At 37.1% G+C, this 121,906-nt stretch overlaps 1 protein-coding gene and 1 long non-coding RNA gene across 6 annotated transcripts; both read left to right on the top strand.

Annotated features, from left to right (window-relative positions):
• The first annotated feature begins 4,952 nt into the window (after positions 1–4,952).
• LOC6620522 (mitogen-activated protein kinase ERK-A) lies at positions 4,953–103,463 on the top strand. Of its 5 annotated transcripts, none has more exons than XM_032726888.1 (8): positions 4,953–5,039; positions 5,261–5,432; positions 20,763–20,889; positions 22,565–22,675; positions 33,442–33,576; positions 36,577–36,861; positions 36,916–37,104; positions 102,427–103,463. In XM_032726888.1, exons 2-8 carry the CDS (start codon positions 5,275–5,277, stop codon positions 102,550–102,552), a joined length of 1,131 nt encoding a protein of 376 aa, XP_032582779.1. In that variant the 5' UTR covers positions 4,953–5,039; positions 5,261–5,274; the 3' UTR covers positions 102,553–103,463. The 5 variants fall into 5 exon arrangements, with proteins under 5 accessions (XP_032582779.1, XP_032582781.1, XP_032582778.1 ...); XM_032726887.1 differs by lacking the exon at positions 102,427–103,463 and adding an exon at positions 39,952–40,041 and having other exon boundaries at positions 4,972–5,065; XM_032726886.1 differs by having other exon boundaries at positions 4,973–5,065.
• Positions 6,530–9,382, top strand: LOC116802412. The gene is made up of 2 exons (XR_004362728.1): positions 6,530–7,974; positions 8,051–9,382. It is a non-coding gene; the product is annotated as an uncharacterized LOC116802412 (long non-coding RNA).
• Positions 103,464–121,906: the final 18,443 nt, after the last annotated feature.

Raw genomic sequence — 121,906 nt, 5'->3', positions numbered from 1 at the left:
TAATCGTCTCCAGTAATAAGATTCGAAAAGTTTTTTATTCGGATTAACCTTTGCTAACAAATAAAGAATCCGGAACAAGGCTCAGAGTATGTTCTGCCTTCCTATACACATAATCGTCTCCAGTAATAAGATTCGAAAAGTTTTTTATTCGGATTAACCTTTGCTAACAAATAAAGAATCCGGAACAAGGCTCAGAGTACCCTTACGATGTTTAATTTCAAAACGATATCTCTGAAGAGCCAACGACCATCGAGTTAATCGTGAGCAGATGATTGGACATGAACAATTTCGACGAGACATGATTAGTTACAGTCTCTAAAATTTCGCAAACTATCCCCGCCAAATATTACTGCTCAGTCACAATATACACTAGTCGGCATAAGTATTTAAAAAAAAAAACAACTTTTTGAAGTCGGTTCTTTACTAAGTTGGCAATTTTTTCCAGTACGACTTTTGGCTTGTGTAGATGTTCCTTTGCAAATTGCAAGCGTATTAATTTTGTAATTCACATTTAAGTCCCATCCTTAGCAATATATATGTCTTCATGCCCTGTTTTCTTAAAATTTGCGGTCACTGATTGCCTTACGTTCACTTTTTGTCTTCGCGGTCAAAGTCCACTGAGTTGCAACGGCTTGCGGTTTTGGAACAGGATTTTTTATTTATATAATTAAATTGTGCTAGTATTGATGATCTAACAGAGCCTTTTTACACATCGCCATTAATTAATTTATGCTGTTTTAATAACGTTTAAAATCCAAAACAATTTAAGCAATTTTTGTTTTACACCTGCTCAAAAGCAGGATACCATTTACTAAATGAGCTTGTCAAAATACTTGTGCCAAACAAAAATTTGTTGTATGTGTGGATTATTGTTAGTAGAAAGAGAATTCAATGGAAATGCAATGCATTTCGTGTACTAAATGTTCATTATTTGCATTGCTCATCGTCTTCGCACTGTTTGTTAACGATATCAAGCGCTAACTAGTTTAAAAAAAAAGCTGCCTATTTTGTCATAATACTTATTTCGACTAGTGTAGTTGCGCTGAGTCTCTTTAAAATGAATGCTATCAGCCGCTCGCATCCTTCTTGATACTAGCAGAAGCACGGCTCGTACTGCAGACTGGCTATCATCACAATGAACTTAAAACCGGAGTTTTACAGAGTCGACTCTTGAACACCTTGAATGCTCCTAACGGTTCAGGTGTTAAAGAAAGCTTCTCAGGCCTGGAAGTGTTTTCAGCATCGGAAAATCGGCAATTGCTTTCACCTTTTTAGGGTTGGTTCGAATACCATCATCACCTATGATGTGGCCAAGATATCGAACTCTTCGCATACAGAAATGACTTTTGCCAAAATTGATAGTTCATCCAGAACGTTTGATTTGAACGGATATCTCTCTGAGGATGTTAAGATCACTCTCGAAGTCAGGTGACACTTTGAAGAGGTCGTCAAGGTAGATGAACAGATGGGCAGGAAAATCTTTATTCATTAAGCGGGACATAGTGCTAGTGGAATTACATAGACCGAAATGCATCTCCATATTGATAAAGAGGCCTTCCAGGTACTGTAAAGGCAGTTTTATCCCTCGACTGAGCTTCAAAAGATACTTACCAATAGCATCTTTTAAGATAAAGCATAAATTCGGCTTTAGGTAACCGACTTAAGATTCCACTGATTTGAGGAAGTGGATACGCATCCTTTTCAGTAAGACTATTGACCTTGTGGCAATCTAAACAAAATCTAAACGCTTTCTGATACAGCTAGTCTTAAAATTCTGTCAAGTTCTTCTTATATACTCTTCTCCACTGTAAGCGAAACGGGGAAATACGGTTGTTTAATAGTTTTTGCATTCCCTACGTCATTCGAATAAGTTATCAAGCTAGTCTTGCGAAGGCCTTTATCGGTAAACGACGGAAACCCCTTTGTTACTATAACAAGCTTGAACTTCCTTTCTTCAGTTATGTCGTGTCGAACTCCGACCTTACTGACAACTTCGCTTGATTCGAGTTCGAATATCTGCAAATCTTTGGAAGAGGGTTTTACAGTCTCCAAAAATCTATCCCCAAGTAAAGATCTTTTTTTAGAGAAGGCAATATGTTGTATATTTCCATGTGCTGTGGTAGCACTTACATTTAACGACTTGTACACTTTTCCTCTCGACACTAGTTCTTTAGCTAATTCGACGCCGAAAAAACTTACGGAAGCGCCCTAATCAAGTAAACCATAAACGTTACGACTTAATACATGAACAATTAAGAATGAACGAGGATCTCGTGTTCCAGTAGGGATAGAACATAAGTATTTCCATTGAGTCTGCAGCGACCCACTGTCTGCCAAGTTGTCAAAACAAAAGTATGACTATGTAAATTCCGGTAAATTTTGCACTTTACTATGCAGTAGACTGCCATAGCTAATTGGAACGGCAGGTATTGTAGAGGGTGTTGCTTCTAAATTTGCAACAACCTTTAATAGGTGATTGTTGATTTATGACGAGCGGCATTCGAAGTCTTCGGTTTGGGGTGCGACTTCGTAATGCCGAATAGCGAGTTTTTTGTACACAAATCGGTTTGTCTAAGTTAGCTGTTTTACAGCCGTATAAAAAGATACGCTTTTCCGACAAACAATTTTGTTCTCTGTGTCCATCTTCGCGGCAATTCTAGCATACCAAGCAAAATGTGTCAACTTCTAATTCGCTTTTGATTCGAATCCGACTTGTGAATCTGCTCTTGGAGACGAGACTCCTCGTCTGTAAGGGATCATTTTAGCGTAACCGTGGGAGTGTTTGACATCGTCTAGAAAAGCTTCGCGTTGGCACAAATTTCTCTTATTTCGGGTACATTTTCCACAGTAGTTTATGCTTTATTACAGGTCTTAAATTAGTCTTGAAAACACGAGCTAGTTTTCGGGTGGACCATCTTGTGCAGCTGATCGATTAAGACATTTACACTGCCATGAAAACCGTCGAGTGTCTCATTAGGGTTTTGTTTCCTACTTCGAAACAACCACTCAAAGTCTAGGTCGTCCAATAAAACAATAAAATTCGTTGGATTTACGTTTAAGTCGCTAACATGCCTACAGGGGACTGAAATGTGTCGAAGGATATCGTATATAATAATGATTTTTCTCGTAAGGGAAGGGTAAAATAAAGAAACAGATTTCATTGTTTCTTATCTTTCGACAAAAATAGTCACAAAGGACAAGAATTTAGAAGTTTAAAATTTGTAATGGACAAAGTTTTGTTCTAAAACAAAAACGTGTTTTATTCCAAGTTTACTTTTTGCATACTTTTTCTAAACATTTTAAGAAGAATTGAAATTAAATCCTTATATTAGTGAACTGGGGGAGTTAAAGTTTGCATCTCTATATTCCTAAGCGTTTAAAACTAACAAACAAATTTCCAAAGTGAACTTTGAGCAAAGATTTGGGAAATTCGACAGGGTCAGATGATCAACCGAAGTTGGACGCTTACTTAATTTCACCTCATCATTCCTTAATTTAGGAAAATCTTCATTTTTGAAATTAATTTTGGACAAGAAGAAAACCAAAGTTCTGAAGCATTGTTTTCCCTAACATTTAAAATTGAACAAATGAAATTTGTTAAAAAAATTTAAGTTGCAATTTTGAAAGAAAAGAAAAATTTGAATTTATCTATGAGTCTTAATTACTTATTACTGTGCTCACTAAGGTCCTTCACGTTGGATGCCACTGTTTCTTTAATAAATAAAAAATTATGTTAACACGTGATTAAATATTTCACACGTATGCCACTTTTCACACACTTTTTTTTCGCTGACAGTTGGCGAAAAATGAAACTTCCAGAAACTCTTCTAAATCATCGATGGCACGGCAGTCATACCTGACAGCTGTCAGAGCCAGTGATATTCTCATAAAAAAATTCTCTCAAATAAAAAATTATGTTAACACGTGATTAAATATTTCACACGTATACCACTTTTCACACACTTTTTTTTCGCTGACAGTTGGCGAAAAATGAAACTTCCAGAAACTCTTCTAAATCATCGATGGCACGGCAGTCATACCTGACAGCTGTCAGAGCCAGTGATAGTCTCATCGGTAGCTACATGTCGATATCTTATCGGTATGGTATGTAGTGTGTGGTATATACTAAAGACGTCAACAGTGCTAGCTTTGCAGTCGCTATAGGCGGCGCTACACATTGTACCTCTCCGTCTTGCTCGTGTTCACTTGCATAAAAAATGTATGAAAAATAAATAAAGTAATGAAAATCAAGTTTTATAAATCTGATAGTTTTTGTTTTAAAGAATGTTCAATCATCGACCATATTATCGACATATTCTAGTTGTACATTTAAGGCTTCTGAGTAGTGAGGGTATTAAAAAATGTTTTAATAATCGACCATCCTCCGTTGCAATACTGGTGACTTTTCTGTAGTGGGTAGACACATATTCTAGTTGGACATTTAAGGCTTCTGAGAAGTGAGGTATTAAAAAATGTTTTAATAATGTAATAGAAAAGCAATTAAAGGATTCGTTTACACTTTATTAAATATTTTGCTCCTGCTTTTGTGTTAAAATTTGTTGTCTACATTGGTTTGTGGGCACTTCTTAATGGTGAGAACAGTACTTTTAGTTCTGATAACACTGCATTTAGATCTGTTAATTCACAACTGGCATATGCCTCCTTTTTTGTTTCGTTTTAATGGGCAATAATGGTTTAAATTGGGAATATAACAAGAACTCAAAATGTTTAAAAATGAAATATTTAACCTACCATTATGTTAATATGTTATGATTAATTTCATCGTTTGATACCGATTCTAAAACAAAAAACAATTTCAACGAAATGACTGATCATTGTTCAATTATTATATTAAATAATTTTATTTGTGGAAATCGTGGCTGCCGAAAGACTGATGTACCTTGTGGGATCGGATTATAATTGGATCCGATAAACAAGTTCTCCGTTGACTAGTGTCGTTAACTTAACATGTTCGTAATGATTTACGCCGTCGATTTTGATAAACCATATTTACGCGTTTGTTTTAAGATTAAAAAAGAGTTGAGTAATATATTCATATCTTTAGGTATAATCTTGTGAATTAATTCGTAATAAAGTAAATAAAGATTTCGCAATTTTTTATGTTCACTTAAATAAGATAAAGTTAAACATATTCAGATGTAATAGTGTTATTATAATCTACACATATATACATTGCGAATTTTGCAGATACGTTGTATATTGTATCATAACAACTTTAGTGGTATTTTAACTTTTCCAGAACAAACGTTAGTCATGGAGGAATTCAATTCGAACGGATCAGTAGTTAACGGTACAGGATCTATGGAAGTTCCTCAATCTAATGCTGAAGTTATAAGGGGACAAATATTTGAAGTGGGTCCTCGGTATATTAAACTCGCCTATATAGGTGAAGGAGCTTATGGAATGGTTGTGTAAGTACCTGATAACTATAGTCGATTTATTTAAAATAAAATTGTTTTCAAGCCTTTTAAATCTTTAATGTTTTCACACCAGTTTCTTATTGTTCGTTTGCCCATTATTCATAGTTTTTTGATCTTGCTTTATATTAGTGCTGCGCAATGATTCTCCTTCCAAAATGCAGTTATACTCAGAAGTGTCTTCGCTTGTTTTTATTTTCTTTATAACAAGTAATACATTTTGTTCAAGTAAGGCAAGTAAGTCCGCATTCATGGTATTGGTGAATCAATGTTATTATTCGAAAATGCATTAAATATATTCCCATCAATAATACGCAGTACTACTAAGCTGTGAAACACTTAACGAAATAGTTTCTCAAATTTTTAATTTGTTTCTTTTTCTCTCGACGTGGCTTAGTTTTGTTTTTTCTTTGACAAAAGCTATCTTTAAGGGTCAAAAAAACCGAGTTTTTTTTCATGCAAAAGCCTAAATTATAAAAAAAGGGAAGTCAATAGCTTCCGGAGTCATATTGATGCTATGCACAACACTATAACGGTCGATCGGTTGTTCAACGCAATCAGACAATATCTCGTTAAACTTGGATATGCTTGTTAAAGTACTCTTTTACTCGGTGCCTTATAACTTTTTGTTTAATGTTTTTGATCACAAGTAGGGATTAAAAGTAAATTTGGAGCCTACATATTAGATTTATGCTTTATTTTTGTTTTGCTCGTAAACGAAAAAACAAGAGAGAACGCCATATTCGAGTTGCTCGACTCGGAAATGCCAACGCGAAATTGCATAATTTTTCTATCTTATCGATAGTTATTGGGGAATTAAACGAGAAAATATTAAGCAAAAATTTATAAGTGTGATCGTGGGAGTTGTGGGCGTTAGAGTGGGCGTGGGAAAAAGTTGTTTGGCATATCAAAAAATTTTTTAAAAGTTGGGCGTTGCAGTTTTAAGCGAGAGTGGGCATGGCAACATTTCATTTTTCAGTATTCAAAAATAAAATGAGATTTTGTTGAATTATTTTGTTATATTCTAATTAAACATTTAAAAAGCGTCCAACATATTGTTATTTTTTTAGTTTCTTTTTATTTGAAATTAAAGTTTTATATGTTTTGAATAAGGTTGAAGTTTTGAAAAAAGATTATTATTTTGTTAATTTTTTCTTCCGTTGGTGGGTAGCAAATGCGTTAATTGATTGACCCCAAGTCTCTGTTTGAAAGCTTATTCGTGTTGAAGTTGATAGACCCGACTTGGTTAGTCGGCTAAAGTTCTCTGTTCCAAGTAGATTCACTAGAAACTACATACCCTAGAAATTACATACTACATAAATTGCATAACCCTTACAGAGTATTAAGTTTTGACTATACTAGAATTTATCATATTATCTGTAATGTCTGCCGTTCTTAAAACAATCAATTCAAACTTTTTTGTTAATCTTATTAATATTTACACTGCGTTACATATGGCAGACGGCGAAGCTGAATACTGTTTCCTTAGCAAGAAAGTTTGAAGACGCATGCATCGAGAATAGGACGGTTCTCTTTCGATGCTCATATTAATGACATTTGATTCGGGAATGAGGCCCAATGCTGATTGTTGAAATTCTGGTTTAGTATAGAGAGGTAATCCTAGAGGAAGACAAGTTTGATCCGAAAGTAGGCCGAAAATGACGGCAAAGCCAATGACGCGTGTTACTGGGAGTTTTTTGTTGCCGCCTTCATGAGAGTGGACTGTCAAGTCAGAGAGCTGCTTATCCTTATGGTTGCATCGACTTACTATAGCTGATGTCCAAAAGTCATTATTAATCTCATCTCATCTCAGGAACTCTTGGTTGACATTAACGTTAACCGTGCTTGAAGACAGCTAACTGAAGGCGATTAAATACTTATCTAGCTCATAGTCTATCACCTACGAAATTTGTTATTCCTTGGTACAGTTGGTAGTTATTTCTTCTAGCAATAAATCTTCTAAACGCTACATCTAAGGTTAATTAACTTGCCATATTTTAAGTGTATGGATATTTGGCTGTACAAAGGAATACTTAAAAAATATTCTTTATATGTCGTTGTTCCGTTATTCTTTAATCATTTACCGTATGTAGATGAAGCATTTGCACAGAAATTTGTATTTTCCCTTCCACACAAAGTTTCCAAAATCGGAATTCACTACAATATCCTATTATTTGTTCTAATTTATTTTAATTTCCTTGTAGAGAGAGAGCATATATGTACAATAGATATCAAACAGAAGTTTGCAACATAGTGAAAGGGACATTTGCGACTATATGATCAGTTCATTAGCCGAGTCAATAGTGCCATACCCGTTTCTCCGTTCCGTCCATTTTAATGCTAACTACTTAAACTTTCCCAAACGTCTTCTCACTGTTGCAGGTATAAAGTCGTACCGAATTGGGTACGGATGGCCATAAAGGAGCATTCGTAGTTTTTTTTTTATCTTAGTTTGACTTAAAAAATATGTTATTAGTCCAAAGATATATATGTTTCAGCTTCCGGAAGCAAGCTTATTTTCTCGCTTTGTTTTAAGGTATTTAAATTGTTGAGTGAATTGAATTTCTTGCTGTTTTCATTTTTGATAATAATTATTTTATGATTATTTATAGTTTTTATTCAAAGCGTCTACAAATCCTTAATACCCAACCATTCTTGGACCTAATCCATCTTGGGACTCATGGAGAACATCTACGGAGTCTGCCTTAGTTTTTAGGTCTTCCATAGCGATATCATTTCTTCTTATTTTACTTGCATATTTGTTTTGTATTTAGCAGCTAAATCTACCAAAACGCAAGTAAACAAAAATTGTGCAGATGAAGTCACATATTTGTTACATTAGTAGTTGGGGATAGTAAATATTTATTTATTTATTATAATAGATAGAATAGTTTACAAAACTAGACTAACTTAGATAGTATAGCATTGGCTACGGGGCTTACAGCTATTTTGATTTACAATGTTAGTATATCTTAATTTAGTTAATATATAATTTGCTAACTAGTTGCTGTCTTGTTATGTACAATTGCCTGTTTTGTTTTTAGATGTTGTGGTATAATTTGGTTTTTTTAAGGAAATGTATGAGTTTTTGTATGTTATCTGGATTGGGTTTGCTAAGAAGGTCTAGAGGGTTGGTGTTGTTAAATATGTCTGGTTTGGCTTGTAGGAAGGCTGGGCATGAGTTCAATATGTGGCTTATTGAAATATCACCTTGGCAAAACGGACAAGTGGGTATTGAATTGGGATTTAGGTAGTGTTGGTGGGTTATGTTTGTGTGTCCTAGTCGAAGTCGTATTATTTCATCAATATCACCTTGGCAAAACGGACAAGTGGGTATTGAATTGGGATTTAGGTAGTGTTGGTGGGTTATGTTTGTGTGTCCTAGTCGAAGTCGTATTATTTTTATTTGGTCGAGTCTGTTCCAATTTGGGTGAGATTGTTTGAGGTAATCGCATGTGTGTGAGGTGTTCGTATTAATAGATTGGTACCATGGACTGCAGTTTATTATGTTTTCTTTCTTTTTTGTCGCAAGGTCGGCTTTAAGCTGTTTTTTTTATATCTGTGCTATTTATGTTTGAGGTGAGGATAAGTGGCATATTGCTTGCTGATTTTGCAGCTTGATCGGCTAGTTCATTTCCTTTTATTCCTGAATGGCCAGGAATCCACATTATTTTAATTTTAGGTGCATGATGCGTTATTAGCGATCGTATTCTGATGGGGTAAAAGTTGTTATTATTTGTGTTTTGAGATAATAAATTTACCTTTTCGGTTTTTAATTAGTTCTATTGCTTCTAGGATGGCGATTGTTTCGGAGATGGATGGACGGATGAATATGGAGGCATATGCCGTATTTCAAGACGTCCGTTTCCGTTGTAATGGCGAATGTTATTGTGTAATTAATTTTTGAACCGTCAGTGAATATGAAATTGTGTGTTTTGAGGTTATTCTTTGTGTGTTCGTATAATTTTCTGTATTGATCTGGAGATGTTTGTTCTTTCTTATTGATTCTGAGTGGTGATGACCTGTATTTATGGAGTTTTATTGGTTTGTAGGGTAGATTAAGTTATAGGCTAAGCTTGATTGTTCGGTCTATTACTGGTGTTTTTTTCTTTTTATTATTTTTATTCTTAACGAACTTAGGTATTGGAGTGTTTTTGGAGAAGATTAGGTTTTGAGATAGTTTGGCTATTTGAAGGGGTCGTTTCATTTCTGAAGAGGGAGTATTTGATTCGTAAAAATTGGGGTAGAGCGATAGGCGCCGAGAGCTAGACGGATTGCGGAGTTAAATGGTGTTTTTATTTTGTTTAAAATGCTTTTGGGAGCATGGCCGTACAAAACAAACCATACTGTAGTTTGGGTATAATTGTTGCTTTTGCGACATTAAGTAGTGTATGCGTGTTGCAATTAAATTTAAGACTAGATAAGCATTTTATTATATTTAGCTTATTGTGTAGTTTGGGTAGAAGTAAGTTTATGTGTGTGTTCCATTTGTATTTGTTGTTTAAGGTCATTTCTAGAATTTTTAAGGAAGTAACGGTAGGAATTTGGATGTTGTTGCAGCTTATCTTGCATGTGCAGTGGTGTTTTCTGCATATGTGGAGGTGTTGGCATTTGGATAGGGATAGCGATGCCCCTGAGTAGGAGCACCAATTTTCTATATCGTCAAATAGGTTGTCTAAGCTGAAGTTTGTATTTGTGTTTTTGTTGAAATTTACTATAATATTTCATATTTCTTTACGTAGGTATATGATGTTGGAAAATTTATTTAAGGCTATGAGGAATAGTATCACGGATATGGGTGATTCCGGGATTGGGGGATTCCGTTGAATAGGGGTAATGGGTTAGATGTATGCGGACCGACGCGGACATTTATTTTCCTGTTACTCATGAAGTTTTTATGTACTTTATTATTTTGGGGCCCGTTTTCCATTCCTGCAATTGCTGAGTTATGGAGTGCACACCTACTCGATCGAAGGCTCTTGAAAAATCAAGAGTGACGAGGTAGGTGTGCATTTTTGACTTTGTTATGAGGCAGTCTAAATAGAGTAGACAGTCCGAAGTCGATTTGGCTTTTTTAAATCTGAATTGTTTGTCGTTATATAGATTGTTATGTCTCACCTGCCACCAGAGTCTTTTCGCTATTATTTTATCTAGTGTTTTTGCTGTACAGCAGTTGAGAGAGATGGGTCGGTATGAGGAAGTTTTCGTTTTATCGGTGTTTGGCTTGAGGATTGGGATGATTAGGCTTGTTTTGTAGGCTTGAGGTATGTGGCTATTGAATATTTCATTAAATAGTTTCGTTATTCTGTTTTTTGTTGTGTGGGAGCTATTTTTGATCATTTAAGGATGACCATGTAAGGATGTGTGTTAGGTGAGGTTTGTGGGATGGAGAGGTTTGCGCTATAAAGGATGATTCTATTGATTAGAGCGGCTTCTTTGTTTACGTTGTGGGAGGTGGGGCATTTCTTGTTGGTTTGGTGGGTAAGTGCGTTGAACTGCTTCCAGTTGGCTTCCTTGAGTTTAAAAAAGGTTCTGTTGAATTTTTGTGGATTGGTTGCTGGGAATAGTGTTGTGATAATAGGGAAATGGTCGCTACCGTGAAGATCGTTTAGTATTTTCCACTTGGCGTGGGGGGCTAGGATTGGAGAGCAGAGTGTGAGGTCTATGTGTGTGTATGTATTGTGTGTTGAAAAGTGTGTGGGAGATTTGTCGTTTAACAGGATAAGGCGCTTGTTGTCGATGAATCTTTGAGTTATTTTTCCTCGTTTATTTGTTGTTGGGGAGCCCCAGGATGGGTGCCATCCATTAAAATCTCCCGTAATTAGAGAGGGTGTTTGTTGTATGTTAAATGTGTTATGGAGTGTCTGGTTAGTTATGTTTTTGGTCGGAGAAATGTATGTGGAAAATATGTTTAATTTAAGTTTAGATTCTATATTTACGGCTATTGCTTCTATATTGATTGTTATGTTGAGGACAGTGTGTTGTATTGACTTATGCACTAGTAGTGCTACGCCCCCAAATCTGTTAGTGGCAATATTTGTTAATAGTTTGTAGTTTATTGGGGTTAGAATGTTATTAGTGTATTGTATATGGGTTTCTTGGAGGGAAATTATGTGAGGGGAATATTTTTTGATTAGAATAAAGAGATGGATGTAGTTGTTTAGATATCCTTTTAGATTCCATTGGATTATAGTTAGTGACATTTATGAGAAAATTAAAGCTTATAACTTACTTAAAGGTAATGTTAACGGTTAGGGTTTTGTGTAGAGTTTAAGGTTCTATATGGATTCGCTGTCGCTGTTGTTAGTGTGCTTGTTTTTGTTTAGAGCTTTTCGATGCTTTAAGGTTTATGGATAGGTTATTGGACTTATCTTTCGGGAAGATTTTTATTTTTAGGTCTTCTGTGAGTTGTGATGAGTATGCCGTAGATGGTTTTCTGGTAGGTGTGTAGTCGGTATCCATGTCTTCTAGTTTGTCGTAGCTGTGGTGGTGGTGGTGTTGGTGTGGTTGGTTGGATAGTAAGGTTGTTTTGGCTGGTTCAGTTGTTGGTGTCTTAGATGAAGTGTTTTGTGCTGCTGATTTGGATTGGATTGTGTGAATATTAGGTGATGGAGTATTTGTTGTCCTCTGGGTTGTGCCGTTTGTAAGTGTTTTGGCGTAGGTGTTTTTCGTTTGGAAGCCGTGACGTTCGAAATATATGTGTTGGGCAGTTTTATGGTCAACTTTTTGTGTGGTTTTAATTGCTGTTAATTCCTGGTTTTTTATGAACGTAGGGCATTTGGGGTCAATTGGGCTGTGTTGATGGTCAAGTTCTGGGTTGTTTCGGCAATTTAAGCAGTTTTTTTCGTTTGTGCATTTTTCTCCGTCGTTTGTGTGTTTTGTTTCTGAGCAATTGATGCAAGTTTCTACACTTTTGCATATGGGTGTTGGATGACCGAAGCGGAGGCATTTTTTGCATCGAAGTGGGAGTGGGATATAGTCTCGTACTCGGACTGTTTCGTACCCGATTCGTACTATCTCGGGGAGCTTATGCGATTCAAAGGTTATAATTATTAGTCCAGTTCCAACTAATGTGATGTTGTTGGTGTCGGAGTTAGAGTTGGGGTTTTGCCTTTTTTATTATTTTTTTAACTTCAGTTACTTTTTGTGGTTTTAGTTCTTGTAGAATTGTGCCTTCGTCGATGTGTCTAAGGTCGTTACAGTAAATAACTCCCTTAGAGAAGTTTAATGTTTTATGTTCACTTGCTGTTACATCCACATCTGCAATTTTTGTTAGTTTTAGGAGTTTTCTGGCTTGTAATTCGTTTTTGGTTTTTATTAGCAGGTTGCCGTCTCTTGTACGTTTGCATCCCTCAACTTCTCCTCCACAGGCAAAGTCCACCGATTTTTTTATGATGAATCGTGAAGTTCTTTCGAAAAAGTTGTTGTCTTTTCTTTTAATAATTATAAATTTGGGTTCGCCTAATTGGGATTGGTATGTTTTTGAAGTAATTTTGTAAATGTTGGGTGGGTCTGTCATGATTGTTGGTTAAGGGCTTAGCGGTATTGCTGTTTTTATTGTTGAGTTTTTTATTTTCTCTTAGTGGTTGATATTTTTTTATCAAGATTTTGCTGATAAGGGTTTTGGGCTTACGCGAAGCGAGGCTTTAATCTGAGTGGCACGACTTATCTCTTCGGATGTTGAAGTGGTACTGATGTACTCCATTAGGAAGTCGTTATTGTTGAATTTTATGCTTGCTTCACCAAACTTTATTTGGGCCTTGTCGTCTTGTAGGGAAACTGTACCTAATATCATATCATATTTTTCTGAAAAATTATGAATATAGAAGACTTGTTTAGTGGGGCAAAGCTTACTGGGTTTGAAAATAATAATTTCTTTTAAAATTATTGCACCGTTGATGGTGTAAACTTGTAAATTAGTATTTTTACTGGGGAACTAAAATTTTTCGCTCTTATGATGTTTATTGTAGTCCCAGTCTATGATACATCGGAGCTGTATATTGTTTAAAACAATATTTATGAAGGAATTGTATCTTCTTCTTCGTCCGAGGCATGTAGATGAACATTTTCAGACGTATCCGTTGTTGAATGGCCGCTGGTACTAGAAATTTGCCTTTTTATTGCCTGCTTCTGAGCAGTTGAAGAAGCTGGACTTTGTTGATAGTTTACAGGATTTTGTGCCTGTGCTTGGTCGAGTTTTTGTCTAAATTCTTGATATAAGTGTCTGTAAGATTGGTCATGGCTGTTACTATTTTTGTTGTTATATTGGTTTTTATTTTGACTGGTTTCTGCTTGGTTATAGGATTGGTTTCTATTTTGATTATTTGAAGCGTTATTGTAGTTTAGACTGTGCTGATTTTTATTTGTGGTAATTTGAGTGTTTTGGGATTTTGGGCGATCGGACCATATGCTGTCATAACAACCCGCTTGCTGGGCAATTTGTTTTAATTTATGCATGTAGAGTCTGTCTGGGAGTTTTTTAATAATTTAATTTTTTACTGTATCGTTCATTGCGTTTGTATACATATGATTATTAAGTTCAATATTTTCTAAGGCTAGCTTATTTGTTATTATAAAACATTTGGTTTCAAGTTTTTCTATGAAATTACGAACTGATCCATTGAAGGGTGTATCAGAGGCAGAGGCCAGTATCGAACGAAGCATGTTTGCGACCACATATGCCAGGGCGGTGATGCAAAAAATCAGAATATTGATTTCAACAAGAGCCAACACCGCTCGCCTGAAAAACAATGCAAAAAAACCCTCATTATTTTAAAAAGAAAAACAAGAATAAAAATACCGGTTCATGGCGCAAACGGGACGACTGGGTATCTACCCTACCCTTACAAAATCAATCCCCAGAACCAATGAAGATAGATCCATCATCTTAAGAGTTTAGACATCCCTTGAAAAACGAAACGTTTTCAATGTAGCAAGCCTCCAATGCGAAAGAAGATGATGATTACTTAAACGCGGACGCCGCCGCTCTTAATGCGATTGATATCGACAGTGACTCATTGGACTCCAACGACCTTAAAGCCCCTAAACCAGCTAAAAACATAACTCTTATCGAATCCCCATTCACTGTGAGTTCCATTCACGGCTCCAGTAAAGTAAAAGAAAAGTGGTTAATGCACATATATGTCCTACCGGCCACTTTCTTTTTACTGATACCATCAGTAGTAGGTTTGATGCCATAATAGGTTTAGACTTGCTAACGCAGGTCGGAAGATCTACGCAACAACGCAATTAAGTATGGAAACGTATCGGAACAGCTAAAATACCACGAATGCGAAACTGTGACGTAGAAATCCAAAATTCGGGGAAAGCTGAATTCAATAAAATGATTCTGAAGAGGAAACAAGTGTTTTTTCACTCTATCGAGGCGCTTCCATTTAACACATCGATCATTGCCACAATTCGTATGGAGACTAACGAACCCGTATATTCCAAACTATATCCTTACCCCATGGGAGCAGAGGATGCTGTTAAAGGATAGCATTTTCCGGCCTTGTAGGTCGCCATTCAACAGCCCAACATGGGTTTTTGACAAAAAGGAACTAATGCCAACGAAAACAGAAAAAAAATACTAATCGATTTCAGGAAACTGAATGGTCGAACCATCGCCGATCGGTACCGTATGCCAAGTATTCCTATGATTTTAGCGAAAGGCAATTTTGTACTACCCTAGACTTAACATCGGGGTACCACCAAAGGTCGCTATTGAATTTAATGAGAAAAGTGACGACCAATCACTATGATATCTCGCACATTAAAAGAAAAATCAAATATCCTTCTCCGTATAGCACAATTTGACTTTATTGACTGCAGGCTCGACTTGTTGTTGTCCCAAGTTATTTATTATCGTAACTCTATCGGTCGATTATTGGATCTTGTAACAAGTTCTCTCCAGAGTAGCTCCTCTTAATCAACCTGAAGATCCAAATGATTCTACTTTTGAGGTGAAAATCGACCGTAATAAAAGAGAAATCAGAGAAGTCAACCAAAAAAATTTATTGTTTTCGAAAGGCAACCTTTCTGAGTCTAAAAAATTTTATACATGCTTTTAATTGTTCCGATCTTTACTACCTGCTACATAATGGCGGATGCAATAAATATTTTTTTTATTTTTTATATTAAATCAATTTTATGTATCCAATCCGATGTACTATACGTCAATCTCTAACGAACGCTCTTGCATTAATAAACAGTTGACCCTCCAAGAAATATAAAGTTCAGACTTTATACTGTATTTTAAAATACCGGTTCTTAGTCTATCATTTCAAAATTTATTTATTTATTTATTATGATAGATAGAATAGTTTACAAAACTAGACTAACTTAGATAGTATAGCATTGGCTACGGGGCTTACAGCTATATTTATTTACAATGTTATTATATCTTAATTTAGTTAATATCTAATTTGGTAACTAATTGCTAGCTTGTTATGTACAAATGCCTGTTTTGTTTTTAGATTTTGTGGTATAATTTAGTTTTTTTGAGGAAAAGTAGGAGTTTTTTTATGTTATGTGGATTGGGTTTGCTAAGAAGGTCTAGAGAGTTGGTGTTGTTAAATATATCTTGCTTGGCTTGTAGAAGAAGATACGGACAAGTTGGTATTGAATTGGGATTTAGGTAGTGTTGGTGGGTTATGTTTGTGTGTCCTAGTCGAAGTCGTATTATTTTTATTTGGTCGAGTCTGCTGCAATTTGGGTGGGATTGTTTAAGGTAATCGCATGTGTGTGAGGTGTTCGTGTTAATAGATTGGTACCATGGACTGCAGTTTATTATGTTTTCTTTCTGTTTTGTCGCAAGGTCGGCTTTAAGCTGTTTTTTTATATCTGTGGTATTTATGTTTGGGGTGAGGATAAGTGGCATACTGCTTGCTGATTTTGCAGCTTGATCGGCTAGTTCATTTCCTTTTATTCCTGAATGGCCAGGAATCCACATTATTTTAATTTTAGGTGCGTGTTGCGTTATTAGCGATCGTATTCTGCTTGGGTAAAAGTTGTTATAATTTGTGTTTTGAATTGAATCTATTGCTGATGGGAGTCGGAACAGATAATAAATTTGCCTCTTCGGTTTTTAGTAAGTTCTATTGCTTCTAGGATGGCGATTGTTTCGGAGATGAGGACGGATGAATATGGGGGAAGTATGCCGTATCAAGACGTCTGTCTCCGTTGTAATGGCGAATGATATTGTGTAATTAATTCTTGAACCGTCAGTGAATATGAAATTGTGTGTTTTGAGGTTATTCTTTGTGTGTTCGTATAATTTTCTGTATTGATCTGGAGATGTTTGTTCTTTCTTATTGATTCTAAGTGACGTGTCTATTAGATTGGGGAGGGTCCATGATGGCCTGTGTTTATGGAGTTTTATTGGTTTGTAGGGTAGATTATGTTCTAGGCTAAGCTTGATTGTTCGGTCTATTGTTGATGTTTTTTTCTTATTAGCTTTTTTAGGCTGCAAGAACTTATGTATTGGAGTGTTTTTGGAGAAGATTAGGTTTTGGGATAGTTTGGCTATTTGAAGGTTTCGTTTCATTTCTAAAGAGGGAGTATTCGATTCGTAAAGTAAGGTTTTTATTGGGGTAGAGCGATAGGCCCGAGAGCTAGACGGATAGCGGAGTTGAGTTATTGAATGCTATGAGGAAAGGTATTACGGATATGGGTGAACCTTGGGGGATTCCGTTGAATAGGGGTAATGGGTTTGATGTATGCGGACCGGCGCGGACAGTTATTTTTCTGTTGCTCATGAAGTTTTTAATGTATTTTATTATTTTGGGGCCCGTTTTCCATTCCTGCAATTGCTGGATTATGGAGTGCACACCTACTCGATCGAAGGCTCTTGAAAAATCAAGAGTGACGAGGTAGGTGTGCATTTTTGACATTGTTATGAGGCAGTCTAAATAGAGTAGACAGTCCGAAGTCGATTTGCCTTTTTTAAATCTGAATTGGTTGTCGTTATATAGATTGTTATGTCTCACCTGCCACCAGAGTCTTTTCGCTATTATTTTATCTAGTGTTTTTGCTGTACAGCAGTTGAGAGAGATGGGTCGGTATGAGGAAGTTTTAGTTTTGTTTGTGTTTGGCTTGAGGATTGGGATGATTAGGCTTGTTTTGTAGGCTTGTGTTATGTGGCTATTGAATATTTCAATAAATAGTTTTGTTATTCTGTTTTTTGTTGTGGGGGAGCTATGGTAAATATATTTATACCCGTTACTCCTAGAGAAAAGAGGTTTACTAGATTTGTTGAAATGTATGTAATAGTGAGAAGGAAGCGTTTCCGACCATATAATGTATATATATTCTTGATCAGGATGAACGTCGAGATATCAGGAACTATAAATCTAGAAAGTTGAGATTCAGCATACAGATTCTAGAGACGTACTAGCAGCGCAAGTTTGTTGACCCATGTTGCCATGGCACTTTTTAAAAATGTTTACATTTTTCTTCGTTTTATTGTCTGTCTTGGTGAACAGATTGACCAAAACACTTTGGCCACGCCCATTCTTTCACCTACAAAACACACAAAAACGGTAGCATTCCCTCTTGTTTTTCGCTTAAATCGCAACTATCAGTGCCTAACTTAAATATAGTTAGAATAGTATATCAAATATAAAGGAAGTACTCAAATATAACAAATTATTTAATTCCACAAAGAAAAGTTAATTTAAAATTAGGATAAACTTTAACTTTTAGCCGCTAACCAATGCACTGTGGTCCAGAATTCGATTTTTTTGGCATAAACTCTAAAAATTGAGCTACAGACTTGAAACTTTGTACATTTTGTTGTTAAATCACAAATAGTTTGCACACAAAATTTGAGTCTGAGCGACCACGCCCTCTCTTGCCTCCCATATTAACTACTGGTATGACTCGGGAGTCAACGAAATTTCATTTTTTTTAAATAAAAGTGTGTACATTGTTGTTTTAAAAATAATCGCCCTCTTCTTCTTCTAGCTCTACATTATAATTTTCCGAATCTGAACTCGAATCAGAATCAGAATGTGAGTCCAATATTTTGTCTGATGGATCAGTTTTAAAATTAGACTGTATTTCCAAAAGACGTATTACTGCCTTCGGAAGTGGTTTTTTCCTATTTTTTCTCTCTCTTTCTTTTAAACATATTGTTGATAATAGTGGGTCCGAGGAATCAATAGCTCTGTGGAAAATATCACTCATCGTATTGATCCGACTATTTTTCCTTGCATGTGATAGTCGGTCTCTTTTGTAAAGTTTATTCCGGGTTTCGCTCGCATTTTCAGATTCCTTTCTAATCTTTCTCCTGCATTTTGGTAAGATAAGTTTCGGCGTCCCATTTGTTGGGGTGTTTTGGAGTTTTAAAAATCACTAACAAGAATTCTTATCTTAGACGCCATCCACTTGGTATGTTTGGAAATAAATCGGTCTAGTTGTCAGTTACACTCGGGCAGTTAGTTTTCTTTTAATAAATAATACAAATTTACTATTTTTTTTGTCAATCTCTTCTGTCTTTTTCGATTCCAGATTATTGTTGTTGATTGCGGAATAAACGTAATCTGAAACATAACTTATTTGCCTATTGTTACGCCTCCAAATGTCCAAGAGGTCGCTATGTGTGAACTCGAACTTGCCTATATAAAATCAAATTTTTAAGAAAACGAGCAAAAATGGGCAAAAGATATTACTTTACCGTGAAAGACAATAGTTAAAGGTACAAACTGACGTTTTTAACTTTTGTCAGAAATTGTCAGAAAATTAGTTATACTCCACGAAACACAGGGGACACGTTAGAATTTTCTGTTAAAATACACATAAATTGGATGTCACACAACATAAAAACAGTACAACTACACATATATTACATATATACGTTAAAAACATCATACCTTGACAATTATTTTCCATATTTTACTATAATTTTTGGATGCGTATTAACGATCGTACTACGTGCAAAAGTAAACAAATAATTTGGCGGGAATTGCATTCTCTCAATCAGCTGTTTAACACTTCAACTTTAAAAGCTCATAAAAAGATTTAGTGAAGCTTTCGGTCAATTTTGTTTTTGGTTTTTATTTATATGATCGATTTTCTATTAGAAAATAATTGCTAAAAGACGATATATTGACATAAAAATTTAGAGTTTATGCCAAAAAAAACGAATTCTGGACCATAGTGCAATGTTGCAAATGTCTGAGTGTCTTAGCTCACAAATAAAAATTAGATTTCGCTTTCTCACCAATAGTGCTCCCAAAATAACGTAAATAACTCTTTCTCGTCTCTCCTGATCCACAAGATCTGCTATCCACCTTCTACAACGACTGATTCGTCGCCAACAATCCTGTCTTGATTTTAGTCGGCCACTGAAAAGTCGTTGCTCTCCGATTTGGTACTCGGTGATTCTATGTTTCTTCTATGTTGCTCACATCAATCCCCTTTGAGTCGGTTTCTCTTCCATTCCTTTACGCTGCAGGATAATAATTTCACAATGTCAGGTAATTTGCAACTTTCCCTCAACGAGCTCACACAAATTGTTTTCTTTGCAAATTCTTTTGCCTTTCTTTTCTTTCACATCATTGCACACGAGAGTTTTTGTAATTTCTTTAATTACATATCACAAAAATTAATACTGTTTTTACCCGCAACTTAGTTAATGATTGAGCTTGTAAATAATTCCATTTAACGACATACATTTTTGCGACGACGTTGTATTATTATAAATGTTTTTTTTTTTAAATAATATTTAGCGAGATATGTGAGTGTAATATTAAACTTAAATGAATTTACAAAAGTGTGTGATTCAATGTGTTACTCTAATGATCTCGACAACAACTGGACTCGTTAATTATATGATCTCCATGTTCTCTTGTGGCGTTATTAAAAACATGGTTTACTAGATTCATTAGGCGTACCAAATCATAATGTATTTCGAATGAACCCGCTGCTTCTATTGCTTTCTTATCCACCTTCATCGTTATGCCAGAAGCTAAGAAGGCTTACCAAAGATTCAGTTCAAATATGGTATAAATCAATCTACTGAATCATATAGCAGAAAAAAAAGTTATTCTATTATAGATGTTTTTAATCAAATAGCGTTCTAATTCGATAAGAAACAGCTTTTTGATACTATTTAACTTTATTTAAATTGGACGGTTACATCCTATAGCCGCCGTAATTAAAAAAAAAATATAGTTTTGTTCTTTTGATCATAAAATGTATTGTATATATTCTATTGTTGCGCAGAAATGTTTGAATACCGAAGCGTGTATTCCATTTTTGTCTTGTAATATTTTTTGTAAATAAGAAAATAACTTGTAAAACAATTTTTATTTTTCATTTCAGGTCTGCAGATGACACGCTAACAAGCCAAAGAGTTGCAATAAAAAAAATTTCGCCCTTTGAACACCAAACTTATTGTCAAAGGACTCTCAGAGAAATAACCATATTGACCAGATTTAAACATGAAAACGTAAATACACAAATAAAAATTATAAGATCAAAATAGGCTAGATAAACTTACAAAACTTCTTTACAAATTTATATATATATATAACAGGCATACTCATAAAGTACCATATAACGTATATATATTTATGATCAGGATCAATAGACATGTTCCATCAATAGTCAATTGGTACCTCTGTCCGTATGAATACCTCGGTCTCATCAACTATAAAAGCATGTTGAGATTAAGCATGTAGCATCCAGTAATATAGACGCAGGGCAAGTTTGTTGGTTCATCTTGCCACGCCACAACTTTAACCGCCCACAAACCACCCAAAACTGAAACGCCCATACTTTTGAGAAAATTTTTAATTTTTTTGTATTAAATCAGTTGTTTTGTCCACGACTACCATAACCCTTAAAAACCGCCAAAATCTATCCCGTCCACATAATAAAGATTTGCAGTACTGTACGTATGTTTTTTCTCCCAGGAGAAAAGAATGTCAATTCTTAAGCTAAGAAAGGAGGGAAAAACAAGTAAGGATATTCAAAAAACCCTTGAATGTTCTGCCAAAATGGTATCCAATACTATTAAATATGAATGGAAGCCCGAAAACCGTGGTACCATACGTAAAACCACAGATATAGAGCATCGACGTATAGTTCCTTACAGCAAATTCTATCCTTTTGCATCCTTTAGGGACATAAAGTCTGAGCTGAACTTGGGAATCAGCGACGTTAAAATTCAAAGTTCCATTTGGTATCTATTTCTATATCTATATCTATTTGGTGGAACTGGTTCACTACAGTATATCTGACGACCTCCAAACACGGAGTACCACCCAAAACACCCAATGAAGAATCATGGTGGACCTAAAATCCTGGTATTGGCTTGTTTTTTTACAATGGTATGTTATAGACCAATACTTAGTGATGTCTTACTGTCATTCTGAATATAATATGCCCTTAAAATGGACATTCCAACAGGATAATGATCCGAAAAACAAGAAATTCGGCTAAGAATTGGTTCACCCAAAATTGAATTGATGTAATTCCTTGGCCAGCTCCATCTTCAAATTTAAACCCGATTGAAAACCTGTGGGGGGACATTAAAAAATATGTGTTGAAGAACTCCCCGTCGTCTAAGTTTTAGATTTGGCAAGTTGTGCAGGATACATGTTCCAAAATTACGCCAAAAGTTGCCAGGACCTGGTGGACTCCATGCCGCGTGGGTGTAAGGCTGTACTGGCTAACCGAGTATTAGGCCCTAATTAACACATAAAAGAAGAAAAACTAAGTTCGTTCTTAGTAAAATTAAATTTTGTTACTATTTTTTTATAGCACTGCTATTTTAGTGAACACGAGAATTTCTGCCTATTATGTTGTTTTAATCTATATTTTCGAAACTATTGAAGAAATAAAAGTGAAACATTTGTTAAATTGTTTGAAATTAAATACCTAACGATATATTAAAAAAATTTTTCCATTAAAACTATAAATCATAGGAATTTTTTATCTTAAACTCGCTGGTCCCAAGCACTGCTATTTTTATAAACACAGCTGTTGTATCATGTGTGATTAAGTCGGTGGGCATAATCGTACAAACGACAGCTTGACAATGTTCATTTCCTGAAAATGTAGTTTTAAATACAAATTACTTTTAATTAGTTTGTTCCTTATGTATATTTATTTCCTTTCAGATTATTGATATTCGAGATATTCTTCGAGTTGATAGCATAGACCAAATGAGAGATGTTTACATTGTACAGTGTTTGATGGAGACTGATTTGTATAAACTACTTAAAACACAGGTAAGGTTATAATTTGGTTATAATTTATTGAAAACAACTACCATTGATATGCGTATCATCTTGGCTATTACTCCAAACACAAAGTCTGAATACAATTGTAGGTTGTCGGAAATTGTCAATAAAGGAAGTGATTTCATCGCTGTAGAATTCGGAACGTCTTTGAATCACGTTATGCTTTCAAAATAGTATTTTTTTTTATTATGTGGGCTTTAAAATTATCTTGTCAATTTAAAAAAATGTCGGAAGTCTCTTTTTATACATTTTGATCATTTATTTGTCATTTGTCTAAGCAAACGTTTGCATACATTCTTATCTTTACGATAAAATTTACACAGGTCGTTCGGAGAGTCAAAGTTTTGAGCTTAGTTGTTTACATACGCCACCTGAATACAAACGTTTTCTCTCTGTTTTGACCCATCGCTGTCAAATAAACTAAAATAAACCAAAAATATTGGTAATAAGTCTTATTTATTCTAAAGCTAATAAAAAGGCTCATTGGTTTAACATTTCTGACCACGACGCGATATGTGCATAAGGCATAATATAGCTTAATGCAAATCGCAAAATACATAAATATTGGTAAATAAGAATCCATAAGTACTGCTTCAAATTTTGTGTTCTCAGCTGCGCGAGAGACCTGCTCAAGCTATGTACATCTGTAATAAAACCAAATCCAACGTTTCGATTTTGATAGACAGCAAGCATTAATTGCTTATATATATATATATACGTTATATATATATATAGTTGTATTATATACCTATATATATGCTGCCGCTTGGTTAGCTGTCGTTAGATGTTTGACGTTCTTTTTTGTTCCGTTATTTTGTGCTTGCTTGTGTTGATATTGAAGCTATTTGCCATGGATAATAATGCAAGCAGCTCAAACAGAGTGAACTTTTTGAAGCGGAAGTCAACTGCAATATATGCAAGGGTAAAAAAATATTGCAAACATCGTTGCGAGATGAAAAAGTAAGCGGATGCGATGAGCCAACACTGCTTGTGAGGTTGGAACAAATCGACCAGCTTCAAGAAGCTTCAAGTAACTCGAGTTTGACAAAATGGGCAGCGAGTTAATGCATGCAATTTAAAGCTAGCATACATACGACCGGAAATAGCTAAAAGTAATGCCAATTTTGCTCAGCATTCCAAGTTTGCCGAAGGTGTCACCAAAGACACTAGAATAACAAGATGCGTAACGCCATACGATTTTTTGTTCGTTGACTTTAAATCTATATTATTTTTTATCAATTGGCACCATGCGAAAAATTCTTGTTTTGCATTGCCTCAACGTTATTATTATTTAAATAAAGCTTAGAAGTAGTAATAGACGAATCTATGTACATCACAAAATAAATTTCGAAAATGACTTTATATTAGAATACTTGTCATTAGGGTATTCAGCTTGCGACGTGAGAACAATTAATAAGGCAGTGATTGTTGAGTGCTTGTGTCCGCACTTCGTGCCTCCAGATATGACTTTTGCAATAAACAGTTTTCATATTTTTATTTATTTTATTAATTTTTATTACTTAAATTTTTAATATTTCGGAAAACTAAGGGCACCATCTGATCTTTTTATTAATATTTGTAAAATACACATTAAAGTTTTTGAAATTTTTTTAAAAATAATAAAAAACAAATGTGTATAAAAAAATTTATTGTTGAGCATTAGTGCACAAATAAAAGTAGTGTATATATTACACATAATTAATTATCAACATAAATATAAATAGGTAAAAGGTAGCTAATTCGAGCGGCGATCTTAACAAACGAATTTAAAAAATTTTTAAATTATAATAGTCAGGGCGTGAATTTTTATTTTATTTCATCATATTGCTACGAAATTGGCCAAAACTTCAAATATGTAAATTCGTTTCTTCGATCAGAATTGATTTCGGTCTTCTAGCACAACACGCACACATATACGCGTTCTCGTCTCTTGTTTTTACTCACACAAGCAAGAAAATTCTATTTTTAGATTTCTTACGCTCTCAGCGTCAGCGAGCGGAAAAAGAGCAAATTTGGCCTTCACCAAAGTGGCTGCATAGTGCCAAACGAATGTATGGCCGTTACGTATCTTGTTATTCTAGTGTCTTTGGTGTCACGTTAAAGGCTTGCAGTTATACACATCAACACTCAGCGTAAGCTATGCTTACTGGACAGACTTTTACTCGATTTTTATGAGTATTATAGGCAGCCATCAGGACCTTACTAGTATAGATAAGTTGCAGCACCTAAAGTCTGGTTTTGAAATATGCTACTGCGTTAGATTTATTGCAAAAGCGATTTGGTAATCGCCGTTTGGTTTTTTAGGTACACATTACGGATATTCTGGGTTTAAAGGCAGTGGATTAGTTTCTAAACTAGGGAACTATCGGATACATTTAATGCTCACATTCGCGCTCCCAAAGACTTAGGCTCGCCTGAGCAGATAGCAAAGTGCCAGACCTTATCCATAAACTCGGTGTCCACGATTCAAGCAAAATGGGAAGAACGTCTAGTGGATCCGGCATTCGTTTATTCGATTCCGTTGATGGAATCGATGGAAAATGTTGTGGAGCAGCGGTGCAGAAGATTGGAAGCCATATACTACGCTAAAGCCACATATACAACAGCCAGCGGCCAGGTGGGAAAAAATAGACACGATAACAGATCCTCATTTATGGCTAATGTCCTAACTACTATTAGCTGCTTGCTCTGTCATGATATGTAGGTCATGCAATTTACTATTGTTCCCGTAATGGATAGTTCATTCCCGGCCGGGAATCGCTTGATTTCGGCTCACAATTGCATCTAATTACATCCCGTTTTGCTTCAACTTAAAAAATCAAGATTCTGTGGCACAGTTTCGGGAATAGTCGATTTAAATTTCCTCACTCTTGAAATTTGATGATGGGAGTGACATCACCAAAACTGAAAATATTTAATGTCCGGTTTTACTGTTGGTGCAGCTCGAATATGGCGTTGTCCTGGCTTCGTGATGAACCTTCGATACTTAACGGTTTTGTGGCTAATAGGATTTTATCTATTCAAGAGTTGACAGGGGTGCTCTTTGCTCTGGATACACGGACAATTATTTCTAATCGAGTCAGAGAAGGATTGGCCATCTGCTAGTCTCTCTGAGAAGCTGCTTCCTGATCTTCGTAGATGTGTATTGCTGGCAAAATCTCCGTCTGTGGACATATCCATTTTTTCTACATTTGCCAACTTCTTTAGTTCGCTGCAGAGTGCGTTCTTCTCACGGTAGCGGGCCTTCTGGATCAGTCAGGACTTCTTAAAGCAGACGGGCGACTAAGGAATTCTTAGCTGGATTTCAATGGCCAGCACCTTGCCAAGATACCATCCAGTAACATTCGCAAATATTTTGTTTTACCATGATGCTAATCTTCATACCGACCCTAGAGCTCTTCTTTGTATAGTTCCTCGTCTCGTGGAACACATTATGGAGGATCTTCCGAAGGAAGACTCCCACTGGAGTCTATTTCTGTGGGCCATTCTTCTGCAAGCCGGAGGCTCGCAACAAGCCCCCAATAAAGTGCTACGTTTTCTTATTTATTTGCCAGTGAATGACCACAGTAGCATTTTTCCATGGTCTCAAGCCTTTTATATGCACAAGGTTGAAGCCTAACAAATATGGTCAGACAACGCCACTAATTTTGTCGTCGTCAGAAACGAGCTACTGGAACTAAAGCGACTGTGTTTAGCAATGATCACCAGAAGTCGGTGCACAATTTTTGTCTATCTGAAACTATCGGCATTTCATCCCTCCACGTTCGGCCTATTTTGGTGGGCTTTGGGAAGCGACGGTGAAAACGGCCAAGCACCATTTTTATCGTGCTGTGGGTCCTTCAGTCCTATCATTCGATTAATTAAGGACTCTTTAATGCCATATCTCAGCCTTAATTAATTCTAGACCTTCAGATTTACTTTCAGAGAGCCTGATATGGATGTTCCTCCTTATTCTTTCTGTGAGCCTAACGTGATAAGTCTCAACTGTACGAGCTTGAATGTGTGGCAGCGCGTATCGTTTTTGCTGTAAATATTCGGCTCTAAGTAGAAGGAAGAATGTGTAACGTTAGTTCAGCAGCATTGCAAGTGGCGAACTCCAAGGCCTGGTCTGTCGGTAAACGACATTGTTCTTGTCAAGGACGAGAATCTACCCCCAATGAGGTGGCCCTTTGGTGGAGTGCTTCAGCTAATACCCGGAAGAGACCCTGTACTGAAACCATCATCAGGAAAGACAAGACGGGCAGTGAAAAAGTTGTGTATGCTTCCCCTTAAAGACTCTGTTGAAAGCATGGCTTCCAACGGAGGAAGCATGCCGGTACGGACCCAGTAAACTGCCAGTAACAGGCGTCACTGGCTTTGACGTCATCTTCGGCCACCTTTGGATCACACTTGTCTTTATCTGGGATTACCTCTCTATGCCAAACCAGAATTTCAACGATCAGCAGTTGGACCGTCCTTCTTTTGATTTCATTAATGTCAGCTTCGAATAAGGAAAACAGCTTTATTCGCGATGCATGTTTCGACAAGAAAACATCATTCGGCTTTGCCGTCCGCCATGCAATTTGAAGATGAATAATGCCCTTACACTTACGTTTTTAAGAATATCTTTGGAGTGAACCAGAATCTTGTAAACTGTCGCTGTTATTGAAACCTAAGAAAGCACGTCAACAATTAGTTCCCCGTCCTATGGCACTTGTTCATACTTATCTAGGTCAATTGGCAATGAACCTGACAATCATATTAAAATTTTCCTCATGTTTGAAATGACGATAAAAGCGTCTGTTATTTCGGGAGACATTAAAGTTATTGAATGCTGCGCTAGCAGAATTCCCAACATTTGTGCTTCTGGTTTGTTTGGTCAACCCTAACTCCATATTTTCATTTTATAAAGATTTTATACAGGCTCTTTTTTATTAAAGACTTACAATTTTTGGTCCACAAAAATTTATTTTTATATTTGTCATTTATTTATTTATACTTTTCTGTCATTAACAGTTAACTACAAATTAAACTTTACGTAATATAATTATTATTGAGGCATGCAAATTCTGCAATATTTTTGAGAAGATCTAGTTTCAAAGGCCGATAAAATCGTTTGTTTTCGGAATAAAATTATTCCCGTCTGGTGAATATAACACGCAGAGGCGTTACTGTCGTTGCAAAAAGGAACGAATCGTCTTCATTTGACTCATTGAATGCCTGTTTGTTTGTTTATATAGATTATTCAGTGCTTCCATAAAAACCATTATTTAATTTTAACTCAGCGGATTCAATTGCTTAGTTCGTTTACATGCCATTGTAATACCCTCACCTAAATAATTTAATATTCGATTTAAACATCTTGTAGGCTTACTTTGACTGAATGGCACAGTACTTATCCTTTTTGAGCCCATGATCAATAATATGGCCCAGAGCCACCTCACTTAGTAATGATCTTCGGTTTAGCTTGGTAAAAGGCTAGTATTTATAATACTGCATATATTTATACTACCCGATCGTTGAGCCCATTTTAACGTTAATTACTACAATAATCTAGGGTTATGTTTCTGAAGCCTGATCTCGTCAAAATGACCACAAATTAATTTCAGTATTGCATTCAGTTTTTTCAGTTGCGTGTGGCATATTTCTAGCAGGACCACATTGTTAATTGAGAGTCTGCTACCTAAACACATACTCACCAATTTGTAACAACTTTTTGAAACTATTCAAAGTGGAAATTTTAACTATTGTCAGACCCCAACATTGTCAGAGCACAACATTTCTAGGGCTAACAATAAACAATAGATACAACTGGGCAACCAACATAGGCAATGTCTACAGCCTCTGTAAACCATCATAAAACACCTTTCCTCCAAAAAATACCACACCTCCTCCCTTATCCAAATAATAAATTCGATATTAATCTATAAAATAGACTGCCCACTTAAGGTACCGCCCAAAACACTTAACAAATCGCATAAAAAACATCAAAACTCCAGGAGCTCTTAGAACAACACCAACTACCAACCTTATAGTTGAATCGCAAATAAACACACAAGACAGAATTCCTGACATACAAACTTTCCAGCAAACTCTTACCCTCTTCCAACACACCCCTTAAAAATCTCGTTACAACACGCAATAAGAAATTTAAATACCCCAGAACTTAAGCTCAATGTCCCCTTTTCAACAATAACAAGAGTTCGAGTTCCCCAACTATCAGATACTTGTTACTCGGCTGGTTATGAACAAATAAATAAGTCAGCAAACTGTGGACATGAGTAGATCTTGTGTTTTTTTAATTGTGTTTAACACAAGAACCTTTCTCCAATGACACCAAAGCGTGTGAAGTTTGTTTGGTATTGTTTTGCCGAGGACCGACATTGACATCTGTGTCAGCTTCACGTTTGTTTAGGTCGAATTCTTCACAGCGTCTCTCCAATAACTTGAGTAAGTCTTCAATAGTTGGAGTATCCAGACCGCGGCTGCCTTCGATCCACTTTCGTCGAGTTTCAGCATCAACCCTGACCAGAATGGAGTGGATAATCCAGCAGTTCCTGTTTTGTCCAGCAACGGCCAAGCCGCGTAGAATTCCAGTTCAGCTTTGCTAGTCGAAGTTAAGTTTACAAATGTATCTAGTTAAGTGTTCACAAGGTGTTGGGGACGGTTGCAGCGTTCAATTAACCAGTGACACTTCTGGGTGCTGCTACTTATATGTGGGCCATTCCTTGCAGTCTCCAGAAAATGGCTTAATGTGTATTTTGATAAGCGCGACAACGCTGTGGCCTGACTCGTAACGGCACTTTGGCGCCAGTCATATTCTACGTATTAATAAAATTCTTAGAAGGACCTCACAATATACCATACTCATTGCCCAGCAGCGTCTTGCAAGCGGCGTGGTCAAAAATGTTATACGTGTGACGCGGCATGGTCAATAACGTAACGTTGTCATCACCTGCGTGTGGTTTTTGCCGGTCCTAGTAGATGGCCCCGGTCCCCGGCTTGTAGCTTGAATAGATGAGTACGCTTGCAGGCACTTATCTTTGTATGCTTCGTTGTTAAATTGATCAATATACCCTTCGCACTCATCCTTAATAGCCATTTTATTTCCCAATTCTTTGAATTCTTTACAAATTGAACCGAGCCTGTCCAATTGTGAGGTTATTTCCTCTAATGTATATTCATCACGTAGATTCAGTGACGACTTGAGCAAGCGCGTTATGCGCTTATGATTTATGCTTGACTTCTAACTGACAATAACACTCTTAACTGATCCATGTTGAAAACATAATCAAAGAGTAGTTTATATAAGTTCAGCAGATCCGGCAGAATATAACATTCAGAAGATAACATTCAAAGTTCTTGAAACTTTAAAAAAATGTTTTTTTTTTTTTTTTTCCGTGTGACTGCGCGTTGCAGTTTCAAAAAGAGATTTATACGTTTGGCGCAGCGCAACAGAAATACTAAAATTCGTATATAGTACAGTTTAACATCAATATAGGCGCAATTCGTTCATCAACAATGTTTTTATGGGTTTTAGCAAACGAGATCTTACATCTATGCGATATGTACAAGTTAACGAAAGCGAATGATAATGAGCGACTTAATTGCAGTGCGAACAGTAGAACGCTAAGCCAATGCGTAACGGCCACACATTGGTTTGGCACTATTCAGTCACTTTTTTGGTGACGGCCAAAATTGCCCTCTGACCGCTCGCTAACGCTGAGAGCGTAAGAAATCTAAAAATAGAATTTGCTTTCTTTTGTGAGTAAAAACAATAGACGAGAACATGTATATATGCGTAGATGTGCTATAAGACGATTTTTATGCCGAAATCAATTCTGATCCAAGAAAGGAATTGACTTATTTAAAGTTTTGACCAATTTCGTATCAATATGCTGAAATAAAATAATAATAGTTTTTTAATATTCGATTGTTAAAATCTCCGCTTGATAGCTATCGTTCACATTATATATATATGTTTATAATTATAAAAAATAATTAATTAATTATATAAATTAATATATGTAATAATCGGTAGATAGGGAACACCACGGGGGGAGGTCATTGTATTTGTAATGGGGTCCTATATGACCTTCGAGTTAATTTTTCACTACTTATCGCAATTACTATTTGCGGCTATATTTCCGAACTTTACTATTGCAACAAACTGACAAAATTAAAAGACATTATTACAACTACTGTAATTTAAAACATAAATTTTCCAAAAAGAAGTCATTACAATGAGAAAAAAATATTTCATAAAAATAAAACGTTGTAGAAAAAAAAATATTTATTGCATGCGCCTTTATACAATTAAAGGCATATATAAAATTATTTAGACTCAGAAAGGTTGCCTTTCGAAAACAATAAATTTGTTTGGTTGTGTTCTCTGATTTCTCTTTTCTTACGGTCGATTGTCACCTCAAAAGTAGAATCATTTGGATCTTCAGGTTGAGTAAGAGGAGTTACTCTGGACAGAAACACAGTTTCAGGACTTGTTACAAGCTGCATATTCCATAATCGATAATAAATATCTTGGGACAACGACAAGTAGAGCATGCAGTCAATAAAGTCATGTTGTGCTATATATAGGGAGAAGGATATTCGATTTTTCTTCTGGGGACCACGCAGCTTAAGGTATATTATAATCACCTATCAGACAGTCTATTTGAGACGTTTACGGGAACAAAAGATTTAGATATTAATATAAACAAGAGAGAATGCTATAGTCGACTTCCCCGACTATCGGATATCGGATACCCTTCACTCAGCTAGTGGAAAAGCGAACGCGAAATTTCATCATTTTTCAGGGATATCGATAAATATTGGGAGAAAGAAAAAGAAAAAAATTGAAAAAATTTTTTTTTCTGTATACAGATAAAAATCTTCAAGAAAAAATAAAGAAGAAAAATCGAGACACTTTAAAATTGTGGCCGTGACAGTTTTAGGAAGCTTTAGGGCGTTAGCATTGGCGTGACAAATCTATATAAATATACAAGACTAATAAAATTATGAAAAAATATCCGAAAATGTTTTTAAAATGTGGGAGTGGCAGATTTGGGCGGTAGAGTAGGCGTGGCAAAAAGTTTTCTTTTGCAAATCAATATAAATTTAGAAGACTAATACAAATGTGAAAAAATATACACAATTTGTGCGGTTTGTGGGCGCATCAACATATGTCAATAAACTTGCGCTACGTCTATGTCTCTAGAATCTGTATTTATAATCTTAACCTTCTAGCTTTTATAGTTCCTGAGATTTGATAAAGGCAGAGCTAAAATAGTAAAATTAAGTGTTGGATAATAATATTGAAAGAAACCAGACTAAACTTGATCCTATATGTAGAGGTCTATTCAAAGATATTGAGTTATTGGAGAACGAGGGATACACATTAAAAAGTATGAAAAGTAACAGACGGTATAAATATGCGCATGAACAATTAAGAAGATTGCCAAATGGGCAGGTGCCAAGCGAGCTGGAGATCGAGGTTAGCTCTCCAGATGAAGACGGTGAAACTGATTAAAAACACACTAATGGAAGCTGTGAAAATAGACAGTAGATTGGCGGAAGGTGAATTGAGATTCATGGTTGTCGATTGCTACGAGCCGGCACCTGAGCCTAGAGTGGTATTCTGACAATGTTGTTGTTTGAAGGAAAGATAGATAAGAAACGAGAATTATTGAAAACGAGATATAAAATAATGATTTGTTGTGAAAATGATTATGGAAATAATTATTTATTAAGATTGTAAAAACAAAAAGAAGGGCTACGAAAATCTTTTTTTAAGATACATAGACGAGAAAAGCGATTGTTTGGTTATGCAGCCCGCAGCAAGCAGTAGCTCATCATAAATTTGAGTTATTTTATTCATCGGTCTTATACATTGCTCTGTGCAGCAATACATTTTGCATTCCCCTTTATGCTATGTTCCTCTCTCTCAATAGAGAGCGAGCACAGCTGTTTTAATCTTTATTCTGTAAAACTTGCTCATTTGCCTTCTCCATAGCAAGGTCAGTTACAAATTAAATGTTAATCGCACCGGTACTGCTGTGATACACTTTAACTTTTAATCGGTTCAGTACGGGCACTGCCGCCATTCGTTATAAAACTGAAATATTAATTCAAACTACCGTGTCTATAAATTGCCACCCCATTTCTCAATATCAATGAAAAAGCTCACTTCCTAAACGCGATCATAAGAAAAGGAATAAAATAATCCGTATGAAATGAATTTAATTTAGTTAAGAGAGCTATTTGTGGAAGTATTAATTAAAAAAATGAAAGCATATTAGTTAAGACATGAAAAAATAAGAATTTGCCGAATGATAAAGAAAAAATAAAAAAAGAAGTTTATGGTAATGAAGAAACAAGATTAAATGAAGAACCAATTACTAAGTTGATTGTTACATTACATTGTTACACCATACACGAGAACGTGTAATTTATCAGAATGGCCTTGTCGGAGAAGCATGTGTTGTTTTGAAACCCTTATCAAAGGGTTGCATAGACTTATCGAGCCAGGGTTGCATTTGATTGTGAGCTCTTGATAGATATTAAGCCCTGGTAGAGTTGTCAGAAATTTTGATACGTGGCGTGTAAAGAAGAACAATAACACGATCTAAGGCAAATATGAAAAAGGCAAAAGAGGGGACACAAATCAAAAGACAAGATAAAACTATAAAAGAGAATTATAAGTCTCCGTTTTATATATATTTATATACATATATTTTGTACAATTTTAATAATCAAAACCTAATTTGCTTTTATTTCAGAGGCTAAGTAATGATCACATCTGTTACTTCTTATATCAGATATTGCGTGGACTGAAGTACATTCATTCCGCAAACGTCTTGCATCGGGACCTTAAGCCGAGTAATTTACTGTTAAACAAGACGTGCGACTTAAAAGTATGTAAATAATAATTATTGTCATCTTTTACCATTTATGAAATATAATAATGAAGATTGCTAAACAGTTAGTATATTTACTCCAACATATTGTATAGCCGTCAGCCGTAAAAGCGTTTTGATCTTAGATCCACACGCAGCTTCTCTGCGTAAATAACGAAGATGAGGTGCCGTAAAGTTTAACCAAAGACATTAGAGCAAGATGCGTAGTGGCAAAACATAGGTTTTGCACTATGCAGCCGCTTTTTGGTGACAGGCAAAATTTCCCTCTCTACGCTTGCATAAAATTGAGAGCGTAAAAATCTAAAAATTTTAATGCATTTGATACAAACATTAAAAGTTAAAAATTAATATTCAAAAATAAATCAATTGTGCGACCTTTTTATTGCCAAATTATTTCTTGAGGCACGACGTCACAAGCTGAATACTCTAATGACAATTAATCCAATAAAAGTCAGTATTAAAATTTATTATGTGATATTACTATTTCTTTTCTATATTGAAACAATTATCTTGTTATGGCAATGCAAAACAAGAACTTTTTACATACTGTCATTGTTCGAAAATAATATTGTTTTTAAGTAGACTTAAAGAACTTGTAAATTGAAGGGCATAATTTGTGAAATGGTCGGCTGTCACTGTATGCGTACAAGAGAGTGCCCCAGTCGGAAGTGGAAGTAATCCGGAAGGCCTTTCGGAATAATTCTTTGTCGAGTGTAAGTACTACCACATGAAGAAAAGTTACCATACCCTCTTGCCGGGCGTGAGACTCTGCTTCATAATTCCCCGAAATGCTTCTGTTGGCATTCCTCGAAAGGCTTCTGCATTCCCTGAAATGCCTGTGCAAGAATTCCCTGAAAGGCTTCTGGATGCCATATGTATGTAGATGTAATAGTAACTGTAGGTGCAATAATTCTATCTATAGAGATCAAAACGCAAGAGAGTGACCGAGAGAGCTTCTTACCGGAAGGCAATAATAATAGTGTGGCCAAATCCGATAACTTAAATCCTAAATGCAAAGGTCAATGTGTTAGGAAATAGGGATATTCCAACAACGCAAAATTCTATAACTCACAAATTAATAAACTGACAGCTTACAAATACATACATATATACACGTGCTTTTTAAAGGTTGGGACCTTCTAAAAATCATATTGATTTACCTTTACTAGCGCCAACAATATGTCAGGCTTACCACCTAATAAATATATATACAACTCAAGAGCTACCGTGCATTGTACGTCTCGAATAACAATAAGACGATATGAAAAAGAGTACAGAAACGAGGAAATAAATATAATATAAAAATAATAATAATAAATGTAAAATCGAATTATGAGTTTAAAAAAAGTTAGAATTGATTGCTCTGAGAGCGGTAGACAATCAAGATGGTATGCAGCTCATAATTAGATCTACAATGATTTAAGATTAGGCGTATGTAGATTCATGTGAATCTGCCTTGAGCAGTGTTTCACTGCCGAATAACCAAGTCGTGACTATCAACTTCAACACGAATAAGTTTTCAAATAGAGACTGTATCGTTCTACTGTTAGCAAGGGAAGAAAATCTCCAATTAGGTACCGAAAGGTCAACAGTAAGACGTTTTTTGAACCAATTTTATGTATTTTGGTCTCCAAACAGGTGATCCATACTTAAGAATCGGACGGAGTAGCGAAATCAATAACGTTTTGGTCATGTAAGGATAATCAAATACCTTTTTATAAACCAAGCACACCCCTGGTCTTATTGACAATAGTCGAAAAATGGTCTGAAGATCATCAATCCGTGTTATTCTCTCCAAAGAGCACCCACTTAGAGTGTAAGTCTTGTGTATTGGGTTCGCACGACTGAAGATCATAACTTGGATCCATTAAAGTTTGGTACGTTATCTCGGCACCATATTTGAAATCTAGATCTAGATCGGATTGTAAGTCCAAATGTCAAGAAATGTCCTTATACTGGAGGCATAAATTAACATCGTATGCGTACATAAGTACACGCGAATGTTTTATTACTAAGGGGGAATGTCGTTAAAAAGAAACGGACGAAGGTGCTTCCTTGTGGGACCCCGTATGTGCCTTGGAGTATACAAGTTTTTAGAGAAGACCTGTTGCGTCCTGCCATTCAGATAACTTTCAAAGTCCTAATTCCTTCAATTCCTAAAAAGTCTTTTCCCAACCACAAATTCTTTTACACAGATGGCATGAAGACCAATGGAATAGTAAGAATAGTGTAACAAGAGAAACCAGCAAAATCCAATTTGTGCTTCTACTCTCCCTCTCCCCCTACTCCTCAGTCCTTACAATCAAAATAATAGACCTAAACGAAGCAGTTATGATTGCACTCTAAACCGCAGGAAAACATGCTATCTGCTCAGCTAGTGGGAATGCAAACGCGAAATTTCATAATTTTGCTGGTATATCGATAAATATTGGGAAATAAAATGAAAAAAAAAAAAAAATCGAAAATCGATTCCTTCTGAATGTTACATACTATTCAACGAATATAGCATACCCTCTATGAGTAACGGGTATAAATGCATATAAATAGGTGAGAATTTCAATTCTCCAACTATCGGGCAGTGGAAAATATGATAGTAGGGAACTGAGTGTTTTGAACGTTATTTATTGATTATTGCTAACTATTAACATATCCAATTAAATAATAATATCCACAAAATGTGAAACAGTTTAATGTCAATCAATAGGACAAGAGCGGGGGTAAAAATCTTTTAAAATAATCTTATATGAATGATTCTAACATTCTTGACGTTCATATGGACTAGCAGATCGACTCGTCTAGTCCTGATAATAATTCTTTAGGGTGAAAACACTTACCTTTTACATATTTTCCTGACATACTTTACTGTAAACAATTTATTGAGTTGCTTAATTTTCATTAGTCCTATAATGGAAGACTATAGGAACCACAAATCAAGCCTGAAAATGGGTTGAAATGCAAAATAAAAACATAATTTTATTGGTTACATTTATTTTATAGATTTGCGACTTTGGATTGGCTCGTATTGCAGATCCCGAGCACGACCATACTGGCTTTCTCACAGAATACGTTGCTACCCGGTGGTATAGAGCACCTGAAATAATGCTTAACTCAAAAGGATACACAAAATCTATTGATATATGGTCCGTTGGCTGCATTTTGGCTGAAATGTTAAGTAATCGTCCAATATTCCCTGGAAAACATTATCTGGATCAACTTAACCATATTCTTGGAGTGTTGGGGTCGCCGTCCCGAGACGATTTAGAGTGTATTATTAATGAAAAGGCAAGTAAAACTATATTCTTAGTTTGAAAAAGCTAACAATTTTTTGGACTTTAGGCACGGAACTATTTGGAATCTTTACCATTTAAGCCAAATGTACCCTGGGCAAAACTTTTTCCAAATGCTGATGCGTTGGCTTTAGACCTCCTTGGAAAAATGTTAACTTTTAATCCGCATAAACGGATTCCTGTCGAGGAAGCTCTTGCACATCCCTATTTAGAGCAATATTATGATCCTGGAGATGAGGTACTACATATAACATAGATATAAACAACAAAGGAGACAATTTTATAAAGTTTACGATAATTTCCTTTGTTGAAGTCTCTCAAACATTTATTGACATTTAATGATATAGATAGGAATCTATGCTATGTAAAACCAAAGACACTAGAATAACAAGATGCGTAACGGCCATACATTGGTTTGGCACTATGCAGCCACTTTTTTGGTGAAAGCCAAATTTGCTCTCTTTCCGCTCGCTTACGCTGAGAGCGTAAGAAATCTTAAAATAGAATTTGCTTGCTTGTGTGAGTAAAAACAATAGGCGAGATCGTGTGTATGTGTGCGTACTTGTGCTAGAAGACGATTTTCGGGCCGAAATCAATTCTGATCGAAGAAACGAACTTACATATTTGGAGTTGTGGCCAATTTCGTAGTAATATGATGATATAAAATAATAATTAAAAATTCACGCCCTGACTATTATAATTTTTAGGTTTTTTAAATTCGCTTGTTAAAATCTCCGCTTGAATCAGTTACCGTTTATATTTACATTACATTTATTTATTTTTATTTTATTTATATTATGTTATGTTAATTAATTATGTGTAATATATGTAATAATCGCTACCCAGGGAATACCACGGGGAGGCCATTACAATTGTAATGGGGTCCTATATTTATTAGACCTTCGAGTTGATTTGAAATATTTTAATGTTTAACATTAAAACATTTCGATGTTCCCCAATTAAGTTATTTTTCTAACTATTGTTTTTTTTTATATTTTGGGTCCATTTTTCAGTCGCCAATTATTTAAATATTGCTCATTTTTTTTATTTATGAGATAGAATGTTGAGCTTAGCTTGCTATTCTTGTCTATCAGCTATCATCACAGTCCACTTGCAATGCTTAAAAAGCAAAACTTTGTTTTTTTAACAGATCTGTTCCATGTGCATAACATTCATAATTTTCATAAAACCATAATGAGAAAGCACTACTTTCATTTGTGCACTTAATGCATTGCTCAACAATAAATTTTTTTATACACATTTGTTTTTTATTATTTTTAAAAATATTTCAAAAACTTTAATGTGTATTTTACAAATATTAAAAAAAAGATCAGATAAAAATATAAAACTTTTCATTGCAAAAGTCATATCTTGAGGCACGAAGTGCGGACACAATCACTCAACAAGCCATATTAATTGTTCACGCGTCGCAAGCTGAATACTCTATTAACAAATATTCTACTATAAAGTCATATTTGAAATTTATTTTTTGATATTATGATTTGTCTATTACTATTTCTAAGCTATATTTAAATAATATTAACGTTAAGGCAATGAAAAACAATAATTTTTCAAATGGTCCCAATTGATTAAAAATAATATAGATTTAAAGTCTAAGAACTTCTAAGGTGAAGGGCATATTTTGTCAAATTTACAATATATGAGCATACGTGTGCACACATACAGTTGTCTGCTATCACTGCATGCGTAGAAAAGAGCTGTTCGCCGTTGCGCTCTCCGCTCTCTCTCTCTCGAACAAAAATTCGAGAGAGCCTGGTGCCACCTCTAGAGCCACGCCAAAAAATCGTGTGCCAAAAAATCGTGTGCCAAAAAATCGTATGGCGTTACGCATCTTGATATTCTAGTGTCTTTGCTCATATGCTGTTGTCTACATAGATGATGTTTTTTTCGTAGCTGGCACAAAGGAGGAGGCGATTTCTGTCAAGGTGATGTAGCTATGTAGCGGGGCCGCTTTCACAATATCAATGTGGTAGCCGTTTTTAAGTCAAGAGGTGATAGTTTCCGAATTGAAGGCGGCCTCATTATCGCAATATATTGTTCTGATTCTGGGAAACAAGTTTACGATTTGAAGGAAGGGCCCTGTGACGTCCACTATTCTTCTGGACAGCACTGGTTGCACTATTGTAAGCTTCGAGAACTTGTCAACGTATGTTAGGAATTGCTTCTTATCGGTTGAGCAGATATCAATGTGTAACATTTCGCCAGTGTAGCTTCGTATGGGTGTTTCCTCAACCTCCTGTTTTTTTGTCTGCCTGCCATATTTGGCTTTGGTGCATATTTTGCAATTTGCAACCACTTCCTTTGCTAGGCTGCTCATTTTGGGAATATAGTAATCGCGGAGAACCTGCTTGGTATTCTCCTGAGCCGCCCTGTTTGCACGATTGTGTTCTGTCGTGACAATGTCGAACTGCTCGTTTCTATTTGTAACGTCTATTACAATATTCTTACAATACCGAAACTGCGTAGCCGGGAAAAAATAAATCAGATGATGCCTTTAATTTCCCGAAGTCCGAGGCACGAAGTCCGGACACAATCACTGCCTTATTAATTTTTCTCACGTCGCAAGCTGAATACTCTAATGACAAGTATTCTAATATAGTCATTTTCGAAATTTATTTTGTGAGGTAAATAGATTCGGCTATTACTGTTTCTAAGCTTTATTTAAATAATAATAACGTTAAGGCAATACAAAACAAGAATTTTTCGCATGGTGCCAATTAATAAAAAATAATATAGATTTAAAGTCAACGAACTTGTAAGGTAAAGGGCAAATTTTTTGTCAAATTTACAATGCATGAGCATACGGATGAGGTATGTTTGCTGTAGCGCTCTCCGCTCTTTCTCTCTCGAACAAAAACTCGAGAGAGCCTGGAGCCACCTCTAGAGCCACGGCAAAAAAATCGCGTGCCATAAAATCGTATGGCGTTACACATCTTGTTATTCTAGTGTCTTTGGTAAAACCCTATCTTAACAACCCTTAAATTTAAAAAATTTAAATAATTTTTTTTTTTTTTGTCATTTCTATTATTTTTTTTTTAATTTATACTGAATATGTGGCTGCCAGCGCTTACTTGTTCAAGCTCTGAATCAAGGTAAAGCTGGAGAGTGTGGAATGGACGTATACCCATTTGTCTTCTGACGTCAAATCGAACGGTCGTGTTTTCTCTGCGCTTTGAATTTATTTTTGCTTTTGCCAAAACCAGCGGTTGTTTTCAATAAATTTTAGCTCGACCTGTCGCTGTCGCAAGTTAATTAAATTCGTAACTCTCTTGGTCGGTTATGGGAACTATGTCTTACAACAAGTCCTAAAAGTGCGTTTCTGTCCAAAGTGTCACCTCTTACTCAACCTGAAGATCCATATAATCCTATTTTCGAGGTGACAATCGACATATGTATGTACCATACTAAAAGAGAAATCAGAGAAGTCAGCCAAGCGAAATCATTGTTTTCGCAAGGCAAATTTCTGAGACTAAATAATCTTATAGCTGGCTTTAATTGGCCCGATCTTTACTCCTGCAACATAATGGCGAATGCCATAAATATTTATTATACGGGAATTAAAACATTTTTAACTCCTGTGTTCTGATGTATTATACCTCAATCTCTTACAAACCTCCTTGGTTTAATAAAGAGTTGACACACCTAAGAAATGTAAAGCCCAGACTTTATAAAAAAAATTTAAAATACCGGTTTTTAGTCTTTTCTTTCTAAACATTTAAGTGCACGGTTAAATTTCACCGTGCCCAATCTTTAGTGTTACAAAAACTAATTATTAAAAACCAAGGTACTAAACCCTCAATAATAAGACCACTATTTATGTGTGTTTTACGTGTATAACTTGATGTATTTTAATATATTCTTTTCAACTCCACTCACCACGCCCTTTACATAGCAGAGATGAAAACGCAAGACTGACGGAAACAGATTCTTGCCGGAAGGCAATATAATAGAGTGACCATAACCGATATCTACAAAGGTCAATGGTTAAGGAAATAGGGATATTCCAACACTCCCCTTCAAAAATAGCATTTATAAATTATTATTCACTTATTCTTATGTCGGTCGGTGGTGTGCATTCTGGAAGTTGTAAAATGATCCAGCATTCCGCTGCAAGGATACGGGGAAAATTCGATCAGATCACTGCTTAAATTAATGTTAACAAAAACATTTAAATTAAAAATAGAGCATACAAAATATATTAACAAACTAATTAAATTTCATTTAGTATCAGCAAATCTGGTTCCAACATTTCGAAGTTCTATGAATTTTATAGCAGGCAGCGGCTTTGTGAAAAAATCAGCAAACTGATTCTCTGTGGAAATATACTCAAGACAGATGACATTAGTCATAATTGGCTCCCCTGCTAAATGACATTTTATATTATTATGTTAGCACGTTTATGACATAACGAATTCGTGGCTATACCAATGTCTCCCTGGTTTTCTTTGTTAAAAATTGATACTTATACTTTAAAAGAGATTTTACCACAAGGCTTCTCTTATTGCCTCAAATAACGACATGTACTCATGTATATACAATCATGTACATGTACTTCAATTAATGAAGCTGCAACTGACGTCTGCCTCTTTGTGTTCCAACATTTAATTACAATCAAACATTTTAAAAAAGTACCCTGTTCTACATTTTCTATCCATCTCGTCCATCCTCATCGTCCGTCCTCTCTATCCATATCCTCACAAATCATATCCAATTAATGTATTTTTAAATTAATGTATTTTTATACCCGTTACTTGTATAGTAAAATACTAGATTCGTTGGAAAGTATGTAACAGGCAGAAGGAAGCGTTTCCGACTATATAAAGTATATATATTCCTGATCAGGATCAATAACCGATTCGATCTAGCCATGGCCGTCTGTAGATATGAAGAGTTACTGAGATCTCAGGAACTATAAAAGCTACAAGGTTGGGATGCAGCATACAGATGCACCCCCATGCTGCCACCCCCACTGTAACGGAGACCAAGTCTACATCGCCGTGAAGACGGGCGTCTTAAATGAACGCTGCGCGAAATACTAGAACGGGTTATCTGGAGGGGGAGGCGTTGCCAGATCAACCGTGTGATCAGTGTTGTGTTGCGACAGTAGGGCGCGAAATTCAAAATTAAATTTATAAATTAAACCGTTGAAATTTAATTTAATTTAATATTGATACTGGTTACTGGGAGCGCATCAGTCGTTAAGCCTATTTCTTAAAAGGCACAAAGGTCGCGGATAGACCAAATATCATCCTCTCACCGTGCTGGTGCCTAAGCAGAGGCTCTAGGTAACTGTAGGCCATCCTTTAGTTGATGGACAGCGCATTGGGGGGCAGTTCCCCTGATCACAACGACCCGTTCAGGACCCGTTCAACGACGTAATCTCGGTTCCGGCGGTGGCGAGGGGTGAGCACGCAGGTCCCCAGCCGCCGTTGACTAGCGACTGCAGCGATGCTGTAGAGGTTGAGAACTTGGCTCCGACAGCATCTACGACCGCGACAAGTCCGAAGACGATGGACCACATCGCCGTGCCATCGCAAAATACGGAAGGGAAATCCCCAGCTGGATCCCCTCATCTGTCTTCGGACCTGACCACGGCTCTCCAGAATGAGGACCTGAGGGGCATACTCACCAGGATGAATGGCAAGATCAACATCCTGCTATCCGCATTCGAGGCCCAACGGCACGTGACACAAGAGACAAGGGCAGAGCTTCTGAATTTTCAGCCTTTAACAACAGGGCGATAGAGTTGTACGAAGGTACTACTAGCGAGCACCGCTTGAAGAGCAGTGCTACCCAGACGGAGGTACAAAAGCCTACCAAAAAGGGTCCTTACAATGCGCAGGTACCCAAGGTGCAAGTGCCCAAAGTCCAGGCGCCCAAGCCGAGCAACCCTACGTCGGGTGGCAACGGTGAAGAAAAGACGACATCCAGACCTAACGAGTTCAAGCCAGGCAGCTACGCATCGGTCGCCAAGAATGCTAGCACGGGTGCAGAGTGGACCAAGGTGAGGCCTATGCGCCTGCGTAAAAAACCTGGGGCACTGATCGTAAAAAAGACAGGTGAGGCTTCGTCCGCTTCGGAAGCTAAGATCGGACCCGAGCCTTAGCGAACTGGGCAGTCATGTACGTAAAATCCGGAGAACGCAGAAAGGTGAGCTGTTGCTTGAGGTAGAGGGAAAAGCATCGGAAAGCGTTACCAAGTTTAATAGCGATCTGGAAGAGGCGCTCAATGACTTGGTCTCTGTGCGCACGGGAGCGCAAAGAATAGCACTATCGTGCAGCGGACTGGACGAGGCTACGACAGCAAAGGAGCTCCACAGCTGCATGGTCGCCCAATTCCAGGGCCTGCAGATAAATCATGAAGATATAAGGGGCCTTCGCAGAATGCGGGATGGGATGCAGATAGCCTCAGGGCTGTTGAACGCGAACGATGCGATAGCAGTCCTTAAACAGGGCACCTTAATCGTTGGATGGTCAAGGTGTCGCATTCCCCAGGACGTCCGACCCACGATATGCTACAGGTGTCTGGGCTACGGCCATCGATCAGCAACCTGCAAAAACACTGACAGGGTAGACTGCTGTATTAGATGCGGTGAGCGTGGGCAAAGGTGTGCGTTGCAGCACTAAAATGCCTGATCTGCACCAGCGAGGTGGTCAGAAACCACCCGACGGGTAGCTTTGCGTGCCCGACCTACAGAGCGAGCCTAAAAGAAGCCAAGAGCCACCCATATAAGCGTAGTACAGCCCAATGTCAATCATTGCGCAGCAGCTCAGAGCCTGCTGTCCCATACTGCGGTGGAGCGCAATGTAGACATCATGCTCCTAAGCGAACCCTACGTCACTGGCAGTGGACAAACAGACGAGACAGGTAAAGCAGCTATCAAGTGTTGCAGCTCTCTCCACGTCCAGGAACTTGCTGCGAAGATAAATCACGTGCACATGTACAGCTGCTATGCTCCGTCACTACCAGCGTTTTTAATGCCTGGGCAGCGGAATGGGGGAGCAGAGCATCCAACACCAGAGTCCGAGCTGTGATAGACGCCATGGGAATGCTGGATTTAATACTGCTGAACGACGGACGGAAGCCGACGACGATAGGGGTACGTCCTTTATTGACGTTACCTTTGTCAGCAGAGGGCTAGTGGACAACAACAACTTGATGGTCCATGACGTCATAACGCTAAGCGACCACGCTCTGATCTCCTTTAGTCTCTCCCCGGAGGTCACGACCAGGACCAGACGGCAGAGTAGAACAGCCGGGCAAGCATGGGACAACAGGAAGATCGATGAGGCCTGGTCTGGCCTATCAGATAAATTCCCTGGAAATCCCAAATGGGGACGCAGAGAGTATGGCGGCAGGCCTCATGAATATGCTGGGAAGAATTTGCGACGCAACCATGTCAAAGAAAAATAAGGTACAGCGCTCATGAATATGCTGGGAAGAAATTGCGACGCAACCATGCCAAAGAAAAATAAGGTACAGCGCAAACCACCCGTTTACTGTTGGAGTGCCTCCCTAAGCCAACTACGGTCTGATTGCCTCAGGGCTAGGAGAACGGCGCAACGAGCCAAAGGCAGTACACACAACGGGGAGCCCATGGAGGCTTTCAGAAGGAAACGCATAAAGTTCAAGCACGGCATTGCGGCTGCCAAAGGAACTGCAGGATGGCGTAGACAGCGATATCTGGGGCCTCGCCTACAAGCTTGTTACCAATAAGCTAAGGAGGAGAGCGGCAATCCCATCCGACCCGGGGGTCCTGGCTAACATTGTAGGGGAGCTATTTCCAAAGCAGACCACACTATGGAGGCCAACAGATGCAGCCCCTGCCCCAGATTTCCCGTGCGTCACAGAACTTGAAGTCGTCAAGGCAGCCGAGCGCATCAAACCCAACAAAGCCCCTGGACTAGATGGTATTCCTGGAGCTGTTATTAAAGCAGTGGCGCTGGGTAGACCTGACATCTTGAGGGCCACATTCCAGCAATGCCTTCTAGACGGAATCTTCTCAACAAGGTGGAAAAGCCAGAATGTAGTCCTGTTGCCGAAAGGCAAGGGACCAACATATGCTGCAAACAGCTACCGCCCTCTATGCCTACTGCATATAGTTGGAAAACTGTTCGAAAGTATCCTGTATACACGAATAGAGGCAATCACCGAGAGCATCGACGGCCTAGGAAACCATCAATATGGCTTCCGGAAAGGAAAGAGCACACTGGACGCTCTTTCGGCCGTTAGTAACATCGCCAAGATCGCTCTTTCTGGTGATAGATGGTTAGGGGGCAGGAAGAAATACTGCGCAATAGTGACTCTGGACGTAAAGAACGCTTTCAAGACCGCCAGATGGCCCGTAATCCTCGCAGCCATGAACCGCATGGGGATCCCGGACTACCTGAGGATAGTCGTTGGCAGCTACTTTAGGGACCGGGTGTGCAGCTAAAGATGATGTAAGGACCCCGTTCAGCCCTAGTGGCTTGTTCGCGGATATGTTGGCGAACAGCTAGGCATAAGAGCTGGGACACAGTCTGATCATTAATACGATAAAATATGAAATATTTATTTCTCAATGTAATGCCTTCTTTTTTGGAAAATTTATGTTTAATTTCCGTTGTATTTGCTTTAATTATTTATTGTATTTGTTAAGTCATATGACTTTTATTACTTAAAATGCGCATTATATTCAGTTGTTTTTCAGTTTCATATTTTTTTATTGGTCTATCGAATTTGGTTGGCTTTTTAAAAAAGCTCGCACTTTTGCCTGTGAAGAAAAAGGTCTAATAAATATAGGACCCCATTACAATTCTAATGGCCTCCCCGTGGTGTTCCCTGGGTACCGATTATTACATAAATTACACATAATTAATTAACATAAAATAATATAAATAAAATAAATATAAATATGTAAACGGTAGCTAATTCGAGCGGCGATTTTAACAACCGAATTTAAAAAACTTGAAAGTTATAATAGTCAGGGAGTGAATTTTGAATTATTATTTTAGTTCATCATATTGCTACGAAATTTTTTTTTCCAAAATTTTTTTTTTTATTTTTGTAAATTTTATTAATTGGTTAAACAAGTTTAATTTCGCCGCATATAACTTTCCGCATGGGTCCTCAATACATCGCCTATCTTTGGAATATTAAGATCTCTTTCTATATCTGTCGTTCTCATGTACCAGGGGGAGTTACATAGTGATCTAACTACTTTACTTTGAGCAAATCTTATTTTATTCAGATTAGTTCTGGCCGTTATTCCGTATATTTGCAACGCATACTTCCAAATTGGGGTCAGGATGGATTTATACAGGCGAACTTTATTTGCCAATGAGCGTTTGCTTCTCGGCGATAAGCGCCACGACATTTTTGCAGCCTTTGAAAGTACTGCTTTCTTGATCATAGTCGCATGTCTTTGAAACGTTAGTCCTCTGTCCAAAATCACCAGGAGGTATTTGTAGAAGGTCTCGTGTCGAAGTGTGGAGCCGAGCATGGAAATTCCTGAGCAGTTCAAAGGCCTTTTTGTGAATGTGACGCAAGCACATTTGCTGCAATTAATGCCGATATTCCATTCCGTTGCCCACTTCTCGAAGGCCGTCACATATTCCTGTAGGCCCCTGGTTGCATCACTTATGTTTGTACTCCTGACCATTACCGCGGTGTCATCCGCGTAGGTTGCAATAAGAACGTTTTCGTCTTCAACTTCTGTACAGCACAAGGAATCCGGCATATCAGAAGTATACAGCGAATAAAGAGTCGGTCCTAAAACACTGCCTTGGGGTACGCCTGCTGAGATTGTACGCGTAGACGATTTGTCGCCATCGACAACCACAGTGAACTGTCTGTTCGATAGAAAGCTTTTGATAAGAAGAAATAGCTGTGGCGTCAAAATGGTCTTAAGCTTACTTAGAATACGATCATGTCAAACTCTATCAAAGGCTTGTTGTATATCCATGAATACAGCTGTTGTATACATCTTGTCCTCCATTGCCTCCAAAGCAAAGTTTGTCACTCGGTGAAGCTGTTCTGGAGTGACATGACTTTTTCGGAAACCGAACTGCCACTTTGGAATAGCTTGGCTATCGCTTGGAAGTTTGAGGATGCGTTCTAATATTACCCTTTCCAACATTTTCCCTAGCGCGGGTAGAAGACTAATGGGTCTATATGCATCTACTTCAGTGGGTTGCTTTCCAGGTTTCGGAATAACCGTTATGATTGCTGATTTCCATTTGCCCCAGCCTTAGAGCGCTATTGAACAGTAGAACTAAGAAAAGTACAGCTTTGATGGGAAGGAGTTTGAGCGTCCTGTTATCTAGGAGGTTCTCACCAGGCGATTTTTTAGGTGTGATCTTTTTGATAGGCGTTACTACCTCTTCCAAAGTAACAGGGTTTGTGGGAAGGGCCATTTGAAAAGGTTGGTCCTTTTCATATTATATAGACGCAGGAAGCGGAACCCTACCGATTCTGAAAATATCCTACAATATTGAAAAAAGGAAAGAAACCATTTCCCGTGCGTCTATGGGAAAAACAAAACAAATCTCGAATCTACACAGCAGATGCAACGTCATTCAGAAGTGTGGTTCGAAACTTGACTGCCCTGAATTGCCAGTTTTGGCATCATCAACTGCGTGAGGAAAAACCATATAGGCTGGTGCTGAAGAACATACACTCAACTGTCCCAAGAGAAAAAATAGAGCGCTTCTTCACAGACAAAGGCTTCGTTGTACTGAACATCTACTTCCCAAGGAAGCCTGGCTGGAATAAAATCTTGGCTGGTGGAAATGACGACGAAGAAGCCATTAATGCACAAACTAGACAAAATCTGTTCTTTGTCAATCTTAAGCCGACTCCAAATGTGGCCGAGTCTCTAAAAGTTAGCCGTATTGGAAGGCACAGGGTTACAGTGGAGAAGGCTACTCGCAACAAGGACATAGCTCAATGTTACAATTGCCAAAATTTTGGCCACACCCGCAATCGCTGTCATTTAAGCCCAGTTTGCAGAAATTGTGCGGGTGAGCATCCTACCGGTTCTAAATAATGTGAGACACATCTAAACAATCAACACGTATGTGCAAACTGCAGGAGAATCACCCTGCCAGTTTTAAAGGCTGCAAAGTCAGAATAGAATTTAGTAACAAATTAAAGACAGGTCCTAGACCACCCAAATACACCATTAACAGAAATAATGAAATCCGCCATGTACAATACGCGTCGTCGTCAGCTGTCAGAAATGGAGTCTCCTATGCTGACATAACAAGAACTACAGCTGAAAACAACTACAGCGTTCCTGCTAAGAACACAACTCTAACAGGAACCTTGCCACTCTCGAGAAGGCAATATTGGACATTAACGCCAGATTGGATCAACTTTTTAAATTAGTCATGGAAACAATTGAGTCCAATAAAGCTTTTCGTGACCTAGTATATTATATATTATATATTATATATTATATATTATATATTATTATTATTATTATATATTATATATTATATATTATATATTATATATTATATATTATATATTATATATTATATATTATATATTATATATTATATATTATATATTATATATTATATATTATATATTATATATTATATATTATATATTATATATTATATATTATATATTATATATTATATATTATATATTATATATTATATATTATATATTATATATTATATATTATATATTATATATTATATATTATATATTATATATTATATATTATATATTATATATTATATATTATATATTATATATTATATATTATATATTATATATTATATATTATATATTATATATTATATATTATATATTATATATTATATATTATATATTATATATTATATATTATATATTATATATTATATATTATATATTATATATTATATATTATATATTATATATTATATATTATATATTATATATTATATATTATATATTATATATTATATATTATATATTATATATTATATATTATATATTATATATTATATATTATATATTATATATTATATATTATATATTATATATTATATATTATATATTATATATTACATATTATATATTATATATTATATATTATATATTATATATTATATATTATATATTATATATTATATATTATATATTATATATTATATATAATATTATACCATGACTCTCAACCATTTTTTGGTTTACAACTCGACTTAAAAACTCTGTGCCACCTTTGGTTACTTTCATATCCACGCTGTTTAGGATTGTTCTTCCTAAAATCGAATCAAAAACCATATCCTCATCAGGAACTACGTGAAATTCAACTTGCATGTCTATACCATCTACCTCAACCGAAATTACAAAGCTACTGAATGTAAGCATCTTATTTCTGCCCAACTTAGTATAAACACTTCTGCGTATAAGATAAAGGTCAGCACCTGTATCAACTAATCCTTGAAACATCATTGACTTATACTGCACAGTTTTCAACTCTAAACCTGAAGGAGTGAAAATGCTTAATGGCTTTAACTCTTCCTTCCTATCTTGTACAACATTTGTATTTTAATCCTGCTTAACTTTTCCATCTGTTTTACGCTCTGACGATGTCCTGGTTGGCTACACTTAAAACAAACAAAATCTTTCTTCCTACAATCTTTTAGCAAATGGGTATCATCACCGCACTTGAAACACTTACGTGTCTTGTTGTCACTGCTAATCTTCTTGGACTCAGAACTCTGTTTATCAACGAATGATCCAGGCTTGTTTAATGACTTGCTTGAACTACAAACTTTTTTTGTAAACATCCAAACTAAGTTTTAGCTCTTTTAATGTTTTTGCTTGATACAGCACTACTTTGTTTGCAGGGGAATCCTGAATGCCACTAATGAAATAATCTATAATACTCTCATCTTCAAGCTTTGCTGTCTTAGCTATTTCCATAAGTGCGTACAAGAATTCATGCAAACTCTCATTTTTTTCTTTTGGCGTCTATTTAATCTTCGATGTATTTCTGCTGATGACACTTTAACTTCGAACTCATCTAGCAATACAGTTTTCAATATTTCCCAACTTCGAATGTTTTGTTGACTTTTTACAAACGATCTAGCAGCACCTCGTAAAAGCTGCTTCGCATAGACAAACATTTGTAATTGGTTCCACTGAACTGTACTCCCACATTCTTCTACCTCATTTATCCACTGGTCAACATCAACACTACCTATAGTACCTGAGAATTCAGAAATACTACCTTCGACATCTTTTAGAGTAAACCATGACCTATTATTTTCATTTGTCATCATTGGTGCAGTTGCTACTGACTCATCGTCCGAAATGTTTTGTTCTTCATTGTTTAATCTGTAGTGAGCAAGGAGCCGCTGCTGCAGCATGCTTATAGTACCACTTGTCTGCAAACTTAAGTCAGACAGCTTATTTCGTAGGTCATCAACGCGCAGCGCAAGAATTTCAACCCGATCCATTCTAAATAATATAAAATTTATCAGTACAAAATTCTTAATACGAAATAAAATCAACTATATATTCTTTGCGTCAAGCTGCAAAACTACTTAACATACCCTCTCTTAAAATTTTTCAAAACTACTTAGCCAACTCTGTTAAATCTATGTTAACAGTAAACGATACACAACTTGCCGCGTCGTTTTCGCCTCTTCGTTGTCCTCGCCTCTTTCGTTCCTACTGCCTCGCCTCTTTCTCTGTTGCTTCGCCTCTCTCGTCGCTGTTGCCGCTCGATCGCCTTCGTATATGTGGCGGCGTATTTCGTTGCGCCGTTATTCTGCTTCTGCTTCCTCTGCCACTGAAGCGACCGTCGTTTTTCTGATTGCTTCACCGTTCTTCTTCTTCTACACCGTAACCGTCGTTTTGCCGTTCTTCTTCAATTGTCTGCTTGCAATTTCTACGGCGTGGCCTTCAACTATTTGTCACCGCCGTTGCACTTTTGAATAAGCACAGCGTCTCCAACACCTTTGGCTGCTGCCGTTTTCTTCAATTGTCTGCTTGCAATTTCTACGGCGTGGCCGTCAACTATTTGTCACCGCCGTTGCACTTTTGAATAAACACAGCGTCTCCAACAACTTTGGCTGCTGCCGTTTTCTTCAATTGTCTGCTTGCAATTTCTACGGCGTGGCCTTCAACTATTGGTCACAGCCGTTGCACTTTTGAATAAACACAGCGTCTCCAACACCTTTTGGCTGCTGCCGTTTTTCTTCGAGCACTAGATACGGTATCTCCAACACCTTTTGGCCTCCGTCTTCTAAAGTCTTCACATGGACACTGCGTCACAAACACCTTTTGCTCGCCGTCGTCGATTGACTTCTCATTGCTTCAGCTTCACCGCGACTACTCTTGCGTCGTTGTCGTTTTCCTTTTAATCGATGCGGCGTCACGTTCTGTATCGCTCGCACTCATTAAATTCGCACTTATGCATACACAACTTGGGCCTTCTCGGACGAGCCCCCAAAATTGTAGCAAGTTTCTATTATAATGTGTTACTTTATTGTTTAATGACAATTGGTTATAGTACACTTTATATTGTTTGATGACAATAGTTCTCGCTTATTATAATTTAATTGTTTGATGACAATTGTTTTGCTCTAGTTGCGTAAGTATATAGCGCGATTGAAAAACTTGCGACTGCTCTCGTTCACCATTCTACTCGAAGTCCTCTTTTTGTTCTTTCCGTTAATAAGCGTTGCCACAGCGCGTTACTCTCTTGCTCTCTGTGTTATCGATCATTTTAGTTCGCTGATCTGGTTCATTTCCCACAATCGGCCCTCCTGATACATCATTCGACCCGAATGAATTTCCCGGCGGCTTCATATATTCTGCGACTGTTGATGTCTTAAAAGGTCCATAGCCGTCTCTAAGTTTTTCTACGTCATACCTTCCGTGCTTGTTTACCTTAACAATTTTGTAAGGTCCTAGAAATTTTCCTTTCAACTTTAACCCAGTTCCGTACTGAGTACGCTTAATAGCTACTAAATCATCTTATAAATTTTTTCACCGTTGCGCTTTAAATCGAAAACCCTTTTATTTTCTGTCTGCAACTGTTTAATGTTTTCGGAAGCTCTTGCGCGCACCAGCTCTCTCTCCTCATCCAAATCCATCACTAAGGATTCCTTTATAAACAAATTAAGCTTTAGATCATTCGGAAGACGCATTTCAGTGCCAGTCAAGATTTTAAAAGGCGACACTAAAGTGCTTCTAGGCGGTGTACTATTAATTATTTGCTGCACCTTACTGACATGCTTATACCAGTCTCCTGCACTTTCATGACTTAACTTCGACAACATCGACACTACTGTCTTATGCATTCTCTCAACCTGACCATTTCCACGTGGTACACCTGTTGTAATCACTAGATGCTGAATTTTCTGCTCCTCACAATACAACTTAAATGCCTCTGCAGTGAACGCAGTTCCCCTATCAGAGATAATCCGTAAAGGATTTCCAAAATTAGTAGCCTGACGCTCTAGACAACTTATAACTTCCTCTGCTCCTGTGCTACGGGTGGGATACAACCATACAAATTTCGAAAAACCGTCAACTATAGCTAAAATGTGGTGGTAGCGCTTGCTCGTCATCTCCATTGGCCCAACATGGTCAATGTGATACGTCATCAACGGTCTATCTCCCTTTTCAATCGGGGTCAGGAAACCTTCTTTCTTCCCAGCTTTCGAATTAAATATAATACACTCCACACAACTGTCCACAACACGAACAACCTTTTCTTTAAGTTTTGGTATGAAGTAAGATTTCTCAACTAAATCTTGTGTTTTCTTCGCAGCAAAATGTCCTTGCTTATGAGCAATCGTAATTATTTCATTTTCCATCTGCGACGGTACAACAATAAGCTCGCTATTAGGATCTTTAAAAAGTATTTGATTTTCTATATAAAAATCATCATACCCTTTTGTTTTCTACAAGGCTTCTCACTACTTTCGTCCATTCATCGAGTAATTGTGCTTGTTTCAAGCGATGTACAACAGTATCGCTCAGCATAAAACACGATACTCTACTCAACGCATCAACATGTCTCATTCTCGTCCCTGAGCGATGTTCTATTTGATAATCAAAGTCTTGAAGGTATAATGCCCACCTAGCTACCCTCAAAGGAACGTCCTTCTTCTTCATCGTCATAGTGAACGCGTTGCAGTCAGTCACAATCTTAAATTTCAAACCCAACACATACACACGTTCACTATGACGATGAAGAAGAAGGACGTTCCTTCATTAATGCTCCGATAACTGCAAGAACCTCAAGCTCATAAGAATGATACTTTTCTTCGCATTGGTTAGTCTTACGACTCATGTATTGAACCGGATGAAACAAACAATCTTCTGGGTCTTTTTGTAACAATACACCACCGAAAACATATTTTGAAGCGTCTGTATGGATTTCCGTTTCTAATTTGGGATTGTACAATTTCAATACGGGATTAGAAGTTAAGGCTACTTTGCCTTAAAAGGTCCGACAAAGGCTTAGCAGTCACTGCAAAATCTTTGACAAATCTACGAAAATACGACATCAATCCTAAGAATCTTTGAACACCTTTTTTATCATTTGGCAACGGAAAATTAACGATAGCACTTGTATTCTCTCCAGAAGGCTTAATAGTACCACCCTCAACTATATACCCCAAAAAGTTAACTTCCTTTTGCAACACCTGACATTTCGACCAATTTATTTTTAATCCATTTTCACTGGCAACACTCAACACCTTCTCCAGCTTTACCAATCCTTCACACACATTTTTACTGGGCACAATCACATCGTTTATGTATACTACTACATCTCCACTGTTGATTAGTTCCCTTAAGACTGTCATTATGAATCGAGTAAAAACTGCAGGTGAGTTTGTAATACCAAAGGGCACATACAGAAATTCGTACTGTCCCTTTTGTGTTACAAAGGAGGTATATTTCTGGGGTTCCAACTCAACGGGCACATGAAAGAAACCGTTAGTTAAATCCAAAGTCGTATACACCAAAGCACTCTGAAGCTTTTCGATAACAACGTCAACCTGAGGCATTGGAAAGTGATCACGAATTATCTTTTCATTTAATTTCCGATAGTCACAACACAATCGTTTTTTCCCATTCTTTTTCGAAACAAGCACCACTGATGATGCGTATTCCGACACACTCGGCTTTATAATCTTGTCTCGCAACCATTCCTGAACTTGATCATCCACAATCTTTTGTTCACACTCTGCCAAACGTCTTGGTTGTTGGAATACTGGTAAATCATCGGTTAACAGTATTTTCATCTTCACTGGTGTCGAACAATTTCGAATTGGCTTATAATCTCCAATTAGACTTAAAGCTTTTTCTTTTTGAACACTATTCAAATGTGATAAATCAACCTCATCCAATATGTCAGCCTGCACCACCCCCGACATGCACATACTTTTGAATTCAACAAACAACTCAGCACATGATACTTTGTCCAATGGCTGGATTTTCTGACTCTCAACCATTTTTTGGTTTACAACTCGACTTAAAAACTCTGTGCCACCTTTGGTTACTTTCATATCCACGCTGTTTAGGATTTTTCTTCCTAAAATCGAATCAAAAACCATATCCTCATCAGGAACTACGTGAAATTCAACTTGCATGTCTATACCATCTACCTCAACCGAAATTACAAAGCTACCGAATGTGAGCACCTTATTTCTGCCCAACTTAGTATAAACACTTCTGCATATAAGATAAAGGTCAGCACCTGTATCAACTAATCCTTGAAACATCATTGACATATACTGCACAGTTTTCAACTCTAAACCTGAAGGAGTGAAAATGCTTAATGGCTTTAACTTTTCCTTCCTATCTTGTACAACATTTGTATTTTGATCCTGCTTAACTTTTCCATCTGTTTTACGCTCTGATGCGCGATGTCCTGGTTGGCTACACTTAAAACAAACAAAATCTTTCTTCCTACAATCTTTTAGCAAATGGGTATCATCACCGCACTTGAAACATTTACGTGTCTTGTTGTCACTGCTAATCTTCTTGGACTCAGAACTCTGTTTATCAACGAATGATCCAGGCTTGTTTAATGACTTGCTTGAACTACAAACTTTTTTTGTAAACATCCAAACTAATGTAATAATTGTAATGCATTTTTGTGTTCTTTATATTACTTTTATTGAAATAGAGATTCAGTATGATATCAGTAAAATTGTAACTTCTGTTAAGACTCGTTAATATTCAATTAGGACATGTTGAAGGCTCTTTGACGACTCTTTTACGACTGCTTTGTACTTGGTCTTGAAGAGTCCAAGCTAGCCAAATGCAATCCGTCTGCGCCGGCAGAGACGTTGCTTTGCTCTTATGTACTTAACTTTGGCAGCGAGAGCGCCGCTGTCTAAGAGAGTCATGTGCACATAAAGATCGAGCAGTCGCGCATGCTAATTATGCTGACTCTGCACTTCTGGTCTGAATAGCATTCTTGTGTGGTCAGATTGCTGAGCACTCAAGATATGCCTGGGAACTGAAAAGTCTTACATAAACATTGTTGCAAAAGTGCTACAATGTGATTGTTCCCAATGTTCTGATTTGATACAGTGCTTATTCGATATGTGTGCACATTACATCTCCCTCCTTTTGGAAAATAACGTAATTTTATGAAGTTATTTTATAATTAAAAATTTTTTATATATATATATATATTTTTTTTTTTTTTTTTTTTTTTTTTTTTTTTTTTTTTTTTTTTTTTTTTTTTTAGGAAGTAATTTTAGTGTTAAGGAAATTTAAGGAACATTCTGTACAAACATACGTGTTCTTGGGGTTTTTTTTTTTTTTTGTGTTTTTTTTTTTTCAAATTTTTAGTTTATAGTCGTTCAACCATCAAAGATGATAAAAGAAAAATGTTTTCTTACATTCAATGCACTTATGTGGGGTTAACTCTTTTTTCTATATATATATATTTTTTTTTTTTTTTTGCTGGTGGCCACCATATTATTTATTTTTTTTTTTTTTTTTTTTTTTTTTTTTTAAGAACTAAACAATTTTAACCTATCCTTATGTACCGTTTGTGGTTTTTTCTTATCATTTGATATTACTATATTATCCCTTTCTTCAATCTTTACTACCGTATATGGTCCAGTATATTTGAAATCTAATTTATGTCCGGTTTCGTTTTTTAATAACACCTTATCTCCTATTGATATACTTATATCGTTTAATTTTAAGTCATATAATTCTTTATTCTTTTTCTTCTGTTCTTCGAGCATAATTCTTGCTCTGTTATATGCTTCTTCTAACCTATATTTACTTTCTTTAGCATAGTCTTCTATATTATAAATGGGTTCTATTCTATCCGTGCTATTAAAATGCTTTGGTAAATTGCATGTTTTACCAAAAATCAACTCATATGGACAATAATTATGTGCCATAGAGGGTGTAGTATTAAAACAAAATTCGAAATATTTTATCCATACGTCCCAGTCAGTTTTATCAACCGATATGTATGACCGGATGTATTCGTTAAAAGTTCTATGACTTCTTTCCACTGTTCCTACCGTCTGATGATGGTGTGCTGAAGAAGTTATATTTTCTACTTTCAGGTATTTGCATAAGTCTTTGATAATTGAATTTCTGTATTCAGTTCCCATGTCCGAAATGAACGTCTTCATTGGACCGAACTTTAGTACAAAAGATTCAAATATTGCTTTCGCTACTGTATTTGCGCTTTTATTTGCGATTGGAATGGTTACCAAATATTTTGTCAGGTCGCATATAAGTGTAACAGCATATTCATTACCGTTTTCTGACTTTGGTAGTGGACCTATCGTATCCACTATGACTCTGTCAAATGCGCTTATTGGTGTCTCTGTAATTGATAAAGGAGTTTTTGTGTGTTTCATAATTTTAGCTTTTTGGCATTTTGGACATTTCCGTATGTACTCTGTTATTTCCCGAGTCATACCTTTCCAAAAGTAATGTCTTTTAATCCTGGCCAGGGTTTTTGTAATGCCTGCGTGTCCTCCTTGTGTTGGATCGTCGTGGTGTGTAGACAGGATTGCTTCTTTTTCTTTCTTTGTATTCACTAAGGTCACCGGGTTGAGTAGCGCTACTCTTAATAGTTTTAATGTTTTATTGCCCATTTTCTTAAATGTATCTATTGAAATGTTATCAAAGATATTTTCCCACGGTGCCATTTTAAGTTGATTGATATTATGCATACCGGCCTGCTTTTCAAGCCTGTGGAAAAATTGACCTAAGTCGAGAGTTCCATTAATATACAAATCTTCAACGTTGTATCTTGCAGTAATTTTTTTTCCATGTTTAAAAAAACATATCATATTATTTACATGCAATGTCACTACTTTGCGTACTTCGTCATTATTAATGACTCCGTATACTTTGGGCTTAGAAGCTTCTTGAGTAGTTTGCTTAGGCAATTCTACTTTATCATTTTTATTTCCTTTTCCTGCGCAGGATTCCTGTCTACTTTGATTTCTTGTAGTGACTTTAAGTACTTGTTTGGATATATTTTTTAGTTGGTCGATGGTTATTCTGGATAACGCATCTGCTACGTAATTGTCTTTTCCCTTAAGATATTCCACAGTAAATTCATATTCTTCTAAATCAAGCCTTATTCTGGTCAGTTTTGAGCTTGGATTAACCATCGAGAACAAGTATGTTAACGGTCTGTGATCTGTTTTGACGGTGAAGTGTCTACCATATATATACGGTTTGAAATGATTTATCGCCCAATGTATTGCTGACAACTCTTGCTCTGTTGTTGACTTGTTGCTCTCACCCTTAGTGAAGCTACGGGATGCATAAGCTACTGGCAAATGGATACCATTATAGTTCTGGGTCAATACCGCTCCGCATGCCTCTTTGCTTGCATCAGTTATAATACAGAACTCTTTGCTAAAGTCGGGGTATTTCAGCAAAGTTGGATTCATTAGTTGTTTTTTCAGGTGTTCGAAGGCATGCTGGCAATCAGCTGTCCATTCGAACTTTACATTTTTCTTACATAATCTTGTTATGTGACGGGAATAATCTGCAAAATTTTGTATAAAACGTCTATAATAGTTACAAAATGATACGAATCTTCTGGCACTGTCTGCGTCAGTAGGAACTGGATATCTCTGTATAGCATCATATTTAGTATCGTCAGGCAATATGCCTTTATCAGTACATTTGTGTCCAAGAAAAGTGACTTCACTCATGAAAAATGAGCACTTATCTGGATGCAGTTTGAGGTTGTTTTTCCTGCATAGTTCAAAAACATTTGTAAGATTCTTGGTCATGTGTTTTTCAGAACAGCCTATGACAATTAAGTCATCCATGTACAGAAATGCTTGAGATGGTTCCAGACCTGTAAATGCCATTGTCATCATTCGTTGAAAGGAATTTGGAGCTATTTTTAATCCGTATGGTAGTCGCGTGAAGCGATAAGAGCCACTGCTCGTAGAAAAGGATGTTATATTTCGAGAATCTTCTTCTAACTCTATTTGATGGAATCCCGACATAAGATCCAGGCACGAGAAATATTTTGCTCGGCCTAATTGATCAAGTATGTCATCTATTCTTGGCAAGGGGAACTTGTCAGCTAACAACTTTTTATTTATTTGGCGATAGTCTATCACTAAACGCCATTTTTTTTCTTTTGAATCCGGTAAGGATTTCTTTGGAACTAGCAATAATGGGCTATTGTATTCAGATACAGCTGGTTCTACTATCTTGTCTTTTATTAATTTAGTTACCTGTCTCGATATTTCGGCTTGTTGTGAATGGGGTGTTCTATAGTTCTTAATATAGCTTGGTTCATCATCTCTCAATCTTATCTTTTGTTTGTAAAATTTATTTGTATTTATTGGCTCTGTCTCCAATCCAAAAATATCAGTATATTGTGAACACAGTTCAGTCAACATTTTCTTATGTGCAGATGGAAAGTTTTTCTTTAATCTGCTTAAAATTGATTCGGCTCTTATGGAGTCGTTTAGGTCTGCTATTTTGTAGTTAGTTAATGGTTCAAAATTGATTTTGTTTACATTTAAAATTTTATTGCTGTTAGTTGTGTTTAGTATTCGGATGTACGTGTTTTTTGAATCTGATATCGAATTTCCGACAAATACACCATCTTCTATTTCCTGATTGGGTATTAGAATTTGGTTATCCACCGAACTTACGGTAATTTGCCTGATAACCTCACAACGAGATGGTATGGTTATCTCAGTGTTATCGATATTATGAAAAATTGGTATTTGTATCGCTTGTTTAATATTGTTTGGTCTTAGAATGAAAAAATCACTTTCTGTAGTAAAATCTAATTGGCAATTGAATGTTTTTATGAAGTCGATTCCAACTATTCCGTCACCAGGGATCGGAAAATTGTCGTCCACAACATGAAAATTGTGCGGTACTATATAGTTACCGGTTCTCATCTCGAGAAGTGTTAAACCTATTGAATTTATTGAACCCTTTCCAATTCCTGTAATTTGTGTTATATTATTATGATCAAGATTCAAAAGTTCATCTGAGTTTTCTTTAATGACTGATATATCGGCGCCTGTGTCTACTAGAAATGTAAGTATCTTATTTGTGTGTTCATTTTTTACTTTAATGAAAATATTTAGATTAAGATTGATGGTATGAACCTTTTGTTTTACTGTTCTTGATGCCCTAAGGGAGCCTGCTGGTTTTCCGACGTGCCTTGTGCATGTCTGACATTACCATTTTGGCTATAACTTGAAAAATTGCGGTTTTGGTTGTTATAGTTACCACCGCCTCTGTTCTGGTAGTTATATTCTCTATATCCTCCTCGTCCTCTGCCATTGCTATTGTTATAATTATTAAAGTTGTTGTATTGGCCGGTGTTCTGGTTATAATTATTTCTATTATTACCACCTCGACCATTTCCTCGTCCTTGGTAGTTACCTCTGGTGTAACTTCCTTGTCCTCTCTTGTAAAACAAAACGGAACTTGCACTTCCTGTCATCTCAGTGCTGCAATGGATGTATTTACTTATTGCTTCGTCCATTGTCTTAAATGTTCCTGCCTCTAGGATTGTTTTCAGTTTTCCATGATCGCAATTCTTTGTCATTGTATTGATTGCTTCCTTTGTGCTAAATTTGATAGCATGTTCTGGTTGCAATCCTTCATCTATATATGAAGATTCAAGAGACTTGCGTAGGTTTTCAATTTCATTTGTAAATTGTGTGGCTGTTTTACCTTTTTGGTAAACATTTGCCATTTTTGCTCTTACTACGTCCGTTGTTTCTCCTACGACCACTTCTTCTAATTTCCTGATTATGGCATCAATTGTAACTTCATTCTGTACTCTATAGAGTGTTGTTCCGATTATTTTTGATTTAATCACTTCAATGGCAATAGCTTCATGTGGTCCCTTAGTCAGGTTAACCAACTTGATTGCCGTGATAAATCTACGCAAATTGATCTTTTTACCGTCAAATTCCGGAATCGCCGTTGAAATGTCTTTTATGTATGCCCTCTGGGCAGCTGCTTCGTCCACCATGATGACAGATTTTGTTTCTGTTTCTTCTATGTCTGACTCAGCCAATTCTTCCTCCGTCAATTCAGCTAGTGTTAGTATAGCTGGAATTGTTAAGTTGTTTAAATCTTCGTCTTCTATTTCTGTTTCTGTTTGTTCGTCCGATTCTATTTTTACTGGCGAATTTAAAATGGTTGGTATTGATATATCCAAACCAAGTTTCAATTTTACAGATAACAAGTTCGATCTAAGTTTTATGAGAACTTTCGATACCTGAGACCAATGATCTGGATTTAGTCTTTCCTTGTTATCATACACTAGTATTCGTGCTTCGTTGAAGGAATTTACCAGAATATTTGCATGTTTCTTTATTGTCGGTCCTAAAATAGGTCTATTTTGTGACAAACATTTATGAGATTTTTCAAATTCGTTTCTTATTCTTGTTATGTTTTTACATAACTCGTTCCATTCCATACTATTTTATATATTCCTACTTGTTAGTATATATTTATATACTCATTCTTTAAAATATATTTTTTTTTTCTTTTTTTTTTTTTGATAATATATATATTTTTTTTTTTTTTTTTGTAAACCTAAAATTTATTTTTTTTTTAAACCCTGTCTATATTATTCGCCCTACTCATATATCTTCTTTTTAATATTTTGTTGTGTTTTATGTACAACGTCAGAAGGAACTGGGCCACACTTGTAATTGTCAAAATTAGGAGTAAAACCCACAGTGCTTGAATATCTTCTGTGTGATCTACAATTTTGACGTTGTTCACGACATTAGCCGTGTTGTCTTTGGTCTGACTATCGTCAGATCCGAACCAACCCATAGTTGTTAATTGAACGATTATTATTATTTATTTTTATTTATTAAATTTTGATTAAAAATTGTATATTGCTATAATTTCTTCCTACACGTATGTCTGTCCAAGAAAAAGTTAGTTAGAGGGCATGTGTACGGTTTACAATGTTTTACTCTATATAATTCAATACCGTACACATGTTTTTAGTAAAAGCCTAACAGAGATTAGTATTTTTCAAGCAGCGTTTTCACGCATCGGCTTGAGGTATGTATTTTTAATATTAAGGCAGATTGGGGCATTGGTATTAAATACAGCCTCAACTGCGTTATTGCGCACCACTGCACAATTTGGCTTCAATCGCTTCCAGATTTTTGGCTTGGTTAGTTTTCTCTTCCTCCGTAGTTGCCGTCTTTATTAGGTCCTTTATTAATCTCCGTTGTTGAAGAAGCTTGATCCTTTTGCCGCTTCTTTTCTTCTTTATTTTTGGTTTCGGCTGTCTTCTTGCCCTATACTCAGCTATTGTGAGTGGGCGTGGTCCATCGTTTGGACACACCTCTAGTGCCTCTTGTAGAGTAGGTGCGTCCCTTTGCTCGATAGGAGCAGAGTCCTCCAGTTTGCGGCTTCTGTTGTCGTCTGGGTTTGATCAATTGTCACAATTTTATTTTTTAATGGTCACTGTTCGCATTTTAACTTTTATATATTTCTTTTTATTATTGTTTTACAGGCTTAAGTGACCATGTCACGGCCGCCATGTAATAATTGTAATGCATTTTTGTGTTCTTTATATTACTTTTATTGAAATAGAGATTCAGTATGATATCAGTAAAATTGTAACTTCTGTTAAGACTCGTTAATATTCAATTAGGACATGTTGAAGGCTCTTTGACGACTCTTTTACGACTGCTTTGTACTTGGTCTTGAAGAGTCCAAGCTAGCCAAATGCAATCCGTCTGCGCCGGCAGAGACGTTGCTTTGCTCTTATGTACTTAACTTTGGCAGCGAGAGCGCCGCTGTCTAAGAGAGTCATGTGCACATAAAGATCGAGCAGTCGCGCATGCTAATTATGCTGACTCTGCACTTCTGGTCTGAATAGCATTCTTGTGTGGTCAGATTGCTGAGCACTCAAGATATGCCTGGGAACTGAAAAGTCTTACATAAACATTGTTGCAAAAGTGCTACAATGTGATTGTTCCCAATGTTCTGATTTGATACAGTGCTTATTCGATATGTGTGCACATTACATCTCCCTCCTTTTGGAAAATAACGTAATTTTATGAAGTTATTTTATAATTAAAAATTTTTTATATATATATATATATTTTTTTTTTTTTTTTTTTTTTTTTTTTTTTTTTTTTTTTTTTTTTTTTTTTTTTTTTTTTTTAGGAAGTAATTTTAGTGTTAAGGAAATTTAAGGAACATTCTGTACAAACATACGTGTTCTTGGGGTTTTTTTTTTTTTTTGTGTTTTTTTTTTTTCAAATTTTTAGTTTATAGTCGTTCAACCATCAAAGATGATAAAAGAAAAATGTTTTCTTACATTCAATGCACTTATGTGGGGTTAACTCTTTTCTCTATATATATATATTTTTTTTTTTTTTTTGCTGGTGGCCACCATATTATTTATTTTTTTTTTTTTTTTTTTTTTTTTTTTTTTAAGAACTAAACAATTTTAACCTATCCTTATGTACCGTTTGTGGTTTTTTCTTATCATTTGATATTACTATATTATCCCTTTCTTCAATCTTTACTACCGTATATGGTCCAGTATATTTGAAATCTAATTTATGTCCGGTTTCGTTTTTTAATAACACCTTATCTCCTATTGATATACTTATATCGTTTAATTTTAAGTCATATAATTCTTTATTCTTTTTCTTCTGTTCTTCGAGCATAATTCTTGCTCTGTTATATGCTTCTTCTAACCTATATTTACTTTCTTTAGCATAGTCTTCTATATTATAAATGGGTTCTATTCTATCCGTGCTATTAAAATGCTTTGGTAAATTGCATGTTTTACCAAAAATCAACTCATATGGACAATAATTATGTGCCATAGAGGGTGTAGTATTAAAACAAAATTCGAAATATTTTATCCATACGTCCCAGTCAGTTTTATCAACCGATATGTATGACCGGATGTATTCGTTAAAAGTTCTATGACTTCTTTCCACTGTTCCTACCGTCTGATGATGGTGTGCTGAAGAAGTTATATTTTCTACTTTCAGGTATTTGCATAAGTCTTTGATAATTGAATTTCTGTATTCAGTTCCCATGTCCGAAATGAACGTCTTCATTGGACCGAACTTTAGTACAAAAGATTCAAATATTGCTTTCGCTACTGTATTTGCGCTTTTATTTGCGATTGGAATGGTTACCAAATATTTTGTCAGGTCGCATATAAGTGTAACAGCATATTCATTACCGTTTTCTGACTTTGGTAGTGGACCTATCGTATCCACTATGACTCTGTCAAATGCGCTTATTGGTGTCTCTGTAATTGATAAAGGAGTTTTTGTGTGTTTCATAATTTTAGCTTTTTGGCATTTTGGACATTTCCGTATGTACTCTGTTATTTCCCGAGTCATACCTTTCCAAAAGTAATGTCTTTTAATCCTGGCCAGGGTTTTTGTAATGCCTGCGTGTCCTCCTTGTGTTGGATCGTCGTGGTGTGTAGACAGGATTGCTTCTTTTTCTTTCTTTGTATTCACTAAGGTCACCGGGTTGAGTAGCGCTACTCTTAATAGTTTTAATGTTTTATTGCCCATTTTCTTAAATGTATCTATTGAAATGTTATCAAAGATATTTTCCCACGGTGCCATTTTAAGTTGATTGATATTATGCATACCGGCCTGCTTTTCAAGCCTGTGGAAAAATTGACCTAAGTCGAGAGTTCCATTAATATACAAATCTTCAACGTTGTATCTTGCAGTAATTTTTTTTCCATGTTTAAAAAAACATATCATATTATTTACATGCAATGTCACTACTTTGCGTACTTCGTCATTATTAATGACTCCGTATACTTTGGGCTTAGAAGCTTCTTGAGTAGTTTGCTTAGGCAATTCTACTTTATCATTTTTATTTCCTTTTCCTGCGCAGGATTCCTGTCTACTTTGATTTCTTGTAGTGACTTTAAGTACTTGTTTGGATATATTTTTTAGTTGGTCGATGGTTATTCTGGATAACGCATCTGCTACGTAATTGTCTTTTCCCTTAAGATATTCCACAGTAAATTCATATTCTTCTAAATCAAGCCTTATTCTGGTCAGTTTTGAGCTTGGATTAACCATCGAGAACAAGTATGTTAACGGTCTGTGATCTGTTTTGACGGTGAAGTGTCTACCATATATATACGGTTTGAAATGATTTATCGCCCAATGTATTGCTGACAACTCTTGCTCTGTTGTTGACTTGTTGCTCTCACCCTTAGTGAAGCTACGGGATGCATAAGCTACTGGCAAATGGATACCATTATAGTTCTGGGTCAATACCGCTCCGCATGCCTCTTTGCTTGCATCAGTTATAATACAGAACTCTTTGCTAAAGTCGGGGTATTTCAGCAAAGTTGGATTCATTAGTTGTTTTTTCAGGTGTTCGAAGGCATGCTGGCAATCAGCTGTCCATTCGAACTTTACATTTTTCTTACATAATCTTGTTATGTGACGGGAATAATCTGCAAAATTTTGTATAAAACGTCTATAATAGTTACAAAATGATACGAATCTTCTGGCACTGTCTGCGTCAGTAGGAACTGGATATCTCTGTATAGCATCATATTTAGTATCGTCAGGCAATATGCCTTTATCAGTACATTTGTGTCCAAGAAAAGTGACTTCACTCATGAAAAATGAGCACTTATCTGGATGCAGTTTGAGGTTGTTTTTCCTGCATAGTTCAAAAACATTTGTAAGATTCTTGGTCATGTGTTTTTCAGAACAGCCTATGACAATTAAGTCATCCATGTACAGAAATGCTTGAGATGGTTCCAGACCTGTAAATGCCATTGTCATCATTCGTTGAAAGGAATTTGGAGCTATTTTTAATCCGTATGGTAGTCGCGTGAAGCGATAAGAGCCACTGCTCGTAGAAAAGGATGTTATATTTCGAGAATCTTCTTCTAACTCTATTTGATGGAATCCCGACATAAGATCCAGGCACGAGAAATATTTTGCTCGGCCTAATTGATCAAGTATGTCATCTATTCTTGGCAAGGGGAACTTGTCAGCTAACAACTTTTTATTTATTTGGCGATAGTCTATCACTAAACGCCATTTTTTTTCTTTTGAATCCGGTAAGGATTTCTTTGGAACTAGCAATAATGGGCTATTGTATTCAGATACAGCTGGTTCTACTATCTTGTCTTTTATTAATTTAGTTACCTGTCTCGATATTTCGGCTTGTTGTGAATGGGGTGTTCTATAGTTCTTAATATAGCTTGGTTCATCATCTCTCAATCTTATCTTTTGTTTGTAAAATTTATTTGTATTTATTGGCTCTGTCTCCAATCCAAAAATATCAGTATATTGTGAACACAGTTCAGTCAACATTTTCTTATGTGCAGATGGAAAGTTTTTCTTTAATCTGCTTAAAATTGATTCGGCTCTTATGGAGTCGTTTAGGTCTGCTATTTTGTAGTTAGTTAATGGTTCAAAATTGATTTTGTTTACATTTAAAATTTTATTGCTGTTAGTTGTGTTTAGTATTCGGATGTACGTGTTTTTTGAATCTGATATCGAATTTCCGACAAATACACCATCTTCTATTTCCTGATTGGGTATTAGAATTTGGTTATCCACCGAACTTACGGTAATTTGCCTGATAACCTCACAACGAGATGGTATGGTTATCTCAGTGTTATCGATATTATGAAAAATTGGTATTTGTATCGCTTGTTTAATATTGTTTGGTCTTAGAATGAAAAAATCACTTTCTGTAGTAAAATCTAATTGGCAATTGAATGTTTTTATGAAGTCGATTCCAACTATTCCGTCACCAGGGATCGGAAAATTGTCGTCCACAACATGAAAATTGTGCGGTACTATATAGTTACCGGTTCTCATCTCGAGAAGTGTTAAACCTATTGAATTTATTGAACCCTTTCCAATTCCTGTAATTTGTGTTATATTATTATGATCAAGATTCAAAAGTTCATCTGAGTTTTCTTTAATGACTGATATATCGGCGCCTGTGTCTACTAGAAATGTAAGTATCTTATTTGTGTGTTCATTTTTTACTTTAATGAAAATATTTAGATTAAGATTGATGGTATGAACCTTTTGTTTTACTGTTCTTGATGCCCTAAGGGAGCCTGCTGGTTTTCCGACGTGCCTTGTGCATGTCTGACATTACCATTTTGGCTATAACTTGAAAAATTGCGGTTTTGGTTGTTATAGTTACCACCGCCTCTGTTCTGGTAGTTATATTCTCTATATCCTCCTCGTCCTCTGCCATTGCTATTGTTATAATTATTAAAGTTGTTGTATTGGCCGGTGTTCTGGTTATAATTATTTCTATTATTACCACCTCGACCATTTCCTCGTCCTTGGTAGTTACCTCTGGTGTAACTTCCTTGTCCTCTCTTGTAAAACAAAACGGAACTTGCACTTCCTGTCATCTCAGTGCTGCAATGGATGTATTTACTTATTGCTTCGTCCATTGTCTTAAATGTTCCTGCCTCTAGGATTGTTTTCAGTTTTCCATGATCGCAATTCTTTGTCATTGTATTGATTGCTTCCTTTGTGCTAAATTTGATAGCATGTTCTGGTTGCAATCCTTCATCTATATATGAAGATTCAAGAGACTTGCGTAGGTTTTCAATTTCATTTGTAAATTGTGTGGCTGTTTTACCTTTTTGGTAAACATTTGCCATTTTTGCTCTTACTACGTCCGTTGTTTCTCCTACGACCACTTCTTCTAATTTCCTGATTATGGCATCAATTGTAACTTCATTCTGTACTCTATAGAGTGTTGTTCCGATTATTTTTGATTTAATCACTTCAATGGCAATAGCTTCATGTGGTCCCTTAGTCAGGTTAACCAACTTGATTGCCGTGATAAATCTACGCAAATTGATCTTTTTACCGTCAAATTCCGGAATCGCCGTTGAAATGTCTTTTATGTATGCCCTCTGGGCAGCTGCTTCGTCCACCATGATGACAGATTTTGTTTCTGTTTCTTCTATGTCTGACTCAGCCAATTCTTCCTCCGTCAATTCAGCTAGTGTTAGTATAGCTGGAATTGTTAAGTTGTTTAAATCTTCGTCTTCTATTTCTGTTTCTGTTTGTTCGTCCGATTCTATTTTTACTGGCGAATTTAAAATGGTTGGTATTGATATATCCAAACCAAGTTTCAATTTTACAGATAACAAGTTCGATCTAAGTTTTATGAGAACTTTCGATACCTGAGACCAATGATCTGGATTTAGTCTTTCCTTGTTATCATACACTAGTATTCGTGCTTCGTTGAAGGAATTTACCAGAATATTTGCATGTTTCTTTATTGTCGGTCCTAAAATAGGTCTATTTTGTGACAAACATTTATGAGATTTTTCAAATTCGTTTCTTATTCTTGTTATGTTTTTACATAACTCGTTCCATTCCATACTATTTTATATATTCCTACTTGTTAGTATATATTTATATACTCATTCTTTAAAATATATTTTTTTTTTCTTTTTTTTTTTTGATAATATATATATTTTTTTTTTTTTTTTTGTAAACCTAAAATTTATTTTTTTTTTAAACCCTGTCTATATTATTCGCCCTACTCATATATCTTCTTTTTAATATTTTGTTGTGTTTTATGTACAACGTCAGAAGGAACTGGGCCACACTTGTAATTGTCAAAATTAGGAGTAAAACCCACAGTGCTTGAATATCTTCTGTGTGATCTACAATTTTGACGTTGTTCACGACATTAGCCGTGTTGTCTTTGGTCTGACTATCGTCAGATCCGAACCAACCCATAGTTGTTAATTGAACGATTATTATTATTTATTTTTATTTATTAAATTTTGATTAAAAATTGTATATTGCTATAATTTCTTCCTACACGTATGTCTGTCCAAGAAAAAGTTAGTTAGAGGGCATGTGTACGGTTTACAATGTTTTACTCTATATAATTCAATACCGTACACATGTTTTTAGTAAAAGCCTAACAGAGATTAGTATTTTTCAAGCAGCGTTTTCACGCATCGGCTTGAGGTATGTATTTTTAATATTAAGGCAGATTGGGGCATTGGTATTAAATACAGCCTCAACTGCGTTATTGCGCACCACTGCACAATTTGGCTTCAATCGCTTCCAGATTTTTGGCTTGGTTAGTTTTCTCTTCCTCCGTAGTTGCCGTCTTTATTAGGTCCTTTATTAATCTCCGTTGTTGAAGAAGCTTGATCCTTTTGCCGCTTCTTTTCTTCTTTATTTTTGGTTTCGGCTGTCTTCTTGCCCTATACTCAGCTATTGTGAGTGGGCGTGGTCCATCGTTTGGACACACCTCTAGTGCCTCTTGTAGAGTAGGTGCGTCCCTTTGCTCGATAGGAGCAGAGTCCTCCAGTTTGCGGCTTCTGTTGTCGTCTGGGTTTGATCAATTGTCACAATTTTATTTTTTAATGGTCACTGTTCGCATTTTAACTTTTATATATTTCTTTTTATTATTGTTTTACAGGCTTAAGTGACCATGTCACGGCCGCCATGTAATAATTGTAATGCATTTTTGTGTTCTTTATATTACTTTTATTGAAATAGAGATTCAGTATGATATCAGTAAAATTGTAACTTCTGTTAAGACTCGTTAATATTCAATTAGGACATGTTGAAGGCTCTTTGACGACTCTTTTACGACTGCTTTGTACTTGGTCTTGAAGAGTCCAAGCTAGCCAAATGCAATCCGTCTGCGCCGGCAGAGACGTTGCTTTGCTCTTATGTACTTAACTTTGGCAGCGAGAGCGCCGCTGTCTAAGAGAGTCATGTGCACATAAAGATCGAGCAGTCGCGCATGCTAATTATGCTGACTCTGCACTTCTGGTCTGAATAGCATTCTTGTGTGGTCAGATTGCTGAGCACTCAAGATATGCCTGGGAACTGAAAAGTCTTACATAAACATTGTTGCAAAAGTGCTACAATGTGATTGTTCCCAATGTTCTGATTTGATACAGTGCTTATTCGATATGTGTGCACATTACACTAAGTTTTAGCTCTTTTAATGTTTTTGCTTGATACAGCACTACTTTGTTTGCAGGGGAATCCTGAATGCCACTAATGAAATAATCTATAATACTCTCATCTTCAAGCTTTGCTGTCTTAGCTATTTCCATAAGTGCGTACAAGAATTCATGCAAACTCTCATTTTTTTCTTTTGGCGTCTATTTAATCTTCGATGTATTTCTGCTGATGACACTTTAACTTCGAACTCATCTAGCAATACAGTTTTCAATATTTCCCAACTTCGAATGTTTTGTTGACTTTTTACAAACGATCTAGCAGCACCTCGTAAAAGCTGCTTCGCATAGACAAACATTTGTAATTGGTTCCACTGAACTGTACTCCCACATTCTTCTACCTCATTTATCCACTGGTCAACATCAACACTACCTATAGTACCTGAGAATTCAGAAATACTACCTTCGACATCTTTTAGAGTAAACCATGACCTATTATTTTCATTTGTCATCATTGGTGCAGTTGCTACTGACTCATCGTCCGAAATGTTTTGTTCTTCGTTGTTTAATCTGTAGTGAGCAAGGAGCCGCTGCTGCAGCATGCTTATAGTACCACTTGCCTGCAAACTTAAGTCAGACAGCTTATTTCGTAGGTCATCAACGCGCAGCGCAAGAATTTCAACCCGATCCATTCTAAATAATATAAAATTTATCAGTACAAAATTCTTAATACGAAATAAAATCAACTATATATTCTTTGCGTCAAGCTGCAAAACTACTTAACATACCCTCTCTTTAAAGTTTTCAAAACTACTTAGCCAACTCTGTTAAATCTATGTTAACAGCAAACGATACACAACTGGCCGCGTCGTTTTCGCCTCTTCGTTGTCCTCGCCTCTTTCGTTCCTACTGCCTCGCCTCTTTCTCTGTTGCTTCGCCTCTCTCGTCGCTGTTGCCGCTCGATCGCCTTCGTATATGTGGCGGCGTATTTCGTTGCGCCGTTATTCTGCTTCTGCTTCCTCTGCCACTGAAGCGACCGTCGTTTTTCTGATTGCTTCACCGTTCTTCTTCTTCTACACCGTAACCGTCGTTTTGCCGTTCTTCTTCAATTGTCTGCTTGCAATTTCTACGGCGTGGCCTTCAACTATTTGTCACCGCCGTTGCACTTTTGAATAAACACAGCGTCTCCAACACCTTTGGCTGCTGCCGTTTTCTTCAATTGTCTGCTTGCAATTTCTACGGCGTGGCCTTCAACTATTTGTCACCGCCGTTGCACTTTTGAATAAACACAGCGTCTCCAACACCTTTGGCTGCTGCCGTTTTCTTCAATTGTCTGCTTGCAATTTCTACGGCGTGGCCTTCAACTATTGGTCACCGCCGTTGCACTTTTGAATAAACACAGCGTCTCCAACACCTTTGGCTGCTGCCGTTTTCTTCAATTATCTGCTTGCAATTTCTACGGCGTGGCCTTCAACTATTGGTCACCGCCGTTGCACTTTTGAATAAACACAGCGTCTCCAACACCTTTTGGCTGCTGCCGTTTTTCTTCGAGCACTAGATACGGTATCTCCAACACCTTTTGGCCCCCGTCTTCTAAAGTCTTCACATGGACACTGCGTCACAAACACCTTTTGCTCGCCGTCGTCGATTGACTTCTCATTGTCGTTTTCCTTTTAATCGATGCGGCGTCACGTTCTGTATCGCTCGCACTCATTAAATTCGCACTTATGCATACACAACTTGGGCCTTCTCGGACGAGCCCCCAAAATTGTAGCAAGTTTCTATTATAATGTGTTACTTTATTGTTTAATGACAATTGGTTATAGTACACTTTATATTGTTTGATGACAATAGTTCTCGCTTATTATAATTTAATTGTTTGATGACAATTGTTTTGCTCTAGTTGCGTAAGTATATAGCGCGATTGAAAAACTTGCGACTGCTCTCGTTCACCATTCTACTCGAAGTCCTCTTTTTGTTCTTTCCGTTAATAAGCGTTGCCACAGCGCGTTACTCTCTTGCTCTCTGTGTTATCGATCATTTTAGTTCGCTGATCTGGTTCATTTCCCACAATCGGCCCTCCTGATACATCATTCGACCCGAATGAATTTCCCGGCGGCTTCATATATTCTGCGACTGTTGATGTCTTAAAAGGTCCATAGCCGTCTCCAAGTTTTTCTACGTCATACCTTCCGTGCTTGTTTACCTTAACAATTTTGTAAGGTCCTAGAAATTTTCCTTTCAACTTTAACCCAGTTCCGTACTGAGTACGCTTAATAGCTACTAAATCATCTTATAAATTTTTTCACCGTTGCGCTTTAAATCGAAAACCCTTTTATTTTCTGTCTGCAACTGTTTAATGTTTTCGGAAGCTCTTGCGCGCACCAGCTCTCTCTCCTCATCCAAATCCATCACTAAGGATTCCTTTATAAACAAATTAAGCTTTAGATCATTCGGAAGACGCATTTCAGTGCCAGTCAAGATTTTAAAAGGCGACACTAAAGTGCTTCTAGGCGGTGTACTATTAATTATTTGCTGCACCTTACTGACATGCTTATACCAGTCTCCTGCACTTTCATGACTTAACTTCGACAACATCGACACTACTGTCTTATGCATTCTCTCAACCTGACCATTTCCACGTGGTACACCTGTTGTAATCACTAGATGCTGAATTTTCTGCTCCTCACAATACAACTTAAATGCCTCTGCAGTGAACGCAGTTCCCCTATCAGAGATAATCCGTAAAGGATTTCCAAAATTAGTAGCCTGACGCTCTAGACAACTTATAACTTCCTCTGCTCCTGTGCTACGGGTGGGATACAACCATACAAATTTCGAAAAACCGTCAACTATAGCTAAAATGTGGTGGTAGCGCTTGCTCGTCATCTCCATTGGCCCAACATGGTCAATGTGATACGTCATCAACGGTCTATCTCCCTTTTCAATCGGGGTCAGGAAACCTTCTTTCTTCCCAGCTTTCGAATTAAATATAATACACTCCACACAACTGTCCACAACACGAACAACCTTTTCTTTAAGTTTTGGTATGAAGTAAGATTTCTCAACTAAATCTTGTGTTTTCTTCGCAGCAAAATGTCCTTGCTTATGAGCAATCGTAATTATTTCATTTTCCATCTGCGACGGTACAACAATAAGCTCGCTATTAGGATCTTTAAAAAGTATTTGATTTTCTATAGAAAAATCATCATACCCTTTTGTTTTCTACAAGGCTTCTCACTACTTTCGTCCATTCATCGAGTAATTGTGCTTGTTTCAAGCGATGTACAACAGTATCGCTCAGCATAAAACACGATACTCTACTCAACGCATCAACATGTCTCATTCTCGTCCCTGAGCGATGTTCTATTTGATAATCAAAGTCTTGAAGGTATAATGCCCACCTAGCTACCCTCAAAGGAACGTCCTTCTTCTTCATCGTCATAGTGAACGCGTTGCAGTCAGTCACAATCTTAAATTTCAAACCCAACACGTGTGTATGTGTTGGGTTTGAAATTTAAGATTGTGACTGACTGCAACGCGTTCACTATGACGATGAAGAAGAAGGACGTTCCTTCATTAATGCTCCGATAACTGCAAGAACCTCAAGCTCATAAGAATGATACTTTTCTTCGCATTGGTTAGTCTTACGACTCATGTATTGAACCGGATGAAACAAACAATCTTCTGGGTCTTTTTGTAACAATACACCACCGAAAACATATTTTGAAGCGTCTGTATGGATTTCCGTTTCTAATTTGGGATTGTACAATTTCAATACGGGATTAGAAGTTAAGGCTACTTTGCCTTAAAAGGTCCGACAAAGGCTTAGCAGTCACTGCAAAATCTTTGACAAATCTACGAAAATACGACATCAATCCTAAGAATCTTTGAACACCTTTTTTATCATTTGGCAACGGAAAATTAACGATAGCACTTGTATTCTCTCCAGAAGGCTTAATAGTACCACCCTCAACTATATACCCCAAAAAGTTAACTTCCTTTTGCAACACCTGACATTTCGACCAATTTATTTTTAATCCATTTTCACTGGCAACACTCAACACCTTCTCCAGCTTTACCAATCCTTCACACACATTTTTACTGGGCACAATCACATCGTTTATGTATACTACTACATCTCCACTGTTGATTAGTTCCCTTAAGACTGTCATTATGAATCGAGTAAAAACTGCAGGTGAGTTTGTAATACCAAAGGTATACAGAAATTCGTACTGTCCCTTTTGTGTTACAAAGGAGGTATATTTCTGGGGTTCCAACTCAACGGGCACATGAAAGAAACCGTTAGTTAAATCCAAAGTCGTATACACCAAAGCACTCTGAAGCTTTTCGATAACAACGTCAACCTGAGGCATTGGAAAGTGATCACGAATTATCTTTTCATTTAATTTCCGATAGTCACAACACAATCGTTTTTTCCCATTCTTTTTCGAAACAAGCACCACTGGTGATGCGTATTCCGACACACTCGGCTTTATAATCTTGTCTCGCAACCATTCCTGAACTTGATCATCCACAATCTTTTGTTCACACTCTGCCAAACGTCTTGGTTATTGGAATACTGGTAAATCATCGGTTAACAGTATTTTCATCTTCACTGGTGTCGAACAATTTCGAATTGGCTTATAATCTCCAATTAGACTTAAAGCTTTTTCTTTTTGAACACTATTCAAATGTGATAAATCAACCTCATCCAATATGTCAGCCTGCACCACCCCCGACATGCACATACTTTTGAATTCAACAAACAACTCAGCACATGATACTTTGTCCAATGGCTGGATTTTCTGACTCTCAACCATTTTTTGGTTTACAACTCGACTTAAAAACTCTGTGCCACCTTTGGTTACTTTCATATCCACGCTGTTTAGGATTGTTCTTCCTAAAATCGAATCAAAAACCATATCCTCATCAGGAACTACGTGAAATTCAACTTGCATGTCTATACCATCTACCTCAACCGAAATTACAAAGCTACCGAATGTGAGCACCTTATTTCTGCCCAACTTAGTATAAACACTTCTGCATATAAGATAAAGGTCAGCACCTGTATCAACTAATCCTTGAAACATCATTGACATATACTGCACAGTTTTCAACTCTAAACCTGAAGGAGTGAAAATGCTTAATGGCTTTAACTTTTCCTTCCTATCTTGTACAACATTTGTATTTTGATCCTGCTTAACTTTTCCATCTGTTTTACGCTCTGATGCGCGATGTCCTGGTTGGCTACACTTAAAACAAACAAAATCTTTCTTCCTACAATCTTTTAGCAAATGGGTATCATCACCGCACTTGAAACATTTACGTGTCTTGTTGTCACTGCTAATCTTCTTGGACTCAGAACTCTGTTTATCAACGAATGATCCAGGCTTGTTTAATGACTTGCTTGAACTACAAACTTTTTTTGTAAACATCCAAACTAAGTTTTAGCTCTTTTAATGTTTTTGCTTGATACAGCACTACTTTGTTTGCAGGGGAATCCTGAATGCCACTAATGAAATAATCTATAATACTCTCATCTTCAAGCTTTGCTGTCTTAGCTATTTCCATAAGTGCGTACAAGAATTCATGCAAACTCTCATTTTTTTCTTTTGGCGTCTATTTAATCTTCGATGTATTTCTGCTGATGACACTTTAACTTCGAACTCATCTAGCAATACAGTTTTCAATATTTCCCAACTTCGAATGTTTTGTTGACTTTTTACAAACGATCTAGCAGCACCTCGTAAAAGCTGCTTCGCATAGGCAAACATTTGTAATTGGTTCCACTGAACTGTACTCCCACATTCTTCTACCTCATTTATCCACTGGTCAACATCAACACTACCTATAGTACCTGAGAATTCAGAAATACTACCTTCGACATCTTTTAGAGTAAACCATGACCTATTATTTTCATTTGTCATCATTGGTGCAGTTGCTACTGACTCATCGTCCGAAATGTTTTGTTCTTCATTGTTTAATCTGTAGTGAGCAAGGAACCGCTGCTGCAGCATGCTTATAGTACCACTTGTCTGCAAACTTAAGTCAGACAGCTTATTTCGTAGGTCATCAACGCGCAGCGCAAGAATTTCAACCCGATCCATTCTAAATAATATAAAATTTATCAGTACAAAATTCTTAATACGAAATAAAATCAACTATATATTCTTTGCGTCAAGCTGCAAAACTACATAACATACCCTCTCTTAAAATTTTTCAAAACTACTTAGCCAACTCTGTTAAATCTATGTTAACAGTAAACGATACACAACTTGCCGCGTCGTTTTCGCCTCTTCGTTGTCCTCGCCTCTTTCGTTCCTACTGCCTCGCCTCTTTCTCTGTTGCTTCGCCTCTCTCGTCGCTGTTGCCGCTCGATCGCCTTCGTATATGTGGCGGCGTATTTCGTTGCGCCGTTATTCTGCTTCTGCTTCCTCTGCCACTGAAGCGACCGTCGTTTTTCTGATTGCTTCACCGTTCTTCTTCTTCTACACCGTAACCGTCGTTTTGCCGTTCTTCTTCAATTGTCTGCTTGCAATTTCTACGGCGTGGCCTTCAACTATTTGTCACCGCCGTTGCACTTTTGAATAAACACAGCGTCTCCAACACCTTTGGCTGCTGCCGTTTTCTTCAATTGTCTGCTTGCAATTTCTACGGCGTGGCCTTCAACTATTTGTCACCGCCGTTGCACTTTTGAATAAACACAGCGTCTCCAACACCTTTGGCTGCTGCCGTTTTCTTCAATTGTCTGCTTGCAATTTCTACGGCGTGGCCTTCAACTATTGGTCACCGCCGTTGCACTTTTGAATAAACACAGCGTCTCCAACACCTTTGGCTGCTGCCGTTTTCTTCAATTATCTGCTTGCAATTTCTACGGCGTGGCCTTCAACTATTGGTCACAGCCGTTGCACTTTTGAATAAACACAGCGTCTCCAACACCTTTGGCTGCTGCCGTTTTTCTTCGAGCACTAGATACGGTATCTCCAACACCTTTTGGCCTCCGTCTTCTAAAGTCTTCACATGGACACTGCGTCACAAACACCTTTTGCTCGCCGTCGTCGATTGACTTCTCATTGTCGTTTTCCTTTTAATCGATGCGGCGTCACGTTCTGTATCGCTCGCACTCATTAAATTCGCACTTATGCATACACAACTTGGGCCTTCTCGGACGAGCCCCCAAAATTGTAGCAAGTTTCTATTATAATGTGTTACTTTATTGTTTAATGACAATTGGTTATAGTACACTTTATATTGTTTGATGGCAATAGTTCTCGCTTATTATAATTTAATTGTTTGATGACAATTGTTTGGCTCTAGTATATATAGTATATATATATATATATATATATATATATATAGCGCGATTGAAAAACTTGCGACTGCTCTCGTTCACCATTCTACTCGAAGTCCTCTTTTTGTTCTTTCCGGTAATAAGCGTTGCCACTGCGCGTTACTCTCTTGCACTCTGTGTTATCGATCATTTTAGTTCGCTGATCTGGTTCATTTCCCACAATTCACTATGGGGCATTTGGCCTGTTATTTTTACAAAAATTAATAACTCCTAAACTATGGGAGATATTTAGATGAATTTTTTTTTATGTGTTACATATGCCCCCAGGAATATTTTGGAAAAGTGGGCGTGCCCCCAACTCCGCCCCAATTTTTTATTTTTATTTTTTTTTTAATATTATATTTTTAAAGTTAATTTTTAATTTCAATATTGTATACAAATTCATAATCGTCTTCGTCTTTACAATCAATAGAGTCTGAAGAATCGGTGTCAGGTTCAAATTCGCAAGCTAACATTTGAAATTCAAATTTTGAATGACTTCTGGTGGAAGAGATAGTCGCTTATGTTTTCGAACGCGCCTTTTTATATTTATTGATGATATTATGGGATATTATTTATTTTATTTGCCTTGGCTGGGTTCAAAAAAAGAATTTTAAGTATGTCTGCAAGATCCAGCAGGCCGCGCTTCCGTGCAGCTAGCATTGCAGCAGCTTGACCCAAAAGACGTTCGTTGTGGTTCTGCGCCCATACGAGTTCTTCTACTTGCTGTCTTCGGCCACTCAAACTTTTAAAATAATATGACGTTTTCGGGCATCCAGCTAATTTCCTTTCCTTTTTATTTTTCTCTTTTACCTTCAGGACTAGGTGTTCTTCTAACCACTTTGAAAAAACTTTCGAAAGTTCATATATTTTTCGATTGCATTTTCTCCAATTTCGCAAACATTCGTTATTATTACTATTCGTTAATCATTCATTAAAGTCTAGCTTGCTATCAGAAAAATGGCCACTAATAAAAGTGCAAAAAGAATTTTCCTTTTGACGAACACCCTTTTGCTTGCGCCACCCTTCCAGCAGGGCAGCATTGGCAATCGAGATGTTGTTCCCTAAAAAATGAAATTTCTCAAAAACCCGCAAAAAACGCACATAGAGACTACCTGATATGAGTTAGGAATTGAACACACTACAACATGGATATAAACACATACTGAACAAATTTGAACAAATTGTTATAGCTCTATTCAAAGTTGAAATTTTTTTCTAACAGCTACATGTTGACACCACATGCTAAATGTACAAATTGTTAGAAATAGACGCATACAATAAACAATATATTAATATATATACATAATACAAACCTGAATATTGATTATCCATTTCAAATTTTACTCTTTTACGATCTTCTTTTAAAATTTTAACACTTTGAAAGTTAAGCTAAATTTTGCGCGTATTGCAGCCACCTGGTATATGCTCGTAACAGCCGACTTTAACAGCTGTTATTATAACAGTACACTGTATAAATTACTTTTGCCGGCTAAAACATAATAGTTTAACATATTTCCAATGTATTAATACTAAAATACTTCAATTTTGCATACTTGTGAAAAACACATTTTTGCAAAAAAAACAGGCCAAATGCCCCATAGTGCAATCGGCCCTCCTGATACATCATTCGACCCGAATGAATTTCCCGGCGGCTTCATATATTCTGCGACTGTTGATGTCTTAAAAGGTCCATAGCCGTCTCCAAGTTTTTCTACGTCATACCTTCCGTGCTTGTTTACCTTAACAATTTTGTAAGGTCCTAGAAATTTTCCTTTCAACTTTAACCCAGTTCCGTACTGAGTACGCTTAATAGCTACTAAATCATCTTATAAATTTTTTCACCGTTGCGCTTTAAATCGAAAACCCTTTTATTTTCTGTCTGCAACTGTTTAATGTTTTCGGAAGCTCTTGCGCGCACCAGCTCTCTCTCCTCATCCAAATCCATCACTAAGGATTCCTTTATAAACAAATTAAGCTTTAGATCATTCGGAAGACGCATTTCAGTGCCAGTCAAGATTTTAAAAGGCGACACTAAAGTGCTTCTAGGCGGTGTACTATTAATTATTTGCTGCACCTTACTGACATGCTTATACCAGTCTCCTGCACTTTCATGACTTAACTTCGACAACATCGACACTACTGTCTTATGCATTCTCTCAACCTGACCATTTCCACGTGGTACACCTGTTGTAATCACTAGATGCTGAATTTTCTGCTCCTCACAATACAACTTAAATGCCTCTGCAGTGAACGCAGTTCCCCTATCAGAGATAATCCGTAAAGGATTTCCAAAATTAGTAGCCTGACGCTCTAGACAACTTATAACTTCCTCTGCTCCTGTGCTACGGGTGGGATACAACCATACAAATTTCGAAAAACCGTCAACTATAGCTAAAATGTGGTTGTAGCGCTTGCTCGTCATCTCCATTGGCCCAACATGGTCAATGTGATACGTCATCAACGGTCTATCTCCCTTTTCAATCGGGGTCAGGAAACCTTCTTTCTTCCCAGCTTTCGAATTAAATATAATACACTCCACACAACTGTCCACAACACGAACAACCTTTTCTTTAAGTTTTGGTATGAAGTAAGATTTCTCAACTAAATCTTGCGTTTTCTTCGCAGCAAAATGTCCTTGCTTATGAGCAATCGTAATTATTTCATTTTCCATCTGCGACGGTACAACAATAAGCTCGCTATTAGGATCTTTAAAAAGTATTTGATTTTCTTTATAAAAATCATCATACCCTTTTGTTTTCTACAAGGCTTCTCACTACTTTCGTCCATTCATCGAGTAATTGTGCTTGTTTCAAGCGATGTACAACAGTATCGCTCAGCATAAAACACGATACTCTACTCAACGCATCAACATGTCTCATTCTCGTCCCTGAGCGATGTTCTATTTGATAATCAAAGTCTTGAAGGTATAATGCCCACCTAGCTACCCTCAAAGGAACGTCCTTCTTCTTCATCGTCATAGTGAACGCGTTGCAGTCAGTCACAATCTTAAATTTCAACCCAACACATACACACGCCACTTCATTAATGCTCCGATAACTGCAAGAACCTCAAGCTCATAAGAATGATACTTTTCTTCGCATTGGTTAGTCTTACGACTCATGTATTGAACCGGATGAAACAAACAATCTTCTGGGTCTTTTTGTAACAATACACCACCGAAACCATATTTTGAAGCGTCTGTATGGATTTCCGTTTCTAATTTGGGATTGTACAATTTCAATACGGGATTAGAAGTTAAGGCTACTTTGCCTTAAAAGGTCCGACAAAGGCTTAGCAGTCACTGCAAAATCTTTGACAAATCTACGAAAACACGACGTCAATCCTAAGAATCTTTGAACACCTTTTTTATCATTTGGCAACGGAAAATTAACGATAGCACTTGTCTTCTCTCCAGAAGGCTTAATAGTACCACCCTCAACTATATACCCCAAAAAGTTAACTTTCTTTTGCAACACCTGACATTTCGACCAATTTATTTTTAATCCATTTTCACTGGCAACACTCAACACCTTCTCCAGCTTTACCAATTCTTCACACACATTTTTACTGGGCACAATCACATCGTCCATATATACTACTACATCTCCACTGTTGATTAGTTCCCTTAAGACTGTCATTATGAATCGAGTAAAAACTGCAGGTGAGTTTGTAATACCAAAGGGCACATACAGAAATTCGTACTGTCCCTTTTGTGTTACAAAGGAGGTATATTTCTGGGATTCCAACTCAACGGGCACATGAAAGAAACCGTTAGTTAAATCCAAAGTCGTATACAGCAAAGCACTCTGAAGCTTTTCGATAACAACGTCAACCTGAGGCATTGGAAAGTGATCACGAATTATCTTTTCATTTAATTTCCGATAGTCACAACACAATCGTTTTTTCCCATTCTTTTTCGAAACAAGCACCACTGGTGATGCGTATTCCGACACACTCGGCTTTATAATCTTGTCTCGCAACCATTCCTGAACTTGATCATCCACAATCTTTTGTTCACACTCTGCCAAACGTCTTGGTTGTTGGAATACTGGTAAATCATCGGTTAACAGTATTTTCATCTTCACTGGTGTCGAACAATTTCGAATTGGCTTATAATCTCCAATTAGACTTAAAGCTTTTTCTTTTTGAACACTATTCAAATGTGATAAATCAACCTCATCCAATATGTCAGCCTGCACCACCCCCGACATGCACATACTTTTGAATTCAACAAACAACTCAGCACATGATACTTTGTCCAATGGCTGGATTTTCTGACCATCAACCATTTTTTGGTTTACAACTCGACTTAAAAACTCTGTGCCACCTTTGGTTACTTTCATATCCACGCTGTTTAGGATTGTTCTTCCTAAAATCGAATCAAAAACCATATCCTCATCAGGAACTACGTGAAATTCAACTTGCATGTCTATACCATCTACCTCAACCGAAATTACAAAGCTACTGAATGTAAGCACCTTATTTCTGCCCAACTTAGTATAAACACTTCTGCGTATAAGATAAAGGTCAGCACCTGTATCAACTAATCCTTGAAACATCATTGACTTATACTGCACAGTTTTCAACTCTAAACCTGAAGGAGTGAAAATGCTTAATGGCTTTAACTCTTCCTTCCTATCTTGTACAACATTTGTATTTTGATCCTGCTTAACTTTTCCATCTGTTTTACGCTCTGATGCGCGATGTCCTGGTTGGCTACACTTAAAACAAACAAAATCTTTCTTCCTACAATCTTTTAGCAAATGGGTATCATCACCGCACTTGAAACATTTACGTGTCTTGTTGTCACTGCTAATCTTCTTGGACTCAGAACTCTGTTTATCAACGAATGATCCAGGCTTGTTTAATGACTTGCTTGAACTACAAACTTTTTTTGTAAACATCCAAACTAAGTTTTAGCTCTTTTAATGTTTTTGCTTGATACAGCACTACTTTGTTTGCAGGGGAATCCTGAATGCCACTAATGAAATAATCTATAATACTCTCATCTTCAAGCTTTGCTGTCTTAGCTATTTCCATCAGTGCGTACAAGAATTCATGCAAACTCTCATTTTTTTCTTTTGGCGTCTATTTAATCTTCGATGTATTTCTGCTGATGACACTTTAACTTCGAACTCATCTAGCAATACAGTTTTCAATATTTCCCAACTTCGAATGTTTTGTTGACTTTTTACAAACGATCTAGCAGCACCTCGTAAAAGCTGCTTCGCATAGACAAACATTTGTAATTGGTTCCACTGAACTGTACTCCCACATTCTTCTACCTCATTTATCCACTGGTCAACATCAACACTACCTATAGTACCTGAGAATTCAGAAATACTACCTTCGACATCTTTTAGAGTAAACCATGACCTATTATTTTCATTTGTCATCATTGGTGCAGTTGCTACTGACTCATCGTCCGAAATGTTTTGTTCTTCGTTGTTTAATCTGTAGTGAGCAAGGAACCGCTGCTGCAGCATGCTTATAGTACCACTTGTCTGCAAACTTAAGTCAGACAGCTTATTTCGTAGGTCATCAACGCGCAGCGCAAGAATTTCAACTCGATCCATTCTAAATAATATAAAATTTATCAGTACAAAATTCTTAATACGAAATAAAATCAACTATATATTCTTTGCGTCAAGCTGCAAAACTACTTAACATACCCTCTCTTTAAAGTTTTCAAAACTACTTAGCCAACTCTGTTAAATCTATGTTAACAGCAAACGATACACAACTGGCCGCGTCGTTTTCGCCTCTTCGTTGTCCTCGCCTCTTTCGTTCCTACTGCCTCGCCTCTTTCTCTGTTGCTTCGCCTCTCTCGTCGCTGTTGCCGCTCGATCGCCTTCGTATATGTGGCGGCGTATTTCGTTGCGCCGTTATTCTGCTTCTGCTTCCTCTGCCACTGAAGCGACCGTCGTTTTTCTGATTGCTTCACCGTTCTTCTTCTTCTACACCGTAACCGTCGTTTTGCCGTTCTTCTTCAATTGTCTGCTTGCAATTTCTACGGCGTGGCCTTCAACTATTTGTCACCGCCGTTGCACTTTTGAATAAACACAGCGTCTCCAACACCTTTGGCTGCTGCCGTTTTCTTCAATTGTCTGCTTGCAATTTCTACGGCGTGGCCTTCAACTATTTGTCACCGCCGTTGCACTTTTGAATAAACACAGCGTCTCCAACACCTTTGGCTGCTGCCGTTTTCTTCAATTGTCTGCTTGCAATTTCTACGGCGTGGCCTTCAACTATTGGTCACCGCCGTTGCACTTTTGAATAAACACAGCGTCTCCAACACCTTTGGCTGCTGCCGTTTTCTTCAATTATCTGCTTGCAATTTCTACGGCGTGGCCTTCAACTATTGGTCACCGCCGTTGCACTTTTGAATAAACACAGCGTCTCCAACACCTTTTGGCTGCTGCCGTTTTTCTTCGAGCACTAGATACGGTATCTCCAACACCTTTTGGCCTCCGTCTTCTAAAGTCTTCACATGGACACTGCGTCACAAACACCTTTTGCTCGCCGTCGTCGATTGACTTCTCATTGTCGTTTTCCTTTTAATCGATGCGGCGTGACGTTCTGTATCGCTCGCACTCATTAAATTCGCACTTATGCATACACAACTTGGGCCTTCTCGGACGAGCCCCCAAAATTGTAGCAAGTTTCTATTATAATGTGTTACTTTATTGTTTAATGACAATTGGTTATAGTACACTTTATATTGTTTGATGACAATAGTTCTCGCTTATTATAATTTAATTGTTTGATGACAATTGTTTTGCTCTAGTTGCGTAAGTATATAGCGCGATTGAAAAACTTGCGACTGCTCTCGTTCACCATTCTACTCGAAGTCCTCTTTTTGTTCTTTCCGTTAATAAGCGTTGCCACAGCGCATTACTCTCTTGCACTCTGTGTTATCGATCATTTTAGTTCGCTGATCTGGTTCATTTCCCACAATCGGCCCTCCTGATACATCATTCGACCCGAATGAATTTCCCGGCGGCTTCATATATTCTGCGACTGTCGATGTCTTAAAAGGTCCATAGCCGTCTCCAAGTTTTTCTACGTCATACCTTCCGTGCTTGTTTACCTTAACAATTTTGTAAGGTCCTAGAAATTTTCCTTTCAACTTTAACCCAGTTCCGTACTGAGTACGCTTAATAGCTACTAAATCATCTATCTTATAAATTTTTTCACCGTTGCGCTTTAAATCGAAAACCCCTTTATTTTCTGTCTGCAACTGTTTAATGTTTTCGGAAGCTCTTACGCGCACCAGAATCCATCACTAAGGATTCCTTTATTAACAAATTAAGCTCTGTGCCAGTGCCAGTCAAGATTTTAAAAGGCAACACTAAAGTGCTTCTAGGCGGTGTACTATTAATTATTTGCTGCACCTTACTGACATGCTTATACCAGTCTCCTGCACTTTCATGACTTAACTTCGACAACATCGACACTACTGTCTTATGCATTCTCTCAACCTGACCATTTCCACGTGGTACACCTGTTGTAATCACTAGATGCTGAATTTTCTGCTCCTCACAATACAACTTAAATGCCTCTGCAGTGAACGCAGTTCCCCTATCAGAGATAATCCGTAAAGGATTTCCAAAATTAGTAGCCTGACGTTCTAGACAACTTATAACTTCCTCTGCTCCTGTGCTACGGGTGGGATAGAACCATACAAATTTCGAAAAACCGTCAACTATAGCTAAAATGTGGTTGTAGCGCTTGCTCGTCATCTCCATTGGCCCAACATGGTCAATGTGATACGTCATCAACGGTCTATCTCCCTTTTCAATCGGGGTCAGGAAACCTTCTTTCTTCCCAGCTTTCGAATTAAATATAATACACTCCACACAACTGTCCACAACACGAACAACCTTTTCTTTAAGTTTTGGTATGAAGTAAGATTTCTCAACTAAATCTTGCGTTTTCTTCGCAGCAAAATGTCCTTGCTTATGAGAAATCGTAATTATTTCATTTTCCATCTGCGACGGTACAACAATAAGCTCGCTATTAGGATCTTTAAAAAGTATTTGATTTTCTATATAAAAATCATCAGGCTTCTCACTACTTTCGTCCATTCATCGAGTAATTGTGCTTGTTTCAAGCGATGTACAACAGTATCGCTCAGCATAAAACACGATACTCTACTCAACGCATCAACATGTCTCATTCTCGTCCCTGAGCGATGTTCTATTTGATAATCAAAGTCTTGAAGGTATAATGCCCACCTAGCTACCCTCAAAGGAACGTCCTTCTTCTTCATCGTCATAGTGAACGCGTTGCAGTCAGTCACAATCTTAAATTTCAAATCCAACACATACACACGCCACTTCATTAATGCTCTGATAACTGCAAGAACCTCAAGCTCATAAGAATAATACTTTTCTTCGCATTGGTTAGTCTTACGACTCATGTATTGAACCGGATGAAACAAACAATCTTCTGGGTCTTTTTGTAACAATACACCACCGAAACCATATTTTGAAGCGTCTGTATGGATTTCCGTTTCTAATTTGGGATTGTACAATTTCAATACGGGATTAGAAGTTAAGGCTACTTTGCCTTAAAAGGTCCGACAAAGGCTTAGCAGTCACTGCAAAATCTTTGACAAATCTACGAAAATACGACGTCAATCCTAAGAATCTTTGAACACCTTTTTTATCATTTGGCAACGGAAAATTAACGATAGCACTTGTCTTCTCTCTAGAAGGCTTAATAGTACCACCCTCAACTATATACCCCAAAAAGTTAACTTTCTTTTGCAACACCTGACATTTCGACCAATTTATTTTTAATCCATTTTCACTGGCAACACTCAACACCTTCTCCAGCTTTACCAATCCTTCACACACATTTTTACTGGGCACAATCACATCGTCCATGTATACTACTACATCTCCACTGTTGATTAGTTCCCTTAAGACTGTCATTATGAATCGAGTAAAAACTGCAGGTGAGTTTGTAATACCAAAGGGCACATACAGAAATTCGTACTGTCCCTTTTGTGTTACAAAGGAGGTATATTTCTGGGATTCCAACTCAACGGGCACATGAAAGAAACCGTTAGTTAAATCCAAAGTCGTATACAGCAAAGCACTCTGAAGCTTTTCGATAACAACGTCAACCTGAGGCATTGGAAAGTGATCACGAATTATCTTTTCATTTAATTTCCGATAGTCACAACACAATCGTTTTTTCCCATTCTTTTTCGAAACAAGCACCACTGGTGATGCGTATTCCGACACACTCGGCTTTATAATCTTGTCTCGCAACCATTCCTGAACTTGATCATCCACAATCTTTTGTTCACACTCTGCCAAACGTCTTGGTTGTTGGAATACTGGTAAATCATCGGTTAACAGTATTTTCATCTTCACTGGTGTCGAACAATTTCGAATTGACTTATAATCTCCAATTAGACTTAAAGCTTTTTCTTTTTGAACACTATTCAAATGTGATAAATCAACCTCATCCAATATGTCAGCCTGCTCCACCCCCGACATGCACATACTTTTGAATTCAACAAACAACTCAGCACATGATACTTTGTCCAATGGCTGGATTTTCTGACTCTCAACCATTTTTTGGTTTACAACTCGACTTAAAAACTCTGTGCCACCTTTGGTTACTTTCATATCCACGCTGTTTAGGATTGTTCTTCCTAAAATCGAATCAAAAACCATATCCTCATCAGGAACTACGTGAAATTCAACTTGCATGTCTATACCATCTACCTCAACCGAAATTACAAAGCTACTGAATGTAAGCACCTTATTTCTGCCCAACTTAGTATAAACACTTCTGCGTATAAGATAAAGGTCAGCACCTGTATCAACTAATCCTTGAAACATCATTGACATATACTGCACAGTTTTCAACTCTAAACCTGAAGGAGTGAAAATGCTTAATGGCTTTAACTCTTCCTTCCTATCTTGTACAACATTTGTATTTTGATCCTGCTTAACTTTTCCATCTGTTTTACGCTCTGATGCGCGATGTCCTGGTTGGCTACACTTAAAACAAACAAAATCTTTCTTCCTACAATCTTTTAGCAAATGGGTATCATCACCGCACTTGAAACATTTACGTGTCTTGTTGTCACTGCTAATCTTCTTGGACTCAGAACTCTGTTTATCAACGAATGATCCAGGCTTGTTTAATGACTTGCTTGAACTACAAACTTTTTTTGTAAACATCCAAACTAAGTTTTAGCTCTTTTAATGTTTTTGCTTGATACAGCACTACTTTGTTTGCAGGGGAATCCTGAATGCCACTAATGAAATAATCTATAATACTCTCATCTTCAAGCTTTGCTGTCTTAGCTATTTCCATCAGTGCGTACAAGAATTCATGCAAACTCTCATTTTTTTCTTTTGGCGTCTATTTAATCTTCGATGTATTTCTGCTGATGACACTTTAACTTCGAACTCATCTAGCAATACAGTTTTCAATATTTCCCAACTTCGAATGTTTTGTTGACTTTTTACAAACGATCTAGCAGCACCTCGTAAAAGCTGCTTCGCATAGACAAACATTTGTAATTGGTTCCACTGAACTGTACTCCCACATTCTTCTACCTCATTTATCCACTGGTCAACATCAACACTACCTATAGTACCTGAGAATTCAGAAATACTACCTTCGACATCTTTTAGAGTAAACCATGACCTATTATTTTCATTTGTCATCATTGGTGCAGTTGCTACTGACTCATCGTCCGAAATGTTTTGTTCTTCGTTGTTTAATCTGTAGTGAGCAAGGAACCGCTGCTGCAGCATGCTTATAGTACCACTTGTCTGCAAACTTAAGTCAGACAGCTTATTTCGTAGGTCATCAACGCGCAGCGCAAGAATTTCAACTCGATCCATTCTAAATAATATAAAATTTATCAGTACAAAATTCTTAATACGAAATAAAATCAACTATATATTCTTTGCGTCAAGCTGCAAAACTACTTAACATACCCTCTCTTTAAAGTTTTCAAAACTACTTAGCCAACTCTGTTAAATCTATGTTAACAGCAAACGATACACAACTGGCCGCGTCGTTTTCGCCTCTTCGTTGTCCTCGCCTCTTTCGTTCCTACTGCCTCGCCTCTTTCTCTGTTGCTTCGCCTCTCTCGTCGCTGTTGCCGCTCGATCGCCTTCGTATATGTGGCGGCGTATTTCGTTGCGCCGTTATTCTGCTTCTGCTTCCTCTGCCACTGAAGCGACCGTCGTTTTTCTGATTGCTTCACCGTTCTTCTTCTTCTACACCGTAACCGTCGTTTTGCCGTTCTTCTTCAATTGTCTGCTTGCAATTTCTACGGCGTGGCCTTCAACTATTTGTCACCGCCGTTGCACTTTTGAATAAACACAGCGTCTCCAACACCTTTGGCTGCTGCCGTTTTCTTCAATTGTCTGCTTGCAATTTCTACGGCGTGGCCTTCAACTATTTGTCACCGCCGTTGCACTTTTGAATAAACACAGCGTCTCCAACACCTTTGGCTGCTGCCGTTTTCTTCAATTGTCTGCTTGCAATTTCTACGGCGTGGCCTTCAACTATTGGTCACCGCCGTTGCACTTTTGAATAAACACAGCGTCTCCAACACCTTTGGCTGCTGCCGTTTTCTTCAATTATCTGCTTGCAATTTCTACGGCGTGGCCTTCAACTATTGGTCTCCGCCGTTGCACTTTTGAATAAACACAGCGTCTCCAACACCTTTTGGCTGCTGCCGTTTTTCTTCGAGCACTAGATACGGTATCTCCAACACCTTTTGGCCTCCGTCTTCTAAAGTCTTCACATGGACACTGCGTCACAAACACCTTTTGCTCGCCGTCGTCGATTGACTTCTCATTGTCGTTTTCCTTTTAATCGATGCGGCGTCACGTTCTGTATCGCTCGCACTCATTAAATTCGCACTTATGCATACACAACTTGGGCCTTCTCGGACGAGCCCCCAAAATTGTAGCAAGTTTCTATTATAATGTGTTACTTTATTGTTTAATGACAATTGGTTATAGTACACTTTATATTGTTTGATGACAATAGTTCTCGCTTATTATAATTTAATTGTTTGATGACAATTGTTTTGCTCTAGTTGCGTAAGTATATAGCGCGATTGAAAAACTTGCGACTGCTCTCGTTCACCATTCTACTCGAAGTCCTCTTTTTGTTCTTTCCGTTAATAAGCGTTGCCACAGCGCATTACTCTCTTGCACTCTGTGTTATCGATCATTTTAGTTCGCTGATCTGGTTCATTTCCCACAATCGGCCCTCCTGATACATCATTCGACCCGAATGAATTTCCCGGCGGCTTCATATATTCTGCGACTGTCGATGTCTTAAAAGGTCCATAGCCGTCTCCAAGTTTTTCTACGTCATACCTTCCGTGCTTGTTTACCTTAACAATTTTGTAAGGTCCTAGAAATTTTCCTTTCAACTTTAACCCAGTTCCGTACTGAGTACGCTTAATAGCTACTAAATCATCTATCTTATAAATTTTTTCACCGTTGCGCTTTAAATCGAAAACCCCTTTATTTTCTGTCTGCAACTGTTTAATGTTTTCGGAAGCTCTTGCGCGCACCAGAATCCATCACTAAGGATTCCTTTATTAACAAATTAAGCTCTGTGCCAGTGCCAGTCAAGATTTTAAAAGGCGACACTAAAGTGCTTCTAGGCGGTGTACTATTAATTATTTGCTGCACCTTACTGACATGCTTATACCAGTCTCCTGCACTTTCATGACTTAACTTCGACAACATCGACACTACTGTCTTATGCATTCTCTCAACCTGACCATTTCCACGTGGTACACCTGTTGTAATCACTAGATGCTGAATTTTCTGCTCCTCACAATACAACTTAAATGCCTCTGCAGTGAACGCAGTTCCCCTATCAGAGATAATCCGTAAAGGATTTCCAAAATTAGTAGCCTGACGCTCTAGACAACTTATAACTTCCTCTGCTCCTGTGCTACGGGTGGGATACAACCATACAAATTTCGAAAAACCGTCAACTACAGCTAAAATGTGGTTGTAGCGCTTGCTCGTCATCTCCATTGGCCCAACATGGTCAATGTGATACGTCATCAACGGTCTATCTCCCTTTTCAATCGGGGTCAGGAAACCTTCTTTCTTCCCAGCTTTCGAATTAAATATAATACACTCCACACAACTGTCCACAACACGAACAACCTTTTCTTTAAGTTTTGGTATGAAGTAAGATTTCTCAACTAAATCTTGCGTTTTCTTCGCAGCAAAATGTCCTTGCTTATGAGCAATCGTAATTATTTCATTTTCCATCTGCGACGGTACAACAATAAGCTCGCTATTAGGATCTTTAAAAAGTATTTGATTTTCTATATAAAAATCATCAGGCTTCTCACTACTTTCGTCCATTCATCGAGTAATTGTGCTTGTTTCAAGCGATGTACAACAGTATCGCTCAGCATAAAACACGATACTCTACTCAACGCATCAACATGTCTCATTCTCGTCCCTGAGCGATGTTCTATTTGATAATCAAAGTCTTGAAGGTATAATGCCCACCTAGCTACCCTCAAAGGAACGTCCTTCTTCTTCATCGTCATAGTGAACGCGTTGCAGTCAGTCACAATCTTAAATTTCAAATCCAACACATACACACGCCACTTCATTAATGCTCCGATAACTGCAAGAACCTCAAGCTCATAAGAATAATACTTTTCTTCGCATTGGTTAGTCTTACGACTCATGTATTGAACCGGATGAAACAAACAATCTTCTGGGTCTTTTTGTAACAATACACCACCGAAGCGTCTGTATGGATTTCCGTTTCTAATTTGGGATTGTACAATTTCAATACGGGATTAGAAGTTAAGGCTACTTTGCCTTAAAAGGTCCGACAAAGGCTTAGCAGTCACTGCAAAATCTTTGACAAATCTACGAAAATACGACGTCAATCCTAAGAATCTTTGAACACCTTTTTTATCATTTGGCAACGGAAAATTAACGATAGCACTTGTCTTCTCTCCAGAAGGCTTAATAGTACCACCCTCAACTATATACCCCAAAAAGTTAACTTTCTTTTGCAACACCTGACATTTCGACCAATTTATTTTTAATCCATTTTCACTGGCAACACTCAACACCTTCTCCAGCTTTACCAATCCTTCACACACATTTTTACTGGGCACAATCACATCGTCCATGTATACTACTACATCTCCACTGTTGATTAGTTCCCTTAAGACTGTCATTATGAATCGAGTAAAAACTGCAGGTGAGTTTGTAATACCAAAGGGCACATACAGAAATTCGTACTGTCCCTTTTGTGTTACAAAGGAGATATATTTCTGGGATTCCAACTCAACGGGCACATGAAAGAAACCGTTAGTTAAATCCAAAGTCGTATACAGCAAAGCACTCTGAAGCTTTTCGATAACAACGTCAACCTGAGGCATTGGAAAGTGATCACGAATTATCTTTTCATTTAATTTCCGATAGTCACAACACAATCGTTTTTTCCCATTCTTTTTCGAAACAAGCACCACTGGTGATGCGTATTCCGACACACTCGGCTTTATAATCTTGTCTCGCAACCATTCCTGAACTTGATCATCCACAATCTTTTGTTCACACTCTGCCAAACGTCTTGGTTGTTGGAATACTGGTAAATCATCGGTTAACAGTATTTTCATCTTCACTGGTGTCGAACAATTTCGAATTGGCTTATAATCTCCAATTAGACTTAAAGCTTTTTCTTTTTGAACACTATTCAAATGTGATAAATCAACCTCATCCAATATGTCAGCCTGCTCCACCCCCGACATGCACATACTTTTGAATTCAACAAACAACTCAGCACATGATACTTTGTCCAATGGCTGGATTTTCTGACTCTCAACCATTTTTTGGTTTACAACTCGACTTAAAAACTCTGTGCCACCTTTGGTTACTTTCATATCCACGCTGTTTAGGATTCTTCTTCCTAAAATCGAATCAAAAACCATATCCTCATCAGGAACTACGTGAAATTCAACTTGCATGTCTATACCATCTACCTCAACCGAAATTACAAAGCTACTGAATGTAAGCACCTTATTTCTGCCCAACTTAGTATAAACACTTCTGCGTATAAGATAAAGGTCAGCACCTGTATCAACTAATCCTTGAAACATCATTGACATATACTGCACAGTTTTCAACTCTAAACCTGAAGGAGTGAAAATGCTTAATGGCTTTAACTCTTCCTTCCTATCTTGTACAACATTTGTATTTTGATCCTGCTTAACTTTTCCATCTGCTTTACGCTCTGATGCGCGATGTTCTGGTTGGCTACACTTAAAACAAACAAAATCTTTCTTCCTACAATCTTTTAGCAAATGGGTATCATCACCGCACTTGAAACATTTACGTGTCTTGTTGTCACTGCTAATCTTCTTGGACTCAGAACTCTGTTTATCAACGAATGATCCAGGCTTGTTTAATGACTTGCTTGAACTATAAACTTTTTTTGTAAACATCCAAACTAAGTTTCAGCTCTTTTAATGTTTTTGCTTGATACAGCACTACTTTGTTTGCAGGGGAATCCTGAATGCCACTAATGAAATAATCTATAATACTCTCATCTTCAAGCTTTGCTGTCTTAGCTATTTCCATAAGTGCGTACAAGAATTCATGCAAACTCTCATTTTTTTCTTTTGGCGTCTATTTAATCTTCGATGTATTTCTGCTGATGACACTTTAACTTCGAACTCATCTAGCAATACAGTTTTCAATATTTCCCAACTTCGAATGTTTTGTTGACTTTTTACAAACGATCTAGCAGCACCTCGTAAAAGCTGCTTCGCATAGACAAACATTTGTAATTGGTTCCACTGAACTGTACTCCCACATTCTTCTACCTCATTTATCCACTGGTCAACATCAACACTACCTATAGTACCTGAGAATTCAGAAATACTACCTTCGACATCTTTTAGAGTAAACCATGACCTATTATTTTCATTTGTCATCATTGGTGCAGTTGCTACTGACTCATCGTCCGAAATGTTTTGTTCTTCATTGTTTAATCTGTAGTGAGCAAGGAGCCGCTGCTGCAGCATGCTTATAGTACCACTTGTCTGCAAACTTAAGTCAGACAGCTTATTTCGTAGGTCATCAACGCGCAGCGCAAGAATTTCAACCCGATCCATTCTAAATAATATAAAATTTATCAGTACAAAATTCTTAATACGAAATAAAATCAACTATATATTCTTTGCGTCAAGCTGCAAAACTACAAGTACTTAACATACCCTCTCTTTAAATTTTTCAAAACTACTTAGCCAACTCTGTTAAATCTATGTTAACAGTAAACGATACACAACTTGCCGCGTCGTTTTCGCCTCTTCGTTGTCCTCGCCTCTTTCGTTCCTACTGCCTCGCCTCTTTCTCTGTTGCTTCGCCTCTCTCGTCGCTGTTGCCGCTCGATCGCCTTCGTATATGTGGCGGCGTATTTCGTTGCGCCGTTATTCTGCTTCTGCTTCCTCTGCCACTGAAGCGACCGTCGTTTTTCTGATTGCTTCACCGTTCTTCTTCTTCTACACCGTAACCGTCGTTTTGCCGTTCTTCTTCAATTGTCTGCTTGCAATTTCTACGGCGTGGCCTTCAACTATTTGTCACCGCCGTTGCACTTTTGAATAAGCACAGCGTCTCCAACACCTTTGGCTGCTGCCGTTTTCTTCAATTGTCTGCTTGCAATTTCTACGGCGTGGCCTTCAACTATTTGTCACCGCCGTTGCACTTTTGAATAAACACAGCGTCTCCAACAACTTTGGCTGCTGCCGTTTTCTTCAATTGTCTGCTTGCAATTTCTACGGCGTGGCCTTCAACTATTGGTCACAGCCGTTGCACTTTTGAATAAACACAGCGTCTCCAACACCTTTTGGCTGCTGCCGTTTTTCTTCGAGCACTAGATACGGTATCTCCAACACCTTTTGGCCTCCGTCTTCTAAAGTCTTCACATGGACACTGCGTCACAAACACCTTTTGCTCGCCGTCGTCGATTGACTTCTCATTGCTTCAGCTTCACCGCGACTACTCTTGCGTCGTTGTCGTTTTCCTTTTAATCGATGCGGCGTCACGTTCTGTATCGCTCGCACTCATTAAATTCGCACTTATGCATACACAACTTGGGCCTTCTCGGACGAGCCCCCAAAATTGTAGCAAGTTTCTATCATAATGTGTTACTTTATTGTTTAATGACAATTGGTTATAGTACACTTTATATTGTTTGATGAGAATAGTTCTCGCTTATTATAATTTAATTGTTTGATGACAATTGTTTGGCTCTAGTTGCGTAAGTATATAGCGCGATTGAAAAACTTGCGACTGCTCTCGTTCACCATTCTACTCGAAGTCCTCTTTTTGTTCTTTCCGTTAATAAGCGTTGCCACTGCGCGTTACTCTCTTGCTCTCTGTGTTATCGATCATTTTAGTTCGCTGATCTGGTTAATTTCCCACATATATTATATAAGTTAACGCAAGTTGCACTTGCATCAGGGTTCTCGGCACTCGCTGCCGCATACCTCACCTTGATATGACAACCAACATGCTGTGGTTCTCCAAATAATAGTCAAGATAGTTAAGAGGGTTCGAGTTTACGATTAGCTTTATTTTAAGATTCAGTTCGCGATCTGCTAGCGGTTCCGTTATGTGTCCGTTCGAGACTGACTTCCTCTTCTCCCGCCCCGCTGCTTTTATATACGCTTCCCCCGTTGACCCCTCTACACCACCCTGAGTGCGACCAACGGCACTTGTTCCGAATGCACACATACACAAACATGTTACTAGACAGGCCCCGAGTCGCCTGCTGACGGGGCCCGAAAACACGAGAGCCGAGCGCTGGTGAGTCCTGACGAAGAGCGCAAGAAGAGGGTTCGTAACTTACACGAACATGTTACTAGACAGGCCCCGAGTCGCCTGCTGACGGGGCCCGAAAACACGAGAGCCGAGCGCTGGTGAGACCTGACGAAGAGCGCAAGAAGAGGGTTCATAACTCCTCCCCCCTCAAGATCTGCGTCCCGCAGATTAGTGAGCCTTGTTCAGCTCGGTTTGGCCCAATGCTTCTAAGTTTGCGGCAATCTCGCGGACATCGGGCATGCCTTTGGTGGACATCAGCTTCTTCCATAGGAAATAAAAGCCTAGGAATATGCAGATTGCGAGTGCCGCCTCGGTGAGAAGAGAGGCTAGTAGCTCACTCGCCATGTTGGACATCTTTTCCAAATTCTTCATGCTCACGTCGTGGACGTATTCCAGAGAAAGTTGAAAGTTGCTGGCCGTTATGTGGCTCAACACGGCCGGCATCGCCATTAGATGACTGACCGAGTAACTGGAATAGTTTTGACCGTTGACCATTATCGTCTCATTGTCGAATTGGATGATAAAGGAGCCGATCAGGTCGTAGTTCTTTGCAGCCGTTCTTAGAGTTCCGTTGAAGTTGGTCAGGAGGAGCATTCCATCGTCGACTTGCTTAACCACTCGTTGGTTACTTCTTTGATATGAGCATTTGGCCTGGCCGCCCTTCAGTAGCCGAGGGATACAGCTAGCTTCCTCCAGTTTTTGCAGTTCCTCGAAGCCGTCGCTTGCGCGGCCAAGACGGCGTTCCAATCAGCAGCATCTGGAGATCCAGCTACCCATTTCCAAGCCGACCCCAGCCAGTCCAGTGAGCGGGATTTGCGCCGCATGCAGAAATCGAGCTTACAAAAAGACAATTCGTAAATATCTGGTCGTCTAAGTTGTTCTAAGACTACGTAGTGTGTGGGGGTACGGTACATTTTGTGTACTTATATTTTTATTTTTTTTTTATATTTCTTATTTCTTATAATCTGTATTTTTTTATATTATTTTTTTATAATTTTTTTTGTATTTCTTTTTGTATTTTATTCATTTCGTTTCGGGAAATTGGGGAAATTGTACTATACTTGTTTTCCTTTGAATTGTGGTGTTGTGCATGTGTTTATACAATTTTTGTGCGCTATTGCATTTTGCAATATTTTTTCCTTGCGTGCGTGCTGTTACAGTTTTTTATTGATGACCTCTAATTTATTTCGGCACTGGGCACGGTGGTTCCGTAGTATCCCTTTTGGCTGGTTGCCTACTAAGGTACGGCCGCCACACAACTTGTTGGGCGGTTTTTTTTGGGTGCATTCCACACCACTTAACGTATCCAACAAGCTGCCACACACCACCTTATCACTCTGGGCGCTCATATTACTCGTACTGCCGCAGGTAAACTGCTGCAATGGTTAATTATTGGTTTATTCCACACAATCTTTTGCACTCGCGAATTGGCAAGGAGAAAAAAAAATTTTCCCACAAGCCGTACCGCCGCAGTGGGTTGATCGTGTTTTAATTATGTTATAGGTATCGTACAACTTTTGCGCTCGGCATGGACGACGTGGCGTCCTCCGGTAGCGGGTCGTTGTTTTATTAATTTAAATTAGGTCTTGGCGCAACATAGGTTTACATTTTTATTTTAGAAATTTTACACCTTTTATTGAATTATGCAATATTTGTTGCGCCCCGGGATGGGCGTAGTTCCCCCCGGCAGCGGGTAATTGCTATTTTATCATTTTATACACAGCTCACGCAACACTTCTTTTTCTTTTATGGATTTCAGATCTTAATCTGACTTATGCACACCACCACTATTTTTACGCACAAATTTCCACAATTTTTTCGTATCACTTTTATCGGCCGGACATTGCCGGTCCCTGTTCGGGCGCCAGTTAACGCAAGTTGCACTTGCATCAGGGTTCTCGGCACTCGCTGCCGCATACCTCACCTTGATATGACAACCAACATGCTGTGGTTCTCCAAATAATAGTCAAGATAGTTAAGAGGGTTCGAGTTTACGATTAGCTTTATTTTAAGATTCAGTTCGCGATCTGCTAGCGGTTCCGTTATGTGTCCGTTCGAGACTGACTTCCTCTTCTCCCGCCCCGCTGCTTTTATATACGCTTCCCCCGTTGACCCCTCTACACCACCCTGAGTGCGACCAACGGCACTTGTTCCGAATGCACACATACACAAACATGTTACTAGACAGGCCCCGAGTCGCCTGCTGACGGGGCCCGAAAACACGAGAGCCGAGCGCTGGTGAGTCCTGACGAAGAGCGCAAGAAGAGGGTTCGTAACTTACACGAACATGTTACTAGACAGGCCGCGAGTCGCCTGCTGACGGGGCCCGAAAACACGAGAGCCGAGCGCTGGTGAGACCTGACGAAGAGCGCAAGAAGAGGGTTCATAACTTATATTATATATTATATATTATATATTATATATTATATATTATATATTATATATATATATATATTATATATTATATATTATATATTATATATTATATATTATATATTATATATTATATATTATATATTATATATTATATATTATATATTATATATTATATATTATATATTATATATTATATATTATATATTATATATTATATATTATATATTATATATTATATATTATATATTATATATTATATATTATATATTATATATTATATATTATATATTATATATTATATATTATATATTATATATTATATATTATATATTATATATTATATATTATATATTATATATTATATATTATATATTATATATTATATATTATATATGTTGTTTGTTGAAAAGGTGCTCCAAGTGTGGAACACTGACAACCATATTGGGAAGATCCTAATCTTCACCCAAACTCAGCGCATTGAGAGCAAAGGCCGAAAAGAGTAAACGCGAAATAAAAATCTTGAGCCGAGCGTCCGAACACGAAGAAGTTTTATTTGAAACTAAAACCTGATACACATAAAAATGCCAGCTTCATGCGGCTGCTTATTTACTAATATATATACATACATACAGTTCATGTGTATGTATGTATGTTCTCATACAAAATTACATATGCACTGTGGAAATGGCCTATATTCAACACACATGTGGGCATTGCCTATATTCAACAGCCTTCCTCAATGCCAACATGTTTACAAAAATTAAAACAAATTTAACATTTTCATAAACCCATTATGCTTTCCCTTTGAAAGATTCTTTGTCATAATGTCTGCTATCATCTCATTCGTAGAAGTGTACTCTAACACAACGTGACCTTCTTTCAAGACTTCTCTAATGAAATGATATCGAATGTCGATGTGCTTCGTCCTAGAGTGATGAACCGGGTTCTTCGCTAAGTGCTGCGCACTCAGGTTGTCGCCATGCATAACCGTCGGGGTCTTCAGATCGCCGCATCCGATCTCTACTATTAGCCTTCGTAAAGCTATAGCTTCCTTGCAAGCCGTGGTCAGAGCCATATACTCGGCTTCAGTACTGCTCAACGCCACGCTCTGCTGCTTCTCGGACCTCCATGATACTGGTCCACCAGACAGGAAAAACACGTACCCTGTGTATGACTTTCGGTCCAAACGGTCGCCTCCCCAATCTGCATCCACAAATCCGGTAAATGCCTGACCGCACTTTTGATAATGCAGCTTGACGTCCACAGTTGACGCCAAGTACCGGAGGATGTGCTTCACAGCCACCATGTGCTCAGAATGCGGGTCCTGGTTCCTCTGAGCCAACTTCGCCACCGAATGTAGTATGTCTGGTCTGGTAGTAAGCCCAAGCCACATTAGCTCACCAATTGTAGACTGATACTGCCCTGCGTCGACATTCTGGCACTGCTCACCTGAGCACACCACTTGATGCCCTGCATCCAAAGGTGTCGTCGCTGGTCTACAGTTCACGCTGCCATATGCCCGCAATAGTTCCTTGATATATTGCGAATGGCCCAAAGTGATTTCTCCAAGGTCGCCATCTCGTTGCACCTCCATGCCTAAGAACAAATGGAGTGGTCCGTGCACTCGAAAGACTCTGAAATCTTGGCTTTCAGATCCTCCAAATCTTCTCTTGACTGGCACGCTAGAATTAAATCATCAACATATACTAAGATGAGCATCAGATTACCTTGACCACTTTGCTGATAAAGACATGGTTCATGATTACAGGCCTTAAATCCCAAGTCTTTTAGAACACCGTCGAGCTTGGAGTTCCACTCTCTGCCTGACTGCTTCAAGCCGTATATTGCCTTCCTCAGCAATAACACCTGGTCGGGATTAGCAGCATCTGTGTACCCTTGGGGCTGCTTCATGTACACAGTATCCTTTAGCTCGCTATTTAAATACGCCGTGCATACGTCCATGTGATGCAAGTACAATTGCATCTCTGCTGCCAATGCCAAAATGAGCCTCACACTCTCGAGCCTGCACACGGGTGAAAAAGTCTCGAAGTAGTCCACTCCGAACTTCTGCGAACACCCCTTTGCTACTAGTCGTGCCTTGAAGCGCTCAATTCTACCAGAGACGTCTCGTCTCAGGGAATACACCCACTTGCAAGCCACACACCGGCGATTTCTTGGTAAATCAGCCAGCTTCCATGTCTCATTTGCAAGTAGTGCCTTGTACTCCAGGCCCATTGCCTCTTCCCACTTTGCAGAATACTGCGAATTGATGGCCTCCTCATAGGACTTGGGAATTTCGACGTCGCTAGCCATCAACACGCCAAGTACATTGTATTGCTTCTTCGGGCGCCCTGGTCTGCCCGTCCGAACAATCTTCGGCCGTCCAGGCCCCACATGTACTTCAGCTTCTTCTGCCTCAGCTGCACTCTCATAGTCGTCGCTGCTGCCCACGGGTTCTGTATCGTCACCTTCCCGTGCATTCGAATCACTCTGCGGCTCCGGGTCATCAGTTGCGGGAAACTGGAACTCAATGGTATTTCCATGATTTACCAAACTACCAGACTCATCAAAAAGGACATCTCGCTTCTCGATCACACACCGCTTCTCTTTGTCAAACAGACGGTACCCCTTAGCCGCTATTGAATATCCAATCATACGATATTCCTTTCCTTTGGATTCGAATTTGCCTTTATGGACTCCTTTGTCCAATGCCACTGCTATGGCACCAAAAACCCTCAAGTGGCTCACTGCTGGTATTTTTCCGGTCCACTCTTCCATAGGGGTTTTGCTTTGTAATGCTCTGCTCGTTGATCGGTTCCTCAGATACACCGCAGTGTTTATCGCCTCAGCCCATAGAGCCTCACCCAACTCCGATTGCAGCAACATGCACCTAGCCATTTCTACTAGCGTGCGGTTGGCTCGTTCTGCAACTCCATTTTGTTGGGGAGTGTGTGGAACAGTCAGCTGTCTAGCGATCCCATGTGCCTTTAAATAGTCATCAAAAACATTATTGACGAACTCACCACCATTATCGCTCCGGATACATTTTATCTTTCTACCTGTTTGTCGCTCGACCAGTTTCTTAAACTCGACAAACTTAGTGAAGACCTCGTCCTTCTTCCGCAAGAAATATACAAAAATCCGCCTGGACTTGTCGTCTATGAAAGTGAGAAAGTACTTTGATCCAGCAAGTGACGGTGTGCTAAATGGCCCGCACAGGTCTGAATGGATCATATCCAACAGCTCCTCAGCTCTGCTCCTCGTTGTCTTCGGAAATGGTTGCACATGGATTTTTGCTAGCATGCACGTCTTGCATACTGCGTCTGGTTTGAAAACGACCTTTTCAACACCGTACACCATCTTCTTCCTCACCATCTCCTGTAGGCTGCTTGTATTCAAATGGCCATACCTTTTATGCCATAGTGAACCATCAGTATCAACGGCCGCAAAACAACTGTTATGTTTCCCTTGAAACATATACAAATTACCAGCTCTCATTACACGCAGTATTCGCTCGCCTTCCTGAATGACGTCAGCGAAATGTGGTCCAAAATTGACAAAACATTTATACTGAGCTGCACGGCTGACTGACATAAAGTTGCCGTTCAAATCTGGGACGAAGAGTACGTTATTCAATACCAGAGTACATAAATCAGTCTTCAGCTTCACTGTTCCTATGCCCTTTGCTAGTAGGAATCCATTTCCAGCAAGACTAATTTTTTCAGTGTGCTCTTCATACTCAGTAAAAACACCTCTGTCACAGCACATGTGACTGGTAGCCCCGCTATCGAGACACCACTGTGTTTTGCCAAAACCACCACCATCCAGCGCATTTAACAAGGAGCATTGTTTTTGTGTCGCGGTCTCTTTGTTTACTTTCTCGCGACGACAGTTCGCTTTAAAATGACCACGCTCTCCACAGTTATAACAAACTACGTCTTTCCTCTTCTTTGCGCTCGGCCGAGCTTCTCTCGCCGGCGCCTGTGGCTTATGTACTGCAGTAAATGCCTTTGCGCTCTCCGTTTGTTTTTCTCTCTGCTGCGCCGCTCCTCCCCTTCTCGTGTCTTCCTCGATCAGCTTTATACATAGAGCATCAAAAGGCGGCAGCTCGTCGCGCGTCTCAATGGCGACAACGAAATTCTCGAAACTCTCTGGAAGGCTCGACAGCAAAACAACACTCCGCAATTTCTCGGTGATACCAATTTCCACCGCATCAAGGGCATCAAAGATTTCCTTAAATTCTTTAATATGTGACGATATACTCTGCCCTTCCAACAAACGTTTGCTCAGCAACTTCTTATACAGCATGACCGTTCGTAACGGTCCTTTCGGCTGGTGGACATCCTGTAAAACTTTCCATGCCTCAGCCGCAGTGAGACACCCTTTTACATAACCAAGTTGCGAAGACTTCACACTCAAGATGATCGTGGCCAATGCTTTTTCATCTTGGGATTGCCAAGCACCTCCAGTATCAACCTCAGGTTTCACGGACTCTCCTGAAACCACCTTCCACAAACATGCGTGCACCAACACTGAACGCATCTGGATGCTCCACGTTTCATAGGAGCCATCCTCCAGCTTATCGATCTGATACAGGTTACTCATTCCGGCAATCTTGAGTAGACTCCAAAATCTAACTCCTGAGTTTCACTACACGTTTCTCCTTTAGGCAGCTCCTAGGGCGCTGGGCCCATAACCTGTTGTTTGTTGAAAAGGTGCTCCAAGTGTGGAACACTGACAACCATATTGGGAAGATCCTAATCTTCACCCAAACTCAGCGCATTGAGAGCAAAGGCCGAAAAGAGTAAACGCGAAATAAAAATCTTGAGCCGAGCGTCCGAACACGAAGAAGTTTTATTTGAAACTAAAACCTGATACACATAAAAATGCCAGCTTCATGCGGCTGCTTATTTACTAATATATATACATACATACAGTTCATGTGTATGTATGTATGTTCTCATACAAAATTACATATGCACTGTGGAAATGGCCTATATTCAACACACATGTGGGCATTGCCTATATTCAACAATATATTATATATTATATATTATATATTATATATTATATATATATATTATATATTATATATTATATATTATATATTATATATTATATATTATATATTATATATTATATATTATATATTATATATTATATATTATATATTATATATTATATATTATATATTATATTATTATATTTTATTATGTTATTTATTAATTCCTTTTTTAAAAATTAATATTTAACTTTGACTACATTATTAATGAATTAATTAATGAATTCAATTATGCAGTTGTACAAAACTTGTCCGAATTTTAAAATGTAGGAACTTGAGATCTTAAATGCTACACAGTAACATTAACATTTCCTTGCACACGTATTAATCGTCGGTAAAAGGTAACTTATAGTTAAAAAAACTGCGAAAGCGTTATGCATAGCTGATTTCTCAATTGACCAATACATAAAACATTCATTTTTTTGATGTGCTCTGTTTAAATGTTTTTATAAATTATAACTATATTTTTCTTACAGCCTGTCGCTGAAGTGCCATTTCGAATTAATATGGAAAATGATGACATTTCTCGAGATGCCCTGAAGTCGTTGATTTTCGAAGAAACTTTAAAATTTAAGGAACGACAACCAGACAATGCGCTATAAGCTTTAAGAATTTGAGTATATAGTAAAACAATTGCTCTTCTTCTCCATTAGTATAACTTTTTTTCGTAATTTCTCTATGTTTATTTAGATTCAGATTAGGGTTTTAACACAAAATCATGCTGAATTGAGACAAACTCCGATTCTTACAAATATCACATTACAGTGAATATGAAAAAAGCCCCAATTATTTTCTAAAGATAGGAACTAAAACTATGTGTGATGTTCGTAATATGCATAACATTTTTTTATTTATTTTAGAAGTACCTAATAATTAGGCTACCTGATGTAAGAAACGTGTATTATATTGAGATATTAATCTCGAAATATTAAAGATCTATAAAAGAAAGTAAAGAAGTTTACCAAAATAAATCAAACTATGTACATTTGTTTATGTTTTATTTGTTTAAGTTGCAAAACTTTTTTTTTAGATCTAAATCCAAAAAAATCTATATCAAACCAAAACACGCATTTTTTGATTTGTTTAGTCATAATCAATATAACATCTTTAAGAAACATACATAATTAAGATGTACACATCGCGTCACTATTTCCAAATTCAATTGATGATAACAAATTGTGAACAGAATTATGCATGACCAACAGGCATAATTATATAAAAAAAATACAGTTATATCATAATTTAATGTGATTTATCAAGACTAGCAGGGTAAACCTTCCTTGGATGTTTAATTGATTAAGCTAATCAACATTTACAAATATGCCATAACACGAAAGGTACCCAATTAAAAATGTCTTGCTATTAAAGGTCACTTTACTTACTGCAAGACATAAATTTGAGAGCTAACGAATTTTTTAAATACGTATAATTTTAGTATTTTGTGTGGGGTGTATGTGGGACTTTTCTAAATTTGAAAAATGTACATCTCTTTTCTCAAAAAAAAAAAAAAAAACTAATACAACGAAGGATAGATTTTCCGGGTAGATTTTTCCTTGTTTCGGAAATTCGAAAACTTCATATTAATTAATAGTTGCACACTAAAAATAAATAAATAAATATAATTATTATTATCAACTAACGAAACTTATAAGCAAATATTAAAAAAAAATTAATATTCCCCATTTAAAATTAGCTGTACTTTTGGTTAATAAAATCGTACGCAAATAAACTTGTGCATTTACAATTATAATAATTTTGCAATAATAAAGGTAATTAAATGCAACTCGCTTTGGTAATCATTGAAGTATACATGTTTATAGATTCGATGGAATATTTTTATACCCGTTACTCGTAGAGTAAAAAGCCATACTAGATTTGTTGAAATGTATATACATAACAGGCAGAAGAACGCTTTTCACCATATAAAGTATACATTATTGATCAGGATCAATAGCCGTAGAGTCGAAAAATAGATCTTCACTTAATTGCAACTAGTCGTGCCAATGGTCAAGGAGGAGCGTGTTATGAGTACACTCAAATCATTGTTAACTGTAGCTGAAACAGGCCAGGGGTCTTAGCCGTCCGCTTTGGGTGAGGTTCAATTGGCTCTTAATTGCATGCCCAACAGGGTGACTAAAGTTAGCCCATTAGAGTTACTTTGGAAGCGAGACCATTTGATCTTGAACGTGTTGAGGAAAAAGTTACTGCTGTTGATGTCTCAGTAGTAAGAGCAATGGCAAAACTTAACATGGAATATAATGCCAATTACGATAAAATTACATTTGACAGAAAAACTACGTACTACTTAAGAATGAAGAGCGTCATCAAACTAAATTAGATGTCAAATTTAAAGGTCCATTCTTGGTAGTTGAAACATTAAAGTGTGATCGGCATAAACTTAATGCTTTGAATAATAATCGCACATATAAATATTCCCATGAATTTTTCGAAAAATTCCTGAGTTAGGGATTGCCAGAGAGTTTGAAGAAGATCAAGGTGATCATAAAGATGGCCCAGGTCGAGCCAGTGAGGGAGGGCTGTGACTTTGAATAAGAAAATGTAAACTTCTAGATCATTTTTGGATAGTCCAGCTCTCTGCACATATGGGTGCCCAAGTTATGTGGTTCGTTATTTGTCGTAGATGAGTTGGGATCTCGAGAGTGATCAGTTACTTGGCCGGTTTAATGATAACTGTGTGCCATGTGAGTTGCCCGGTTTAATGATAACTGTGTGCCATTTGAGTTTGCCGGTTTAATGATAACTGTGTGCTATATGTAGAAAAACGAAATATTGACTAGTAATTAGAAAGTAAGAAGTAAGAAATTATGAGACTAAAAATAAGTTAACAAATTATAAGTATGTACTGTTTTCAACAGTCTTTTGAACTGTATTCTTGAAGAACGGACCTAATAATCAGTGTTGAGTCGGAAGGCCGTTGCATCGAAGACGGGATCGGTCGCAAACCCGCGTTAAACTTCTCGCAAGATGGTTAGGATGTGAAGTTAATTTGCTCATGTAATTTTGTTTTTGTTGAGTTATTTCCTCTCTGACAGATATGTTAAGGTCTCTTTGGATATTTTCGTTTCGGATATACCATGGTGCCCCAGTGCTTGTTCTCAGTATCTTGGACTGAGCCCTTTGCATGATATCAATGTTGCTACTGATGGCACTTTCCTATAGTTGGGAGCCAAATTGGTTTTAATACGGAATTGTAGAGTAAGACCCTGTGGTCAAGACAGAGGGTTGACCGTGAGTTGATAAGCCAAAGGAGACTACTAGTCTTAAGCTTCAGATGTGTTCTTTTGGCTTCGATGTGCCTACGCCAGGTGAGCCTTCGGTCGAGGTGTACTCCAAGATTAGCAACTTCGTTTGCATTCGGGAGTGTTGTTCAACAGTGTTGTTCAATATGATCGAAGGGCAGTCTTGTCGGTTGAGTGAGAATTTTACTTTCTTACATTTTTGTTCGTTTATTTTGATTCGCCAATCAGATATCCACTTCTCCACAGCCACTAAGTGACGAGAGAGTTGAGTTGTTGCTTGTAGAGGACATTTGGATCGACTTGAAATTGCTGTGTCGTCAGAAAATTTAGAAGTCGTTAGCAGTCTGCTTGTGGGTATATCTGCTGCCTTGGGGAACTCCAGCGTTTATAGCGTGGTCATCATATCAGAGTTACATATCATAGCAAAGGCTCTGTTGTAGAGATAGGGGAAGCATTGCTTTGATTTCAAACATTAAACCATCTAGCCAGACCTTGTCAAAAGCCTGGGAGACATCCAGAAATATTCGTGTTTTTCGAAAGCAGTTCGTATTTTTGATGTTATTCGATTGACTTGTTTAATGGTTCCATGTTTCTCTCGAAAGCCGAACTGATGCGCTGGAATAAGGTTTCGTGTCATCAGGTAGGGAGTGATCCGGGTCATCAGACATTTTTCGAAGAGTTTCGAAAGACAAGTCAATAGGCTTATAGGCCTGTATGATGAAGAAACTGAAAGGTCCTTTCCTGCCTTTGGTTTCATTACTATGATCGACTTTTTCCATCTCTCTGGAAAGTACCTAAGGTTAGTGATAGCGTTAAAGAGCAGGGAGATAGTGCATATAGCACAGTATGGAAGTTCAATAATCATCTTTGGAGTTATTAAATCACATCCTAGGGACTTATTCGGATTTAGTTGATCCTTCATAATTTTTGCTATTTCGTTGGCTCGAAATTCGATTGGCTCATGTGGTGTTTAGTTGCGTACAAACGAACGAACTTGTAGCAGGGTTCGGCTGAAACACATGTTGAAGGTGCCTTGCTAATGTGGTAGCTCTCTCTTTATCGCTTCGGGCCCATCCACCTGCGATGGTTCTAAAATGTGAAATAGTTTCTGCCGGGGTAGTTAAACTGGGATGGGCTTTCCATAGTGAGTTTTTACTGCTTGATGCTTATAGTTGTTCTATATAGCGACGTTGGGCCATTTTCTCTTCTTGCCTGACTGCATTGGAGAGTTTACGTGAAGCATTTATTAGTCTTTGCTTTGCGAATTGCGATCTATGGACTTGCCACTCCCGTCGCATCCGTCGTTTTTCAAGAACGAGCCGCTCGATGGCAAGGTTTGTCATCCTAGGGCTGCGAGGTGCACTCACAATGTTTGGTGTAGAGATGCGGGCAGCTGCAGTGTGACACTCTCGAAAGTATTTGTTGCGGATTCAATATCAGTATCAGAGTTAAGCCTTTGATTTAACGCGATATGTGAGCTTATACATTTTCTGTACTTGATCCAGCTTGTTCTTTTTGATGTTAATCTGCTAGTCTGCTCTGTAGTCTCAGGGCATTGGAGGGCGTTCAGTATTAAGAGGACTGGCGAGTGGTCAGATGATAGATCCGGTAGAGATTCGGCACTGATGAGGTTTTAAGGGATGTTTTTGGTGATTGCAAAATCGAAATCAGGAATTTTGTTCGGGTCGTTAGGCCGGTGGTCTTCCTGAAGAGACGTAGTCAAGCTTTCTATGTACATTTATGATGGCGTTAAACAACTGTTTTCCTTTAGGGGTGACACCCACCCCAGTGGGTGTGTTTGGCGTTGTAGTCACCTGCGTCAATGAAATGGTCCCCTAGAGAGTTAAAGAAGTCCAGAAATTGTTGTTCGGATACATAATAACGTGGGGGACAGTATACCGCTGCGAGGGTAAGATTGCCGCTTCCTTGTTGCATGTTTATAGATGTGGCCTGCCTATAATTAGTTGCAAACTCGCTATAATGGTGGTGTTTGATGCGATTTCTAATCAGGATACCGGTTCCGCCATGTGCTTTTCCGTCTAAATAAACATATAGAATTATAAGAAAGTGCAATAAAAAAAAAAATAAAAATAAAAAAACACTTTAATAAAAATAAAAAAAAAAAAACAATATAAATAAACAATAAAATTTAATAACACAACACAAAAATTAAAAATTTACAATAAAAAAAAAAGTGAAACTAGAAAACTTAAAAATAACAATAACATTGAATCCGAAACAAAACAAAAAAAAAAAAAAACAAAATTTAAATTTAATTTAATTTAAAATTTTATAAAAATAAAAAAAGAACTATAAAGCAATTTATAATACAACACCAAAATCAAAAATATACAAAAGCAATTATAGCCGCACCCCAAATCGTTGCGCTGAGCGACAACAACCTTGCCGAAGCCCAACGGCAGCTTAAGATCCTTAATTACCATTGCACAAAATAAGGGAATTTATGAAGAACACATTCATTTTGAATTTTATAAAAACCCAGAATACTGTAATAAAAACTCAAATTCTAATCAGAATTCGAAAGCACATAAATTCAATACAAATATTCAAACTCAATATTGCCCAAGTTACAGAAAATATTCCCAACCCTTCCAACCTAATTTTAATCAATACATGCAACCATTTAGACCTAGCTATACCCATCAGATAACTAACAACCCACCAATGTGACACGCACATAATTATTTCAAATCCAACCAATACATAAACTTACAACCCATTATTCAAAACAATCCTCTCCAAAAACATACCAACACTGCCCAAAATCCCCAAACAATACATTTTAGAAGGAATACATACCCTCAAAATGTTTGTTGTAGTTGTACATTTTAGAATACAAACTTCCCGATAACTAAACGACTAAGACCATCAGACAGTGAACAAACTAAAATGTCTATTGACGAAATAAAATTCCAAGACGCGCATGAAGTCGAACAAGTCCACCCTAATTATTACGAACAACAGTATTATGACCAAAATCAAAATAATTTTGAAAGAAAATGTTCGGTCAACAACACGAATACATCAAAATAGTATACAAAGGGTCCACATACAAATGCCTTCTAGACACACGATCCACAATTATTATGATCAATGAAAATATATTTTGTCTTCCCATTCAAAATAGTAGATGTGAATTTTTAACATCAACTGGCCCTATTACCTTAAACGACTTGATTAATTTACCCAGAAATAGTATTTTCAAAAATACCGAACCATTTTATGTGCACAGATTTTCTAATAATTACGATATGCTAATTGGCAGAAAGTTGTTGAAAAAAATGCACAATAAGTTATTAATTACAAAAATAATACAGATACCCTTTTTGATCAAACATACAAATTAATTACTTCGGAATCCGAAAGAAACCAAACCAAACCAAACTGCATTCTCCACCAAAAGCGGTCATTTCGTATACCTTCGAATGCCATTTGGCCTAGGAATGCCCCCGCTACTTTTCAAAGGTTCAGGAATAATATCCTTCGACCGTTGCTTAACAAACACTGTTTGGTGTATCTGGATGATATTATAATTTTTTCAACATCCCTTACAGAACATTTAAATTCAATACAATTAGTTTTTTCAAAGCTTGCAGAAGCAAATTTAAAATTGCAACTAGACAAATGTGAGTTCTTAAAAAAGGAAGCTAACTTTCTTAATAACATAGTAGTAACTCCTGATGGTAATAAGCCAAATCCTATTAAAGTTATAGCCATAGTTTCATACCCAGTTCCGACAAAAAAAAAAGAGATTAGAGCTTTCCTCGTATTATCAGGTTATCATCGCAAATTTATTCCAAATTACGCAGACATAGCAAACCCCATGATCAGCTGCTTAAAAAATAGAGCAAAGATAGATACGCATAAACTTGAGTACATAGAGGCATTAGAAAAACTTAAGGCTTTGATAATTCGTGACCCAATTTTACAATTACCTGATTTTGAAAAGAAATTTGTTTTAATTACAGATGCAAGTAACCTGGCCCTCGGGGCTGTCCTTTCTCAAAACGGTCATCCCATATCTTTTATTAGTAAAACACTAAACGATCGCGAATTAAATTACAGTGCTATCGAAAAAGAATTACTTGCCATAGTTTGCATTATCAAGAATTAGTGAATTAGTGAAGCTATTCAACATACTGCAGAAGAAGACAATAGCAACTTTATTCATTTAAACAAGAAAAACCAATAAATTATTTTAAAAAACAAATAATCTTTATTCAATCCGATAAAAATAAAGTAGAGCATTCAATAATATTCGGTAACTCCATTACCACAATTCAATATGATGTAATAACACTTGAAGGTCCACTTCTATGACCAAACAAATTTTACTCGATCACTTTATCCATACAAACATTACCATTTATATTGAGAGCGATGTAGATTTTGAAATTATTCAAAGAGCACACATAGAAATAGAGTAAGCTTGCAGGTACTTATCTTTGTATGTTTCGTTGTTAAATGGATCAATATAGTCTTCGCACTCATCCTTAATAGCCATTTTATTTCCCAATTTTTCGAATTCTTTACAAATTGAACCGAGCTTGTCCAATTGTGAGGTTATTTCCTCTAATGTATATCCATCACGTGGATTCTGTGACGAAATCATACTTCAATCACATGAAAAACTTTTACACCCTGGTATACAGAAAATTACAAAATTATTTAAAGAAAACCTCTTCTTTCCAAATAAATGCAACATAGGCAATTTGGCTAAAACAGAACATATAAACACCAAAATGCTTTTAAAAATCACACCTAAACCAGAACATTGCCGAGAAAAATTTGTAGTTAATATTTATTCATCTGAGGGAAAACATTACATTACATACATTAGTTGCATTGATATTTATTCTAAATTCGCTACACTTGAGCAAATTAAAACTAAGGATTGGATAGAATGCAGGGACGCATTAATGCGCATTTTTAATCAATTAGGTAAACCCAAATTACTCAAGGCAGACAGAGACGGAGCTTTCTCCAGTTTAGCTTTCAAGCGATGGCTTGAAGAAGAAGAAGTCGAATTACAGCTCAATACAGCAAAAAACGGGGTAGCAGACGTCGAAAGATTACACAAAACAATAAATGAAAAAATTCGTATAATCAATTCATCTGATGATGAAGAAGTCAAATTAAGGAAGATAGAAACAATCCTCTACACAAACAACCAAAAAATTAAACATGACACTACTGGACCTGCTCAAATTTTCTTATACGTTGGGCATCCAATATTAGACACTCAAAAAATTAAAGAAAAGAAAATATACAAAATAAATGAAGACAGACAGGAATTTAATATTGACACTAATTACAGAAAAGGTCCACTTCTATACACCCTATACACAATACCAACAAACTACCAGCTAACGATATCCACATTCGCTGATGACACTGCAATTTTAAGTCGATCCAGATGCCTAGTAAAAGCTACGATGCAACTAGCACGCCATCTAACTTGTGTGGAACAATGGCTTGCAAATTGGCGCATACGAGTAAACGAAGAAAAGTGCAAACAGGTAACATTTACTAAACAAACAAACGTGCCCGCCCTTGGTAATGAATCACACGCGCATCCCACAAGCCGATAACGTAACATACTTAGGTATTAATCTTGACAAGCGGCTCACCTGGCGGAAACACATAGAGGCCAAGACAACGCACCTCAGACTAAAAGCAAGGGATCTACACTGGCTTATGGACGTTCGCTCTCCCCTAAGCTTGGAGCACACAGTCCTCTTATATAACTCCGTTCTAAGACCCATATGGACCTATGGCTTCGAGCTATGCAACGCATCAAGAAGCAACATCGACATAGTACAGCGAGCGCAGTCTAGGATTCTGAGAATCATTACTGGAGCTCCGTGGTATCTTCGAAACGAGAATATACACAAAGACTTACAAATAAAACTTGTCATTGAGACGATAGCAGAGAAGAAAGTAAAATACAATGAGAAACTAGCCTCACATCCAAATCCTCTTGCAAGCAAACTTATTCGAGTATGCAGCCAAAGCCGACTGCACCGGAACGACCAACCAGCCCAGCGTTAAATTTGTTAGGCCAAACAGCACGAATCATTTCATAAAATGATATTTAGTTAGTTTAGAATAAGATTTGAGAAGTTATTGTTAGTCTTTTAAGTAAAAGGGAAGATTTAATAAATGAGCAAAACATGAAAAAAAAAAAATTTAATGCTTCCCTAGCGTTTTTGTCCAGGTAGATTAGCGTTCTGTTTGAGGCATTTTTTGAAAAACGTCTTCGTCCCTCTTCCCCTCTTAAAAGAGCGAGTTTCGCATAATCTTTAATAAAGCGACGTTAAAACCCTGAGAGTCATAAAAAGGAACGAAGATCTTTGATGGTCTTTGACTCGGGAAATTCTATGATATCCCTGACTTTTTCGGGATTCTTTTTTATTCCAGTATCGGTTACTAAAAACCCTAAGAATTCCACTTCTTTTTTGAAGAATTCGCATTTGTCAATTTATCTTTTTTTTTTTTGGTAAAGATGATGATGTCATCGATGTATACGAAACACCTAATTCCTATATGTTCTCTAAGGATATCGTCCAGCGTCCGTTGAAAAATTGAAGGAGGGTTTTTGAGGCCAAACGGTAGTCTGGTAAACTCGTATTTTCCCTGGTTACCTGAGAATGCCGTTTTTTCGATATCGGATTTCCTTAGTGGAATTTGGTGAAAGCCGCTTTTGAGGTCAATGACTGAGAAAAACTTATTCTGTATGGGGTATCTGTCTGGAATAGTAACCATGTTCAATTTCCTATAGTCAATTACCATTCTGTGCTTCCCTGTCCTGATGCGTTCATTTTTTTTTTGGACAATCCATATTGGAGAATTGTATGGAGGGTCGTGAGGGTCTAATTATGTCGTTTGCGAGCAGCTCTTGTATTTGTTTTTCTACTTCTGGTCTAAGAGCCTCTGGGTACGGGTAGTGTATTGAGTATATTGGGCTCTCGTTTGTACTCCTTATAGAGGCTTCTACTCTTGTTGTGTATGTCAGTTTTTCGTCCGGGTTTTCAAAAATATTTTTAAAGTTTGAGCAAATAGTTCTTAAATGTTTTTTTTGAGTTTCTGTATCGTGTTCTACTTGAGTATCTAATTTGTTGACTTCGCGTGAGGTTTTCTGTTTTATTTTAATTCTTTTTTATTCTGTATTGAAATATACCCCTTTCGCGGTCGAACGGGTTGGCGATTGTATGGTCTGTTATAAGAATTTTTCCGCCCACAGAGTTAACGATAAAGGGTTGGTTGTTTTTGATTGGTTTCTTAGCTAATCTTGGTTGGATCCGGTGTCTATCAGAATGTTGATCATCTCTTCATTACCTGCTTTAGATTGGAAGTAGGGTAACGAAGAGGGTTCTACTCTAAAAAATGTAATTCAGTATGTTCTGCCTCGTCTGTATCCTGCTCGAAATCTGAGATTTCTGAATAGTATTCATTGAGTGTTGCCATAGTGTTGTTTGTAATTCCCTCCATATTGTTGCTGTGGTACATAATGAGCTACTCTAGGGGTCTGTGGAACATAAGCCAAGTGTGTAATGAATGGTTGTCGACCTGCGTTTGAGAACTGTTTTACGGATTTTCTTGGTAGGGGTGGTCCTCGACCAGGGCCTTCGAATTTTCTTAAATGGGTTTGGCTATTATTTGCGTAATTGGTCCAAAATTTACGCGTTTATCCGCGTAGAGTGCTGTCAAACATTTTGAGATAGCTGTCCAATTTAGTGTTGTAAGACTCCAGGATTGAGTCTGCGTTGCCTACAATTTTGTTCCTGATAACATTAAGAATTCGGTAATATTTGGGTGATCCTGCAAATGATGAATATATTTTTAATAAACATTTTACTATATCAGGGACTCGTTCTAAATTACTCATATTAACATTATTTATATGGACTGTTTGATCAAGTAGTGGTGCAGTGTCTGAGTTTAATTTTTGGTTCAAAATTCTCTCTACTATTTCCTGAATTTGTCCCTCCATATTGGCTACGTTAAGGGCTTGGTTTACTTCGGGGCCTGTGTTATTATTAAGTAGGGCAGGCCTAATTAATTGTTTGGGTTTGCCATGATTATTTATAAAATATTTTTTCTTAATATTTTCTCAAAGTGTTTCTCGTATAGGTTTTGTATGTTTTCAGAAAATTTTTTTTTGTATTTTCTCGTAAAGATTTTGTATGTTTTTAATTTTTGTTAGAAAATGTTATATTATATTATATTAAAAAAAATTATATATTTTCACTTTTCGTATAGATTTTGTATGTTCTTCAGTTGTGTTTTCTCTTATATCTTAACATGCTTAACTTACAGTATTTGATATTCTTCCTTTTTGCGTCTGGGGGTACTGGGGTACCTTTGTAACACTCCCGTCCAGTCGTCTGCGGCGATAGCCTTCAGGCCGATGTAAATGAATCCTTTCTTTGCAAGATGCGTCCCACGGTGATCTTGGCAGCCAGTTGGGTACTCTTACAGCGGCATAGCCTGCAGCGCAGCGACGCTTATATGCGTTTCCTACATATATATATTGTCGCCGAGCGACGGTGCTGGAGGAGGGGTGCTATAGGCACACATATTAGCGGTCAGCGCTTGGCCAGTGCGAGTACTGCTGATCATGCAAAATAGGTACGTTGCCCTTAACATACGCTTGGGCTGAACTGTTTATGTACACATTGCAACAGAGTGATACAATGTGATTGTGTATTATGAATACAGTGGTTAATCGATATGTGTGCATACTACATCTCCCTCCTTTTGAAAAATAACGTAATATTATGAAGTTATTTTAAGGGTAGTTTATACATTATTAAAATTGTGTTATGATTGTTTTTAAGTACATTTATGTAGGGAGAATTTTTAAGTAAAACCTCAAAAAGAAAAATTTTTTTTTTTTTTTATTATTATTATTATTTTTATTTTTATGCCTATGTATGATCATACTATAAATATTTACGACGTCGCAATTTTTAATCTGTCTTTATGAACAGTTTGCTTTTTTTTTTATTATTAGTTATTATAATGTTATTATTTTCTCCTATTTCCGTTACTTTATACGGACCTGTATATTTGGAGTCTAACTTATGACCTGTTTCGTTTTTTAATAGAACTTTATCTCCTACTAATATATCTAAGTTCCTTGCTTTCTGATCATAAAGTTTCTTATTTTTCTCTTTATGTTCATCTATCATAATTCTAGCTCTTTTATAGGCTACTTCTAATCTATATTTACTTTCCTTAGCATAATCATCTACATTATATATGGGTTCTATACTAGTTATGCTATTAAATTGATTTGGCAAGTTACTTGTTTTACCAAAGACAAGTTCGTATGGACAATAGTTATGTGCTATTGATGGGGTCGTGTTAAAACAGTATACGAAATATTTAAGCCATACGTCCCAATCAGTTTTATCAACCGGTATGTATGAACGTATATATTCATTGAAAGTTCGGTGACTTCTTTCGACCGTTCCAACTGTCTGGTGATGATGTGCAGTTGATGTTATATTTTTTATTTTAAGATATTCGCACAAGTCATTTATAACTGAATTCTTATATTCTGTTCCCATGTCCGTAATGAACGTCTTCATTGGACCGTACTTTAGAATAAAAGATTCATAAATTGCTTTAGCGACAGTATTTGCGCTTTTGTTTGCAACTGGTATGGCAACTAGATATTTAGTTAAATCACATATTAGTGTGATTGCATATTCATTGCCATTTCCTGATTTTGGTAGCGGACCTATAGTGTCCACTATCACCCTGTCGAAAGCTTTTATTGGGGTCTCTGTTATTGTTAAAGGAGTTATTGTATTTCTTGTCACTTTTGATTTTTGGCATTTCTGACATTTTTTAATGTACTCAGTTATATCTTTAGACATACCTTTTCCAGTAATAGTATCTTTTGACCTTGGCCAAGGTTTTTGTGATGCCTGCGTGACCTCCTTGTATTGGATCGTCATGAAATGTAGACAATATAGCTTATTTTTCTTTTAATTTTTCTATTAGGGTCACCGGGTTGAGTAGCGCTACTCTCAATGAATTTAATATTTTATTGCCCATTATTTTGAAATTATCAATTGAAACATGTTCAAAGATATTTTCCCACGGTGCCACTTTGAGTTGGCTGATTTTATTTATACCGGCTTGCATTTCAAGCCTTTGGAAAAAATGACCTAAATCAAGTATTCCATTAGTATATAAATCGCTAACATCATATCTTGCAACAATTTTCTTACCATGTTTAAAGAAACATAGCATATTTTTTATATGCAAGGTCACTACTTTACGTAATTCGTCATTTTTGATGACTTCATATACGTTGGGCTTTGAAGCTTTTTCTATAGATTGCTTAGGCAATTCTATTTCTTTATCTCCTGCGCAGGATTTTTGTCTACTTTGATATCTTGTAGTGACTTTCTTTATATTTCTGTTAATTTCTTGTAGTTCTTTGATGGTTATTCTTGATAACGCATCAGCTACATAGTTGTCTTTTCCCTTTAGATACTCAACTGTAAAATTATACTCCTCTAATTCAAGTCTCATACGAGTTAGTTTAGAGCTCGGATTTATCATAGAGAACAGGTATGTAAGTGGTCTGTGGTCTGTTTTGACAGTGAAATGTCTACCATAAATATATGGTCTGAAATGAGTTATTGCCCAATGAATTGCTGCCAATTCTTGTTCTGTTGTGCTTTTATTACTTTTGCCCTTTGTAAACGCTCTTGATGCATATGCCACTGGAAGTTGGAGACCTTTTTTGCATTGAGTTAACACTGCTCCACAAGCTTGCTTACTTGCATCCGTTATTATGCAAAACTCTTTGCTGAAATTTGGGTATTGTAATAAGTTGGGATTAATTAATGCCGATTTGAGATGTTCGAAGGCATGCTGGCATTCAGCTGTCCATTCGAATTTTACATCTTTTTTACATAATCTTGTTATGTGACGAGAATATTCGGCAAAATTTTGGATAAAACGTTTATAGTAATTGCAAAATGCAATAAATCGTCTAGCACTGTCCGCATCGTGTGGGACTGGATAATTTTTGATGACGTCATACTTTTTGTCATCTGGCAAAATTCCTTTATCTGTGCATTTGTGTCCCAAAAATGTGACTTCATGCATGAAAAATGAACATTTTTCTGGATGTAGCTTTAGGTTGTATTTCCTGCATTTCTCAAAAACATCAGTCAAGTTTTTAACCATATGTTTTTCGGAACAACCAATAACTATTAAATCATCCATATACAGGAATGCTTGAGAAGGTTTAAGTCCAGAGAAAGCTATAGTCATCATTCTCTGAAAAGAATTTGGTGCTATTTTTAGACCGAATGGTAATCGCGTGAAGTGATATGAGCCATTGCTCGTTGAAAAAGACGTTACATCTCTTGAACTTTCTTAGAGTTCAATTTGATGAAAACCTGACATTAAGTCTAGGCATGAAAAATATTTTGCTCTACCTAGTTGATCTAAAATATCATCAATTCTAGGTAGTGGGAATTTATCGGACAACAATTTTTTATTAATTTGACCATAGTCAATTACTAATCGCCATTTTTTCTTGTCAGAACCAGGAAGAGATTTCTTTGGAACTAACAAAAGTGGGCTGTTATATGGGGACACAGACGGTTCGACTATCTTGTTATTAATCAATTTTTCTACCTGTACTTGAATTTCGTCAAGTTGACTATGAGGATTTCTATAATTTTTAATATATACTGGTTCATCATCTGTCAATCTTAGCTTTTGTTTGTAGAAATTATTTGTTGTGATTGATTCGGTTTCGAGTCCGAATACATCGCTATACTTGGTGCATAAATCTGTTAGTGTAGATTTGAATTGTGGTGGAAAATTTTTTGTTAATTGAGACATGACAGTTTTTTCTCTTGCTTTAGGATTGGTTTGAACTATGTCATAGTTCGAAAGTGATTCATATTGTAGATCTTTTATATTTACTATTTGATCTTTATTATTTCTATTTAGCAATCGGACAAATGCATTTTTGGTTGTTGCAACTGTGTTTGCAACATAAATGCCTTTTTGAATTTCCTGGTTTTTTATTAAAACACTATCTTCATTTGAGGGTAGTTGTATTTTTCGGACAACTTGGGATCTTGCTGGTAGAAGTATTGAGTTATTACCAGAGCTGTATGTTATTGGAACGTATATTGGGAAATTCAAATTAGTTGGTCTCATCTTGAGCCAATCTTCTATTTGATTAAAATCTAATTGACAATTGAATTTCTTTATGAAATCAATTCCTAATATTCCATCACATGGGATTAAGAAATGTGAATCTACTATATGAAAATCGTGTGGAATTATGTAATTGCCTGTCTGTATCTCAATTGAAGTTAATCCTTTGGATTGAATTAATTCTTGTCCTATTCCTTGAATATTAATTTTATTGTTGCCTTGGATATCATTAAAGATATCAGAATTTTCTTTTAGAAGAGAAATATCTGCACCTGTGTCTATTAAAAAGACAAGTTTTTTATTTGTTTCTACATTGACAAAATTAACAAATATGTTTTGGCTAAGATTAATTGTGTGAACCTTGTATCTATTTATTGATGGGCAGCTAAAGGGTGTTCGGAGTTTCCCGAGTTATTTTGGGCTACTCTTACATATCCCTGATTATTGTTGTTTTGGCCTCGGTTCGAGTTGCCACGGCCTCTAAAGTTTCCTCTATTATTATTATTATTATTGGTATTGTTATAACGATGACCGCCTCTGTAATAAGGGCGGTGTTGTAGTTTATAATTTATATTTCCTTTCTTAATAAATAAATAAATAGTCAAGCTTGTGTTTGAGTTTTATGTTTTATATTTTAAGTTATTTTCAACTGCAACACCAGCACCACGACCTACTCTCAGCAAAAAACGTACAAGAATGAGAAAACAAACAAAAAGTGTGGCCATTCATGTCAAATATAAAGTAGTGTTGTTTAACGTTATTTTTGTAGGTTGAATAGTATATTCCAACACGCCCCCTCAAAAATAACGTCTATAATTAAAAACATAACAATAATATTCATTAGTAACTATCAAATGTGGGTGGTGTGCATTCTGGGAAGTGTTAACTGATCCAGCATTTGCTGCGAGGATACGGGGAAAACCCAGAAAAACCCGATCAGATCATTGTAACAAAATATGTTTACAGGAATTTAAATTTGAAAAATATATATAAAAATTTCATTCAGCATTCGATTGGTCATCTTGCAGCAAACCCAATTTGTCTCGTAACTCCACAAATCTCGCAGCAGGCAACGGTTTTGTAAATATGTCAGCCAGTTGATTCTCTGTAGGAATATACTCAAGACAAATCACATTATTCTGAACTTGCTCTCTGGCAAAATGATATTTAATATCAATATGTTTAGCTCGTTTATGACATGAGGGGTTGTTTGCTATGCTAATACAGCCTTGATTGTCTTCGTAAATTTTAATGGGGTTTTCTAGTTTAATGTTAATACTAGTTAATAAAAATTTAAGCCATAGAGCTTCTCTCACGGCTTCAAATAGGGCCATATACTCAGCTTCAGTTGATGAGGCTGCTACTGAGTTCTGTCTCTTTGTATTCCAACAAATGAGATTAAAATCAAACATTTTGAATAAATACCCTGTTGTACTTTTTCTATCAATTTCACTACCACCCCAATCAGAATCCACATAACCAATAATTTTATTTTCAAATGCCAAGTTCTTTTTAAAAATCAATTTCATATCGATAGTGCCCTTCAAATATCTAAGAACTCTTTTTAAGTTCTGCCATAACTCGGAGTTATTTTTGCTACTATATCTGCTCAAGATATTTACTGCAGTAGTTAAATCTGGGCGTGTACAAAGCATTATGTACATTAAACATCCTATGAGGTTACGGCATGGGGTATTGCAGTCTTCATCTGAATTATGTAATTCATAATTTATTTTACTAGGTAAAGGAGTACTAACTGCATTACAATTTTCCATGTTAAATTTACTTAAAATTTTTTTAACATATGCAGATTGGCTTAAATAGATTTTATCTTCATGCATTTCTATCCTAATTCCAATAAAATGTTTTATTTCATTTAGGTCAGTCATCATAAACTTTTCCATTAAATACCTTTTGAAGTTATTCATTCTTGTCATATCTCCTGTAGCTATAACCACATCATCTACATATAATAATACATATATGTTTTCATTGATGTTACCTTTGTCTAAAATATATATACAGCGATCAACTGAAGAGTTTACAAACTCACACTCTTTCAATGCTTGCTCAAATACTTCAAACCAGCATCTAGCCGCTTGCTTGAGTCCGTAAATTGCCTTATTCAATTTACACACATTGTCACTATTACACGATATACCTTGAGGAAGTCTCATATAAATTTCCTCTTTTAACGTGCGATTTAAGAAAGCTGTTTTTACATCCATTTGATGGACTTTCAAGTTATACTGTATTGCTAATGACAATATAAATCGGAAACTTGAAATTCTAGCTACAGGAGCAAATGTCTCTTCATAGTCTATTTGGTATTTTTGAGTGAATCCTCGTGCAACCAATCTAGCTTTGTATCTAATTGGATTTCCAAGTTCATTATATTTAACAGAAAATACCCATCTGCTATCTACAATATTTTTGTTTTCAGGCCTTTTTGTAATTGTCCAAGTATTATTAATTTTATGAGCATTTAACTCTGTATTGATGGCTTCTTCCCAAGAAGATTTATCATCCCTATATTGAATTTCATCAAATGAATTTGGGACATCGTTAAATATAGTGTGAGCATTTAGAACAACTTTATTTAGACTATTATCCTCTTCATTATAGGATATCTGAGGCTTAGTCTTTAATCTCTCACTTCTTCTATTAATAATTTCTATGCCATCATTTTTAGTTGGATTATCAATTCCAATTTCTTTTAAGTGCTCTGCTGTTTCACTTTCCCTACTCTCATTCGGGTTGCCTGATCCCTTACTTTCATTCAGGTGATCATCTCGCTTTCTTTTCTTACTCTCATTCAGAAAATATTTATTACTTTCTTTACTATCTTTCAGGAATTGTATGTTGTCGCATTCCTTACTCTCATTCGGGAATTCTGTTTGTATTATTTTCCTACTGTCATTTGGAAAATTTTTAATTTCACTTTCCTTACTATCTTTCAGGAATTGTATGTTGTCGCATTCCTTACACTCATTCGGGAATTCTGTTTGTATTATTTTCCTACTGTCATTCGGAAAATTTTTATTTTCACTTTCCTTACTATCTTTCAGGAACACTGTTTCAAATTTAACAGCTCTAGAATTAACCATATTGGTTTCATCGACAACAACATCTCTTGCGACAATAAATTTTTCATTTACAGCATCCCACAACTTAAAACCATTGGGTTCATAGCCCACAAAAATACTTTTAAATGATTTATCATCAAACTTTCCTTGTTTGTTTTTAATATGCACATAAACAGTTGCACCAAACACTCTCAAATGTTTTAAGTATGGCTTCTTATTGTGCCACATCTCATATGGGGTCTTTGAACTATCAACTAGTGCTCTGCTAGGAATTCTGTTGATTAAATAAGTAGCAGTTAATACTGCTTCGCCCCAAAAGCTTTTATCTAGTTTTGCACCACTAACCATGGTTCGAGCTTTTTCCGTAATGGTTCTTATCATTCTCTCAGAAACACCATTTAACTGAGGTGTATGTGGCACTGTTAAGTGATAAGAAATTCCTTTCTTAACACAAAATTGTCTCATCTCATTTGACAAGTATTCTCTACCATTGTCAATGTATAAATACACAACCTTTAAATTAAAATGAGCTTCACTCTTGGCTACAAAATCTTGAAACATGCTAAACACATTAGATTTATATTTAATTAAATAAGTTACACAATAATGTGTAAACTGATCAACAGAGATCACAAAATAATTTTTATCATCTAAAGTAACTGGAGTAATAGGCCCACAGACATCTGAGTGTACTACAAAAAGTGGTCTTTTAATATGGGTCTTATCTTTCAATTGTTTAAAAGGAAGTCTTGCCTGTTTACCATTTAAGCAGGGTTAACAAATTTCACATGATAACTCTAAGTTGTTTAGAAGACTTTGATCACTAAACATATTCTTTCGTTTTATTTCTAATAATTTGCCATCGCTTATATGGCCAAACCTCTCATGCCATAAACGAAAATTATTTTTATGCTTAGCATTTATAGAATATGCTTGAAAATTGATCACAGGTACATTGTTTAACATACCTGAATTTTTTGACAACGATTAACCCATTTTTCGAAATGGTTACACCGCTTTTGTCAAATTCGATCGACATTCCTGCCTCTTGGAGACGCTTTACGGACATCAAATTACCAGCAGCTTCCTTACAAAAGAGTACATCCTCCAGTGTAATCTCATGGTCATTCCGTAGTCGGACAATACCACGGTTACTGGCATAAATAAATTCGCCTTGCTTGGCCACTGCAATCTTAAGTGGAGGCACAACCTCCACACTGTCGGTATACAGCGACTCATCATTTATAAGATGGTCACTAGCACCAGAATCAAGGACAAACCCGCAGTTATCCATCACTGAAGTATTATTCACTTCTTTTACCATAAACGCAATGCCGTGTGATGTTGCAGTTTGAACTTGTTTTTCATTTTCTTTATTTTTATTA

Source organism: Drosophila sechellia, unplaced genomic scaffold (genome assembly GCF_004382195.2).
Source record: "Drosophila sechellia strain sech25 unplaced genomic scaffold, ASM438219v1 2R_2, whole genome shotgun sequence".
Classification (NCBI taxonomy): Eukaryota; Metazoa; Arthropoda; class Insecta; order Diptera; family Drosophilidae; genus Drosophila; species Drosophila sechellia.
Note: the sequence above shows the minus strand (reverse complement) of the source record. Positions and strands in the feature narration are given on the sequence as shown.

Excerpts from the sequence above, each read along its gene's own strand:
- LOC6620522 (XM_032726886.1), top strand. The coding sequence starts at position 4,978 with ATGATTTACGCCGTCGATTTTGATAAACCATATTTACGCGTTTGTTTT. Across the intron at positions 5,066-5,260 it reads TAATATATTCATATCTTTAG|AACAAACGTTAGTCATGGAG; the intron begins GTATAATCTTGT and ends TAACTTTTCCAG. Across the intron at positions 5,433-20,762 it reads GGAGCTTATGGAATGGTTGT|GTCTGCAGATGACACGCTAA; the intron begins GTAAGTACCTGA and ends TTTTCATTTCAG.